This window comes from Zootoca vivipara, chromosome 6 (genome assembly GCF_965207765.1).
Source record: "Zootoca vivipara chromosome 6, rZooViv2.hap1.1, whole genome shotgun sequence".
In the NCBI taxonomy this organism is placed as follows: domain Eukaryota; kingdom Metazoa; phylum Chordata; class Lepidosauria; order Squamata; family Lacertidae; genus Zootoca; species Zootoca vivipara.
The window spans coordinates 84,299,740-84,440,690 of record NC_142589.1 but is presented as its reverse complement, the minus strand read 5'-3'; the positions used below and the strand labels follow the sequence as shown (position 1 = coordinate 84,440,690).

The window sequence follows — 140,951 nt, the reverse complement described above, 5'->3', positions numbered from 1 at the left end:
CCAGGGAACTCTGGGAATTGTAGCTCTGGGAAGAGGTCTCCTAACCATTCCCAACACTCTTAGCCAGGCATAGGCAACCTTGGCTCGCCAGATGTTTTGGACCTACAACTCCCATGATCCCTGACCACTGGCCCTGTTAGCTAGGGATCATGGGAGTTGTAGTTCCAAAACACCTGGAGAGCCATGGTTGCCTATGCTTGCTCTTAGCAAACTATGGTTCCCAGGATTCTTTGAGCGAATCCATGTCTGCTTAAAGTGCTTTCAATGTACAGTGCAGATGTACAAACTGCTGAGCTATCTATGCCTTACCCCAGGGCAACTATTTGTGCACCCCCCTCAATCTTGCCTGCTCTGACTGGCAGCAGCTCCCCAGGGTCTCAAGCAGAGAGAAGGGCCTTCCCACACCCCCTGGCAACTGATCCTTTTTAGCTGGAAAGACCAGAGGCTCAACTGGGAACCGTCTGCATGGAAAGCGGCTGTCCCCACCCCTGACTGAGCTCCGTTCCCCTTCCTCCTGGGGAAAGAGGCTCTCTCAGTGAAAAAGGGACAGGCAGGGCCGTGCGGATGGAGGAGTTTAATGCAATGGCAACACCATCGTGGCAAAGAGGAAGGGAGGAAATATATTGCACCAGAACACAGGACAAACAGAGGGAACAGACACCCCCTCTCCCACACGAGATGCCCGAGGAAACATGTAACAAAGATGGCAGAAATAGCTTGGAAGGGAGGGAGACGACAAACGACCCAGCCTGGGACAGCAGAAGCCTCAGTCCTGGGCCACAAATAGGTCTTGTGCTGCCTGCATGGCCAAGGCCCCCACATCTCCCCTACACCATGAGTAAGAGGAAAGACACCCCCCCTTCATTTAGGGGTGTCAGACTCAATAGAGGACAGGACTTCTGTGCCTTTAATTACCCTGCTCTCTTTTGAGTCTGGAAACCTTAAAGAGAAACCAGCAGACCCTTGGCTTGGAAATTAAACAAAGGGTCTGCTGGTTTCTCTTTAAGGTTCCCAGACTCAAAAGAGAGCAGGGCAATTAAAGGCACAGAAGTCCTGTCCTCTATTGAGTCTGGCAACCCTACCTTCATTGCATTGAAAGCTTCCTTCTCTTTCCTGCTCCATTAAGGCTGGAGTAGCAACAATTACGAGGCAATCCAATCACCATCTTACTCTACTTGAAGCAAAAAGCAATCAAAGAGTCTTGTGGCACCAGAACAGCTAACAAATGCATTATGGCACAAGCTTTCGTTAAAAATGGAAAGCGTAATGCTGGTGGTCAACAAAAGAGGTTTAAAGACTGTCTCAAGGCAAATCTTTAAAAAATGTAGTATAAACACCGGCAACTGGGAAACACTGGCCTGCGAGCGCTCCAGTTGGAGAACAGCCTTCACCAAAGGTGTCATGGGCTTGGAAGAAACTCGATCTTAGGATGCAAGGGAGAAACGTGCTAAGAGGAAGGCACGCTTGGCAAATCCACACCGTGATCAACTCCCGCCCGGAAACCAATGTCCCCACTGTGGAAGGACGTGTGGATCCAGAATTGGCCTCCACAGTCACTTACGGACCCATTGTTAAAATCTGTGTTTATGGAGGACAATCTTACTCGGCTACGAGGGATCGCCAAAGAAGAAGAAGGAGTCAAGCCCACTTTGTCAGATGCCCTTCTGCCTTCTACATGGGCAAGACGGGTCAGTCTCGATGCAAAAGAGCAAATGGCCCCTGGTCTGGCAGCAGGAATGGCAACAACCAGTGCTTTGATTCTAGGGGGAAAGGGGGTATTGCCAGCACATGCCGCCAGCAAAAAGAACTGGCAATATCCATCAAGCAGAAACTGCCCTTAAGCTTGCCCATGATAGAGAACAAATGAACATCAAAGGAACCATATGGCATGCCATCACTCTGAGTTAAATAAAAACAATGTTGATTAGCATTTTGTGTTAATTAGCAAATGGTGTCCATTGGCTTACCAATGCCACACTACCTGTGCTATTGGTGACTGTTTCTTGGGAGTGTTTCCTTGGCCAACTCACAAGGAATTAGAAACACAACACACACACACACCCTTGAGAATAGAGCATTTTAGAGCTTCCTTTGCCAACTTCCTTGAGAAATGCCGTTACTGAGCTGCGTTGCCAAATGATGAGCATTGCAGTCTTGGATGGCTGCTACAACAGGTCCCATATGCAGACAGACCCTGGATTTGGGGTCAGCCTCGGGTAGAAGGCATCACTCCCCATCTGCTAGCCTGCCCCTTATATAGAGACCCAAGAGATTGCTTTCCGAAACCTTTCTTCACAAAAGCAAGCAGACGCACCCAGGCAGAAATGGTCTGGTTTCTTTTGAGTGACAATGCTAGACAATACTGGCGCTGTGGGTTAAACCACTGAGCCTAGGGCTTGCCGATCAGAAGGTCGACAGTTCGAATCCCTGTGACGGGGTGAGCTCCCGTTGCTCGGTCCCAGCTCCTGCCAACCTAGCAGTTTGAAAGCACATCAAAGTGCAAGTAGATAAATAGGTACCGCTCCGGTGGGAAGGTAAACGCCGTTTCTGTGTGCTGCTCTGGTTCGCCAGAAGCGGCGTTGTCATGCTGGCCACATGACCCGGAAGCTGTACGCCGGCTCCCTCGGCCAATAACGCGAGAGGAGCGTGCAACCCCAGAGTCGGTCACAACTGGACCTAATGGTGAGGGGTCCCTTTACCTTTTTACTAGCTTCATAACACAGAGAGCGCCCCTCTATGTGCAGGCTGCCGGGGGGGGGCAGGAAAAAGAGATATAATTGCTATAAATTATGGTGATTCAGAGGTTTAATTTGAACACAAGCTGGATTTGACTTTGTTGGTGTCTCTGGTAACCTCTCTCTTAAATTACGGATGCTGGCTTATACATGATCTGTATTCTTTTATTGGTACTCTTGCTGTGGGTTTGTCATGGCCTTTGGCAAGAACAATAAACTTATATTGAATTGGATTGAATTTCTGCCTTTATCTGCCTGCCAAGTAAGATTCCCCTTAATGCGTCTGACAAAGAGAAAGCTTTGTGCCATGATAAATTTGTTAGCCGCCTAAGGTGCCCCGAGTCTCTGTGTTTTGCTTTTTCTGCAAGAGCTTGTTGCAGAGAGAGGGTGGAACAGCTCTGGTCCTGGACGGAGCTCCTGAACCAACAGGCCTTCAGGACAAGAAAGATGCTCCTTCTCAAAAAGGTTTTTAAGCAGAGGCCTACCTGCCAGGGTTGCTGCAGCAACCAATGTCCCAAATTGCTGGGGGCTAGATGAGATGGCCCTCTGACGTCCTTCCCAAATCAATCAATCAATCCATGTGATGGACAACAACAATTTGCCATACTAAACGTTACAGGATAAGAGGGCATTGTTTTTTGGGGGTGGGACAATTGTACAAATTAGAAATATTGCAGGAGTCTGAGCCTGCTGCCAGGTGGAGGCAAATAACAAGCCCTGGGTGCAGGAACGCTCCCCCCCCTCAAAATTCTGGCTGCTTTGAGTAATTCAGCAAAAACATGAGCTGTGATTCCTGTGTTGCAGGGGTCCAACTCTACAATTGTGTGATTGTGTGATTCTATAGTGGGGAGCCTCTGGAAAGCAAGATACATTCTGAGATCTCAGAAGGCTCATTCTCCCCCCCCCCCCCCATGAAGGCAGGACCAGCAGGGTGGAGTTTGCTGGAATCTGAAATGAGAAAGAAAATGGAGAGCAGGCTCCGGGGGAAGCCTCAAAACGGGGCCTCCTGGCGATGGCTCAGAACCCAGCAAATGCAAGGCCAGACGTGTCAGGGTGCCCAGCAAGTGTGGGGAAGGGCAGGTCACCGCAGGATACCCTTCCCCACTGCTGGAGATGTCGCGGTTGTGGAACGATGGTGGCCGCGGGTTGGGGTGGCCAACTGCCCATTGTTCTTACTTAGGAGCAGGAGGACACGTAGTGGGTGCCTCTCCTCCCGATGTTCTGCACTCCAGACATTCAACGTGCCAAGTCTCTTTGGATCAAATGAAAAAATAAAGAATAAAACAGCAGCCCCTTTGCTCCCACAGCAGCCAGTGGCCAGAGTCCTTTTCACAGAGTCTGAACAGCGACGGGATACAGCAAGGAGAGGTGCTCAGCACCTTTGACAGGCAGCTCTTGAGCCGTGTAGAAATGGATGACTTCGGGGACGCTATCGAACAGGGCGCTGTTTTGGCCCAAGACATACTTGTTCTCCTTCGTCCGGGTGAATTTCATGTGCATGAAGCCTTGGCTGCTCCTGCCAGAGAGAGAGAGAGAGAGAGAGAGAGAGAGAGAGAAGTTAGAGGTGCTAGTCCTCATGGCTTTGGAAGCTAAGAAAGAAAACACAGCCGAGTTGTTTCCAGAGTTGTTCTGCTTTCATTCACATAGGAAGTTGCTTTGATCAGACCACTGCCCACACCGGCAATATCTAACTGAAAATACCCTCCAAGTGTCCTGATTTCCCAGAGACAGTCCTGGAATTACATAAGCTATCCCAGTTTCTGATTTGATCCCAGAATGTCCCGCTTTTCCTTTTTCCTCCCCTCCACGTCTTGGAGAACAATTAAAAGTGGTGTGTGTGTGTGTGCAAAAGCAAGAGTCCTGTTTACACGGAAAATAAGGCACAGACACCAAATGAAAGAAATGGTGAAACTGGCACACAAGGCCTTTCCTATAATTTTGAAGGAAAATGTCACCAATCCCCTTTAAATTCTTAAAAAATAATAAAATTTTATTTATACCCCGCCCTCCCCAGCCAGAACCGGCCTCAGGGCGGCTGACATCAATAAAATTACAATAAGACATACAAGAAAGAAAAACAATTAATTAAAATGCGGGTTAAAATACAATTGATTTTTTTTTAAAAAAGCAGTCTTATTTTAAAATGGCCCAAATCAAAACCATAAGGGGCCAGACTGAGTCCAGCCCCAAAGGCCAGGCAGAACAGCTCTGTCTTGCAGGCCCTGCGGAAAGATGTCAAATCCCGCAGGGCTCTGGTCTCCTTTGAGAGAGCGTTCCACCAAGTCGGGGCCAATACTGAAAAGGCCCTGGCGCTCATTGAGACCAATCTAGCCTCCTTATGGCTCGGGATCTCCAAAACGTTGTTATTTGTGGACCTCAAGGTCCTCTGCAGGGCATACCAGGAGAGGCGATCCCGTAGATACGGGGGTCCTACTCGCATAGGGCTTTAAAGGTCAAAACCAGCACCTTAAATCTGATCCTGTACTCCACCGGGAGCCAGTGCAGCTGGTAAAGCACTGGGTGAATGTGGTCCTGCGGCAGGGACCCCGTACGGAGCCCCTCCGCGGCATTCTGCACCCGCTGTAGTTTCTGAGTCAGCTTCAGGGACAGCCCTGCGTAACGCGAGTTACAATGCGTCAGCAACCAACCATTTATTAGGAAACGTGTGGAGTGTTTATCCCTTTATTATAAATTGTTTATCAGAAGTAAGTCCCACTGCATTCAATGGAGCTTACTCCAAGGTAACAGGGTTGAGACTGGGCAGCCTTACACTGCAATCTGAAGCATTTTTACTCATTCGCACCGAATTCAAAAGGATTTACTCTCCTATTCTATTCTATTCTATTCTATTCTTATCCTAACTTTTTTCCTGACAGGGACTCAAGTCAGCTTACCACTAAAATTTTATTTAATTCCATGTATCTGTAGACGCTGTTGTACACAATCCCTTCCCTTGCACATTTTTCCTTTACAGCAACCCTGCAAGGTAGGTTCAGCAGAGAGGTTGCCCTTGGCTCAAGGTGACTGATGTACGCGTGCATATGACGTCTATGCATGTGGAGAGATGAAACACAGGAGAAGCTTCCTGATGTAGAATAAAGGTAAAGGGGCCCCTGACCATCAGGTCCAGTCGTGTCCGACTCTGGGGTTGCGGCGCTCATCTCGCTCTATAGGCCGAGGGAGCCGGCGTTTGTCCGCAGACAGCTTCCGGGTCATGTGGCCAGCATGACAAAGCTGCTTCTGGCGAACCAGAGCAGCGCATGGAAACGCCGTTTACCTTCCCGCCAGAGCGGTCCCTATTTATCTACTTGCACTTTGATGTGCTTTCAAACTGCTAGGTGGGCAGGAGCTGGGACCGAGCAACGGGAGCTCACCCCGTTGCAGGGATTTGAACTGACGACCTTCTGATCAGCAAGCCCTAGACTCTGTGGTTTAACCCACAGCGCCACCTGGGTCCCTTGTAGAATAGGGTGTCCCTATTTTCATCTGAGAAATGTTGGAGGGTAGGCACTGACAGGCAGAGGCTGGCTGGGATTTTAGCCTGCCCTACGCAGAGACGTCAGGGACCGAACTCCTTTACATGCAAAGCACCTGCTCAACACACTTTTCCCATAAAGGACTTGGGTCCAGGAGACCCCCCCCCCCCGGTCTCAAGTCTTGGTCCGCCAAAGACAAAATTGGAGGAAGTGAATGTTCCCTAACAGAAGGCAAGAGGGTGCTGGTGGAAAAGAGCAGACTGCAAGAGTCTGAAAATGAATTTCAGGGACACGGCGAATGACTTTTCTGCAGCAAGCCGTCCACGGATCATGAGGTGGGGAGGGAATTGGTGCTGGAGGGAGAGAGGCCGTTTTAATGTTACGGGTTTGACAGAGCAGGGAAGCAGATGAAAGGCCGCGTCCATGGCAGTTGACACGGCTTGGTGTGATCAAAGCGCCAAAGGACTCGGGAGGAGAAGGGGGTCGGGGAAGCCTGGAACGCCAAGCTCTGACTTTTTTGCCGCAGATTACAACTCATCTGTCACTTTGCTTCCCTTCCATTGCAGGCAAGGGATAAATCCCGATGGATTAAAGCACTGCATAATCACGACAGAGGAAGGGGGTGGGAAGCCTGGCGGAGGGGCTGAGCTGGGTCCTGGGTCTGCCCAGAATGAAGCCCAGCTTTAGGGATGCTCTGAGATTCCAACCTTCTCGTTTATTTACTATTTTGGCCTTTGTATATCCCTTCCTCCTCGATCACTGCAGATGGTGACAGCAGTCATGAAATTAAAAGACGCCTGCTTCTTGGGAGAAAAGCAATGACAAACCTAGACAGCATCTTAAAAAGCAGAGACATCACCTTGCCTACAAAGGCCTGTATAGTTAAAGCTATGGTTTTCCCAGTAGTGATGCATGGAAGTGAGAGCTGGACCATAAAGAAGGCTGATCGGCGAAGAATGGATGCTTTTGAATTATGGTGCTGGAGGAGACTCTTGAGAGTCCCATGGACTGCAAGAAGATCAAACCTATCCATTCTGAAGGAAATCAGCCCTGAGTGCTCACTGGAGGGACAGATCCTGAAGCTGAGGCTCCAATACTTTGGCCACCTCATGAGAAGAGAAGAATCCTTGGAAAAGACCCTGATGTTGGGAAAGATTGAGGGAACTAGGAGAAGGGGACGACAGAGGACGAGATGGTTGGACAGTGTTCTCGAAGCTACGAACATGAGTTTGACCAAACTGCAGGAGGCAGTGCAAGACAGGAGTGCCTGGCGTGCTATGGTCCATGGGGTCACGAAGAGTCGGACACGACTAAACGACTAAACAACAACATATCCCTTCCTCTTCCTCCAAGAAGCTCAAGGTCAGGTGCCTCATTTAATCTTCACAACGACCCTTGAGAGGAAACAGCGACTGGCCCCCAAAGTCGCCTGGCCAGCTTCGTGGCCAACTGGAGATTTGTACCCTGGCTTCTCCAAGGTCCTCCCTCTAACCACTACACTGCAGTGGCTCTCAGGCTCATAGATTTAAAAAGCAAGCATCGAAAAGCATTTAAAGAACATGGATCTTAAGAGAAAGGGTGGCCTCTTCAGTATCAACCAACGCAACACACATGGAAGAGCCAGGCTGGTGTGCTCCCTCTCGGCGCATGCTGAGCCCATGCGGTCGCACATGGAGGCCCCAAGCGATGAATGCTTCATCATGTTCATGCACAGATCAGAGGGACAGATGTTCTTTGCTCTCTGAACAGCAGGGCTGGCTATCAAATATTTATCTTGGTGCAAAGGAAGGGGGAGGGAAAAGGTTCTCTCGCTCTCCGCTGGGGGCCTTTGGGGCATCCCATAATAGCAGGGCAGCCCCTTTTTGGCCTCTTCATCTTGCATGTCCCAAGATCACTGGCCCAGTGGGGCGGACGTAAAAGTGTCGCCTCTGGGGCAGACAGCTCCTGCGGTTTTGGTATATGAATTTCAGGGATTAAATGTCTGGTGTCTTTTTGGCTTGCTGCTGTTTTTTCATTTCTTGAACATTTTGGTTGCTTTTACTACTACTACTACTACTACTAATAATAATAATAATTTATATCCCACCCATCTAGCTGGGTTTCCCCAGCCACTCTGCGCAGCTTACAACATATAAAACACAACAAAACATCAAACATTAAAAAAACAAGATATCCTATACCAGGGATGGCCAACTCCCAAGACACTGCAATCTACTCGCAGAGTTAAAAACTGGCAGTGATCCACCCCCTTTTAAGGGGTTCAGGTCAAAGTTGTTGAACTTTTTTTAAGGAGGGGGAAAGCCACGTTTTTTAGGGGTGCTGGGCAAAAATGATGAGCTTCTTTGGGGGAAGCCAGTGATCTACCACAGACATCCAGTAATCTACTGGTAGATCACGATCTACCTGTTGGACGTGCCTGTCCTATACAAGCAACAAACAAACAAACCAATAAATCATTAATACCAACAACAACAACAACAAACAGTTTGCAGTTATACCCAAATTAAAGTAACTGCCACCCCCCAACTAAATACTTAACCAACACCAGCCCAACAAAAATGAAACAGAGGAATCAAAATCAGAACTGTCTAAAACATTTTACAACATTTTAGCCAGGTCCCCCAACCCAAGCGCTGTTCCAGCCACGTCCCGGTGGCCCCCAGGAGCCTCTCTGAGCTGTCCAGAGGGGGTTTGGGCCCCCCAGGCCAGGGGGAAACGGGCCTTGCAGCAGGTAGCAGGTCTTTTTTCCAGCACTCGGGCAGCAGCAAATAGATTCATTGCTTTAGACTTTTTGCAAACCGCTTCAAGGTTTGTTATGATTATGATTATTTAGATCAAACGGCATATAATTTTTGTAAAACCAATAGCTTGTATGTTTTTAGCTTATCACAGCTTTTAATTTTCAGGAAGTTTTAGTTGCTTTGTTTGCACACCCTGCCATTTTGGGAGGCAAAACTCCCATTTTTCATATTTCTTTTTCTTTCTTTTTTTCGTCAGACAACATTTAGCTTGTTAAGTACCGTATGTTTGATGATGAAGTGCATAAACTGCTTTTGAAAAACCAAAGTATCTCCATTGCACCTTCTGCAAATGTCAGGAAATGCTAAATCATCATCATAAGAAAAATAACATTAATATATAATATACCTGCAGGTACTTGGCAGTCATCCTTTAAGGATTTTGATGTGATTTTACATACCTCTTCCCAAGCAAAACTAAATTAGATTAGATTAATTTAACCAGCATATATTTCAGATCCAAAAGTTGCGTTGCAACTTTTTTTTTTTTTGCAAACCTCGTTTTTGGAATTTGAAATCTGGAAAAGTCAACATGCCCAGCTCCTGGAATGTTCCTTAAGATTCCCAGTTTGGAAAGCGCAGACAGGGAAGAAAATGCCCGCTTACCTGAGGGAGAGAGAGTAGTCGTTGCGGCTGGTCTCGCTGTTCCGAACTAAGTAGCTTCCTTCCTTGCAAAGGGTCAGGAGGGATTCCGCGTCGGCTCGGCTGATTGTGCCGTGAAACCACCTGGGGGGGGTGAGGGGGGTGAGAGGAAGCCCAGCAGGGTCACAGCTTGCAAATCCTCATCCCTTTGCCCAGATTCTCCCCTTCCTCTACCTTTGCTTCTCTGAGCATCCTTTCCGGGGCCGGCTCACCTATGTGGCAATGAGAGGCGACTGCCTAGGGCAGCAGGACTCCCAGGGGCAGCGGAGGCAGCTTCCAACAGATGCTTTGCTTGCTGCTGCTGCTGGATGGGGACCATTGGAGGCCGGATCCTTTTCAGCAACACCCCCACAGTGATCTCCAGGCAGGTAAGAGCCACTGCCGGTCTCCTCTCATCTTTAGGTAGGTAATAGCTGCCCTCTGGGGTCTCCACTCGCCACAGCCTTTGACTCCCACTTTAACTATCAGGTAAGGTTGACCTGATTCCCCCTTGTTCCTGATGGAGATCTTCATTCACCATGTGTTTCCCTGGTGCAGGGAGCCTTTTGCAGTTCGCCTCGGGTCCTCACCAAAATATCTTGGGCAGGCCCCGATTCCTCCATTGGTCAGTGGCTCCAGACAGCGGCAGATGGCCCGTTTGGGAAAACGGGGTACCACCCCACCACCCCAAGACTGCCTCCAACCTCATTATTATTTTATTAAACTTGTATACCACCTTTTATCCACTGTCTCAGGGCAGTTCACAACATAAACACACAAGATGAAAACGCAAAACACCCCCACAAACCCATAATTCCCTCTCCCCCCACAAACACGTTGAAAAGGTTAGGTAAAGGCTAAGAGGCCCCTGGCCATCAGGTCCAGTCGTGTCCGACTCTGCGGTTGCGGCGCTATTCTCGCTCTATAGGCCGAGGGAGCCAGCGTTTGTCCGCAGACAGCTTCCGGGTCATGTGGCCAGCATGACAAAGCTGCTTCTGGCGAACCAGAGCAGCGCACGGAAACGCCGTTTACCTTCCCGCCGGAGCGGTCCCTATTTATCTACTTGCACTTTGATGTGCTTTAGAACTGCTAGGTGGGCAGGAGCTGGGACTGAGCAACGGGAGCTCACCCCATCACGGGGATTCGAACCGCCGACCTTCTGATCAACAAGCCCTAGACTCTGTGGTTTAACCCACAGCACCACCAAGGTTATGGGCTGTTAATCAACCCAAGGCCTGGCTGAAGAGGAAGCTTTTTGCCTAGTACCTAAAGATATGTAATGAAGGCACCAGGCAAGCCTCCCTGGGTAGAGCATCCCACAAGCAGGGAGCCACTGCAGAAAAGGCCCGTTCTTGTGTTGCCCCCCACCTCTGGACTTCTCGAGGAGGAGGCACACAAAGGATGATCAGAGGATGATCGCAGAGTCCAGCAGAGACAGCTTTAAAGTACAGTGGTACCTCTACTTACGAATAACTCTACTTACGAATGTTTCTACTTACGAATGGAGCTCCGTCCGCCATCTTGGATGCGGTTTAGATAGGAATTTTTCTACTTACAAATTTTTAGATAGGGTTGCTTCGACTTACGAATTTGTTCTCCCAATGCATTCCTATGGGATTCGACTTACAACTTTTTCCGACTTACGAATGTGCGTTCGGAACGCATTAAATTCGTAAGTAGAGGTACCATTGTAGATCAGCCACACTGGGCGCTGCGCCGCAGGGGCTGCCACAACAATGCAGTAGAACAGAGCTTGAGAAGCAGGGGGTGCCACATTTTAAGAGCACCAGGATCTTTGAAGGAGTAATGCACAAAGAGGGAAGGGGTATGGAGAAGGGCTGTAGAAAGTCAGGGCTTGTCCTGCCATCCCAAGGAAAACTGCTCTTTAGCGCTCAATAGGCAATTTGGGTTTCCTATATAGGCAAAATGGACCTATCCATTCTGAAGGAAATCAGCCCTGCGTGCTCACTGGAGGGACAGATCCTGAAGCTGAGGCTCCAATACTTTGGCCACCTCATGAGAAGAGAAGACTCCCTGGAAAAGACCCTGATGTTGGGAAAGATGGAGGGCACAAGGAGAAGGGGACGACAGAGGACGAGATGGTTGGACAGTGTTCTCGAAGCTACGAACATGAGTTTGACCAAACTGTGGGAGGCAGTGGAAGACAGGAGTGCCTGGCGTGCTCTGGTCCATGGGGTCACGAAGAGTCGGACACGACTAAACAACAACAACAAAGATTGCCATTTGTTCCAATTGATCACCAAAAGAGCCAGTTTTCCCTTGGAAAGGAGCAGGGCAAGGGGAGAAAGCAATTGGACCACGCTTTCTGTGGCACACAGGTAGAAGTGTGGGTAGACAGTCCTGAGCTATATTGACCAGTGGCCTGCCTTCCCATAATACAGCTTCCTCTTTAAATCAGGCTCACGAGGACTAGAATCTTACTTTATTAACAAGGGGAGGAGTATAGCTCAGTGGTAGAGCCACATCAGCTCAATCCCCAATGGCATCTCCAGGTGGGGCTGGGTAGGTTCATACGGGGAGAGGTGGTCCTTGATCCTTCATAGGTCCAAACCAGCACTTTGAATTGGGCCTGCCTAGAAGCTGATTGACCAGCAGTGCAGTCTGGCACTCTATCCTCCAACCATCTTGCCCTGGAGAGCAACGTGGCTGCTGAATTCTGCACCAGCTGAAGTTCTGGGCTGACCTCCCTGTTCTTTAATGCCTAGACTGATACTCTCGAGTTGCATCCTCTTTATAGCTCCCTCCTCCTCCTCACACGTCTCTCTCTAAGGTGACAGTATGAGAAAACCTCCCCCCCCCTTCACCTAATGCTAGAACTTGCATAAATGCAGTGAAATGGGATGTTGGAAGATTCAGGACAGAGAGAGCAAAGTCCTTCTTCACACAGCATATTGTTTAATGATGGAACTCCACCCCGAAGGAGGCAGATGGGCACCACCGTGGAACAGCTTTCAATGAGGACTGGACAAAGTCATGGAGGAGGAGAAAGTCTGTGAGCACCTAGAAAGAAACTCTGTGATCACTAAAAGTCAGCATGGGTTTCTGAAAAATAAGTCATGTCAGACTAACCTGATCTCATTTTTTGACAGAATTACAAGCCTGGTAGATGAAGGGAACGCTGTGGATGTAGCCTATCTTGATTTCAGCAAGGCCTTTGACAAGGTGCCCCATGATATTCTTGTAAAGAAGCTGGTAAAATGTGGGCTAGACAATGCTACCATTCAGTGGATTTGTAACTGGCTGACTGACCGAACCCAAAGGGTGCTCATCAATGGCTCCTCTTCATCCTGGAGAGTAGTGACTAGTGGGGTGCCACAGGGTTCTGTCTTGGGCCCAGTCTTATTCAAAATCTTTATCAATGACTTGGATGATGGGCTTGAGGGCATCCTGAGCAAGTTTGCAGACGACACCAAATTGGGAGGGGTGGCTAATACCCCAGAGGACAGGATCACACTTCAAAATGACCTTAACAGATTAGACAACTGGGCCAAAGCAAACAAGATGAATTTTAACAAAGAGAAATGTAAGGTACTACACTTGGGCAAAAAAATGAAAGGCACAAATACAGGATGGGTGACACCTGGCTTGAGAGCAGTACATGTGAAAAGGATCTAGAAGTCTTGGTAGACAACAAACTTGACATGAGTCAGCAATGTGATGCAGCAGTGTGATGCATTGCAGGGGTTGGACTGGATGACCCTTGGGATCCCGTCCAACTCTTATGATTCTAAGATGAGAGGTCGCCTTGATTCTCTCCTCTGAGGACAAAGCAGCAAGCAGCCTGACTGCCTTGTTCTTCTCTGGAGCAAGTTAGCTTAGAACAGGCACCCCCAAACTCGGCCCTCCAGATGTTTTGGGACTACAACTCCCATCATCCCTAGCTAACAGGACCAGTGGTTGGGGATGATGGGAATTGTAGTCCCAAAACATCTGGAGGGCCGAGTTTGGGGATGCCTGGCTTAGAACTAGAATCCCTTTTCTATCCAAGTTGGGCACTTGGATAGAATAAATAAACAAAAGTGTGATTGTGTTCTTCCTCTACAAGCATCTCTCTCTCTCTTTGTGAGATTGCAAGAGAAGCGTCATCTCTGGACAGTTAGCAAAATGAAAGAAGGGCACCCAGGTAATTTCTAGTGAAGGTTACAGACACGAGACTCCTAATAGAATCATAGAATTGCAGAGTTGGAAGGGACACAGAGGGCCATCTAGTCCAACCCCCTGCGATACAGGAATCCTGCCCACAACCATCCCTGGGTGGGCTCACACCACCAACCTCCTGGTTAACAGCCAGATGCACTGGTCCAGGCTTCCCCAAACTGCAGCCCTCCAGATGTTTTGGCCTACAACTCCCATGATCCCTAGCTAACAGGACCAGTGGTCGGGGAAGATGGGAATTGTAGTCCCAAACATCTGGAGGGCTGAAGTTTGGGGGTGCCTGCACTGGTCCATTGTGTTCCTAATGTTAAGGCACATTGGGTGGGGGGGGGAGGGTTGATTGAAGGTTTCAGCCCCACCTTCCAGTTTCCCATGGCTGTAAAAAGGACAATTTACTGGAGCAGTACATTTTCAATAATTTGGTCAATAGCGGCTAACAAGAAAAATTACCCAGACTAAAATAAATTAAAACATCAACAATATCTAAAAAACATGACAAGAAAGGCAATGATGATAATTCTTTATGACCAGTCAATAGCACTCAGAGGATAATAATGTCCCATTCAGACTCTGACGGAAATTGTGTGCAAGGGAGACAGGGACTTCTTTTACGCAACACAACCTTGATCTTCAAAGCTAGTTTTGCAGTGCCTGAGAGATTTAACTGAACCCAGCGTGAATATTTTATTTTTGCCTTACTCTTGTTGAGCAGCATCAGACACCCCTTCCCCCACCCCAAATGCAATATCCCAAACTGCTTTTGAAACTGTTCCGTCGGAACGGCAAAAAGCCACTTAATTGCAGTCCCTAAAAAAACAAATTTAAAAAATAAAGTTCCTAGTCCATAAGGATGTATGCAGCTATGTGTTGGGGCGATGCTTGAGGAAATTCCAAAAGAGGTTTCCCAAGTCTTTTGGCCTGTAATTCTCTTCCTCAAGGACAGATATTCTTCTTGTAGAGGCCAATAAGTGCCTTGATTTTGCTGGGGAACTTTCCTTCTGGGAAAGCTTGTTTTATCAAAATCGGCTTGGGTCAAATGAAACAGCATGAAGGATGCAAATCAAGCCACTTTGCATAATCTTTGCAAAGCACAGGGGTGTCCATTGGCCTGACTGCATTGCTGAACAATAGCAGCATAGGAAAAGACCTCCCACTACTAGCCCTATGTGATAATCCCCTACACATATGTAGATTTGTACTCTGAGTATTCAAAGTTTCCTGCTCTGTGCGTTGTCTCTGACATTAATCCTGCTTGGATAACATACTTGGGTCCATTAATTCCAATGGGTCTGCTGTGAGGAGGATTCAGTTTGAGACAATCTTCTAACTCACAAGGTGGAACCCAAGATGAGTCCTCCTGGATCAGGCAGGGCCGGTGCTAGGGCTTTTTGCGCCCTAGGCAAAATCACCTCCTGGCGCCCCTGCGTCCCCTCCATAGGCGGGAGGAGCGCAAGCCAAAAGGAGAGCTCAGTGGCCTCCTGCCTATGGAGGGCATGTTGTGAGCTCCTCAGTGCCAGTGTGTCCATTTAGGCGAACTAGGCAGTTGCCTAGAGCGCGTAAATGGAGGGGGCGCAAAAACCCCGTGCCACTGCTGCCCTCCCACGGCGCGCGCTCACGCTCCTCCCGCCTATGGAGGTCCTATGGAGCGCGAGTCAAAAGGAGAGCTCAGTGCCCTCCCGCCTATGGAGCGGACGCTCTGTGAGCTCCTAAGCGGCTGCAACGAGCGAGCGGCGACGGCAGCGCCCATAGCTGAAGGCTCTCCTTTTGGCTCGCGCTCCTCCCACCTATGGAGGGCATGCTGTGAGCTCCTCAGTGGTGGCTGAAGGCTTTAGCTACATTGCTCCGTGTCCGCTTCTCTGGGGCAACAGAAAACAACCTTTCTCCCTCTTCTATATGACATCCTTTTATATATTTGAACATGGCTACCATATCACCCCTTAACCTTCTCTTCTCCAGGCTAAACATACCCAGCTCCCTAAGCCGTTCCTCATAAGGCATCGTTTCCAGGCCTTTGACCATTTTGGTTGCCCTCCTCTGGACACATTCCAGCTTGTCAGTATCCTCCTTGAACTGTGGTGCCCAGAACTGGACACAGTACTCCAGGTGAGGTCTGACCAGAGCAGAATACAGTGGTACTATTACTTCCCTTGATCTAGACGCTACACTCCTATTGATGCAGCCCAGAATTGCATTGGCTTTTTTAGCTGCTGCATCACACTGTTGACTCATGTCAAGTTTGTGGTCTACCAAGACTCCTAGATCCTTTTCACATGTACTGCTCTCAAGCCAGATGTCACCCAACCTGTATTTGTGCCTTTCAATTTTTTTGCCCAAGTGTAGTACTTTACATTTCTCCCTGTTAAAATTCTTAATCTTACGGTCATGGGTTTGAGCCCCACATTGGGCAAAATACTCCTGCATTGCTGGGGGTTGGGCTAGATGGTCCTCAGGGTCCCTTCCAACTCTGCAGTTCTATGATTCTGTGATCATGAGTTCATCTGCAGGACCATTGTTGGCCGTTCCCTGAGTTGGCAAGGGAGTCTACATTCGCTCTGTCCTCTGGAACACACTGCCACTAGAGATTCAGCCGGCGGCCTCCATCTCAACTTTTAAATACCTGCTGAAAACGTTTCTATTCTAAGGTCTACTTAGGAATGCATCTATCCATCACAGTTTGTTAATTTCTGATTTTAACATTTCCGCATGGTTTTCATTGCATAATTTGAGGCACAATGATTGCAAATCACTTTTATCGATAGCAGTATTACACTTACTTACTTGCATGCATGCATGCATGCATGCACACATAGGTATGTGTGTATGGCAATCCCCCATCTATGCACATTGAATACGAGCATGACTGCACACTTGCACATCACAAAGAACCTGGAAGTGACCCAAAAACGTCACCAAAAGGGTTGTAACGGGGCGAGGTGGAAGAGGGTGTTTGCAGGCTTCCCCAATGGCATTTCAAATATACGCACCTCAGAACATAACCCCCGCTTAAATGGGGGGGGGGGGTTGCCTGTACACACACACATGCAGGAAGGAACCCGATGAGTTTTTGATATGCTACTATTTAAATAATTGCAATAACTAAAAATTAAACAAAAAAGCAGTATACACAGCCAATATCTTCCTTATGTAGCGTAAATGACTCATAGAATCACAGAAGTGGAGAGCTGGGTGAAGCCCCCAAGGGTCATCTAGTCCAACCCCCTTGCTTCCCTTTATACCTGGAACTCCCCTCCAAGGCACCACAGATGTCCCACAGTCCTTTGCTACCTGCAACTCTCCTTGGAGAAAGAAGGAACGTTGGTGCTGGCCCACAAATGCATTTTTACGTGGGTATCGAGGCTTGCTGGCACACACACACACCCCATCACTTACGCCTGGTCTTCCAAGGGCAGCGAGGGGTCAATGCGCTCCGCAGCAGGAAGGCTGTGTTCAGGGCTCTGTGACCGGACAAACTTGGAGCTCCCCGTCAGGTGCGGGCGCCAATGTTCTTTGTGCGTGGAAGAGGCAGCGGCGAGGGACGTCCACTCCCAATCTGGGGTCTCAAACTGCACTGTGTGGGGAGTGGAAGGGACCTGTTAGACTGGGGGGGTTCAACTGCTGCCCAATGGATGGTTTTAAAATAAAATAAAATAAAAATGCTCCCCCCCCCGGTGGTAAACAGATAAAGTAAATCTTCTAAGCAAAAACATAAGCATTGAACTGTATGCATTGCACTGCCTAGACCAGAGCATGAGACTCTTGATCTCAGGGCCGTGGGTTTGAGCCCCACCTTGGGCAAAAGATTCCTGCATTGCAGGAAGCTGGGCTAGACAGCCCTCATAGAGTCCCTTCCAACTCTATAATTCTAGGAATTAAGCAAATGTTATGGAGAAAGTGTGATGTGGTGGTTGAATACAGACAAAGGATTTCTTTTAATCACGCTGCATTGTGTTGATTAGCTTACCAATGCCAGGATACCTGTGCTACCCACGATTCTTTCGTGTGAATGATTTCCTAACGACAGTTCAAGGTCAAAAGCATGCCAACTTAACATCAGAAGAGGCTGCTGGATCAGGCCAAGGGCCCATCTAGTCCAGCTTCACAATGGCACTCTCCTCTCCTGTGGCTTTCAACGGAGGCACAAAGAATTTGTCCGTTCCTTTTTTAAAGCCATCTAGGCTGTAATCCTTTCATTGGGCTGTGAAGCCTTTCAGGCTCCCCGTAGCCAATGCAGTATTTGTTAAGGAAAGGCCTTCAAATACCATGGCACTGTTTTCATTTTCTGTATATTAACCGATCTGAGGGCTTTTATATTGCTTTAATTCTATTCCATTTGAATTACTTTCCAATGACGATCTCTTATACAGTATGTATTTAGCTGTTTGCATTTCTTATTTATTTTTTCACAGCATTGATAACCACGCTTGATTCGCTTATGCTTGAATATTTACAGCTGGCAAAATCAACTAACTCAATAAGAGAAGGACCATCACAAAAAAATATCAAAAGAATGGAGTGCCTATAAAAAATATCTAAAAATGTACTATCCAAACAATTCTTGACTAGCAGAAATAGAGTAACGTTTGAGAAAAAGAAAGAAGAGGAGAACAGAAAAAGAAGGAGAAGGAAACAGGAAATTTATAACATCAACCCGTGGTATAAAAAGAATTTGATATTGTATAATTGGGAGGTCTGGAAGTATCTAAGACATAACAGGAAGAGATATACCAGTCATAAACCGTTCACGTTACGAACAAAGTTTTTTGCGTTTGATTATATATTACTTACACATCATATCTGTAATTTTTGTTTTTGTTATGCATTTGTTGAATCGGAAATCATTCCGTATATCGATGCTATATCTGTATAAATTTCTTTTTAAACAATAAAGTTTATTTTTTTTAAAAAAAAAGATAACCATGCTTGATTGTAAAAACAAAACACATTGAAGCAGTTTACAAAAGATAATACGAAAGATCGAGAAAAATTTACAACCCTACTTTGAAGAATACAAAAGTTAAAAAGCACTAAAACAGATTAAAACCATGTCAACTTCCTAAGAGTCTGGGAAGGCATGTTTGTTTTTAGAAGGCACCTGCTTGACCTCAAGAGGCAGGGAGTTCCAAAGGGCAAGGACTGCCACCTGCAACGATGGAGCTCTTACAAATGCAGAGCAGGGATTGCGTGGCACCTGGAATGGTGCCGATTTCATTTTATCTGCGTCATTTTGTGTAAGCTGCCTTGAGTCCCAGTCTGAGGAAAAGGCAGAATAAAAATTGTAATAGAAGAAGAAGAAACCTAATTTATCACTGTTTTTAATCCTTTGGTCATATTTCTTTTTAAATTAATACAACCTTCTTCACAATCTTAATCTTGGGGTGGGCTTGTGACAGGATGTGGAAAATGCAGGTGGGGGGGCAGTAGCACATGGGACATGCCACGCATCCATGTGCAAACCAGCTGTCATGAATGTGGCAAGCACAGGAACAGCAGCAGGTAAGAGGGATGAAAGAGAGACGAATCAGAAGAGGAAGAACAAGAGGAAAGTCCAGGGAGAAAAGGAAACAAATACAGAAAAGCCAAGGCAGGCTTCCAACAGACATTAAAATACAATAATCTATTAAACATTAAAAGTTTCCCTAAACAGGGCTGCCTTCAGATGTCTGCTAAAAGTCAGATAGTTGTTTATTTGATTGACATCTGGTGGGAGGGCGTTCCACAGGGCGGGTGCCACCACCGAGAAGGCCCTCTGCCTGGTTCCCTGTAACCTCACTTCTCGCAGTGAGGGAACTGCCAGAAGGCCCTCAGAGCTGGACCTCAGTGTCCGGGCAGAACGATGGGGGTGGAGATGCTCCTTCAGGTATACTGGACCAAGGCCGTTTAGGGCTTTCAAGGTCAGCACCAACACAAAAGATCTTTCCAACCCAGGGGAGAGAGGCTGAGGTGGGTAAGAGGTTAAAAAAAGACGGTCACCTTCTGGATCTAGGGATTCCTCTGTGCCCGTGAGTTGTCCTACTGGAGGTGGCCAGGGCAAGACTTTATTCTCCTTAATGTCTACTGCAATGGGAGAAGGCATCATGGAGGAGAGGAGAGGAGAGGAGAGGAGAGAGAGAGAGAGAGAGAGAGAGAGAGGAGGGAGAATGTTGGGAGGGAGGCCATGTGAAGGGAGAAGCACAAGTCAGGAGTGGAGAAGAGATGGTGGGAAGAGAGAAGGAAAGGAAGGGAATAAAAAGAGAGGAGGAGGAGGAGGAGGAGGAGGAGGAGGAGGAGGAAGAGGAGGAGGAGGAGGAAGAGGAGGAGGAGGAGGAGGAGGAGGAGAAGAAGAAGAAGAAGAAGAAGAAGAAGAAGAAGAAGAAGAAGAAGAAGAAGAAGAAGAAGAAGAAGAAGAAGAAATTGAAATTATGGGGAGAGGAGCATAAGAGGGAAGAGGAGAGAGGACAAGGAAACATGAGAAGAAATGGGAGAACATGATAACAGAGAATAAGATGGAGCAGAGGAATTCATGAAGACAGGAGGAGAAATTTGGTGGAAAGGGGAGAAAAGAAAGCATGATGAGAGGGAAGAGGAGCAGAAAACATGGAGAGGAGGGAGAGAAGTGTGTCGAGATGAGAAAGAGGAAGGGAGGAAAGAGACAAAACAGACATGATAAAAAAGAAAAGATCTAATGACGGACAGACAAGGGAAGACGGGCGGTTGCCCCCTCAGCCCCCTCCCTTCACAACAGCCATTCTCTGAGTCTTGCCCCCGCTGTTTCCTCAGTTCTTTTTAATGAAATAGGTGCTTTATTTCTGCTTGACACTGCAGAGGACTGGAGGATACATAATCTTTTTTTATAATATATAATAATAATGTTATTTTTAAAGCTATAATATTGATGGAGTATCCTGTTTCAGTTCCCCCCCCCCAACCTGTTCCTCTTAAAGCTGGCAAAATAAAACAAAAGCCAAAGAAGTTCCTTACAGTTCAGCAATTTGGAGCTCCATTCATAACAAAAGTTTTAAAACTTTTAGAATGCAAATTACGTTTCTCATAATTCTGCATTTTTTATACGCCAAATGTGATCATTTAAAAGCAAAGCCCAGTTATACACAATGCATTTTATGTTCCAAAAGGAACAAAGTGACATTTGATTTGTAAAGCGTGGTTTTAAAAAAGCATATTTCCCCCCTTTTCTCCCAAAATTTCTGTCCCTGAAAGAAGACCCAGGAATGGGAGGCTTGGGAGTGGGGAGAAGCTGGTGGCAAAAATAAAAGAGCAAGGAGGACAAAGAACGAGGAAGAATTTCAAGGAACGGCGCTGAAACGCAGAGAAGATTAAACAGAAAAGTTTGGCTCTGTCTCGTGGCTCAGGGATGCTTCCAGAAGACAGCGAAAATTGGCTGAGGAGCTCCAAAAACCTGGAGTCAGAGTCTACTCTGAGGAGGACTTAGCTGGGGAGACAAGTGTACAGGTAGTAAGGGGTTTCATATAAGGGAGATAATTCCCTACGCTCTTGGTGGTGTTTTCTTAGCCAGGTCGACTTCTGACTGCGTATAATCTGTGTGAAGCGTACTTTAAAGGGCCACTGGAAACTGGGATATATGATTTAAGTTAAGCAAGTTTCAATACCCAGTTTTCTCCAATATTATTCTTATTATATATATATATATTTCCAAAATGTTTTTCTTTTTGTAAATCTACAAAGAATAAAAATAAAATCAGGATGAAGCACCATCTCAGGATGGCGGAGGGTGTGTGTGTGCTGTGTCCCGTTGGTGAAATGGCTCTCACCATTCTTCTGATAGGAAATGCTCTGCGGAGGAGGGAGACGGAAAATGGGGGGGGGGTTTGAGAGGGGCTAGTTGCGGGGGGGGGGATGCCCCTATTTCCACGTGAGGGAGGTTGGAGAGTATGCTCTCACCTGCGAAGGCCCGAGAGATATGGTTCTTCTTCCACTCCCATGGCTGGTCATATTCATCGGCCGGCCTCTCGTCGTCCTGGGGCAGCCGGCTCTCTCGGGGCTTGCTGGTGGGCCTGCCCTCCGGATCAGCCTCTGGCTCCTTCTCCTCATAGGGGGTGTCGTACAGCTGCAGCCCGATCCGGGATTTCTTCACCCGTTGCTCATCCCGGTCGCTTTTCCGCTGGAAATCTGGAAGGCAGGCCAGAGAGCCGAGACACTCAGGATTCAACAACCACAAAAAAAAAAATGGTAGTCAGCCAAGTCATGCTCAGAGTAGACCCGTTGAGCATGACTAATGTGGGTCCATTCACTTCAATGGGTTTACTCTGCCTACAACCCAATAATAGCAAGACTGGACAAAAGAGTTCTGCAGTGCTTCAGGGGGTTGGACTAGATGACCCTTGTGGTCCCTTCCAAATCTAAAATTCTCTACTTCCAACTGCATCATGCTCAGAGTAGACCCACTGAAATGAATGCACATGACCAACATGGGTCCATTGATTTTTGGTCAGGATGCACACAGCCCTAAAACTATTCCCCGCAGCTACATTTCTTTTTGATCCCAGCTAAACAAGCCAATACAGTCATACTTCGGTTTAAGTACACTTCGGTTTGAGTACTTTGCTTCAGCTTCTGACTTCTCTCTGCCAAAGACTCTCTATGCTGACTGAGCCCTGTTCCCTCTTTCGGACACCTCCTGGAGTTTTCTCCCTCTGACCACTCATCTTCATACCACCACCAACCCCTGGGGGTACCCCAGCTGGTTTCTCCCACTACTCCTCTGTGTCCAACCGGTCAATGACACTTCTCCTCCAGTTCTTTTTCTTCCTCTGCACTTCCTCCCACCACTAAGCCCTTGAGATGGAGCAGAAGGGGGAGAACAGAGGACGGCAGGTGCCCCAGATCGTTGGCAGCCGGCTTCTGCTGGGCTGAAGCTTGCAAGCTCCTTGCACGATCACCATGTACACATCACCATCATCTTAAAGGTGCTCTTGTCCACCTGGAAATTAAACCCCTCCCTCTGCAAACCTGGAGACGTCAGGTCAGCCCTGAAGCTCTGGCAACCCTGGGGATGACTCCCACTGACCACAATGGAGCTTCCTTCCAGGAAAGGGGGCACAGCACTGCAGCTTAAATGACTCACCAGCAACCACCTTCTGAGCATCGTAAGGTTCCATGTAGCCGTTGTTCTCAGACTCGGCCTCCTCCTCCTCCTCTTCTTTGGGCTCCCGGTGGGCGTCGAAGGGATCCGAGTATTCACTCTCTCCAGGGGCCTACGGAGAAGGAAACATTGATGGCATAGACCAAAGGTTCCCAACCTTTTTTTGGGGGGGGGTCTAGTAACCTCCTCACCCCAAAAAAGTTTGCAAATGTTTTCAAAATGCTGCTGACGTGGGAGGTGACATAGGAGGCCACTTCACAGGCACTGGCCAATCAGTGCAATCCCCTCTTCTTCAACCCAAGGGGCAACCTCTGGTGTGTGTGGGGGGGGGGAAGGTCCAGGTGAAAAAAGTGGGTGGAGGAACAAATGTAAATCTTGCTTTTGTACCATAGGCTGGTTTCTACACACACCTCAAGCTTGTTTTCTGCAGCTCCGGAGGGCAAGTCTCGAAGCAACGGATTCAAATCACAAGAAAGGAACTAAACACCAGGAAGAACTTCAGAGCCATTTGACAGTGGAATGGACTCCCTCGCGGTGGATGCGCCTTCATTGGAGGCTTTTAAGCAGGGGTGGGGGCCCAGGGATTCTTTAGCTAGGATTCCTGCATTCCAGGGGGTTGGACTAGATGACCCTCGGGACCCTTCCAACTCTACACTTCTATAAGTGTAAGTTTATAGACTTACATGGAAAAGAATTATAAGAATAAAAATAGGCAATCAGGGAAGTGGAAGTACAAAGAGGCTGAAGAAGCAATTAGAAATAATAAGAAGGGAACAAGTTTAAATGTAAAATAAAGATTAAGATTTTTAGAGTATAACGATTTATTGCAATATTGGGAATGTGTGAGCAATAGCCATGAGGGGTAATTTAGAAAAGGAAAAGATTTAAGAATTAGAGAGTGCTGTATTAGTTATGAATAGAACCGTGGAAGGGGGGGGGGAGGAAGTCGACTGGTTAAGAATTGTATTGGATATTGACAAAGAAATGTTTTTCCCCTCTTTTTTTCTTTTTTTCTTTTGTTCTTATCTTTTTATATTTTGTATCTTTTTTCCTTTTTGTATTTGTTATAAAATCAATAAAAAATATTATATATATATATATATATGGTAAGTGTAAGTTTATAAAATTAGGCATGGCATGGGAAAAGTGGATAAATAAACGATTCTATTTATTATTTATTGAATTTATATACTGCCCTATACCCACAGGTCTCAGGGCGGTTCTGTCTCTCTAACACGAGAACTCATGGACACCCAACGAAGCTGAATGTATGAAGATTCAGGACAGACATCAGGAAGGACTTCTTCATGCAGCACCGTTAATCTATGGAACTCCCTCCCACAGGAGGCAGCGGTGGCCATGATCTTAGGTGCCTTTGAAAAAGAACTGGATAAATTCATGGCAGGCAGGGCCGACGTCGAGTGCTCTTGCACCCGGGTCCTGCTTGCGGGTTCCCCAAAGCCATCTAGTCGGCCACTGTAAGGGCTAGATGGGCCCTTGGCCTGATCCAGCAGGCCCGCCCTACGTTCCAGAAGGATACTGACAAGCTGGAACGTGTCCAGAAGCGGGCAACCAAAATGGTCAAAGGCCTGGAAACGATGCCTTATGAGGAACGGCTTAGGGAGCTGGGTATGTTTAGCCTGGAGAAGAGAAGGTTAAGGGGTGATATGATAGCCATGTTAAAATATATAAAAGGATGTCATATAGAGGAGGGAGAAAGGTTGTTTTCTGCTGCTCCAGAGAAGCGGACACGGAGCAATGGATTCAAACTACAAGAAGATTCCACCTAAAGATTAGGAAGAACTTCCTGACAGTAAGAGCTGTTCGGCAGTGGAATTTGCTACCAAGGAGTGTGGTGGAGTCTCCTTCTTTGGAGGTCTTTAAGCAGAGGCTTGACAGCCATCTGTCAGGAATGCTTTGATGGTGTTTCCTGCTCGGCAGGGGGTTGGACTAGATGGCCCTTGTGGTCTCTTCCAACTCTATGATTCTTATGTTGGTGGCGAGTTGTTTGCCCTACACCCACTCTTGTGGCAAAAATGGCATTGGGCAGAATCTCCCCACAGTTACTAGGGACAGTGGCTGTTGTGCTCAGCTCCCGCTTACGGGCTGGCCACTGTGAGAGCAGAATGGCCCCACTCATTGGGCCTGATCCAACACAGCTCTTCTCATGTCCTTATGTCCTTGAGTGCAGACAGTTTGGCTTTATAGATGACTAATTTCTCCCTTGCTGGGATGAGCAGTTTTTGCAGACTTCAGCAACAGGGTTACTCCTTCTCCTTCTCCTTCTCCTCCTTCCCCCTGGAGGGCTTCCCTCCCGCTCTCCCCCTCCTGCAACTCTTCTCCTTTTGCCCTAATTGCTGTTGTCCCCACCACTGCATTAGATGCGCTCAAACAGCCCGCAGAGAGGTAATGTTTTGAGAAGCGGCAGGGAAGCAAATGAGACAGGCGTATGGAAATAAGCTCTCAGCCTCTCCTCAAAGCAATTACCCTGTTCCTACCCTTTCGTGCGTGCCAATTGAGTGGTGCGGAAAGGTGCTCGACTGACGGGAGAATTGCGGGGGGGGGGAGAGAGAAGGGGAAACATCCCCTCCATGCATGCCAGCCACAGCGCATGATGTGCAATGTTTGGACTGCAAAAGGACAGGGGTTATCCTTTGCCACCCGCTTCTCCCTGCGAGAGCCCCGGAACAGACATATGGACATTAGATCCTGCCTGATACTGAGTCAGACCATTGCTCAGTCTTGTCTACACTCACCGGCAGCGACTCTCCTGGGATTCAGGCAGGGCCATTCCCGGTTTGGAGATGGTGGGGATCGAACAGGGGACCTTCTGCGTGCAAAGCACATGCTGTGCCACTGAGCTTTGCCATTTCCCAAAGCGATATTCAAGGGGCAATATGTACATAGCTTGGCAGGCAGGCAGGCAAGGGGTTCAAAGATTTGGTCCCGCACTGACCTTAAGGAGATTTGCCAGGAATCGTCATCATCCGATGATTGTTAAATGAATTAGTCATTGTTTAGGTCACCATGGCATAAATAAAACAATTATTCTGAAGGAGACCTTTAGTTTTAAACAATGCACACCCGAGTCACAACAGGCAGCATCTTGGAAGAGGACTTCCATCCCATGTGAGTGGGAAAGTACAGTGGTGCCTCGACTTACGAATTTAATCCATTCCAAAGGCACCTTCGTAGGTCGAAACTAAACAAGCTCTAGCTTAGGGCCCACTCTCTTGGGGCCACCCAAAAAATGTAAAGGAAAAAAACCTGAATGTACGTTTCCAAAATATAAGATAAAAAACAAATAAAATAAAACCAACCTACAGCAACCGTGTTTTGTGTTGTGTAGGCTCCTATGATTTAAGTCATGCTAGCCTGCTCACTAAAGTATCACTGGTTTGCTCCCTTCTATATACAGTGGTGCCTCGACTTACGAATTTAATCGATTCCGAAGGCACCTTCGTAGGTCGAAAAATTCGTAAGTCGAAAAGCGCCATCGGAAACGCGATTTCCCATAGGAATGCATTGGAAACGGGAAAATTCGTAAGTCGAAGCAACCCCATCTAAAAATTCGTAAGTCGAAAAATCCCTATCTAAAACCGCCGCGGTTTCCGTTCAGATGTCGAGAAACTTGAAAGCGTGCGGCCATTTGCAAGTCGAAAAATTCGGTTGCCGAGTCATTCGTAAGTCGAGGTACCACTGTATGAAGTGTGCCTTCTAAAAGAACCTAAGAATAGCATTTCCATTTTAGAAGCATACCAGAATCTGAGATTTCAGGGTCCAAACCTGAGTCCTGGTGATGTCGTGTGGGGCACGAATGCAGCACACCCATAACACTCTCTTCCTTTTGAGTCCAGCCCAGTTATTTTTTTCGTCCTCTGCATGCCCTCCAACCACTAAGCCTTGGAGATGGAGGTTAATTGGGAGAGGAGCAGGGAGAGGGGAGGGAAGGGGACGCCCCTGAGGGTCTATGCAAGAATCTATAGTTTGCTGCAGCATCATGCACAGTCTTCAAATTCCAGCTGTTCGACAGTGGGATTTGCTGCCAAGGAGTGTGGTGGAGTCTCCTCCTTTGGAGGTCTTTAAGCGGAGGCTTGACAGCCATCTGTCAGGAATGCTTTGATGGTGTTTCCTGCTTGGCAGGGGGTTGGACTGGATGGCCCTTGTGGTCTCTTCCAACTCTGTGATTCTAGGATTCTTGATACCTTTTTTTAAAAAGCATTCTCATCCACCTGGAAATTCAGGCCCTCCACCTGCCACCTAGGAGTGAGCCTGTCAACCCGGAGACTTCTGGCCATCCCTGGAGGTCTAGTAACCCTACCTAGGGAGATAAGAGGAGCCTATCCAGGCTAGCACCTCATTTCTGTCAATGGCCTTTGTGAAACTCATAAGCATAGCAGGAGTGTCAAGTAATATAATATAATAATAATAATTTATTATTTATACCCCGCCCATCTGGCTGGGTTTCCCCAGCCACTCTGGGCGGCTTCCAACAGAAAAATAAAACACAGTACAGTGGTACCTCGGTTTATGAACACAATTGGTTCCGGAAGTCTGTTCATAAACTGAAGCGTTCATAAACTGAAGCAAACTTTCCCATTCAAAGTAATGGAAAGTGGATTAATCTGTTCCAGGCAGTCCGCGGAGTACTTAAACTGAAGCGTTCATAAACTGAAACAAACTTTCCCATTGAAAGTAATGGAAAGTGGATTAATCTGTTCCAGACGGGTCCGCGGAGTACTCAACCTGAAGCGTACTTAACCCGAAGCATGGGTGTAATTGGTTCCGGAAGTCTGTTCATAAACTGAAGCATTCATAAACTGAAGCGAACTTTCCCATTGAAAGTAATGGAAAGTGAATTAATCCGTTCCAGATGGATCCGCGGTGTTCATAAACCGAAAATTCGTAAACCGAGGTGTTCATAAACCGAGGTTCCACTGTACAGTAATCTATTAAACATTAAAAGCCTCCCTGAACAGGGCTGCCTTCAGATGCCTTCAAAAAGTCTGGTAGTTGTTTTCCTCTTTGACATCTGTTGGGAGGGCATTCCACAGGGCAGGCGCCACCACCGAGAAGGCCCTCTGCCTAGTTCCCTGCAACTTGGCTTCTCGCAACGAGGGAACCGCCAGAAGGCCCTCGGCGCTGGACCTCAGTGTCCGGGCAGAACGATGGAGGTGGAGACGCTCCTTCAGGTATACTGGACCGAGGCCATTTAGGGTAAGAACATAGAAGCACAAGAGCCTGCTGGATTAGGCCAATGGCCCAACTAGTCCAGCAGCTTGTTCTCACAGGGGCCAACCAGAGTCCTCATGCAGGACCTAAGCATGGGAGCAACACTCTCCCCTCCTGCAGTTTCCAGTACCGTATCTGGGATTCAGAAGCATTGCTGCTTCTGACTGTGGAGGCAGAGCTCAGTCACTATGGCTAGTAGCTGCTGATACCCTTCTCCCACCCCCAGCCCCCTTCCACTCATGATCTCCATCCACTGGTCTTCAGAGATGTATGCGGCCTCTGACACTAGAGGTAAGTCCAGTCAAAGGCGACTATGGGGTTGCGGCGCTCATTATCGTTTCAGGCCAAGGGAGCCGCTGTTTGTCCACAGACAGCTTTCCGGTCATGTGGCAAGCAGGACTAAACCGCTTCTGGTGCCCGGGTGCCAGAGAGCACGGAAATGCCGTTTACCTTCCCGTCGCAGCAGTACCTATTTATCTACTCGCACTGGCGTGCTTTTAAACTGCTAGGTTGGCAGGAGCTGGGACAGAGCGCAACAGGAGCTCACCCCATCCCGGGGATTCGAACCGCCGACCTTCCGATCACCAAGCCCAAGAGGCTCAGTGGTTTAGACCACAGCGCCACCTGCGTCCTGGCACTAGAGGTACTACATATCCATCGCGAGCTTTCTCCTCCAAGGATTTGCCTAAGCCCCTTTCAAAGCCATCCAATCTTGCGGAAGAGAATTCTACCGTCTAACTCTGCACTGAAGTCATTTTGCCCTGAAATTTCACTGCATGACCCCACTGGGTCCTAGCAGGATAAGAAATGGAGATAAATGTCGCTTCATTCACCTTAATGATGTCCTGAATGATTTTGTATGCCTCTTTCTGCCCCTGCTTCCTCACCTCTTTTATAAACTGAAAAGGCCCCGGTGTTGCCCCCTCTTCCCACAGGGGAGTCACTCCGCCCCCTGCATCATTCTGGCCGCCCTTTTCCGAACTTTTCCAGCTCTGCCATCTCTTTTTTGAGGAGTAAATGCCAGAACTGTAGACACAGAATTCCAAATGCAGCAGCAGCAGCACAGATTTGTATTAACAGAATTACGATATTGGCAGTTTTATTTTCGATCCCTTTCCTAATGAGCGAGGCATCCGACATCCCCGGATTTGTAAGGACTTAACCTTCCTGTCTCTGCTGTAGATTTTGCTCCCCCCCCCTTTCCCCCAAAATGTATTGGGCTCTTTTATTTTCTTTTTCTTACAGTCCACCTTTCCTCTGATATGTTTGCTTTTGGGGCTGCCGGATTATGTGAATTGCCTTTGCATTGAAATTATTTACAAATAGAAAAGACAATTAAAAAAAAGTTTTAGAAAACAAACACTGCCGCCAGGTTCATTGGAGCACCTTTTAAAAACTGATCAATAGATTTTGAACCAGTTAAATTAATCAGCTAAACGCTGCCGTAATAATTTCCTTGCTACACCACAGCTTCTAAAATAAGAGCTGCCATTTGCAAAGGGAGAAGAGTAGATCACAGCCTAAAGGTGCTAGATTGATTTTCTTCCTTAGAGGACTGGAAAAGTAAGGTATTATGGCACTTACCCAACTTCCTGTCTCTAGGGGGGAAGAAACAGGTTCAGCAGGCTTTTGTGTTGTTTCCCAAAACCTCCACAACCTGTTTTCCCCAAAGAATACCGGGACTGTGGTTTGTCAAGGGTGCTGGGAACTGCAGCTCTGGGAGGGGTAAACTACAGTTCCCAGGATCCTTTGTGGGGAGTCATGTGCTTTAAATATGTGGTGCAGATGCAGACCAGGTATGGAGACTCTCCAGATGTTGGCGGACTGAGCCCCAATTCCCATCAGCCCCCAAACACTTGGAAGGTAGAAGTCAGACCTCTGGAAGGCCACAAGTTTCCCCATCCCTGCTTTAGATCAGGCACCCCCAAACTTTGGCCCTCCAAATGTTTTGGACTACAGTTCCCATCTTCCCTGACCACTGGCCCTGTTAGCTACGGATCATGGGAGTTGTAGGCCAAAACATCTGGAGGGCCGCAGTTTGGGGGTGCCTGCTTTAGAGTAAGAATTCACAGAATACTCCATGCCTTTTTAGAAGGGCTGCTTGAACAAAAAAGGCCTTGCAAACTCACTCCTCTCTCTTTTGGACCATGTTGCAGCTTTTCTTTCCTCAGTGATCACACGAATCGCCAGGTCAGGAGCATCCAGGACCCTGAGTTTTCAGGGCCAAAACCTGGGACTCTGGGGAAGGTTCCATACCAGGTCCACACACACTTTGCACCCCTCTCCTCCTCTGGAGCCCAGCTCAGCCCAGCTCTTTTTCTGTGCTCACTCCCACTACGAAGCTCCTGAGATGGAGGTTCATTATCCTACCCCCCTCCTACCCCCACAAGAGAGCTTCCCCCACAAGAGCTTTCCAAACTTTTCATGTTGTTGACACACTTTTGATGTGTGCATCATTTCACGACACAGTAATTCCATTTTACTAGCAAACCAGATGTTAAACCAACCCCTTTCTAGCCCCAGGAACACTGCAGGGAGCGTTTGTGCAACACACCTGACACACTGCAGCCAACACACTAAGATGTCGTGACACACAGTTTGAATTATGGTGCTGGAGGAGACTCTTGAGAGTCCCATGGACTGCAAGAAGATCAAACCTATCCATTCTGAAGGAAATCAGCCCTGAGTGCTCCCTGGAAGGACAGATCCTGAAGCTGAGGCTCCAATACTTTGGCCACCTCATGAGAAGAGAAGACTTTCTGGAAAAGACCCTGATGTTGGGAAAGATGGAGGGCACAAGGAGAAGGGGACGGGAGAGGAGGAGATGGTTGGACAGTGTTCTCAAAGCCACCAACATGAGTCTGACCAAACTGCGGGAGGCAGTGGAAGACAGGAGTGCCTGGCGTGCTCTGGTCCATGGGGTCACGAAGAGTCAGAGACGACTCAACTAAACAACATGCAATAATTTGCAGCCAGTTCCTACTGGGCTGAAGCTTGCAAACTGCACATACATCCTTCTTGATGGTGATGATAATGATAATCTCACCCATGTGGAGATTCAAACCACCAACACTATCTGGAGGGAGCCAGGCAAAACTGGAGACTCCAGGTCAGTCCTGAAGGTCTAGCAGCCGCTCTCCCCACCCCAGCTCAAGATATGCTTGCCTGCCTTTGCTAAGAATAATGGGTTCAATGCCATTTATATCCATTATCACCAATGAAGGAACTGTCGTGAGTGAAGGGGCCCAAGGCCTCCACTGACATTTTAATTAAAAGTGGAGGGCAGGGCCAGTAATGTCCCCTGGGGTTGCAGCGTTTCCTTGTAAGTTAAGAAGGCCAGCGTTTGAGGAGGTGATCAAAGCGGGCGCCAATCCTGGCCCAACTGCAATTAGTTTCTGGGCCCAATTCGAAGTGCTGGTTTGAACCTCAAGGACCGCCTCTCTCCATACGAACTGACCCGGACCCTGCCATCATCCTCTGAGGCCCTTTTCCATGTGCCTCCTCCACAGGAGGTCTGGAGAGAACAGGGCCTTTTCCACAATGGCTCCCCATTTGTGGAATGATCTCCCCAAGGAGGTTCGCCTTTGGCTAATCGACAACCGATGCCCTTTCGAATGTGCTGTGGAAGGGGGATTTTGTTGTTCATATTTCCATTATATATTTTGTGTTTTTTATGTTCTGATTTTACGTTGTGGACCACCCTGAGACCTGCAGGTATAGGGGCCGTATACAAAATTTTAAAATACAGTGGTCCCTCGACTTACGAATTACTCGACATCCGATGTTTTCGACTTACGAACGGGACAAATGGTCGCACGCTTACAAATTTTTCTACATCCAAATGGAAGCCGTTGGTGCTATTAAATGCGGTTTTTTAATGTGGGTTTTTTTTCGACTTATGAATTTTTTCGAATTTTTTTTCCCTATGGGAATGCGCTTTTCGACTTGCAAATTTTTTGACCTACGAATGTGCATTCGGAATGGATTAAGTTCGTAAGTCGAGGGGCCACTGTAACAATAATAATGTGCTTCCTCTTCATGGAATCATCTATATATATAAAAATGTAAAAAAAGGTGAAACTGTGGGCTCCACTTTTCTCCGAAACCGCTTGACCGATTGTCCTGGAATTTGGACACAACGGTCCATGCCACTACCCGAGTGTTTGCACAACCTCGGATTGCTCACATCTCATACCTGTGCAGGTAAAAACCTGCTTTTCCACAAACTAAAACAGCGCCCTCAAGTGGCGTTATTCCCACAGCTCCTCCTCCACCTCCTCCTCCCTCCCCATGGAGTCTAGCCGACACCCACAAACCCCGCCTCCGCCACAAGATCCTGTAAAATAGGGGGACTCTGAGACTCAGGGGGATCTGAAGGGAGGCTATTACCCTCCATTTGACAGACTAACACACAGCAACACGTGCAGGACCAGCTAGTAGACATATAGAACTGGAAGGTTCCCTGTGGGTCCTCTAGTCCAAACCCGACAACACAGGAATGTCAACTGAAGCATCCATGACCGATGGCCATCCAACCTTTGCCTGAAAACCTCCAACAAAGGAGCGTTCATCACCTTCTAGGGTTGTCTGTTCCACTGTCAGGCGGCTGTTACCGTACCATCAGGAAGTCCTTCAGAATGTTCACTCAGAATCTCCTTTCCTCTCATTTGAATCTCTTAGTTCGGGTCCCAGCCTCAGGAGCGAAAGAAAATAAGCTTGCTCCATCTTCCCCTGTGACAGCCCTTCAGATGGGTCTACTCTGAGTCAGATTTAATTAGCTGCAAACAGCGAGGCTAATGAGGACACAAAGTCCACAGTGGAAAGGTACAAAGAGGAGCCTGTGATCTTCTTCCTAGGGTGCAAAATTCTTTGTCAAACACCTGCCTCTGCCTATCTGGAGAGATATAAAGAGGGGTGAAGGAAATCCCTCCAGGGCAATTAACACCTCCTGTGAATCACTGCTGTTCAAAAAGAAAAAGGAAAGGAAAAGCCCACACCAGCTTATCTGAAAATGTTCACTTGGCAGAAAAGAGAGGGGGAAATCAGAACTTTGCTTTAATTGTCTGTTTTCCCTGCCTTGCACATTGCCAGGCGCACAGCTCTCCTGGGATTACTGGATGTGGTCAGGAGATCTCACACAGAGCCAGCTTGGAGTAGTGGCTAGAGAGCTGGCTAGGCTGAGAGAGACCTGGGTTCAAATCCCCTAACTTGGTCACCTGACCGACTTTGTGCCACAGTCCCTGTCTCCCAGCCTAGCCTACCTCACAGGGTTGTTATGAGGATAGAATGAGGAAGAGAGCCATTCACGCCATCTTAAGCTCCTTGGAGGGAGGAGAGCGGGACAAAAATGTGTTAAATAAACAATAAAATAAATAATACATATGGATCCAAATGACTGATATGATAAAATCTGGCATATAGCCTTGTTGAGGGAACGCTCTCATAAGCCACATGTGACAAGGGGGAAACAGAAAGAGACCATTTGTGGCCATTCAGTCCCCATTCATTCATTCATTCATTGATGAGAGAATCATAGAATCATAGAATCGTAGAGTTGGAAGAGACCACAAGGGCCATCCAGTCCAACCCCCTGCCGAGCAGGAAACACCATCAAAGCATTCTTGACATATGCCTATCAAGCCTCTGCTTAAAGACCTCCAAAGAAGGAGACTCCACCACACTCCTTGGTAGCAAATTCCACTGCCGAACAGTTCTTACTGTCAGGAAGTTCTTTCTAATGTTTAGGTGGAATCTTCTTTCTTGTAGTTTGAATCCATTGCTCCGTGTCCGCTTCTCTGGAGCAGCAGAAAACAACCTTTCTCCCTCCTCTATATGACATCCTTTTATATATTTGAACATGGCTATCATATCACCCCTTAACCTTCTCTTCTCCAGGCTAAACATACCCAGCTTCCTAAGCCGTTCCTCATAAGGCATCGTTTCCAGGCCTTTGACCATTTTGGTTGCCCTCCTCTGGACACATTCCAGCTTGTCAGTATCCTTCTTGAACTGTGGTGCCCAGAACTGGACACAGTACTCCAGGTGAGGTCAATTAAGAGGGGACTTGATAGAAGTTTAGCCGTGGGGAAGAAAAAACTGAGAGGTGACATGCTAGCCATCTTCAAGTACCTCAAGGGCATAGAAGATGAAGCAATTTTTTTGGGGGGGGGGGAGAAACCCATGGATTCAAATGATAACAAAAGAGATTCCAACTCAGCATTAGGAAGAATTTCCTGCTGGTAAGCCATGACAGACACCATCAGAAGGTAGTGGGATTTTCTTTGCTGGAGGTTTTAAAGCAGAGTTTAGATGGTCATCTGCCCAAGATGTTCCCTCCTTGATATTCCCCTCCTGCTAAATTATTAGCACAACAAAGATATCTTATCAATTCCAAAAAGTAAAAACCAAAAAGGAAAGTGCCCACCTGTTTCAAACTGAGCCTACTTTACTTCTAGATAATGGCAAGGTTTTTTTAATCACACACTTATGCCTCCAGGGGTGTACCCAGGATCAAAACTGGGGGGGCCAAGGCACAGGAGGGGAGGGGCCACAAAGTGGGGACGTGGGCGGGGCTACAGAGCCCAGGTGAAACTGACTCCGGTCTCACCTAGGCTCCGCGGAGCTTTTCGCAGTCGGAGGCGCCGGGGCTCCGCTGACAGCACGCAGCCAGGGCACTCGCTCTGGCCCGCCAGGCTGCCCCCGGTGCACTATGGCCAGGACCCCGGCGGAGCGCGCAGCCGCGGGTGAGAGCGGCGCTGCTGGCAGGGATGGTGGGCAAAGGTGGAGCCCAGTCCAGTGGAGCGCGAGTTCAGCATTCCCGCCCGCCGTGCCACGCCCTCCAGCTTCCCGTCGTGCTCTCTGGTTCCCCGCTGCGCTTGGCTTTGCGACGGGGAGCTGGAGGGAGGGCGTGGCGCGGTGGGCGGGAACGCCGAACTCGCGCTCCGCTGGGCTGTCCTCCACCTCTGCCCACCGGCAGTGCTGCTCTCGCCCACGGCTGCGCCAGCCCTGCTTCTAGGGGGGGGCAGCTGCCCCCCGCCCCGCACTGGGTACGCTCATGTATGCCTCAACCTTGAATCAGCTGCAAACCTACAGAACTGTTATGGCTTCAAAGCTAAAAGGGATGCTAGGAATTGCAGCTTCCTGAGAAGGCCAAGAGCATGCAGAGAATGCCTGAAGCAATGACATAAACCAGCTTCCTATGTTCCTGTTTAAATCAACCCTGGGTTTAAAGCCATGAGGGCTAGGATCTTATGTTCAAGGGAAGGGCCATCGCTCAGTGGCAGAGCACACACTTTGCATGCAAAAGGTTCCAGACTGGCAGAAAGTGTTCTGTCTATACAAGGTTCACATGTATTTTCTATAAACCGCAGATCAGCACAGCACCTGGCAGAAGCAAGATTTGAACCCAGCTCCTCCTGATTTGCAGCTGCTGTGCTACACCACCTTTTCAGTTCAAGCTTTTCTTGAGGACTAGAATCATAAACAGGTCACCAGCATAACTGCTCATCCTAAGATTGGCTGCCTCAGCTCTTGATGACCGGATCATCTGCATTGTTGACCTGCACGTCTAAATAACCTGCCGCAGATCCAATTTCACAGACATAACTTTTTCACAAATACTTTTTTGTTGTTTAAAAAATAAGTTGACTCGTACATATATACAAGGATCCGTCATTAATTTGCCCTGGGTCACCACTGCATATTTTATTGTCTTGAGCTGGACCATCAAGAAGGCTGATCGCCGAAGAATTGATGCTTTTGAATTATGGTGCTGGAGGAGACTGTTGAGAGTCCCATGGACTGCGAGAAGATCAAACCTATCCATTCTGAAGGAAATCAGCCCTGAGTGCTCACTGGAAGGAAAGATCGTGAAGCTGAGGCTCCAATACTTTGGCCACCTCATGAGGAGAGAAGACTCCCTGGAAAAGACTCTGATATTGGGAAAGATGGAGGGCACAAGGAGAAGGGGACGACAGAGGACGAGATGGTTGGACAGTGTTCTCGAAGCTACGAACATGAGTCTGACCAAACTGCGGGAGGCAGTGCAAGACAGGAGTGCCTGCCATGCTCTGGTCCATGGGGTCACGAAGAGTCGGACACAACTAAACGACTAAACAACAACAAGATTTTTACTGATGCTTTGCACACAGACAATCCAAGGATGCTGGAAACTATAGTTTAGCAGTTTACCTTGGTTTAAAGAGCCATTTGGCGCCTAGTTTATATATCTGAGGTTTTTTACACTGGTTAAGGGTGCTGGGAATTGTAGCTTGGGGTAAACTATAGTTCCCAGGTTTTTATGGGGGGCGTTTATTGACCACCACCTTGGGGAACTGCAGGGGAGGTAGTATAAAAATGTTTAAATACTTGAAACAGTCAAGTGCCAATCATAAAATGCCTGGTAACCAAGTAAGATTACTTGTCTGCGTTTGAATGAACAATTCAAAGCCACCCTTTGAATTGGAAAAGTTAACTTTGTAGATTTCAATCTACCCTTTGGCATTCCCATAAACACACCATTTCTTTCACCAAATCAGTTCCATAGTTATGAGGACTAGAAACTTAGTATTTTGCGGAGGGGGAGGGGAGGGGAGGGAGAGAGACTTGCAGAAATTAGGATGTGCAAGATTGCATTTAAGAACCATGCTGCAAAATGGCACAAACCTTGGGGGTTGCTTGCAAAAGGGGGCCTTGTATTTCACATACCTGATCTGGCTGGGCCGTCCCTTCCTCAGCAGTCAAGAGGGCTTTACTCCTGTTCAGGTCAGAAGCTTCCACTTTGATAAGCCTGTGCTTGGGAGAGCCGTACTTCCCTTCCAAACCGATTCCTGCAGCAGCAGCAGCAGCAACCCCCTTGTTTGGGGACCCTTCCGGATCCAGATCAGGTTTCCCGTTGTTGCCATCTTCGTAGGGATCCTCAAAATCCAAGCTCTTCTGAGCTCGGTAGGCTTTCAATATCTCGCTTTCGGTGTAATCTGGTTTGGGGGGCTGCGGGGGAGACCTCCTGCTCCCAAAGCTCAAGTAATCCTTAAACCACTTGGCCATTTGTCCCCCTTACCCAACAACAAAGCTGCTGATCCCTCTTGGCAGAGGACAACAAGCTTGGAAAGGAGGAAGGAGTCTCAAACTGCACCCAGCTAATCCTTCATGGGTCAACGTGATTCATAATCCAAATCAGGAGTCGTCCGCCTTGTCCGCACCTGCTCTTAAGAGATGGGAGAGAGAAAAAGAGCGGCATGCCTGGTATTATTACAATCTGAAATATACCCCGTTAAAAAAGACATTCTTGCTTTCTGTAATCCTGTGTTCTCTGTAATCCGAGCGTGTCTGATGGTGTTGTGAGGGGCGGGGAGGGGAGGGGAGGGGGGAGATCGAAAGCAACCTCAACCCACATGCCATCAGCTCACTGAGGAATTACTCCCGTCCTGGGGGGAAATAAGATATCTGGAGCATAACTGAGGTTAGTGGCTTAAGAGACTGACCTACAAATCAGGAGACTGTGTTCAAATGTATTTCCTGTATATTGCAGATTTGGGCAGGTCATTATCTCACCACCTCCCCCCACTCCTAAATATAGCCTTGACCTACCGCACTGGGTTGTTGTGAGGATATAAATCACTCCGGACAACCCCTTTTCTGGCCTGCCTTAAGCAAACTCTCAACCTCCTGCTTGGAAACATGAGGACCACCATACTTGCCTGCCTTACAGGGTTGTGGTAAGGACCCCCCCCCAAATAAATACACAGAACCTGATGCATGCAAATCACTTTGAACTAGAAGCTTTTCGATGCACTATCCGTTTCAAGTCAAGGTTTCTTTCACAGGAAAATGGTTCTGATGGATCTCACCTCTGGGCTTTTAGGTATTAATGCCCAAGTGGAGGCAGAGGAGACACATTTAAGAAAAGGTTATTTAGTAGGGAAATTAATCACTAAGCACCCCCCACACACACACACACCCCTCCCCAGAGACCCACATTCTCAAGCTTTGCAAAATATAAAATTACATCTCTATGCTGCCTGTCTCAGCCAAAGTATTTTTTCCTCTCCTCAGAAATGTCCAAAGAATGAGTTTTATATTTGGAGAAGGGGCTTTGAAGGGGGGGGACGGACATTGAGATGCATTCAATTCTAACTGAAAATATATCAAACCAACCACAACACACACACACAAACCAACCTTCCAAACACCACAGTTCTTAATGGACACACCAGAAGAGAAACTCCAGTGACCTCACTGAGCCTTACTCCTGAGCAAGCATGCAAGAGAACCAGGCTAGAAATGAGGGCAGCTTACTTCAGAGTAGACCTGCTAGATTGAGGAATTCCCCCCCCCCCATAAGAGGAGCACCTCCATAGACATTCTTGTTCGGGTCAAAAGGTAGCTCCCCCCCCCAAAAAAAAGTGTCTTGGGATTATAGCCAAGAAAATTTTACTCAGTAGACCCACTGAAAGTAATGGGCCTAAATTAGGCACACGCCTTAATTTCAATGGGGAGACTCTGAGCAGGACCTTATTTATGTGGCAGAATTTTAGACGCGTCTACTCAGAGGTAAGCCTAGTTGAACTCGGGGCTTTTACTCCCAAGTAAACTGCAGCCTTAACCAAAATTCCTTATTTTAAAAAAAGCCCTAAAATGGGTTTGGGAGATACTAAGAGTCTAGGATACTAAGGTCGTTCTGACCTACTCAGAATCAAGTCCCACTGATTTCAATTGGGGGGGGGGGGTTACTCCCAAGTAAAGATCTGTAGGATTGCAGCAGCCTTAATTTTTAAGTATTTACTTTGTTCAGAATGAATGGGGGGAAAGAGAGAGAAATAAGACATTTACCAGTTTCTTTTGATCCGAGGGGAAATTCAGCCAAAGGTGATTTTCTGGCGTAAAAACATATTTATAATTCGAAAATAAAAACAAACGCCACACCATTTAACAACTCATCCAAAAAAAAACCTTCCAGGATCAGCCGGGTCCAGTCACCTCCTTCAAGTCCATTCACACAAAGTTGAGGAGTTATTCTTATTATTTTAAAAACAAATTTATGGAGGAGATCAAAACGACAGTCTTCTTTTCCCTTCTTTGTCCGTACCGGCTCTCCTAGTTTTATTACCACCCCCACCCCCCACCCCAAAAAAACTGCAAACAAAAACCTTGCTTTCCTTATTTATGTCCACTGCTAGCAATAATCTTGGCCGGGGGAGAGATAACACAGAGTGAGAAAACGAAGGCGGATCCAATCAGCTCCTAACCCGGGCAGACCCTCCTGCAAATCAAAAGCAACATTGTCCCACCGCTCTGCAGAGAGGCAGGCGAAGGCACACGCCATCCCATAATTTTGCTACTCTCTCTGTGGCTGGTGGCTGCGCTTCCATTGATCTGTTGCAAAGAGACCCCAAAACAAAACACACAAAGCGAGAGAGAGCGAGAACGCAGGAGGGATCTTTCTTTGGAAGGAAAGGAAAGAAGAAAAGATGGGGAGGGAAGGAGGGGGGGGGCAAAGAAAAAGAAATTAAAAAAAGCTCCTCAGCCAACCAAAGCCCTTTGCAGGCTCCCAGCTCTCCACCCCCTTTTTCCAAGGGAGATCTGCAAAAGCTGGTCTGGAGAAGGGAGAAACTTTCAGCTGAGCGAGCTGGGCTGGGATGGCTGCTCAGCTGTGTTTCAATATTTCGATATGCCTTTTTTTAAAAATAAAAAGGGCGGGGGGAGCCTTTCTCCACTGGGCATTATCCAGATGTGTGATGTGTGTGTGTGTTTCTCGGCTGGGGATTACGCAGAGAGGCTCTCCATCGCCCTCAACCAGCCCTAAAATAACAACAAGCACACACACTGCATTTACTTTTTTCTTAGTAAACCTTCCTGCTGTGTGTCTGTCTCTCTGTGTGTGGTGTGTGTCGTGGGTAGGCAAACTAAGGCCCGGGGGCCGGATGCGGCCCAATCGCCTTCTAAATCCGGCCCGCGGATGGTCCGGGAATCACTCAGCATGTTTTTACATGAGTAGAATGTGTCCTTTTATTTAAAATGCATCTCTGGGTTATTTGTGGGGCATAGGAATTCGTTCATTCCCCCCCCCCCAAATAATATACAGGTATTCCGGGCCCCCACATGGTCTGAGGGACAGTGGACCAGCCCCCTGCTGAAAACGTTTGCTGACCCCTGGTCTAAATATAATGATGATGATAATGAAAACACACACACACACAAACTTCTTTTTCACTTTTTTGGTCTTGCTGTTTGGGGTTTATATCGGAAAATATCGCTAAAAAAATAAAAGATCTGGGGATGATTCAGAGATATTTCCCGCGCTATATGTAAATATGTGCTTGTGTGTGTGTGTGAATATATTATTATTGTTATTAATCGGACGCACACAAGCCGAGCCAAACCTCCCAGATGTAAACAGCAGCAGCTCATATCTCAAAGCAGCAGAGAAAAAGGAATGAAGGGGAAAGAAGAAAAGGAAGGATCTCCCCCCCCCCGTCCTCCCGTTTTTCTTTCTTTCTTGGGAAATCGCACGCTTCAAAAGGGGGGGTTAACAGGTTGCTGGTATTTTGTGTGTGTGAAAAAACGATTTGGAAAGGGTGAGGGAGGAGAAGGGGAACGAAAGGGGGAAACTGAGGAGGGCGATTGCTCTCTCTGCAGCTAAGGAGAGCATCTTTTGCACGACGCGACATAGCAGCGCTTAACTCAAAGGAGTTTTATTTTTCCTTAACCCCCCCCCTGCATATTTTCATTGAAGCGTGGGTTGCGCGGGGGGGGGGAGAGTGAAGGTTAAAGAGTCCTTCATCTTCGGTGGGTTTAGCGGGGGGGGGGAGAAAGCCATCATCCAGCCGCCACCCCCCCCTCCCGGTTCCTTTGCAGTTATTTTTTTATTTCGAGGGTGGGTGGGTGGAAATTAGCTTTAAAAAAAAAAAACAACCAACGTAATGAACATTTGCTTGGGGGGGGGGGGAACGGACGGCTGTATTTCTGTCTTCCGGCTCCTAGCCTCAACATGGCTTGCAAAAAAAATAGAAAAGTCGGTGGGGGGGGTCAAACTCGCAAGGAGAACAAAGGGTAAAACGTGTGAGTGGGGCAATGAAAACTTGTGCGTAAAACGTGCCTCCCTATTTCACTGACACCCCTTTTTAGAGAGAGGGATTGAGGCCTCTGTGTGTGTGTGTGTGTGTAAAAGAGAGAGAGAGAGAGAGAAAGAGAGAGAGAGAGAGAGAAGGAGGCAAAAGGAAAAAAGAATATTTGCGTTTTTCCCTGTGTGAAAGAGTGTGTGTGAGAGAGAAATGTGTGTGTGGAAGTGTTTGCTGTGTGTTTCTGTCTGCGATGGTGAGAGAGGTCAGAGAGAGCTTTCCATATACCTGCAGGACCCTATTAAGAAGGGGCAGAATAGGCGCAATTAACATTTTGGCATTTTACCCTAGTCAGTTTCACCAGAATAAAACTTCCCCCCTTTTTATTCGACAAGCTGAGGAGACTGGGGGGGGGGGACTGAAGGGGAAAATGTTTCAGCCACTTCTCTGCCCTACAATTAATTTTGCAAGGGGGGGGGAGAAAGAGATCTGCCTCTCTTCCACCAAAAAGCACCAGTTATTAATGGAATAGCCATTTCCAAATTGGGGGTGGGGGATGGGTTTGAAACTGGTGAAAATGATGGAAGGGGGGGGAACCATTGGAAATTAAGCCCCAGCACAACAGATTTTTGAAGGGTAAGGAAGACAGCACCCTCCTTCATTAAGTAACTGGGTTTATGTGGTTCTGTTTAAAATAAGTAAAATTTAAAAAAATTCTTTTAATTCTTTTGGTACACACAACACCCCCAAAAAAGGGACTCTAAAATATTCGAACAAGTTGTTCTTGACAGAGAAGGTCCTCCTCTGTTTTTGATTGAATGAATCTGGGTTTGTATATGAAATTTCCAAAAGAAAGAAAGAAAGAAAGAAAGAAAGAAAGAAAGAAAGAAAGAAAGAAAGAAAGAAAGAAAGAAAGAAAGAAAGAAAGAAAACTTCATCATAGAAGAGATGGGGAGAGAGAATATGTGTCACACACATAGCTATGATGCCTCAATCCGTTTTTACAACCCGCCCCCAGTATCTCTTTAAATAACAAAGAAGGAGAAACATCATATTTCCCAGTAATTTGACCCAACCATGTCTGGCTCTTGAATGTCACCCGCCTTTTCCTCTTAAGGATGGTTGGCAAAATTGATTGGGAAAGAGGAGGGGGAGGGGGAGCTGGTATTGATCGGACTGTGAGGTCCATTCAACAACCCCCCCCCCCAACTTTCCCCTTAACACTAAACCCCTGGAGAACGTGCTCTCCTCTTCCCCTCCCCGCCTTGCCTTTAACCATACAGTACTTAATGGGCATTTTGTAGTTTCGATTTCACTCCCCCCACTCCCTTGGGGCAGCTGGGGAAGGGGTTGATATTGACCATCAGATGGGAAAGGGAGGGGTGTGTGTGTGTGTCCGCACTGACAGAGGGGAGAGGGGGAAGTCAGAGCTGAGAGATCTTCCAGTCTCATCTTTCGGAGGGGACCCACCACACACACACACACACACACACCCTGCCTACCTTGCCTGCCTGCCTCTGGTTAGACAGGGGGCATTTTGCTCCAGAGATCTCTGCCTTGTAGTTTTTACAACCTTGCTAGGAATTAGAGATAGGTAGATGGATAGACAAATGAGAGAGAGAGATGGACAGATAGATAAGTAGAAAGACAGGTAGAACAGAAAATAGACATAGCTGCCAAGTTATCCCTTTTTTAAAGGGATTTTCCATTATGCTGAATAGGCTTCCTCGCGAGAAAAGGGAAAACTTGGCAGCTATGTAGATAGATAGATAGATGATAGATAGATAGATAGATAGATAGATAGATAGATAGATATAGAAGAACGAGAAATGGATTGGATAGAGATATGAGAGAGAGAGAGAGAGAGAGAGAGAGAGAGAGAGAGAGAGAGAGAGAGAGAGAGAGAGAGAGAGAGATGGTTCATTGTCCAAAAAAAGCAGAGATATGGCGAAATAAAAAGAGGGACACCTGCAGGCAAATGGAGATGGAGAGAGGTGTGTAAGATTGTTTGTTTCAGGCAAGAATTGTGGGGGGGGGGGAGATGAATGGAATTAAAAAGTCTGCACCAAGGATCCACATACCTTCACTGGCTGTGTGTGTGAGAGAGTGTGTGTGAAAGAGAGATCATCAGAAGATAATAATTTCAAGGTAACTTATGGCCTTTTGCCTTGGGAGACACAGCCCCCCCCCTGGCTGCTTCGTTCTTCTTCCACCATGGAGGAGAGGGCTATGGAAGGCTCCTGGCCACCATGGCTGTGCTCTTGCCTCCACAGCTGGGAGGGTTTCACAGTAGGACATTTCAGTGGCACTGAGAGAGGCGGATGCTAGACTGGATGACCCCCCTTTGGCCTGATCCAGAAGGCTCTGCTTATATTCTTATGTGTCCTCCCTCCCTTCTCCACAAAACAGGCGGACCAGCAGTAAGAAAAAGGCTCTCTCATTACAGAGTTAGGGTTGTGGGTTTTTTGAACCCCTTACCCATAGGGTTGAGCAGATCTGACAATCTCTATTTCTCAGTTTTTTATTCCCCCTCCCCATAGATGTAGCCAGGATTTTTGTTAGGGATCAGGCCTTTGTTAGTGGGGAGAGGCCTTTTTGGGGGGGGAGCAGAACCTCAGTTAGCCATGTATTTTTATTGATTGGGGGGGCAGCCTATGTGCCCTCCTCTCCCCAATCTTTTAAGATCGGCTCTCCTCACTTCCACATCAGCTGCCAATTTTTAAAATAAAAGTCCTTGTGAAAGTTCATCAGAATCTTAGCGCCTATTTCTCAGAAAACACATATTTGGGTAGGCACTTTCCCCTAATATACACATTATATATATATATATATATTTGCAAAGTAGTTGCCCCAAATATAACACACTTTCACCTGTTATCTGCACTAATACCTGGAGATGCCAGATCTGAGCCAGGGACCTTTTTGCTCTACAGCTCTGACCTGCTCTGGTCCTTCCCTGTTTTGGACCCCGAACCTGCTTCTTGCCCACAAAGACTGACAGTCTTCACCCTCCCTGGTCCCCAACAGCCCAAGGCTTGGTAGTCTCTCAGCACTACTCCACCATTTAAGTAAAGTACTCCCATCAATCTACCCATTGGCCATGCTTGTTGGAGCAGATGCAAGTTGGAGTCCCCATCCTTGATGTATAGAAATGCTTACAGACCTATCTCAATTATGGCCAGTCCTACCGCTGGGTAGGGCAGGAGTGAGGAACCTTTGGGCAATTGGGCCTCCAACAACCTTTGTTGTTCAGCCACAAACAACAGCTGCCATCATCCCTGGCCACTGGCCATGCTTGCTGAGGCTGATGGGAGTTGGAGTCCAGTAACAAAACGGCCTCGGTCCAGTATACCTGAAGGAGCGTCTCCACCTCCATCGCTCTGCCCGGACACTGAGGTCCAGCACCGAGGGCCTTCTGGCGGTTCCCTCGCTGCGAGAAGCCAGGTTACAGGGAACCAGGCAGAGGGGCTTCTCGGTAGTGGCACCCGCCCTGTGGAATGCCCTCCCACTAGATGTCAAAAAGAAAAATAACTACAGTACCAGACTTTTAGATGACATCTGAAGGCAGCCCTGTTTAGGGAAGCTTTTAATCTTTAAGATATTAGTGTATTCTAATATTTCTGTTGGAAGCCGCCCAGAGTGGCTGGGGAAACCCAGCCAGATGGGCGGGGTATAAATAATAAATTATTATTATTATTATTTATTATTTTTCAATTATGGTGCTGGAGGAGACTCTTGAGAGTCCCATGGACTGCAAAAAGATCAAACCTATCCATTCTGAAGGAAATCAGCCCTGAGCGCTCACTGGAAGGACAGATCGTGAAGTTGAGGCAAGACAGGAGTGCCTGGCGTGCTATGGTCCATGGGGTCATGAAGAGTCAGACACGACTCAACTAAACAACATTATTATTATTATTATTATTATTATTATTATTATTATTATTACCGGGTATTATCACAAATGGAGGGCCAAAGATTCCCAGTACCTGATTTAAGAACTTAATGTATATGGTTGGTTCAGGTTTGTTGGTTTGTTTGTTTTTAAAAGATTAGAATTTCTCTCTTGGCTTCAGTTGCATGGCATGGACGTGGTTGGTGGGAAGATGGTCAGAAAAGTCACCTGTGTCAGTATCTGTCTCTCGAGAGACAATGCAGTGCGCCTCTGTGGTTGAAGTCAAACCACTGTGCTAGCAGCATCCCTGGGATGCATGAGGTCCTGGGTCACCCAGACGACAAGACCCCCCTCCCAGCCTCACTTGAAAGGGTCCAAAGGAAAACACCATCCTACCACCTTAGGGACTCCACTCCAGATTGGTGTAGGGTTTACTCCTGAGCCTTTTCTTCTCCTGAAGATGTTCCACAAGGCAGTGGAGGTTTAGGACCAGCATTTTCCTTCTCCAAGGTGGACGAGGTGGACGAGCCCCGTCCGCCCTCTCTGGGCAGGCAAGTGAAATTGATTGTGCCAGAAATTACTTGCGAACCTTGTTCAGTCAATTTCACAACCCTCTTCGCTGAATTGCATGGGGAAGATTTCATACAGAATTAGAAAAATGTACAGAATGCTGGGGTGGTTATTTGCATGGGCAACAATGAGGCAAAATGGAATGAGTTGTGTGTGGAGCAGCAGTGTGGGCCATGGCATGTGCTTCAGGTGCCCAACTTGGTCCAGGCTCCAATGGAGCCATTATCACAGATCAGGCCACCTCTGCCTCCTGGTGCCCAGCAGGGGTCTGGAAGAAAACAGAGGAAGCGAGAGAGGGAGGAAAGGGCGTTGAAAGGCAGAGTCAAGAGGGTGAAATCACTCCAAAATGCTTGGGAGTTGTTTAAAAGCACAATATTAGAAAGTCAACTGGGGTGGATACCACCAAGAGGACACCAGCGCGTGGCCGATAAAGGTAAAGGTAAAGAGACCCCTGACCATTAGGTCCAGTCATGACCGACTCTGGGGTTGCAGCGCTCATCTTGCTTTACTGGCCGAGGGAGCCGGCGTACAGCTTCCAGGTCATGTGGCCAACATGACTAAGCCGCTTCTGGCGAACCAGAACAGCGCACGGAAATGCCGTTTACCTTCCCGCCAGAGCGGTACCTATTTATCTACTTGCACTTGACGTGCTTTCGAACTGCTAGGTTGGCAGGAGCAGGGACCGAGCAACGGGAGCTCACTCTGTCGTGAGGATTCGAACCGCCGACCTTCTGATCAGCAAGCCCTAGGCTCTGTGGTTTAACCCACAGCGCCACCTGCGTCCCTTATCGGCGTAGCCGATAAGGGCCGTCTTAAGCGCCCCTGGTGCCGTGGTGCGACGGATCCCTCCGGCGCCCCCCTGCCCTGTTTCCCAGCGCGGTGGGCGGGTGGGCGCAGCGTGCAGCTGCCACAGGCGCTGCTGCGCGACGGGCAGGCAGACACAGCACGGTTGCCGTGGGCGCAGCTGCGTGGCGGACCGTCGGACTGACCGGCCAGCGGGCGGGCGCAGCTCGCAACGCCCCCCTGGCGGGCCGGCGCCGTGGTGCCCTGCGCCACCCAGCCTGGCCGTAGGGCCGGCCCTGCCGATAAGCAGCATCAAATAAGCTATGGAAGTCAAGAAGGCTTTCTTCAAAAAACCAAAGTATTGCCCAAATGAAGAGAACGAAAAGGAACACAAGCTTGGCTTTTGCTTTTTTTAAAGCAAGCAGACCTCCAAGAACCCTTCCAGTATATTGATTCTATGAAATCCAGCTCTGAGCTAAAGGTAGGTGTGTGTGTGTGTGTGTGTGTGTGTGTGATTTTGAGTGGGGCAACAAGAGCTTCTGCTGAGAAGGAAAAGAAAACACACACTCTCTACCACCACCACGAGACAGCAGTCTTGATTCCATGTCATGTCTTGTGACATATAGAGCAATGATGCTCATAACAGGAGAAAGTGGCAAATGGTGATTTATGAAGAGACATCAATGCCTGAAGCAAGATGTCCCCAGCCAAGCAAAGGGGGGGGGGAGGGAGGAAGTGAGACAGGGAGGCACTGTTAAGGCAACAACACCCCTCATTTCCCAAGCGGATGTTTCCTATTCCATGGAGTGGCGGAATCATCTTCTGCAAATAAAGTCTGAAAGTCTGGGTGCTTTCCCATTTGTATAAATAGCGACCATGCGGGAGGGCTGGCAGAGATCTATAAAATAATAAATTAATAAATGCTGCAGAGAGAAAGCAAGGAAAAAAATCCACTAGTTTCTTCCCAGGATATCCTGCAAATGGGCCTTCATTGTGGGACACAGGATAAATCTATGGAACTCACTGCCACAGTGTTTTGTGATGGGCAGCTCGCATATTTATATATCCTTTTAAAATAAATATCAGTATAGGTAGGGTCTTTTTTAAAAAAAATCACTGCAGTAATGACAGCCTTACAGTTTTATTTATGTAGGTAAATAAGTATAGGGTTGGGTTTTTAAATCAGGGCTTGGTACCTGGAAATGGAATTTCCCAGCTCAGGGTCACTATCCATCACCTGGGGCACATCATCTGGAACTTCTCACATCATCTGGAACGTCGCCCGTGCAAGTTTCATTTCAATGGGGCTTTTGGCAGTCTGTGGCACCCCAAAATCCTTTCCTGGAAGCAGTGAGGAATCAGGCTGCAATAGCTTTCAATTCACGTTGAAAACCAGAACCTCATAGATAAAGAGGAGAGAAGGAAACAGCTTCTAAAAGCCTTGTGTGCGTTTTGGGTAATATGCTCTTTGACAAGGGTGAAATCTTTGACATTATGGGATGCTTCCCCACCCGCCTCCCCAGATGACCAAGGAATTGCTTTTAAACACACACAGCGATGTTGCATTTTGGGATATTCTACCTTCGGGCTTTCTGTACGTTGTAAATGCAAATGGAATCAAATTTCTTCCTCCCATCCCTAACTGGAAGCATCCCATAATAAACTGCAATATGATGTTTCCTTTTTTCCAACTGCACCCGGTGCCTTGAACTGCATCACTCCCTTTCTTTCTCAATGATGTACTTTTATTTTCTTTTTTTACTAATCAAATAAAGCTTCGCTCGTATAGCATCCACAAAACAAAACCTTTCACCAGGCACATTTTCCACCAAAAATAAACAACTAAATTGAAACAAGAGATGCCGGCTTCTTTCAGTGTTTCCGAACTGAATAAATCTTGATTTCCCTGTCCTTCTGGGGCCTTCTCCTCTTCTAAAGCAGAGGTTTCATCTTCTTTAAAAAATTCACAAACCTTTTGTTGTTATTCTTAATCCAGAATATCTCCCAGCCCCCCTCCAGATTCCCCTGGAGCTGTCTTGGATGCTGTTTGCCTCAGCCACGACCCCCATGTCGGCCGCCTTTGTACTTCACATTCATAAAAGAATCCTGTTGCCTGTCATACAGCCTTGCCACCCCCAGGAACGTAATATATTCCTCCCCCCCCTCTTTTTTTAGAAGCTGCGAACAAAGAATTGCACAGCCTCTTCTCACCCAGCGCCACACAGCCCTAACCACCTTTCTGATGGGGATAACCATAAAAGCAGCTAATTGCTCTATTTATGAGCGCTGCTGGAAAGACGTGAAGTGGGGTTTGGGGACAAGAGAGAGAACAGAAGGATGATGGGGAGGGAATAGGACCATCCTCACCCTTGTTGTTGACAGTTCTCATCGAATAGAAATGCCAGGCCTCTCTGCAAATACCCACCAACTTCCAATGCAATAATTTCTGAAGAGGGCTCTAATTACAATTTGTACGCCGAGAATGCTAATCGCTCGGCTAACAGGAAAATCAAGAAACATCTTTTCATCTCCCTTAAACGTGAGAGGTTAACATCTTCGCTGTTGCATCCCTGTTCCTCTTAAGTTGTCAAGAGCCCCTGTTTACAGAGGGTTTTTAAAAAAAAACACTGAGAAGGTTAATTAGTTTGGAGTTTTTTTTATTATTATTTCTGTGTTTAGGAGAAAACTCAGCTTGTTAATTAGGGGTATGGTGACTTGCCTTGAGAGAGCAGGACCCAATTCCTCATAAATACCTCCCCCCCCCTCGTGTCGATGCGCCACAGTTCAATAGCATTGACTCTGGGTCGATGCAGCGTGCAAATCCAGCCCAGCTATTGAGCAGGTGGGACGTCTGAGGTCGCCAGCAAAGTGCCTTCCATCGCAAGGGCACACGGCCGAAGGCTCGTGGCAGCCTGGTAAGGGGAAGCTGGCTGCTTTTCTCGACAAGGAGCTTGCCACCTGGGCCTGAGCGCCCTCCAAGTGCCCCAATTTTCCAGGGACAGTCCTGGAATTACAGAAGCCATCCCAGTTTTTGATTTAATCCCAGAATGTCCCCCTTTTCCTTTTCCTTCCACATATTGAAGAACAATGAAAAGTAGTGTGTATAGGTGCAGAAACAGAGTCTTGTTTGTAGTGAAAATAAAATAATTACTCCACCAAATGAAGAAAATGGTGAAGCTGGCATGCAAATTCCTTCCTACAATTTTGAAGAAAAAGGTCAGCAATCCGGTTTAAATTATTTCACTGCAATGCTTCATCAACTAGCATATTTTTTTTTTGGAAACACGTGGAAACACCTTTATTGCAAGGGTGGCCAACTCCCAAGAGACTATGATTTACTTACAGAGTTAAAAACTGGCAGTGATCTACCCAATTTTGGGGGGTTCAGGTCAAAGTTGTTGAGCCTTTTTAAAAAAGGAAAGCCCCGTTTTTGGGGGGTGCAGGGCAAAGTTGCTGAGTTTTTTTTAGGGGAGCCAAAGTTGTTGAGCTTCTTTGGGGGGGGGAGCCAGTGATCTTCCAGTGATCTACCGGTAGATCACGATCTACCTGTTGGACATGCCTGCTTTATTGTAAATTGTACTTCTATTTATTCAGAAGTCCCACTATGTGACCCAGGTCCCACTATGGGACCCAGGTGGCGCTGTGGTTAAACCACTGAGCCTAGGGCTTGCTGATCAGAAGGTCGGTGGTTTGAATCCCTGTGACGGGGTGAGCTCCCGTTGCTTGGTTCCAGCTCCTGCCAACCTAGCAGTTCGAAAGCACGTCAAAATGCAAGTAGATAAATAGGAACCGCTACAGTGGAAAGGTAAATGCCGTTTCCATGTGCTGCTCTGGTTTGCCAGAAGCGGCTTTGTCATGCTGGCCACATGACCTGGAAGCTATACACCGGCTCCCTCGGCCAATAATGCGAGATGAGCGTGCAACCCCAGAGTCGGTCATGACTGGACCTAATGGTCAGGGGTCCCTTTACCTTTACCTTTAAGTCCCATTATATTCAGCGGAGGTTACTCCAAGTAAAGACTGGGCAGCCGTACACGGGAATCAACCCTAAGCATTTTTACTCAGAACTAAGTCCCACTGAGTTCAATAGAATTTTGCCTCTGGTATGTTCCTGATCATTTTCACAGTTTCAATTATAATTATAATGATATCTCACCTTTTCCCCTGACCCGGACTCAGGGCAGCTTGCAGCTAAAATTTTATTTTTTTTCCATTTATCTGTTGAAGGTGTTGATTCCCTCCCCTCGCACATTTTTTTATTTACAACAATCTTGTGAAGTAGGCAAGGCAGAGAGGCTGAAGGTGATGGATACTGATGCATCTATGACGTCCGTGTCTGCAGTGAGATCAAACGTGGGAGAAGCTTCCTGATGTAGATTAGGATGTTGGGAGGGTCTGCCTCTGAGCATGCCTAGAGTTCCCCCAAAATATTTATGGGGTGGCCATATTTCAAAGGTGTAACATTCACCCCACCTGAACTCTGTTTTGTGCCACCAGCCAGCCAAAGTGCAGCTGATGGGAAGAAAAGGAGGGAAGGAACCCAGGAAACTGACTTGTGCAGAATCAGGCCTCTTGATCCATCTAGCTTTATAATGTCTACACTGACCAGCAGCAGCTCTTTGGGATTTTTCAGGCAGGGGGGAAATCCCAGCCCAACCTGAGATGCCTGGGATCGAACCTGGGACCTTCTGCATGCAAAGCAGCTGCTCCGCCAATGAGCTCCGGCCCTCTCCTAAAAGCAAAGTAAGTTTTGATTCCTCATGCTTCTGAACAAAGACCCAATTCATACCGCATCAGGTCCTTAGTCCATCTAGCTTAGCAATGTCCACTCTGACTGGCAGCTGCTCTCCAGGGTTTCGGGCAGGGGACAACTTGAGAGGTCAGGGATTGAACCTGCAACATTAATCATTGTTTGTTTGTTTGTTTGTTTGTTTGTTTGTTTGCCTCCCACATTTCTCCCAGAACCGGGACTCAAGGCAGCTCACAAAAATTATAAACCAACATGGATAAAACACAGAAAGCAGAAACCCTGTTTAGGATAATAGCTTAAAAGGTGATTAAACTACAATACAATCAACATGATATGAAAGCCACCCTATTAGAATGCAGAGAGTAAAAACGGCACAGCAATGTTGGAAAGCCTTTCTTTAAAATACGGTCAGTTCCCAAAAGCCTGTTGTAAGAAGCCTTGGGTCCCTTCCAGTTCTACCATTCTATGAAAATGCACAGCGCCACATTCTTATAAAGCAACTAGCTGGCCCTGCCACACGTTGCTGTGGGTTAGTCTGTTAAATGGGCTCTCAGAGTCCCCCTTTTGACTCCTCCCCCTGAGGCTCATCCCTGTGATCGACCCCGACCCATGACCTTTCCCGCCCCCTCCTCTCCCCACCCCCCACCCAGGGGAGCCCCCACCTCTATCGGGCCTAGTCTGCAAACCTCTACTCGGCCTAGTCTACAAAGGGGAGCCGAGTTGCTGTGGAGTGGGAAGCTTTCCTACCTGCAGTACCAGTGTAGCCGCCACTAGAGGCCACTGTTGTGCAAGGTCTCCTGATTCTATTTCTCAGCATGCATTTTAGGGTGAGTTGTGTGTTTTTGAACACGGGGCTTTGGGGTTTTTACGATGCACAGGCGTGTCACCTGTCTTTGAAAACGGCATGGGATTGCTCTCGTAGTCACATTTGACTTTGTGTCAAAATGTGAACGCAATCGGTCAAGCGGTTTTGTTGAACATCGGAGAGGAACACACACCCCCAGTTTACATTTTATATATATAGATGTGGAAACAAACCATCTCCCCCTCCACACCCTTGAGGGCAGCGAACATGGGGCTGGCGTAACCTGCAGATCCAATACTGCTTGAGGTGCTTCGATTATGATGTACATTTCCAATAGGTCAGAAAAGGAAGCGAGAGGAAGTTGGGAAGGCATCCAGCCAAGGGTCAGCAGACCTCCAGGTGTGCCTGAGCCCCTTCAGCTGACAGGGAGAGGTCCTAAATCTCCAGGTGGGTGAGAGAGTGCTTTTGTTTTCAGGGCACCAGTGACTTCCACAGACATCTGGTTGGCCACTGTGAGAACAGGGTGTCGGACAAACGATTCCTGCATTGCAGGGGGTTGGACTAGATCAGGCATCCCCAAACTTCAGCCCTCCAGATGTTTTGGACTACAATTCCCATCTTCCCCAACCACTGGTCCTGTTAGCTAGGGATCATGGGAGTTGTAGGCCAGCCAAAACATCTGGAGGGCCGCAGTTTGGGGATGCCTGGACTAGATGACCCTTGTGGCAGAGCCGTAGCTACAGGCGCGCTAGCCAGAATTTTGCCCCGCGTGAAGCCTTCAGAAGGGCACCATTGAGGCTCCCAGCCTGTGTGTGTGCATGCGCACAAATGCATGTGGAGGTGTATTTGAAACTGGGTATTTGACCCGGGTGAAAATGAGCCTAGTTTCGTCCCTGCCTGTGGTCCCTTCCACTCTACAGTTTTTTTGATTTTATTACAAGATGGGCCTTTGGCCTGATTCAGCAGATTCTTCACACATCCTTCTTCTACCTCAAAATCCTAGCTGCTAGGGGACAGGAGGAGGAGAGGGGATTCATAGAATTCCATAATGGTAGAGTTGGAAGGGACTACGAGGGTCATCTCGTCCAACCCCCTGCAATGCAGGTATCCTTTCGCCCAGTGTGGGGCTCGAACCCACAAGCCTGAGATTAAGAGTCTCACACTCTGCTAACTGAGCTATCCCACAGGCTTCTCAAAAGGCATCAAGTGCCCCATTGCAAGGCACTGGATGCTGAATGAGACAGGCCTTTGGCCATTTCCAGAGGCAAAACTAGTACCACTGTATGAACATACCGGTAGCTGCCAAGTCTCCCACCGAAAAATGCGGGATCAGCAGCGGCACACATCGGAAGTCTACGCATGTCCAGACAACTTCCGGTGCTGCTCTACCCGATTTTCGGTGCCCATGCATGGGTGGAGTGAATACCGGTGCTGCGCTACCCATGTATGGGCACCGGAAATCGGGTGCCGCCAGGACCCAAAATGGAGCCTCCCTGCAGGTAAGAAATCCGGGGGATTTACGGGATTTTTTTCAATCCGGGCTGCCAGTGGGAAACTGTTTAAAATACGGGGGTTCCCCGCGAAAAACGGGAGACTTGGCAGCTATGTGTATGAAACTGAGAAAGGAAGGTTGATTTTGGGGAGAATGGCAAAGCACCGTAGAAAATCTGTGCCGTACCCGAGAAGAATGCATTAATTTAGAAAGCAGAAAATACCTTTAAACAGGAACAATTGAAATATGTCGTGGCTAATGCAAGTATTATCTTAATTGCATCCTGCATCTTGCCAGCGCCCACGCCCCCTGTTGTTTTAATTTTGCTTTTGCAATTGAATACAAAATATTTAATAAAAGCATATTACAACTATTCCCCTCGGGGGCAACCTGAGGACGAGTATCACCAGTGCTTGTGACTTAACAACACTGAACAGCAGATACAGAAAGAAATATACTGTATTTTCAAAATGCTGGAAGCAGGCACTTAAATTTTTGGGGTGTTGCTGCTGGAGAAAAGGTGGGATATGAATGCAATAAGTAAATAAAATGAATGAGAGAATCCCTGGTAATAGAGAAGCAAGCTTTCCATTGCACCCCTAACTCCTGTCTATTTAGACTTTAAGTCCTGCTGGATCCCCTGTTTGAGTAGCGACAGGGTGACGGCTTCAGTCAAGGTCTCCTTGACCCCCAGTGGAAGTTGAGCAAAGTGCCTTTTGCAAGCTTAAAATCCTGCAGGTGATTTTTTTATGTTAATGCCAAGTGCTAATGTGCCAAGTGGAATATTCCCTCCTCTTGATTTCTGGCCGTGTTTTAAAAGGAGACCCAAATCAAACAGTGTCTGTAACAGGGAACAGAAAGAGAAACTAATGAGAATATGCATTTGAATATCCTTGCAAACAAAATCCACCTGGAGTTGCTGATTTCAAATGCACACCTGTCAGCGTGTGCGTCAAGTGGTCCTTGGCTGCCCGTTTCCTTTGCTCCACTTGGCCCCCATCTCAAGCCCCCCCCCCCGCCCACCCCTGAATGCATCACAGGCCCTCCTGCTTGCCGTCCTCCTTCCCACCGATGGTGACTGGGGAGAGATAAATTACCGCTCAAGGTAATGAAAGGAGATGAAGAAGCAAAAAGGCCTGACACATCCAATTTATTACCCTGCCACCAGCCGTTTTTAACAGGGACTAATGCAATTCCACCAGCCGCCACGACCGGGGGAAGAGAAGCAAGAGAAAAGAGAGGGAGAGAAAAATCTCCAGAACATACAGGTTTATTACATCGCACACTAAGTTGCCGGAAGCCCTGCTGCAGAGGGATTGAACGTTTAGCACAGCGGCAGCCGAGAGCGCCGGGGTGACAGAGAGGAGAGAGTGCTGAAGAACAGCCATCAGCCTCCGGGGATGGAAGGCCCACGCCACTGCTTTGAAGAATCCCTGGGATGCAGAAGAAAGCTTAATTTCTATTAAAATGAAGCGAATCCCTATGCCGCTGCCTCTAGGTACTGTATATGGTCCAAAATGCGCCTGGCTGGCTGGCTGGCTAGGCAGCTTGTCATTGCTTTGTTTTTGTGGGGAAAGGTTACTGGTGGCGACTATATACCATAGCTGCCAAGTTTTCCCTTTTCTCGCGAGGAAGCCTATTCAGCATAAGGGAAAATCCCTTAAAAAAAGGGATAACTTGGCAGCTATGCTATATACCCTCCAACATTCCTGAGCTGAAAACGGGGACATTTCTCACTTCCCCCAACTGACCCTCTATGACCCGCATTTTTTGTCGTCCCCTCCAGTGCAGAGCATTTTCTATCAGAAGGAAGGCGAGAGCCACTGTCACTTCACCAACGGGACACAACACACACGCCTTCCACTGTCCTGAGAAAACCCCTTAATCCTGATTTGACTTTATTCTTTGCTAGATTTACAAAAATAAAAACACACACCCCAATAAATAAATAACTTTTAGAGATGGGCAAGATTCGATGCAGATACACAAAGCATTTGGGGGGGGGGAAATCAAGACTCCTTGCACTCCGCTCCCCCTTTCTTCCCACCCACCACCCAGGCCGGCCCTGCCCTCTGCCTGCCCAGCAGGTCACCCAGAGCTCAGGGGTGTCTCAAGGGTGGCAGCCCCTTCTCCTCGCCTGGTCTCCAGCAGCCACTACATACAAGCTGCCAAGGGAGGAGCTTGAAAATCAGAAGCCATAATTCGGGGACTCCGTAATGGAGGGTATGCAGAAAGGTGATGGGCCCTGGAGCTGCTTGGTGAGGCTTGGTGCCAATGCCAACCAAACCTTCCTCTTGCCAGTTTGTGTGAGAGAGCTTTGTCAAAAGGCACCAGAACATCAGAAGAGCCTGGCGGCTGGATCAGACCAAAGGGGGCACATCCAGCCTAGCGCCCTGTCCCAAAGGAGACCTGGTTGCTTGTCCCAGCATCCCACAAGCAGGACTTCACAGCCAGACGAAACTCTGCTAAAAGGTGAACCTGCAGGGGAGACTCCCTCTCCGACCGCAGCTGGAACGAAGTAACTTAATAAGCCTGTGTCGCCTCTTATTCCTAATCACATAAATCTTTTGCGCACGACAGCTCCCCGGGTGCTCTCTCCCGGCAGAACCATGGAAGCAACTTCCACGTGGTGAGAAATGCTTCTCCTTCTGATGGAGACGGTGGCGACTTTGGGGCGGTGCTTTAAGTCCTCAGTCACCTAAAGGCTCTCACGGGATGAAGGCCTTAGACGAGGGTTACGTTTTTCTGCTAGAAGCCTAAGGGCAAGCCTACTGGATCAGGCCAGTGACCCATTCAGTCCAGCATCCTGTTCCCATGGTGGCCTCTAAGAACCTTAGACAGATAGACTGCCTCAGGACCTGGAGGTTCCATATGAACATAAGCCGAGTCTGTAGAGTCAGGCCACAGACCCATCTAGTTCAGGTGCCCCCGTGGGAAACCGGCAAGCATTGCTCTCCCCTCTTGTGGGTTCTCCCCGCTGCCTGGAGGCAGAGTGTGGCCATGGTGGTGAGCAGCCATTGATAGCCTTCTCTTCCATGAATCTGTCTACACGTATGATTGTTTCGCTGCTTACCTTAGTAACAGGGTTGTCAGATTTGCAGATGACACAACCGTGATCGGGCTCATCTCTGATAAGGAGGGTGAAACGGACTATAGAGATGAGGTGGAGTGGCTGACAGAGTGGTGCAGAGTTAATAACTTGCTCATAAATACAAAGAAAACAAAGGAGCTCCTGGTGGACTTCAGGAGAGAGAAGAACGCTGTCCAGCCACTTTTGATTGATGGAATCTGCGTGGAGAGGCTAACAACGTTCAGATTCCTGGGGACTGAGTTACAGGAGGATCTATCCTGGAGTGTCAACACAAGGGGGCTTGTGAAGAAGGCACAGCAGAGACTGTACTTCTTGAGAATTCTAAGGAAAAACCATCTTCCGCAAAAGCTGCTGCTTCCCTTCTATCACTGTGCCATTCAGAGCATGCTCACTTATGGGTTATGCGTGTGGTACGGAAGCTGTACTTCCCAGGATAGGATAGGGTTGTGCAGAATTATTAAAACAGTGGAGAGCATTATTGGCTGCTCACTCTCCACCTTAGAACAAATCTATATCACCAGGTGCCACAGTAAAGCACTACTAGACATATCAAGAGATCCATCGCATCCTGGTCACCATTTCTTCGAGCTCCTGCCATCGGGACGGAGATACAGAACAATGAAGGCAAGAACAAGCTGTCTCAGGAACAGTTTCTTCTCTAGAGCAATTCTGGCCTTAAATGGAAAGTCTGGACTTCGAAGTCATCTTCTTTTGACTTGTCATTTCGTATTGTATTGTTTAATTAATGTTTTGTAGTTATTTTAAATTTATGTGGACTGAGTGGATGGAGCAGCTGAGTAATTTCGCACAGGGAGGCAATGGCAATAAAGATTATCTTATCTTATCTTATCTTACCCAAGTTGGTGACCATCACTGCCTCTTGTGGGAGTATATCTGATATAGCATAACTATGTGCTGCGTGAAGATCTGTCCTGAATCTTCCAACAGTGATATAAAAACACCAGAAGAGCCTGGCTGCTGGATCAGGCCAACAGCCCACCTAGTCCAGCCTCCTGTTCTCACAGGGGCCACCAGATGCCTGGGGGGAAACAGCAAGCAAGGACTAAAACACAAAGCAACACTCTCCCCTCCTGTGTCTTCCAGAAACAGAGATTTGGTTGCATTACTGCCTCTGACAGTAGAAGCAAAGCCATTGTGGCTAGTAGCTGTTAAACCCAACTTTAATGCTCAAATCAGTATGTTACCTATGCAAGGTGAGGATTGCAGCCATGGCAGATGCAAGCTCTCCGTGGGGCTACCTTTAAAGGTGATTCGGAAACTGCAACTAACCCAGAATGCAGCAGCTGGACTGGTGACTGGGGTCAGCTGCCGAGACCATATAACTCCGATCCTGAAAGACCTCCATTGGCTCACATTATGTTTCTGAGCACAATCCAAAGTGTTGGTGCTGACCTTGAAAGCCCTAAATGGCCTCAGCCCAGTATACCCGAAGGAGCGTCGTCTCCACCCCCATCGCCTTCTGGCACTGTGAGAGGTGAAGCTACAAGGAAGCAGGCAGAGGGCCTTCTCAGTGGTGGCCCCATCCCTGTGGAACAGCCTCCCTTCAGATGTCAAGGAGATAAGTAAATATATAACCTTTAGAAGACATCTGAAGGCTGCTTTGTATATCGAAGCTTTTTAATGGGTAATGTTTTATTATGCTTTTATATATGTTGGAAGCCACCCAGAGTGGCTGGGGCAACCCAGTCAGATGGGTGGGGTACAAATAATTTATTATTGTTGTTGTTGTTGTTGTTGTTGTTGTTGTTGTTGTTGTTGTTATTATTATTATTATTATTATTATCCATAGCTGCCAAGTCTCCCGTTTTTCACGGGAAACCCCCATATTTTGTTACCATTTCCCGCTGTTATCCCGAATTGATTATATTCCGTAAATATCCCATAAAGCTCCTGCCAGCGGCCATGTCCCGGCTCCTGGCTGTCTGCACATGTTTGGACATGCACAGAAGCGATTTCTGGTGCCCAGACATGCAGACATGGGCAGCCCGGCACCAGGGGTCGCTTCTACGCATGTCTGGGCATGCGTAGAAGCGACTTCCAGTGCCGCTCTGCCCATGTCTAGGCACTGGAAATCGGGCACCGCCGACACCGGAAGTCGCTTCTACGCATGTCTGTACATGCGTAGAAGTGACTTCTGCTGCCGCGTAGAAGCAACTTCTGGTGCCGGGCCGCCGCTGATCCCGGATTTTTCAATCCGAGAGTTGGAGGGTATGTTTATCTGAGGTGCTGATTCAACAAGCAACATGTCCTTTGGGCTCCCGTTGGGGCCAGTAATCTTCCCTGAAAGAGGGACTGGCTGTTAAACCACTCTGGGGATTTTAGCTCTGGGAGAGGAAATAGGTCATTTCCTAACAACTCTCAGTAGCTTTAACAAACTACAGTTCCCAGAATCAACCCTTTGCGGGAAGCCATGCCTTTTTAAAGAGGCATCGTAGCCGTTTAAATACGTGGCGTGAATGTGGCCGACCCATTTTCTTCACGCATGTGAACCTCCATCATATTGCTCTCCCTTTGCTGTTTCCCCTGCCCACCACCAAACTAAAAAAACTCCAACAGTCAGATTTAAAAAATATGTGCCCCAGAATTCAAACCTGAGAACCCTCCTCCACCAGACATAACGAAGGGGAGTACAATTGTTATGGCAGAAAGAATCCCAGATAAAGTTTGACAAAGCTCAGCGGAAGAAGAGGATAAGAATCACGAGAGACAGCGGGTGACGGATGGAGCTGTCGGGGACCCAGCCAGGCAGAGAGAGGGATGCGGAGGAGAGGGGCAGGATAAGGGCTGAGCGAGGGGACAATACAAGGGAGTCAGGCAACCTCAGTGGCGGGAGAGGAAGACAGGCCGTCACATCAAGAGAGGATAAGGGAAAAACAGAGTCTTAATTTTAGCCCAGACTGATGGCATGTTTGTATCAGAAATTGAAGCCAGGAAGCAAGGAGAAGCTTTGCTGACTGCTGATCTGACAGGCAGGCGCTCCTTGTGGACTCAGGCAGGCAGCCTTCACACCACCCGTTCCCTGGTCTTCTTTTAACTGGATTGAACCTGGGACAAAGCCTAAGAACTGAAGCAGAGCCCTGCTGGATGAGGCCCACAGCTCACCTAGTCCAGCCTCTTCCTCTCACAGCCAGATGTCCCAATGGAAAGCCTGGAAGCAGGATCCGAGCACAGCAGCATCGCTCTCCCTACCACTTGTGGTTCACAGCCACTGGGATCAGGGCCGTGGTGCAAAGATCCCTCCGGTGCACACACCCACCCCACTTTCCCAGAGTTGACCCATTTTTTTAGGGCTGGAGGCAGGCAGCGGCTGGAGGGCGGCTTCTCTGGCGGGGAAGAGGCAGAGGCTGAATGCGGCGCCTCCTGGCTCAGCTGGCTGCTTCGTGCTGCAGTGGCCATGGCAGGCAGCACACCGAGCGAGCGGGCCTGCGCTAAGTGAGCGAGGGTGCGTGCATGCGCTGCTCCCGCCAATTGTCGGCTCGGTTCCCCCCCTTTTAGCCTTCTGGCGCCCCACAGAATTCGGTGTCTGCAGGCTAAAAGGGGGGAAAACTGAGCCGACGCTCGGCGGGAGCGGCGCATGCACCCTCGCTCACTCAGTGCGCTCATTTGGTGTTCCCTGGACTCTCGCCTGGCACCCTCCAGAACTTGGCGCCCTGGCGCCCTGCGCCACTAGGGTAAGATGGGCATGACGGATTCAGAGCTGGTAGGGCTTCGACGTGGGACTAGTAGTAGCCATTGATCAATAGCCTCCTGCTCCTCAATGAATTAGTTGGATCCTCTCTTGAAGCAGTCTAATGTGGTGGCCACTACTGTCTCCCACAGGAGCAGGTGCAAAGCTACTTCAAGGCTTTCAACCCCACCCCACCCCGCCTCTTGGAGAGGAGGCTAAGCAAATCTGTAGGCTCCAGCTTAGCCCTGGGGGTCTGGCGGGCGACATAGGGCCACCAAGCCCAGAGTCTTAAATTATCTAAGTGCCGCATGTGCAGAAAACCAGCTCTCCTCTCTGGAAAAGAATCTTATTGTCTCTCTTTTGCAAATCAGGCTCCTGGAACAATCCTTGCGACAGCCCAACCGTTGCTGCTTAATATGCGTGGGAGGGAGGAGTCCCCCATCATCATTAGGGAGCAGCATGAAAGGGAATCGCATTTAACAGAGGCTGAGCAATTACATTGATCACCGGCGGCCAGGGAGGCGGGAGGGAGAGAGAACGGCCAAGCACCAAGAGACGGGTGGGTGGCTGCTTCGCTCAGCGAGCCTTGCGGAGAGTGGTCTTCTGTGCTCTGGGGATCCTGGGAGAGCATTGGTGGCCTTCAAGCCATTGCACCTTGTACACATCAACGTGGGGTGGAGGTGGTCGTGGCAGGAGCAGTGGGGTGGGAAACTCAGAAGTGGATGTCCCGCCATGATAGTAATAGAATCATAGAGTTGGAAGAGACCACAAGGGCCATCCTGTCCAACCCCCTGCCAAGCAGGAAACACCATCAAAGCATTCTTGACATATGCCTGCCAAGCCTCTGCTTAAAGACCGCCAAAGAAGGAGACTCCACCACACTTCTTGGCAGCAAATTCCACTGCCGAACAGCTCTTACTGTCAGGAAGTTCTTCCTAATGTTTAGGTGGAATCTTCTTTCTTGTAGTTTGAATCCATTGCTCCGTGTCTGCTTCTCTGAAGCAGCAGAAAACAACCTTTCTCCCTCCTCCATATTTGAACATGGCTATCATATCTCCCCTTAACCTTCTCTTCTCCAGGTTAAACATACCCAGCTCCCTAAGCCATTCCTCATGAGGCATCGTTTCCAGGCCTTTGACCATTTGGGTTGCCTTCCTCTGGACACGTTCCAGCTTGTCAGTATCCTTCTTGGACTGTAGTGCCCAGCACTGGACACAGTACTCCAGGTGAGGTCTGACCAGAGCAGAATACAGAGCTGGTGCCCAACGTCTTGCTCTGCTTTCCTTTGGACCCCCTCAGTGAGGCCGAGAGGGGAGTCCTGTTGTCTGGGCAGCCCAGGACCTCCATTCACAGCTGTGCACCCGCTTCTGAGCTTACACAATAATCTTATGCAATTGGTAATAATAATATAGGATGCATTGCAACGATCAGGGCAGATGTCCCTGAGACCTTTCAGCTAGATCTACTGTTTTCTGTGCAAATGATTTGGAGTGCTCCAGTACCACAACATCATCATCATTCTTAATCTTATTCAAATAATGCACTACTAATGAAAAAGACTTAAGAGATTCTGCAAAATACAACATTATCAAACATGATCTGGTGACAAAATACACAGTCCATATAAAATTACAGATCACCGCCAAACCAATACAGACGCAAAATAAATTAAACCCAAGGTGTGTGAATGTGCAGAAGGCAGCAACTAGAACTATTTATAACAGAGACAGAGCGGCTAAACAAGGCAAGACTGCAAAGCATGAGCCCTATTACACCAAGGGAAAGTAATTAAAGTATTATTAAATATTATATTGTTATTTATTATGCAAGTATTATGTAAGCAATATGGGTGGCTTCTAGAAGCTGTCAGCAGGCAACAGCAGCCACACCAGGTAAGGGAAGCCAAGGGGTCTCAAACCCTCAGGGAGTTGGGGGCTTGCCCTGCATGCAGGAGCGGTGCTAGGGCTTTTTGTGCCCTAGACAAAAACACCTTCTGGCGCCCCCCCCCGGCGCATGCGTCATGACGCACACACGCACACTGCTGATGCCCCTGCGTCCCCCTCCATTGGCGGGAGGAGTGCGGGCCAAGGGGGGAGCTCGGTGCTCTCCCGCCTGTGGAGGGGACACTTTGAGTTCTTCAGCAGCGGCGGCAGCAGCAGCGGCCATAGCTGAAGGCTTCAGCTGCGGGCGCTGCCGCCGCTTGCTCACTGCAGCCACTGGGGAGCTCACAGCGTCCCCTCCGTGGGTGGGAGGGCGCTGAGCTCTCCTTTTGGCTCGCGCTCCTCCCGCCTGTGGAGGGGACACTGGGGGCTCCTCGGCGAGCGAGCGAACGGGTAGGCGGCGGCGGCAGCGGCCATAGCTGAAGGCTTCGGATGCAGGCGCTTGCCGCCACTACCGCCACTGTTCACTCGCTGCGGCCGCCGCCACTGGGGAGCTCTCGGCGTCCCCTCCATAGGTGGGAGGAGCGCGAGCGCGCGCCTTGGGAGGGCAGTGGTGGTGCGGGGGTTTTGCGGGGCAGGCTCGGCAGCGCCCCCTCCATTTTCGCGCCCTAGGCAATGGCCGAGTCCGCCTAAATGGACGCACCGGCCCTGCCTGCCTGCAGACTCCGGCAGATTGAGCGGATGGCTGGGTCCAACTGGCAAGAAGGCAGTTTCCGCCTGTGCTGTAGAGGGAAGTGAGGGGCATCATCAACCTGGGAAGGGAGCCTGTCTAGGAGAAGGGAAACTCAGATCCTAAACCTCTGCTGCCTTTGGGGGAAGAAAAGGCTTAGGAGTAAACTCTACCGAAATCTGGAGAAAAGTCCTGAAGACAGCTGGGATGGCGCCTCGTGCGCCTCCTTCCAGCAACTCCTGCAGCCCAGCTGGTGCCCAATGTCTTGCTCTGCTTTCCTTTGGACCCCCTCAGTGAGGTGAGAGGGGAGTCTTGTTGTCTGGGCAGCCCAGGACCCCCAGACACAGGGCCCAGGTTTGCGCCCCGGGGAGGTCGCTTTGGTGCAGCTAATGCAGCAAAAACAACACAGAAGGTATAGTGGGGGAGAGGAGCTGGGCCTTCTCGGTAGTGGCACCCGCCCTGTGGAACGCCCTCCCAGCAGATGTCAAGGCAATAAGCAACTACTTTACTTTTAGAAGACAACTGAAGGCGGCCCTGTTTAGGGAAGTTTTTAATGTTTGATGCTGTGCTGTTTTTAATATTCTGTTGGGAGCCGCCCAGATGGGCGGGGTATAAATAATAAATTATTATATTATTATTATAAATCACATCTGGCAACCAAGACACCCCTTTGGTTTCAGGTAGATGAGTCTAAAAAGCCTGGGCCACAAATTTCCTCCGTCGTCTAGCTGCTATCGTGGCTCATTTACCAGAAAGTAAGGTATTTAGCATTAACTCTGGAAGTATTTACTCGATTCTGACCAGACTAAGCCTCCTCATCTCTAGTTAATGCTACTTCTGGTAAATGAGCTGCTAAAGGGCCATGGAAAATTGTGTCCTGGCCTTTTTAGACTCGTCTTCCCATGTACTATCTGACGCCAAAGGGACACATTGGTTGCCAGGTGTGAAATATCTTGGTATTATTTCCAGTTCTCCTACCCTACTATTAGCAGTTACAAACTACCCGTCTCTTCAGCCACAGCAGGTGCTGTGATTCTTCAGTGGCTTGACTTCACCCCTGAAGATATACTCTGCTGTTTTTTTGAGGTTTGGAGATGCCTGCTCTAGAGCAGCAGGCCCCACCCTACTCTGTGGAACTCCCTGCCAGTTGAGGTTAACCAGGAACTGCCCCTGCCTTCTTTCAGATGTCTTTCATAAAATCATAGAATTGTACAGTTGGAAAGTACCTCAAGGGCCATCTAGTCCAACCCCCTGCAACGCAGGAATTACAGCTAAAGAACCCCGGAGACCTTGGGGTCGTAACAGATAGGTCAACGAAGACATCAACCTAGTGCGCGACCGCTGTGAAAAAGGCAAATGCCATGCTAGGGATTGTTAGGAAAGGAATTAAGAATAAAACTGCCAGTTTCAAAAACTATCCTGTTCAGACAGGCCTTTGCAACATGAATTTCCTTTCACTTTCCCCTTTTTAATCAGGGAAAATCGATACCAATCAAATATCAATCAGTATTTTATCGATGTTTTAGATGGATAATTCTGCTGGATTTTATTCTCGTCCATTGCGTTTCACCTTTAAATGCTTGACTTTTTTTAAAAAAAGATACAAGTGCAGAGAAAGAAAGAAAGAAAGAAAGAAAGAAAGAAAGAAAGAAAGAAAGAAAGAAAGAAAGAAAGAAAGGCTTTAAAAATGTGAATTTCCTACCCCTTAAGTATAAATATTTCCAAGTGGCTTATGAATAAGAAAATGCTCTGATGGCTAAGGTGGGATAAAGGTGCTTTAAACGTGCACTATGGATGTGATTTAAGCCATGCTAACAGCTCAGTTGGATCAGAAGAGATAAATTATTTTTAAAAACAAATTCTGAGCAGCACTATAATAAGGCCCTTGTTCCAGACTGGCTGAAGCCCCGGAGAGAGGAAGCACATCAGGGGCTGGAAACCTGCTGCAACATTTCGCTGCAGAGCCCAACTCTTATTTCTTGTCATGCTTTAAACATGCCATCTTGAAGGCACTTAGTGCTTTCGACTGGATTCAAATCATAATTTTTTGGAGCGGGGGCAGGGGGGAGGAGAGAAAAAGCAGCTCATTACCCGACTGATGGGGAGGCTTTCAAGAAACTGGTGCGTGATAAAACTCTGCATCACCCAGCAACCTCCAACTCTGCCAAGAGACAAAGCTGGTTGGCATTACTGGCGCCCTTGCCAGCTCCCTCAGGCAGAGGGCTGGAGGAAAGCCCAGGAAAAAAGTCTGTCTCCTCTAATGGAGATTCATCTCCCAGCGTAACGGTTTGCTGCCTCTCGCCATAACTCATCGCTGAGGCAGAGGGAAAAAAGACCCTGTGTCTGTGGTTCATTAGCAGAGGGGCTCCACCAGCAAGCAGAGAGATGGGAGCAGGGGACAGGATACAAATGACACCATAACCAGGAGCAGGGCTTGGTTTTAGCTGGGGTTTAAGTCCTGGGATCCGTTTCCTTTTCCTTGTCTCCCTGGAACACGACACGGCTCAGCTCACAGCTGCAACACACTGTGACTGCACATTTACACGCAGGTCCTGCCAATGCCACAGAAGACAGAATGGGGATTCAAAATTACCTTAACAGATTGGAACAAAATTACCTTCACTGGGCCCAGGCTAACTAAATGAATTTCAATAGGAACAAATGTCAGGTTCTGCACTTAGGCAGGAATAACCAGATGCACAAATATAAGGGTAATAAATATAAATATAGGGTAATAAAGAAAATCCAAGAATTTGGGAAGGTGGCAGGATTTAAATTAAATAGAAATAAAACCAAACTATTAGTCAAAAATTTAAAAGAAGAAGAAGAAAAGAATTGGCTCAAAGCATCAAGATAGAAATTCATAAAAAGGTAAAATATTTAGGAATATGGCTAACGACAAGAAATTTAAATGTATACAAAGACAATTATGAAAAAATATGGTGTGAGATAAAAAGAAATTTAGAAATTTGGAGCAGAATGAACCTTTCCCTACTAGGAAGAATTGCTGCTGTAAAAATGAATGTGTTACCAAAAATGCTCTTCCTTTTTCAGACAGTCCTAGTAATGGTTAAGGATGACTGCCTCAGACGATGGCAAAAGGATAATTCTAAGTTTATCGGGGGCGGGGGGAGGCCAAGGATTACACGTAAGATACTTATAGATATAAAAGAAAGAGGAGGTTTCTCCCTCCCAAATCTTAAATTTTATTACAAGGCTGCATGTTTGGTTTGGATTAGGGACTGGATAAAATTGGAAAAGGAAGAAGTACTAGATTTGGAATGTCATGGCAACGGATATGGATGGGATGCATACTTATGGTATGGGAAAGTGCATAAAGGATTTTACAATCATATAATTAGGAGATCACTCCGTCTCAACTTTGGGTCCTGAAATCTCAGGGTCTGAGATGCTCCTGACCTGGCAATCCTGGTCATTATATGAAGTTAAGAACTGGTGTCCAAGTTTGCTCCCCCCCTTTTCCCCTTGTGTGGTTTCGTAAATCATAACCCTGAGGGCTTGTTTCAAAGCAATTGTATGCAAGGTGCACTGGGAGCCTTTTGGTCTGAAGAGCGAGGAAAGAATGCTCTAAAATAAAGCCAGCTCAACCCTGGAGCAGAGAAGGCAGCCTTTGCCAACCCAGTGCCCCTGCAGATGTTTCTGGGCTTTCATCAGAACCTTTTCCTTTTGCGCTCTGTGTAAGATCAGACTGTTTTGCGGCAACTTCCCACTCTCATCCTCTTTATCCATGTGCCAATCACACCAGAGCATCTATGAGGAGGCGGAACAGCTACAGACTGACACGCCAACGGAGGGACCAAGAAGTCTGCCAGCAGATCATTCGCCTTGTTCCAGCTGCCATTTAAAAATAACTCTCACTGCAAGATGCCCCCTGCAGGCTGCAAGAGGAACTGAGAGTGATGTCTGTTTGGAGAAGAGGTACATTATGAGGTCAGCAGAAAAGGCCCCTGTGATTTAGAATCATAGAGTTGGAAGAGACCACAAGGGCCATCCAGTCCAACCCCCTGCCAAGCAGGAAACACCATCAAAGCATTCTTGACATATGCCTGTCAAGCCTCTGCTTAAAGACCTCCAAAGGAGACTCCACCACACTCCTTGGTAGCAAATTCCACTGTCAAACAGCTCTTACTGTCAGGAAGTTCTTCTTTCATCGGTGTGAGGAAGAGGCGACAAGATAGGAGCATATAAAAGTATGAATGGCACGGGGAAAGTGATTTGGTCCCTCCCTCGTAACACTAGAACTTCTGGACGTTCATTGAAGGTTGGCAGAATCAGACAAGCTGCTCCTTCTAGCCCCGGAAAGGAAGCTGCAGCTCACTTGGACAGAGATTTTCTTTTCATGTACAAGGTGGAACCACCGAAACAGAAGCGACAGCCATTACTCTACTTGCAAAAACTACTTAAATACTGTAATAATAATCTTATTGTACAAGGCGGAATGTGTGGTGCGTTAAGAGGGCATCCTGGCCGAGATCACTGTCTTCCTCTCCCCCCTCTTCCCTCAGCCATACAATGGGATCTCCTTTAAGGAAAAAGTGCAGTGCTTGGGACTTTTCGTTTTGGAGAAAAGGCAAGTGAGAGGAGACAGGATAGAAGGGGGAGGGGCAGGTAATGCATGGCATGGAGGAAGTGGGTAGGGAAAAGCGTCCGTCTCTCTTTCATAACACTGGAACCCACAGGCATTCAATGAAGATCAATGCTGGAAGATTCAGGATAGATACAGTATAGGAAAGTCCTTCTTCCCACTGCACATAAACTGTGGAACTCCCTCCCACAGGAGGCAGTGATGGCCACCAACTTGGATGGGCTTACAAGAGGGTTGGACAAATTCATGGAAGTGTGCGCCACCAATGGCTACTAGCCAGGATGGCTCTGTTCTGCCCCCTGGTTGGAGGCAACGATGCTTCTGAGTACCCATTGCAGGAAACCACAGGAGCGGAGAGTTGCTCTTGTGCTCAGGGCCTTCTTACAGGTTTCCAACATGCATTGGGTTGACCCAATTCAAGTGGGCAGACCCCCCCCTGCCTTCCTTTTAAGGTAAGGGACCCCTGACCGTTAGGTCCAGTTGCAGACAACTCTGGGGTTGCGGCGCTCATCTCGCATTATTGGCCAAGGGAGCTGGAGTACATCTTCCGGGTCATGTGGCCAGCATGACAAAGCCACTTCTGGCGAACCAGAGCAGCGCACAGAAACGCCGTTTAGCTTCCCGCCGGAGCGGTACCTATTTATCTACTTGCACTTTGACGTGCTTTCCAACTGCTAGGTTGGCAGGAGCAGGGACCAAACAACAGGAGCTCACCCCGTCGCGGGGATTCGAACCACCGACCTGCTCGGCAAGCCCTAGCTCTGTGGTTTAGACCACAGTGCCACCCACGTCCTTTTACCTTCTGCCAAATGACCCTGAAGTCGCCTCCCCACCACCAGCCTGGCACTCAGGATCTCTCGCACTCCATTGCATAATCTGTGCCTGCCTTGCCTCTGGTTGCTCTCTTACCCCGGGACCCATTTCTAGTCTTCAGCCCTGTGCTACTGCTGTTCTTGGGCTGGTGAGTTCAAACCCAAGCTTTCAATACCATTTCCCTTACAGAGACCAGCCTGAAAACATCCCAACTCCTTTGCAACCCAAGAAGCTGGAAACGTTGTGTAGTTTCTGGACCATCATGTCAAAATGTTATGTTCTATAAAATTAAATCATAGAATCATAGAGTTGGAAGAGACCACAAGGGCCATCCAGTCCAACCCCCTGCCAAGCAGGAAACACCATCAAAGCATTCTTGACATATGGCTGTCAAGTCCCCGCTTAAAGACCTCCAAAGAAGGAGACTCCACCACACTCCTTGGCAGCAAATTCCACTGCCAAACAGCTCTTACTGTCAGGAAGTTCTTCCTAATGTTTTGGTGGAATCTTCTTTCTTGTAGTTTGAATCCATTGCTCCATGTCCGCATCTCTGGAGCAGCAGAAAACAACCTTTCACCCTCCTCTATATCGCATCCTTTAATATATTTGAACATGGCTATCATATCACCCCTTAACCTTCTCTTCTCCAGGCTAAACATACCCAGCTCCCTAAGCCGTTCCTCATAAGGCATTGTTTCCAGGCCTTAAATACACTCCTGTACTAGAATCCTGGAATGAATTTTCAAAACTGATGTTTTGGTTTCTTAGAATTTCCAAGCAACGCTGGGTATGAGGATGCAAGAAAATATAATTCAAGGTGCAGGAGTGTTAGGAAAGTGGCGCTCTAGGCTTGAGTGGTGTCAGCTGGAGATGCAAATAAAGGGAGGAAGTTGCAGGCTGCAATTTCTGCACAAGGAAACCACACACACATGCTGTCAGCGCACTCATCGACAACAAGGTTGGAAGTAAGACAACGTGTGCTGCTGATACTGTGAGTTTTGCTGTGTCAGGATTGTTAATTAATGGACTGAGAGTATACCGTGCTGGAGAGATCAAGAAGGAATGTAAATAGCTTGTATATAATAATAACAACAGAAATGCTTGTGCAACCAGTCAAGTGATAAAGAAGCTCTTGACTCCTTGAATTTGAGTACGACTCCTGTTCTTGTCCTCTGCCTCCGGGGAAAACTCTGCTACAAACAGTGAGAAGTGGTTTTACCAAGGTGCCACCACACAAGCAGAAAAGCGCAGCAGAAGTGTGTGGGTGGTAACCTCTAATAAGGGGGGAATTGAGCACACTTTCACCTGTATCTTTTATTAAGTTACACTGATGGCAGCTTGACTGATGCAGGCAGACAAGGGCGGATATTCTACTAAACAAGCCCCAGGACTTTGGGAGATGAGGACAAAACAATCCACCTGAGGTTAAGCACATAACTTAAGATTTCAGGAAGGGGGAAAAAAAGAGAAGGCTTACCCTTTGCCTCCTGCAGCCCCAGTCTAGAATGCCTTGAACCCATGAGTAGCTGCTACTTAGGATGAATAAAACCTGAGCACGCAAGGTGTGCTTAATCTCATGTCCCGTCTGACCACATGCAAACCGATTAGCATGAACAAATATGGTAAGCCCCTCCCCTGCCTCATTTCCTTCCAAGTTGTTATCAAAATGACAGACGTCTATCTGTGTTTGTGGGGATGACAACAGGCTGTTCTTCTTTCACTGTCAAATTCAAAATGGTGGATGGATGACACCCACACACTTTGCTAGGCTTCTGGTTATTGGAAACGTCCAATAGAGAGCAGGGGACGGAACGTGGCGCTGTCAACTTGGAGGACCTTCAACTCGGTAAACAAAGCAATTCCCCCCCCCCACTTCTTGGGGTGGGTGGGACTTCTTGTGCTGGTTGGGGTCGTGGAGGTCCTATTTCCCCTCACGTTGGCTGTTCACTAGCCGGCCCCCTTGCATATGGGGTCCTGCTCCTCTGGAATGAACCAGCTGTACCAAGTGGTCTGGGAAAGGAGGGCTGCAAAGAAGACCAGAGAGGGAACTTCCCTGGCCTGGCTGGGCTTCAGCACTCTCCGGGAGCTGGCTCTGCAGAGGGCCCTTCAAGCTTTGCGAGATTTCTCTGTACCAAACCACCACAGGAATCCAGGAGGAGGCTGGCTGTCTGCCTCACGGTGGCAGGTTGGCTGGAGGTGGCAGAAAGGAGACCCGTTTGTGGATGCCCAAGTCACATCGGGAGGAGCAGGTCAAGGCAAATGTTGCAGAAAGGTTCCAAGGAGGAAAAAAGAAACATCTGCAGGTGGTTTGGTGTACAGGTGGACGAGATACCACTTTGTAGGGAGACCGACTACCAGGGAAGTATTGTGTGAAGCTTGGGGGGGTGTCACTCTACTGTGGCGCTCAGTCGCTCTTGCTGTCCTCGCTGTCAGAATAGGCTCCCAGAAGGCTGAGGGAGGAACCTCCTGCTTTGAGGACAGAAGCCAGAGAGGCACCTCCAGAGGTGCTGCTTGTAGTTCCAGCACCTGGAAACAGCCAAAACAGAAGCAAAGGCATAAGCTGGGGAGGCAGAGACCTCAAAGCATATTCTAGATCAGGGGTGGGGATCCTACAGATGCTGCTGGACTCCAACTTCCAGCAGCCCCAACAGCCAGCATGCTCAATAGTCAGGGATGGTGGGAGCTGCAGTTCAGCAACAGGAGATGAGAACTGCCAGCGTCATGATGCCATTATCAAATCTATGGTGCAACCACCTTGGGAATACTGTGTACGGTTCCGGTATCCTCAGAAAGGAGGTTGTAGAATTTGAAAAGCTTCCGAATAGGGCCATCAAAGATATAAAGGAGGGGGGGAGGGAGGGAGGGAGGGGGGGAGAGGGAGAGAGAGAGGGAGAGAGAGAGAGAGAGAGAGAGAGAGAGAGAGAGAGAGAGAGAGAGACTTTTAAACTCTCCACCCCCTCCATTACCTGCGCCTGGCGGTGCATCTCCACAGCCTGCTCCATTGGCCGCACTACTAACTGACTTCCTCTTGGCGGTCACCAGCCCAGACAGTTTGACCTTGCTTGAGAGTTTCCCGATGCTCCTCTCCCAGCTTTCCACCTTCAGCTTCTTTGCTTGAGGCTCAGAGTCCTGAGATGAGGCCGGGGGGGGGGGGAATGGGATGGGAGAGCACAATAAGATTTTGTGTTGGACACTGGGGGTTAAAAGGCTAACAACTCCAGTAACCTATCTACTCAACTCTGCAATTGTGGTTTGCACAAACATAAACTTTAGAATTATGCATGTATAGTAAGTCATCTTTGTTTTCTTCCACCCAGAGAATCACTGAATGCGCCAGGTGCAGGGGACCCTCTGCTCTGCCCGGTATCGCTGAACTACAACTCCCAACACCCCCAGCAAGCGCAGCCAACAATGGGAGTTCATTTATTTGTTTTGACAATTCAATACTGTTTTGTCACAGCTGCCTCTAAGCACTGTACCAGATGCCCAGTGCAATAAGATTAAAAATGAAAACTATAAAATCTGAATGTGACTGAAATTCCTGATGGAATGAAAAAGCCTTCCGTAAGTGCTGGAAGTTCAAAAACCTCAGCTGGAAGTTCCCACAAGATTAGGCGCCAAATACAGAACCCATTGCTGGAAATGGCGACAGAGGAGAGTGCTCTCGAGCTTGGATCCTACTTGTGGGTTTCTTTTTATGTGCTTATGGGTGCCTGGGCTCCTGGTGGATCCAAGACAAGCATCTGTGCCGAGGGAGACCACTAACAGTCTTCCCAAAAGACTTCATAATAATAATAATTTTTTATTTATACCCCGCCCTCCCCAGTCAAAAACCGGGCTCAGGGCGGCTCACACCAACAAAACCACAATAAAACATAAAAACATTTAATTAAAATACAGATTAAAATACCGTATTAAAATTTAAAATGCAGCCTCATTTCAAGTAGTCCATAAATCCAGGCCATGAGGGAGGAAAACACAGGGGTCAGGCTAAGTCCAACCCAAAGGCCAGGCGGAACAGCTCTGTCTTGCAGGCCCTGCGGAAAGATGACAAATCCCACAGGGCCCTGGTCTCCTGGGAAAGAGCGTTCCACCAAGTTGGGGCCAATACTGAAAAGGCCCTGGCTCTAGTAAAGGCCAATCTAGCCACCTTATGGCTCGGGATCTCCAAAGTATTGTTGTTTGTGGACCTTAAGGTCCTCCGCGGGGCATACCAGGAGAGGCGGTCCCGTAGGTACAAGGGTCCCAAGCCGCATAGGGCTTTAAAAGTCAAAACCAGCACCTTAAACCTGATCCTGTACTCCACCGGGAGCCAGTGCAGCTGGTAAAGCACTGGATGAATGTGATCCCACGGCCGGGACCCCGTAAGGAGCCTCGCCGCAGCATTCTGCACCCGCTAGAGTTTCTGGGTCAGTTTTAAGGGCAGCCCCGCGTAGAGCGAGTTACAATAATCAGTGATCAAGCAGGGATGCAAGAGATGAGGCGTACCTGGAGGCACCCTGGATCCAAATTGTTAAAGGCCGTGTAAATGAATTACAAGAACCTTCCACTTGGCCTGGTAGCGAAGGGGCAGCCAGCGCAAGCTTTTGAGCACCTGAGTCTGTCCCCATCAACACTCCAGCTGCAGTGTTTCCCACCAGACGGAGCCTCCAGACCACGTATAAAGTTGTAGCTATTGTTCAGCAATCCACACTATTCTGGCTGCATCTGCCTCAACACTCCTGATCTAGCCGTTTTCCTCCTGTTGCTGTAAACACACCCTAAAATCAAGGTGATGCCCGAGATTGGGAAGGGATTCCCCAACGTTTCAATGGAATTCCCTTTTGCATGGTGTGGGCAGGCAGAGGGTGCCAAGTCTGAACTCATCACTAGCAATGCAATTGAGACATGACCAATGACCTGGGGCTCGGGGGGTAGGGGTACGTCTCTCATGGCAACGGGCATCTCAGGGATGCACCTGTGTGTGGTGGGACAGTCCTCTCTGCACAATACCTCTTGCAGGATGTCAGTAGGCTTCGCTTTTGCAAACGGCTTAGCAGGGCGTGAAGCAGAGTCCTCATCCTCTGAATCAGAGTCTTGGAGCAGCCTCCTGCTCTGAGCTTGTTCCAGCATAGTTCTGGCAGGGGGACATATAAGCAGGCAGAACACAGGAATGCAGCAGGTTAGCTCATTGTGCCCAAGTCAAATTTCAGATAGCTGCTAGCTGCTCTAAGGGAAAGATTTTGTCAAAGGAAACCAGGGTTCAGGAAGTAGGGGTGGGGGGAAGCAATTCTAAATTTTAGTATGTAATAAACATGTAAAAATGTTGTCATGCTGCTAGCTAGTTGTCCACAGGCAGGTGGCACGATGAGCTACAGCAGGTTTTCCCAAACTCGGGTCTCAACTCCCATCATCCCTAGTCAGCAGGACCACTGGTCTGCGATTATGGGAACTGTAGTCCAAAAGCAGCTGGAGACCCAAGTTTGGGAAACCCTGAACGACAGTGTGACAAGAAGCAGGGGGACAGGAAGCCCAGGCAAACTGTAGATGGGCTGCAGCTGTCCACAAACTCCACCGGCTCCTCAGTCTCCCAGCGCCAGGGCCCCTGCCTCCAGGATTCAGTTGGTCTGGCCGACCCCAGCAACACAACTGGCTGGTGCTACTATGATCAGCCACCTTCCTCCTCCCGGGCCAGCTCAGGGACCTGCTTCCTCTGCTGCTGCCACCCAGCAAATTAGGAAGAAGAGCTGTTCCGTCAGGGGGAGGAGCACAGGAAGGAACGAGATGGCCAGAAGAGGTGGCAAGGTGGCCGGTGACGGCATGAGAAGGTTTAAGCTTTCTGCAGTTCTCCCTGTCCTTCTCATCTGCACCTCCAACATGGGGGCAGGCCTGTCAGGGGAAATGATATGCGGGCGGGGGGGGGGGCTTTTTACTAAATTTGTATATACAGTGGTGCCTCGCTTAACGAATGCCCTGCTTAACGAAATTTCCGCTTAACGCAAGGATTTTTCGAGCAGAGGTTGCCTCGCTAGACGAATGCGTTTTACGAAAAATTCGTCTAGCGAATCGCTGTTTCCCATAGGAATGCATTGAAATTCAATTAATGTGTTCCTATGGGCAAAAAAAAAAATTCAAAAAAATTCAATGCATTCCTATGGGATTCGCTAGACGAATTTTTCGCTATAAGAAAAGACCCGTGGAACGAATTAATTTCGTCTAGCGAGGCACCACTGTATGCTGTAAGCCGCCCAGAGTGACTGGGGAAACCCAGCCAATGGGAAGGGTATAAATAAACATCATCATCATGCTTCTGTCAAGCTCTAAGGCAGGCACCCCCAAAACTTCGGCCCTCCAGATGTTTTGGACTACAATTCCCATCATCCCTGACCACTGGTCCTCTTAGCTAGGGATCATGGGAGTTGTAGGCCAAAACATCTGGATGGCCGCAGTTTGGAAATGCCTGCTCTAAGGGGAAGGAGAGGGTTAGGCAAGCAAAGCAAGCAGGGGTAGCAGCTCCTAGTTAGCAGTAAAACATTCACACACCACTGTCAGCACTAGCACCCCCCCCCCTTTTTTGGGTGTCTCCTCCACAACAGGAAGTCATGTGAGGCAGCCCTGGCTCTCACTTAGTCTCCTGCTCGTCCTCCTCCAGCTCCCGCACTTTCTGCTGCTCCTCGTAGTCTTTGTACTGCTGCAGCATGGACTCAAAGTCCACGTGGGCCTGGCGCTGGTTCAGCTCCTTCAGCTCCTGGAGGTTCTCCAGAACTTCCATCTCCAGCTTGGAGTCCTTGGTCCTGTTCTCCAAAACCTTAGGGGTAAAGCAGGAACATATGTTTTTATTACTTTTGTTATTCTTACACTCGCCTTTGTCATTGTCCATTAAACTAACCAGTTTAACCAAATTAACTCAAAGCAACCTACAGCAATGAATGAACAGGAACTTACAGTAAATGAACGGGAAGGTTTCCCGCGTGGGACTGGTGGGAAATACCTTCATTGGGTTGTTCAGCTCCTCATCCTCTCTCTCTTTCTGCAGGCGCTTCTCCTCTTCCTCCAGCAGCTTCTCGGCCTGGAAGTTCCGCGTGGCCCCATGCTCCATGGCGTAGTCCGTGTTCTCGGGGTCTGTCTGACGGGGACACAGGAAGCAAGAGGGAGCTATTTCAGTGGGAGACACATAGGACGAGTTGCTCCTGGCCTGTGCATGACTGCTAGTCGGGGAGCACACCATGAGCGCACGGTTGGCCACTGTGAGGACAGTGATCCAGCAGCTGCTGCTTTGTTCCTCGCAGCAGGAGAGGCTCTGGCCTTCAAGCCCTCATCTGTTTGTCCACTGGGGAAAGAAGATGCTGGGCTAGATGAAGGACTTTTGGGGTCTGATCCAGCAGGACTCTTGTTACTATTTCATAGAATCATAGAGTTGGAAGAGACCACAAGGGCCATCCAGTCCAACCCCCTGCCAAGCAGGAAACACCATCAAAGCATTCCTGACATATGTCTGTCAAGCCTCTGCTTAAAGACCTCCAAAGAAGGAGACTCCACCACACTCCTTGGTAGCAAATTCCACTGCCGAACAGCTCTTACTGTCAGGAAGTTTGCCCAAGCAGTCTTGAGCCATGCTTAGCTAAAGGAACACAAATAATCAAACCCTGCCAATTTATTTAGGATGCATAGCAGGGAGGCAGAATCACAAAGCCTTCAAATGGCAATTCTCTTGTACAGGTGTCCCTCCACTTTCACGCGACTCACACGCAACCACATATACAAGCGGTACAGGGAAATAAATAATTTGATTCAAAGCTGGACATGGCAGGAGAGAGTTGGAGAGTCCATGTGGACCCAGAGGGTGGAGGAAGCCACAAAAAGTCTGGAGACACAGTGGGGCTTTGTTTAAACTGCTCAGCCTCCCTGCCTCCAGCAGGCCCCAGAGCTTCAATTCTACCGTAATTATCCACAATTTCGGGATTACAGTATTTTTGGTCCAGATTGGAGAGAGTGCAGCAGAGAAGGTGTTTAGAGGGTGCTTGCTTATCTGCAGGAGTCCAGAATGTAACCCCCGCATATGTGGGGAGATACCTGTAATTATCCTGTGCTAAGGAATGCATGATCAACACACCTCAAGGACAAGGACTTTCTTCTCCATCATGCTCTGGTTATATCTCAAGGCTGGATCACTGCAGTGCCACTCAATTTGGGGGTTCCCTTGTGCATGACCCAGAACCTGCAGTTAGTGCAGAATGCTTTCCCGCTGACTGGTGTTTCCAATTTGCGATTGCATTGACGCATCAAATGGTGTATTTCCATTATTTGTTTTTCAGCTGCACTGGGGGAAAAGAAGGATGAAGACAGCTCCTACCTTGAAGGTGATTTCTGCAAGGCAGCGGGTGCATTTGATATAAAACCGGAAGATGGGAAGCCCCAGGTAAGACTCATTCTGGACCGTCTCCTTCCGGGCATTGAACTTCTTTCCTTTGTAGATGTACTCGCCACAGGTCTTGCACCTAGACAGTTTAAACAGTTGCTTCTTCTTATATCAATGACTCCTCACTGGGGCATCTGGGTGTCCAGTATGAGAACAAGATGCTAGGATGACTATTACTCAATTAATATTGGGGGCAAAAAAAATTAAGAATGCCAGCTTTGGAGGAACAGATAACTAAGTCTAGGATATTGTAAATATGGTTAAACATACAAGTAAGGGAAAGAAGAGAGTCTGGCAATGTTTTCACTGAAAAATGCACCACTATATATGTATTGATGTAATAAGGTACAAGAAAACGAAAATCTGCACAGATTGCTGTGAGTATTATAACCCTGTATTTCTTCCCTGTTTAGGGAAGTTTTTAATGTCTGATGTTTTATTGTGTTTTTAATATCCTGTTGGAAGCCACCCAGAGTGGCTGGGGAGGCTGGGGAGTGCGGTATAAGCAATAAATTGTTGTTGTTGTTAGACCAGAAACTGTAATCTCAATTCTCATGTTCACATCTGGTTCTTTCTTCTTTGTTATTATATCTCAAATGAAATCTTTTTAGGTTTTGAACTTTTGGGGTTTATTTTTGTAAATAATAAAAGCCTTTTAATTTTTTTATTTAAGGATGCATAGCTTAATTCCACCTTTATGCAACAGCACTTTAAGAGCCATGGCTTCACCCCAAATCATCTTGGGGGCTATAGTTTGTTAAGGGTGCTCAGGAGACTCCTATTTCCCTCTTTTACAATGACTGAGAAAAGAGTATAATAAGAACATCTATGCCAACCAGTAACTTACTTTTCCATATGTTTTCTCCCCCTTGTTCTGAGGCCTCAAGATGGGGACTAGCTGCTTAAAACGGCTGTTAAATTTTTAATCAAATAGTTGGATACAAGGAAAGGTGAAATAGAAGGCAAGCCAACCAAGAACCTTTACAAAGGTTCAAGAGCTGAGAATGGGTTTAAATCCCTAGAAAACACCACCAACAAATTCCTGAGGATCCAGGTGCCTTTCACCTTTCTCAAACCAGATTAAAATCCTAACAAACACCTTCCACACAACTAAGTCATTTCACACAGAAAGCTCTGGCGATGTAACTGAGCCAATAAGGCCCAAAAAATCTCAGGGGGGAAAAGGGTCTCGCGCAACATTCTTCCTTACCGCATGTTGAAAGGTGCCATCAGTCGGACCACATACTGCCTGTCCTTTGGAAGTTTAAGCTTGGGGATCTTAGATGGATCAAAGTCTGGAGGGTAGTATTTCTAGGACACAAGGAAAAAAGATGGGTCAGGTGAAAGAGTAGATCGTTCTCATGCAGGCTTTGGCAGTGCCCACTACAAACTTTGGCAGTGCCCAGGAGCTGGTGGTCACAAAATCACGTTTTCCAGTAGCACAAAAACACCTACTAAGCAACTTAGCACTACCTCCATCCCAAATGGGACAGGGCCAGCCACTTCTTTATTCTGCAAGCTTCTCCGGTCAATTTGCTTTTCAAGCTCCTTATTTATTTCTCGCCATGTCTATCCCAATTTCCCAGCCCTGGAGAGACTGGCTGAAATTTGCCCCTCTGACATGAAGCTGACGCAGTGAACTTGGGCTCTTTGTTCTCTCTTGCAGCAAGGAGTGGTGAACCTTTTTGGGTCTGCTTGAGAAATCTGCTCACCAGTTGACCACGCGGTGTTTTCAAAAGCACCATGCATAACTCCCTGGTCCTGAATGGGATAACTGTGCCTTTGAAGGACCAGGTGCGCAGCCTGGGAGTCATTTTGGACTCACAGTTGTCCATGGAGGCACAGGTTAATTCTGTGTCCAGGGCGGCTGTCTACCAGCTCCATCTGGTACGCAGGCTGAGACCCTACCTGCCCAAAGACTGTCTCACCAAAGTGGTGCATGCTCTAGTTATCTCCCACTTGGACTACTGCAATGCGCTCTAAGTGGGACTACCTTTGAAGGTGACTCGGAAACTGCAATTAATCCAGAATGCGGCAACTAGACTGGTGACTGGGAGCGGCCGCTGAGACCACATAACAGCGGTCCTAAGAGACCTACATTGGCTCCCAGTACGTTTCCGAGCACAATTCAAAGTGTTGGTGCTTACCTTTAAAGCCCTAAACGGCCTCGGTCCTATATACCTGAAGGAGAGTCTCCACCCCAATTGTTCAGCACCGAGGGCCTTCTGGCGGTTCCCTCACTGCGAGAAGCAAAGCTACAGGGAACCAGGCAGAGGGCCTTCTCGGTAGTGGCGCCTGCCCTGTGGAACACCCTTCCATCGGAGGTCAAGGAGATAAACAACTACCTGACATTTAGAAAACACCTAAAGGCAGCCCTGTTTAGGAAAGTTTTTAATCTGTGATATTTTAATGTATTTTGGTATTTGTTGGAAGCCGCCCAGAGTGGCGGGGGAAACCCAGCCAGATGGGCGGGGTATAAATAATAAATAATAGTAATAATAACACTGGTGTTGGCTGAGCAAGGGAGTTGAGGAAGCCAGATTTCCCTTGCCAACTTGCGAGTGCACTTCAAGGCTCCAACCACCTCTCTACCTGCCTCGCACCTGATGCCACATGTGTTGACATCTGTCTGCCTTGAGAGATCATAGAGTGCGCTTCCAGGGGTGAAGTCAAACTGCTGGAGAATCACAGCACCTGCTAGGGCTGAAGAGTCTGCTAACTTGTAACTGCTAGGTACCTCCCGCATTGTTTTTGCTCCTGCAAAAAGCATCTTGCAACTCCTGCAAAAAGCAACTCCTGCAGCCAAGCATCTTGCTCTGCTTTCCTTTGGACCCAGCCCAGGACCTCCAGGCACCCAGCCTACACATTTTCCTTGGAGAGGTCATTTCTGTGCTGGTAACACAGTGCTGATGCCAACGGCCTAATCTTCCACAGGGGATTAAAATGGGGAGGGAGGAGGCAAATCAGTATGCCATCTTGAGCTCCTTGGAGGAAAGGAGTGATGTAAAAGCAGTAATAAATGATATAAAATGGGGGTGGGGGGGGGGAGAGAAGCAGGTATGCAGCTCTGAGGTCTCTTAGGGAAACGAGATGTAAATGCTATAAGGACATACAGAAAGTGGAGGTTATCTGAATCTAAATAAAAAAATCCTTCAGTAGCACCTTAAAGACCAACTAAGTTTTTATTTTGGTATGAGCTTTCGAAGTGTGCATGCACACGAAAGCTAATGCCAAAATAAAAACTTAGTTGGTCTTTAAGGTGCTACTGAAGGAATTTATTTTTTGTTTCGACTCCGACCAACACGGCTACCTACCTGTTATCTGAATCTGTTTTAGTATTTTAACTTTTACACATTTTAAAGTAGGGTTGTGGTTTTTTTCTGTCAGTTTTGCTGCTTTGTTGTTTGTAAACCGCTTTGAGGTTTGTTTGTTCTTACAGTCAAGTGGTATATATTTTACTTTAAAAATAAAATAAAATACAAATGAATAACCCGGCATTGTCTGGCTGGCTCATCGGGGTCTCAATGTGGGCCTTTCCTAAGATTTGAACTTGGGTTTATGAGCACAGAAAAGCCAGTGAAGCAGCAACCCAGATTCAAATCAATCAATCAATCAATCAAAGCGCCCCAGTCCTGCAAGGTGGGTTTCTCTCCCCCACACCAACCAGGGGCTCCCCATTAACTGATTGCCAGCCCCGCTGTTTCGCAGTGCCCCCCCCCTCTCCTCTCCATCCCTCCAGCCACACAGGAACCTTTTATCTACTGGTACTTTTCTCTCTATCCAATAACACAGAACCATATACAGTGGTACCTTGGTTCTCAAATGCCTTGGTAAATGTTCCGGTTTTCAAACGTTTTTTGGAAGCCGAACGCCTGATGCGGCTGTTGGCTATTGATTCCGGGGCGCCTGTGCCATTCAGAAGCTGTGCCTTGGTTTTTGAACATTTTGGAAGTGAAACGGACTTCTGGAACGGATTATGTTTGGTGCTTTTCTTTTTGCTATTTATTTTGTGTTTCTGTTTTTGAGGCTTTTTCAGTTAATTTGTTTTTGTGACTGTGTGGAACCCAAATCAGCTCCTGATTGATTGACTATGTGACTGCAGAAGTGGATAAAAGCCCCCCCCCCTCCAAACAATGACCGCCATCAGTGCAGGTAAAAAAAGAAAAATTAATTTTAATCATATACAATACTGTCTTATTTACTTCATAGTATAGTATATTGATTATTGCTTTCATTTTCTGGATCAATGGGAGAAGGGAAACAGGGGCGGGGGAAGCGCGCCTTGGTTTAGGAACGCTTTGGTTTTGGTACGGATTAAGTTTGAGAACCAAGGTAATCCTGGAGCTGGAAGGGACCCCCAGGTCCAGTTTCCTGCAATGATAAAGGGCGCTGCCTTCCTCCCCATGGACCCCCAGGAGACAAGGGCCAGATTCTGTCCTCCCTCCCTCTCTCCTGAGGGGAGAGAAACAGCAGCTGTGTGAGGCAGACCTCGACGCCCATCCCTCCATGGCGGAGGCCTCTGTTCCCCTCACTCCTTTCCAGCCCCACATCCCTCTCGGGGGCCCTGGATCAACCCCCCAGATCTCTCCCCACCCCCCAGCCAACCCTCACTTATCGGGGCTGGTTTTGGGGGATCCTCATTTTTTCATCTTAACAACAACCTTGTGAAGTAGACCCCATAACTGACCGCTGACGTCACAGCCTCCCCCCCCCGTTCTACTAACATTTAACACTTTCCTCTCCGACATCTTGCCGCTTCAGCCGTCGCTGGGATCTCTCCACTCCGCCCCGCCTCTTCCCGCCTGCGATTGGCTGCAAGCGCGCCCTCTCCAGCCGGCGCTCCTGGCGCTTTCCGATTGGCTCCCGGTGTCGGTCAGTCAGAAAGCCCGAAGCCTCCGATCACCGAATCTCTTCCTCCCTAGAGCGTACAGCGTGCGTGCGTGAGATGCCTTGTCCTTCGCTTAAAGGCCGTCCGTCTAGGTAACGAGACCCCCGCACGTTTTGGTTCCGGGGCGACGGGGAAAGCGCGGTTCTGCAAATATTTGTACTGTACTGTAGGTTCGCTGCCGAAGAGGAGCGAGTTTTTCAAGCAGGACAGAATTCGAAGAAGGTGGTGCCATTGATCTCCAGAATTTGCTGGCGCGCAATCTGGTTATCTTGCTTTTTCAAGGGGTTCTGAGGCGACATCACAAACGAGTTTCGGGTCTGTCCTTTGGTGAAGAGTTCGTCCATTTCCCCTGAGGGTGATGGTTGAACACAAGACCCCGAAGAGGAGGAGGAGGAGGAGGAGGAGGAGGGGAGAACAATATGCACAGAATTTTGGACATGTTTGCTTTTAGGTTGTTCGCATCTGCCTGTCTTGAGAGACAATTGTTAGATATAAAAACACTGGCCCCAATTGGACCCTTGAAATAAATTCTAAGCAAAATTGGTGAACCAGCATACATTTATTTGAGTGATCACAAAAACATACTTGCAAGATTGGTGACCAAAGCACACCCGAAAATCTTCACCCAAGAAGCTTTTATGCTACCGGTATCTCCTAGCGCAAGATTCCCTCCCCTGTTCAGGGGTCACAACCTATCACGTCCGCCTAGTACAATATTAAACTCCCCGCCCCTGTTCCTCTTCTCCCATTCCTCTTAATCTGGCGACCATCTCTCATATTTGTGATTTTCCTTATTTGGCATTATGTTTTCACCCTGCTACATGCTGTTTTTTAGCAATAAAGCCATATTCCTCTATTTCACTGAAGCATACAGTATATTTGTTCTTTTTGCTGTTCTTAACTGCAATTTCTGCAAAAGCATATAACACCTGTTCTTTTGCTAGCATATTTAAGTACATTTTTGTTCCACAAGCTATATTAGAAAATCCCCAGATAAAAATCTCCTAACCATTATAACCGCATGGCCTTATGACTTTTATAAAAAAAAGGCCAATGATTGTTCTAAAAAGGCAATAAAAAGCAACATAAATTATTTCTCTCACAATGGAGTGAACCTGAACCTCTGGTTACCCACACCAATGTGACAAGCCTGGGTCGTATGTCTGGAGGTCCTGTTGCTGCCCAGTGCCCAGGCGACAAGACTTGGCTTCGCTGGAGGGGTCCAAAGGAAAGCAGAGCAAGACGTTGGGCATCAGCTGGGCTGCAGGATTTGCCGCGTGGCTGGGTGCAGCTAGTATTTTCATAAAATGTAAACACAGAAATAACTGAAGTATCCTATACTAATGCAGTGATTGGATAATATAATAATATAATATAAATCTGTTGTCCTGCTTACAAGGACATCTGGTTGGCCCCTGTGAGAACAGGATGCTGAACTAGTTGGGTCTTTGGCCTGATTCAGTAGGCTTTTATTATGTTCTTGCTCTTGTTTTCCAACAGTAACATTATATAAGAAGATTGGCTGACATGAGCCTTTTGTGTAATGAGATGTTATTAATTCCTACTAAGATAAATTTGAATACTGCCATTGGTTGCAGTGTGATATAGATAGTGCTTTCTCAAAAAGCCCTTGTCAGAAACTCCTGGATTGGTGGTCTATGATCTTTTGGGGAGGGTGTGTGAAAGAAACTAGGTTTTTTCTTCTTTTTCTTTTTTAACAAGAAACTGCTCCTGTTGTTGTTGTTGTTGTTGTTGTTGTTGTTGTTGTTGTTTTCGTCGCCATTTTTCATACAGAATGGTTATTGGCATAAGCACATACCAAATGCAGTGAGAATAATGAATGTAAGGGGGACGGGGAAACCGGGAAACAACAGGGAGTGCAATGAGAGCATACATTTATCACATACAGTATATAGAAGAAAAAGGGGAGTCAAATTAGTTCCCAGTAAAGGAAAAGGAGGAAAAGGAGCTGAAATTTCCCCGTGCAAATAGAAATTAGACTTTCATGAGTCAGGCTGTGTGTGAACTCCAGAATTGCAAAAGGTGACGAAGAACGCTTGGCCACCCCTGGGAAGTGGAGGCACATACGAAAGCCCCCTTGCCACAGGAACTCAAGATGCTCTTCAAGCACATCACTCTGGCATCCAGGATGCCCCTGATGCTGCCGGGCTCCAATCACTGTACTCGCCGCTATCGAGGAAGTCCTTTGCTGCCACCTGGGCATGGTACGTCACTCCAGGGCGGATCCCAGCCAACACAAAGGAGGTCTGCAGGGTGGGCCTTGTCTGCGAGAGACAAAGGACCACAGTTGTAATTTCATTTTTCAAAAACCTGCCACTCTGAAGAAAAAGGAAGCCAGTGTGGCCCAGTCTACTGACTGGAAGTGGGGAGATGGGTTCAACACACACACACCCCTCTAACAGGATGCTTCAGCTAGTTCCGGTATCTCTGCCTAATCTACCTCAAAGGTTGTTGTGAAGATAAAATGTGAGGGGAAGGGACCTTAAGCAGCTTTAAAGCCATCCAAGTTGGTGCCCATCGCTGCTTCCTGTGAGAATGTGTGGAGAAGGGGTTTCTTTTATCCAGAATCTTCCCACATTCACTTTCTTCGGACGTCCCTGAGTGTTAAGAGAGTGAGAGAAAAAGCTTTCTCTGCCCACTCACTCCACACCGTGCATAATAATAAGAGGAGGAGGAGGAGTTTGGATTTGATATCCTGCTTTATCACTACCCGAAGGAGTGTCAAAGCGGCTAACATTCTCCTTTCCCTTCCTCTCCCACAACAAACACTCTGTGAGGTGAGTGGGGCTGAGAGACTTCAGAGAAGTGTGACTAGCCCAAGGTCACCCAGCAGCTGCATGTGGAGGAGCGGGGACGCAAACCCACTTCACCAGATTACGAGTCTACCGCTCTTAACCATTACACCACACTACTTCTACAGTGGTACTTTGGTTCTCAAACGCCTTGGTACTCAAACAACTTGGAACCCAAACACTGCAAACCCAGAAGTACCCTGTTTCTCATATTTTAAGACATACCCATAAAATAAGCCATAGTAGGATTTTTAAGCATTCAAGGAATATAAGCCATACCCCGAAAATAAGACATAGTGATAGGCGCAGCAGCAATGCCGGCTGCAGCAGGAGGAGGAGGAAAAAAATAAGACATCCCTTGAAAATAAGTCATAGTGTGTTTTTTTGAGGAAGAAAGAAATTTAAGACATGTCTTATAATATGAGAAACACGGGTAAGTGTTCCGGTTTGCAGACTTTTTTTGGAAGTTGAATGTGCTCCGTTTTGAGTGCCACACTTCCATTTTGAGTGTTACACTGAGGTCTGTCTGTGTTTGCTATTTATTTTGCATTTTTGTTTTTGTGGCTTTTTTGTTTTGTTTTTGTGACTGTGTGGAACCCAGTTCAGCTACTGATTGATTGCAGTACATTGTTTATTGCTTTCATTTTATAGATCAATGGTCTCGTTAGATAGTAAAATTCATGTTAAATAGCTGTTTGGTGAGTTGTTTTTTTTTTTAAAAGGTTTCATAGAATCATAGAGTTGGAAGAGACCACAAGGGCCATCCAGTCCAACCCCCTGCCAAGCAGGAAACACCACCAAAGCATTCTTGACATATGCCTGTCAAGCCTCTGCTTAAAGACCTCCAAAGAAGGAGACTCCACCACACTCCTTGGCAGCAAATTCCACTGCCGAACAGCTCTTACTGTCAGGAAGTTTTTTACATTACTTTCTATGGGAAAGCATGCCTTGCTTTTGGAACGCTTTGGTTTTGGAATGGACTTCCAGAACGGATTAAGTTTGAGAACTAAGGTACCACTGTATTTGGATCTCCCTCCCCCTAAAATTCACAGCACGATTTCTTACAGGTCCTTCTCGCAATCATGTTTCAGACTTACAGCCATGCTTAGCTGATAGTCTGGCTCCTATCCACAATATTACATTGGAAGCTGCCTAGAGTGGCTGGGGTACAAAAATAAATGGCTGCTGCTGCTACTGCTACTACTTCTATTATCTCCAATAAGTCAGCAGCCTGTGCACCAAAGCATTAAAGGAAGGGCTGCAAGAAGAAACAAAACTGTTAAATATAGGAAACGCAGCAATTTTGTCTTAAAGCTACAGAGCCCTGACTTATTTATGGTGCTGTCTCTCACCACTTTGCTGGTGTTGCTTCCATCCCTTGTGTAACGGATCATGTATTTGAGGGCGAAGTATTCTGAGAGTTTCCAGGAGCTGGGGGGCTTCCACACCAAAAGTATCTTCTTCCTCTGGCCCAGGATCTGGGTGACCTTCAAGTCTTCTGGAGGGTCAGGCTTGACTAAGAAAAAGCCAGTGCAGAGAAAATAATACAAAGCAAGCAAGCAAGTGGAGAGATGAAAGAAGCATGCGTGGCCTATGGTGCCAACTTCACACTAGGCACTAAATGGTTGTGGCTCCCAAAGAATCCTGGGAACTGTAGTTTGTTAAGGGTGCTGAGAATTGTTATGAGACCCCACTAGTCCCCTCGTGGAACTACAGTTTCCAGAGAGGTTTAACAATCCTTCCCGAGGAACTCTGGGAATTGTAGCTCTGTGGGGGGGGGATAGAGCCCTCGTAACAACTCTCAGCACCCTTTACAAACTACGGTACATTACCCAGGATTCTTTGGGGGAAGCCATGCTTGTTTAAAGTGGCATAAATGTGTGGTGTTAATGTGGACAACATTCAGAGTCAATCCTGTAAAAGCCACTCTGAATAACACAACGTGCCCTCAAAACTCTGGACCTACAAACCTGTTTCTGTCACCCTTGTGGTTTAAAACCTTTTAAATCCCCAGTGATGGACAAAACGGAAAGTTCCCTATCTCTGCACTGTACAGGCCTTTGCCCCAGTGAAGCAGTGGAAGACTATTGCTCATCTGCCTCCACCAGAGGACAAGGGGTCCTTCTTTGGGCTAGCCAGTGTGGCTAGGTATTGGCTAGTGACACATCAGCCCCAGCCATCGTGACCAATGGTCAGAGATGATGGAAGTTGTAGTCCAGCAATGTCTAAAGAGGAACAGTATGAATCCTGTTTCCTTCCTGTTATGTACTGCTGATTGGCCCCAGGAGCCACCCAATCCAGCTCCAGGTGGAAGTGAATCAGCAACCTGATTAGCCTGCAGGAGCAGCCAATCAGGCTGCTGGCAGAAGTCCTTCCGCAACCTGATTGGCCTGCAGGAGCAGCCAATTAGGCCGCTGGCAGAAGTCATTCCGCAACCTGATTGGCCCACAGGTGCAGCCCTGAAGTAGCCAATCACGCAAGGCCCATTGTGTAAATAATGTATAGAAGCAGACGTTTGGGGGAAAGAGCGATTCTCCTCTTCTTCTTCTATTGCTATTACAAGCTGAATAAAGAGCATGAAATTCACCATATTTCACTTCCGTTAGAAAAGGTGAGCGAAATCTTGTGTGTCATGGTTCTATGAATACTTACTGATATCAAGCTGGTGGAAGTAGTAGTAGGTCGTCGCTGTCCCCAGGGGGTTCACCGCTGTTACATTCAGCACATAGGGCCTCCAAGAGAACATCTGGACATTGTCGAAGAAGCAGCTGTTGGCCGCTGTGGTAGCTTGGACACACTCCTTTATTTCTCCATCCACGAGAAACCTGGGTTGCAAAGAAGTCAAATATTAGCATGGGCTGCCCAGCCCACCTACTGACAGGAGCAAGCCAGCAACAAATCACACCAAGCAAGCTGGAGTTAACCCTAATTTTATTTTTATTTTATATTTTATTAAAGATTTTGTTGATTTACAAAAATATGTGCAATGTCTCTCGTAACATCTTTACAAATCCGTTTCATCTGTTGAGACATTGGAAAGAAAAGGGGGAAAGAGGTAGATGGGGAGGGTGGGGGTCGGGGTTTCTGTTTTGCTTAGTGTACGTGGGTTTTTTGTTTCGTCAGCGTCGCTTGTGTAGGTTCTCTGCTGTTCGCTTGCGTTCCAACAGGAGCTGCACAGGACAGGAGTGTCAGGCCTCACGAACACAGCAATTCTTGCCCTATGGATCAGTTGCTGAGACTAAAGGTCCCTGGCTCCCCACAGCTGCCTTAAGTCTCCTCCTCCTCCCCAGGGTTTTCCCCATGCAATCTGAGACTGCTCTTGCATGAAGCTCACTTCTCCTCCCCCCTCTTCATGGCTCTCCTGGTTCTGGGAGACCAGCAGGGAGGGGAGCTTCTCGCAGCAGGACAGAGAGACACCCATGACTCTTCACCAGCTGGACTTATCTCTGCCTCTTGGCCTCCCTCCTCTCCAGCTTCCTCTTCTACCTCTGATTCTGGACTTCTCTCTGCCACAGACTCTCCCTGCTCACTAAAACCTGTTACCGCCTCAGCTTCTGACACATTTTCCCAGTCTGCTCCCTCTTCTCTCTCTGGCCACTCATTATTGTCCCACCTGCAGTCCCTGGGCTCTGAGCCTTCTTCCCTTGGGGGTTTCCTAGCTGGTTCCTCCCACTATTCCTCTGTGTCCAACCAGTCCATGACACCTACTAAGGAAACTGAAATATACTTGGAGTCAAGAGTGAATTTCATGCTCTTTATTCAGCTCATAGTAATCAAGGAGAAGAAGAGAAGAATGGCTCTTTTCCCAAAACCATCTGCTTATACAGTGGTACCTCTGTTTATGAACACAATTGGTTCCGGAAGTCTGTTCATAAACTGAAGCGTTCATAAACTGAAACGAACTTTCCCATTGAAAGTAATGGAAAGTGGATTAATCCGTTCCAGACGGTCCGTGGAGTAACCGTTCATAAACTGAAGAGAACTTTCCCATTGAAAGTAATGGAAAGTGGATTAATCCGTTCCAGACGGGTCCGCAAAGTACTTAAACTGAAGCGTTCATAAACTGAAACATGGGTGTAATGGGTTCCGGAAGTCTGTTCATAAACTGAAGTGTTCATAAACTGAAGCGAACTTTCCCATTAAAAGTAATGGAAAGTGAATTAATCCGTTCCAGATGGGTCCGCGGCGTTCATAAACCGAAAATTCATAAACCGAGGTGTTCATAAACCGAGGTTCCACTGTATACATTATTTACACAATGGGCCTTGCGTGATTGGCTACTTCCGGGCTACACCTGTGAGCCAATCAGGTTGTGGATTGACTTCTGCCTGCAGCCTGATTGGCTGCTCCTGCAGGCCAATCAGGTTGCGGATTCACTTCCACCTGGAGTTGGATTGGGTAGCTCCTGCGGACCAATCAGACTGCTGATTCTGAATCCTATTGTTCTAGGATTCAGCTCAGTACATAACAGAAACGAGTTGGTTTATGAGCATCATGGGTAGCCCTGCAGCCTGATCTGGCTCAGAAACCCTTCTGAAAGCTTCACTTTAATTTGATAAATATTGTTTCCTCTGTGAAGAGAGAAGCCAGATTGCCACAAGCTGTATCTATGATACCAATTAGAGGGAGTTTCTCCATTTTACCTACGTGGAGGAAAAAAAAGTAGGCAGGTGTGTCTCGGTCTCCAATCTCCAGGAGCAATTGATGGCTGAGAAGTTGTTGGTCTGGCACCGTGCTAAAGGTTTATCAGGTGGGTCTGGAGGAAAGGGGAGGAGCAGAAAGGTGGTTTAATTATTTATTTCATAAAAATTATGCATTGCTTTATAGTAAAAAGAAAGAAAGAGATAAATCAATAAAACTTGGGGGGGGGGAATCCATAACCATACTTTAAAGCAGGCATCCCCAAACTTCGCCCCTCCAGATGTTTTGGACTACAGTTCCCATCTTCCCTGACCACTGGTCCTGTTAGCTAGGGATCATGGGAGTTGTAGGCCAAAACATCTGGAGGGCCGCAGTTTGGGGATGCCTGCTTTAAAGCATACAAAAGTGAAAAGACCACAACAGATTCAAATCACCTTGACTTTCTAAGCATCTGAGTAGGCTTGTCTAAACAGGAATGCTTTTAGCATGCACCAAAATCATAGCTGTCAAGTTTTCCCTTTTCTTGCGAGGAAGCCTATTCAGCATAAGGGAATTTCCCTTTTAAAAAAAAGGGCGAACTTGACAGCTATGTGCACCAAAATAATACAGTTATTATTTTGATAATTATTATTTGCCCCTTTGATATCAAGAGGCAGGGAGTTCCAAAGTGCAGGTGCTGCCACACGAAAATATTGATTTCTCACATGTGTAGAATGGGGTTTATGTGGCACTTGTAATATTGCCAATTCTAGCATGCAATTAAGTGCTACGTTGAATTTTAATTCCTCTTCCAACCAATTCAAAGTAGGGTTTCCCAAACTTGGGTCTGCAGCTCTTTTTGGACTACAGTTCCCATCATCCTAGTCCTGCAGCTAGGGATAATGGGAATTGTAGTCCAGCAACAGCTAGAGACCCAAGTTTGGGAAATCCTGGATTACAGAAAGGCAGACTCTTGGTTAGACTCTGGTGGTAATCAACCAGCGTGGGACAGAGTAACAAAAGACCAAACATCGAGAACTTGAGACACAGTCACAAGGAATGTGGACTGTAATTGCCTTTTTCTACTCACAGCCCAGCTTCAGGTGAATTCTCCGCAGCAACCGCCCAGTGGTGAGATCATAGCAACTGTATTCGCCATTCTGAGCCAGGCTGGCGTTCTTCAAAACAAGGCTGCCATCTCTTCTCACTGCCTTCAAAATCCCATGTAACGGGCTGCTCATTTTCCATCCCACCGTGGAATTGCTTTCAGGGACAGGGCAATGCAAAAGTATTTCAAATGTCCCAAGTCTGGCGTACTGCTGGTCTATTGGAACTCCTGTGTTCCCTCCACCCCCAAAAAACAGAACAATGGAAGGGGGAGGGGACAATTAGTAATATACAACATTTGCATGGTATCTTGTCAGAGAAAGAGAGAAGCTTGCAGCACTTATCTTTTATTCCAGAGCTTACAAGTGGAATACAAGAAAGAACTCCTATTTTCTTACAATCGTAGAATTATAGAGTTGGAAGGGACTCCCAAGGATCATCTAGTCCAGGGGTCAGCAAACTTTTTCAGCAGGGGGCCGGTCCACTGTCCCTCAGACCTTGTGGGGGGGGGGGGCGGACTATATTTTGAAAAAAAATTGAATAAATTCCTATGCCCCACAAATAACCCAGAGATACATTTTAAATAAAACAACACATTCTACTCATGTAAAAAAACATGATGATTCCCGGACCATCCGCGGGCCGGATTTAGAAGGCGATTGGGCCGCATCCGGCCCCCGGGCCTTAGTTTTGGGACCCCTGATCTAGTCCAAACCTTAACAATGCAGGAACCAAAGCTAATGAATGGTCCCCTGGCCTCAATGAAGGAGAGGCCACCACTTTCCAAGGGAGTCCGTTCCACTGTCCAACAGCTTTGACTTTCTGAATGTTCATCTTAATCTTTAGTTGGAATCTCCTTTATTGTCATTTGAGTCAGTTAATTTAGGTCCTCCTCTCTGGAGCAGCAAAAAGCAAGTTTGCTTTATTTTCCATATGAAGCTCTTCAGATATTTGAAGGTGGCTCTCTCAGCCACCTCTCACCCTTCTATTCTCACAATGACCCTGCGAGGTTGTTGTTGTTGTTGTTACTATTTTTATTAATGGAATTCAGGGCCGTCCCTAGGCCCAGGCTGGGTGGCGCCAGGCGCCAGGGCACCTGGCTATCAGGGGCACAGAAGGGGCACCGAACGCTGGTGTCTGCCTCTGCGCGCCTCTGCTGTTGAGCGGCTTCAGGCAGCTCTCCGGAGGCGCGCGGGGAGCGCTGGCCTGGGGCCTCCTGAGCATCTGAGAGGCGCAGTGCAGTGGCCCCAGGCTCACACTCCCCGCACGCTTCCAGAGCTTTCATAGAATCATAGAATCATAGAGTTGGAAGAGACCACAAGGGCCATCCAGTCCAACCCCCTGCCAAGCAGGAAACACCATCAAAGCATTCTTGACATATGGCTGTCAAGCCTCCAAACACCTCCAAAGAAGGAGACTCCACCACACTCCTTGGCAGCAAATTCCACTGCCGAACAGCTCTTACTGTCAGGAAGTTCTTCCTAATGTTTAGGTGGAATCTTCTTTCTTGAAGTTTGAATCCATTGATCTGTGTCCACTTCTCTGGAGCAGCAGAAAACAATCTTTCACCCTCCTCTATATGACATCCTTTTATATATTTGAACATGGCTATCATATCACCCCTTAACCTTCTCTTCTCCAGGCTAAACATACCCAGCTCCCTAAGTCGTTCCTCATAAGGCATCGTTTCCAGGCCTTTGACCATTTTGGTTGCCCTCTTCTGGACACGTTCAAGCTTGTCAGTATCCTTCTTGAACTGTGGTGCCCAGAACTGGACACAGTACTCCAGGTGAGGTCTGACCAGAGCAGAATACAGTGGTACTATTACTTCCCTAGATCTAGACGCTATACTCCTATTGATGCAGCCCAGAATTGCATTGGCTTTTTTAGCTGCTGCATCACACTGTTGACTCATGTCAAGTTGACCTCCTTGCCTCTCTTCCTGCCATACCTTTTGATCCCTTGAACCAAACAATGTCCTCTTGTGAAGGGAAAACGGGTGACAGGACAAATGTGATTGCCAGTATTATCCGCTGCATCTTCCTTCAGAATTCAGGAAACAGTGTTTGTGCAGCTTAGAATCCTGTTTGAAAGAGTCGTCAAAACTCAACTTATGTAAAATACTTAATTTGCAGTATTTTCCAAGCTTACAACTTAACTGAGAAGGACCCCTCCAGACGGCTGGTTTTTGGGTGGGTATATTCTGTAGCATGTTATTGTGCAGTAGGAGTGCATCAGTGGTAGAGTTACACTGGACCATCCACAGGTAGGGTTGCCAGACTCAATAGAGGACAGGACTTCTGTGCCTTTAATTGCCCTGCTCTCTTTTGAGTCTGGAAGCCTTAAAGAGAAACCAGCAGACTCTTTGCTTGGAAATTAAACAAAGGGTCTGCTGGTTTCTCTTTAAGGTTTCCAGACTCAAAAGAGAGCAGGGCAATTAAAGGCACAGAAGTCCCATCCTTTATTGAGTCTGGCAACCCTATCCACAGGTCGTTTTGGTTTATTAGTTCTGCAATGCCGTCTGGAGTGGCACTCTTGTACTATAGTGCAATAAAAGTAGGACAAGAAACTACAACTCAGGAACATTTGTGGTATTAAGAATTACAAGATTTTAGCAGGAAACTAGAGGATGTGTACCAATTGCAAGTGAAGCAGTATGACCACCCGAAAGCTTTTACAGGCCCAAATGGTCTTTATTGTTATATATGTAAAAATGCAAGGCTGTCATCACACTGTAGTTCACATGGCTGCCAGTAGGTGGTGAACCGTAGCATGATGGCAGGTGGCCCAGGTGAGCTGTGTGATGGGGGAAGGTGCTTTGCACACTGCTCTGTGAAACCCACCCCCTTTTTTTAAAAGCAAGGGGGGGTATGGTGATCAGGGAGCGGAGGGGCAAGCTGAGAGGGGAAGAGGAAATGTTTGGGGCAAGCTGGGAGGGGATAGGGGAGTGAGGCGTAAAGGGAGGAGCGGTTGGCCAGGAGCTGTGGAAGCAGGGGTGGCAGGCAGGGGGGAGGCGGCACTTAGCATTTATTTTATTTAACAAAATTTATAAACCATTAGATTTCCCCCCTTAAAATAAAAAAACCACAACACCTCAAAATAATTTACAAAAATATAAAACAAAATATTAAAATTATCAACAGTCAAAACAAGTAATTAAAAGCATAATTAAAATTAGACAATTAAAATTAGCAGCTGAGAGAGAGAGAGAGATGTTTTAATTGCAAACTGATGTCGAGGACTGAACTCAAGCCTGGAAAAAACGAGAATATGAGAGAAACCAAAATTGACAGGTTAGCCCAGCTCCACATGACTAGCGAGGGCCCCAAAGTTCAGTACTAAGGGAGGAGATGACGTGGCCCCGGGGAACATTGGGAGAGAGCAACTGGTATGCCATGCTATTGCAGGCTCATTGGGGCAGAGATCCTTTTATGCTATGATTTGTTAAAGGCTCTGCATTGCATGCTGCTGTCATGGCAACAGTAATTGGAGTCCTAAATTTTTATTTTTATTTTTAGGGGGGGGGGAAGGACTCACCAGTAGCAAAGATTTTGCCGTCCGAGTCTGGGCTGGTTACCGACAACCCTCTCTCTTCAGGAGGCTGGATATCTCTGTGGTTTTGTCTCAACAGCTGGAAATGCATTCCCCTCACTTCCTGGCCCTTTATCTGCTCACAGCTGAGCTCAAGAAGCCTTTTCTCCTAAGAAAGGGCAGATTCCCGTAACAGCCACCCCTCCCTCCACTGGCTCCGATTTCCCCTCCTGTCACACTTCCCGGACAGTCAACATCCAGAATGACGAAACAGGCTTCCCGAAACATCCCCAAGGCTGTGTGCCCCCCCCCTGTGTTTCCCCCTCTCATTTAACACTTCTTGGAGCAATTTTTTTTTACCAAGGGGCATTCCTGATTCTCTCACAACGACCCTGTGAGGTAGGCTAACTGACCATGGGGGTGGGAATGTGGGTTATTCAGTATTTATTTTTTCCCTTTTCATTTTAAAGCAGTTGTTAGAAGCACAAATGGCAAGGCTGTTGATAACTTATTGTGCCAAGTTTATAAGCCTACGGTTGCCTTCCAGATGTTTTGGAATGCAGCATCCAATAGATTTGCTGACGGGGTTGATGGGAGTTCTAGTCCAAAACTGTTCTGGCTGGGGCCGATAGGAAGAGCTGCAAACATACTTGGTACACTTTGACCTGTGAATCTTTGCTGACGAAGAATAGTTGAAACAGGGCCTTGTCCTGATTTTTACTGGAATTCTGATTTTTACTGGAATTTATCTTTATTTGCCTTCAACATTGGGATTGGTTCCCATTTAAACTCCGCATCAAATCAATAAAACCTTGTGAAGATTTTTTTGAAATCATTTTCTTTTGGCCTGAGTTCTTGCAATTTATCGTTTATTTCTGGACTTTCCCAAGAACTCCAATTTCCACGATATATCCCTGCCTGCTACTCATTTTAGCTTCCCTTGCTAGAGTTACAAGTGGCGGGTGCCAGGCGGAGCTTTTTTCAGTCGGAGAGCCCTGGCTTCTCTCAGGAGGGTGCCACTGCAGTGAATAATACCGAAACAAACATTTCACGTCAAAATGGAAACTGGCCAGAGTGTGCGAGTTTACCCTTTTATTTAGATTGGAAGATGATCATCAGGCATCCGCACAACATGGCCAGTCCAACGAAGCTGATGTTGAAGAATCGTTGCTTCGACACAGGTGATCTTTGCTTCTTCCAGTACAGTGGTATTAGTTTGCCTGTCTTCCCAAGAGTTGTGTAATACAGTGGTACCTCGACTTACAAAGGCGATCTGTTCCACGGCGAAAATACTTCTGGGTTTGCCGACTTCGTAAGTCAAAATCAAAACCTTCGGAAGTCGAGGCATTCGGAAGTTGAGGTACCACTGTCAACATCTTGCTTTCATAGAATCATAGAATCATAGAGTTGGAAGAGACCATAAGGGCCATCCAGTCCAACCCCCTGCCAAGCAGGAAACACCATCAAAGCATTCCTGACAGATGGCTGTCACACCTCCGCTTAAAGACCTCCAAAGAAGGCGACTCCACCACACTCCTTGGCAGCAAATTCCACTGCTGAACAGCTCTTACTGTCAGGAAGTTCTTCCTAATGTTTAGGTGGAATCTTCTTTCTTGTAGTTTGAAGCCATTGCTCCGTGTCTGCTTCTCTGGAGCAGCAGAAAACAACCTTTCTCCTTCCTCTATATGGCATCCTTTTATATATTTGAACATGGCTATCATATCACCCCTTAACCTTCTCTTCTCCAGGCTAAACATACCCAGCTCCCACCCTAAGCCGTTCCTCATAAGGCATCGTTTCCAGGCCTTTGACCATTTTGGTTGCCCTCTTCTGGTTGCTTTCCTTTGGACCACATTGGCAAGGCCGAGAGGGAGGTCTTCTCATCTGGACAGCCCAGGACCTTCAGAAACACTGCGCAGGCTTGCACCCTGTGGGGGGTCACTTCATTGCTGCTAACGCAGTTTGACTTCACCCCCTGGAGGCATACGCCAACGTTTCTCAAGACAGATGGTTGTGTGGCGATACCCTGATCCCTCCCGGAATAAATAAAGATACAGGAAACATTGCATAAGGTTAATGGGCGTAAAAGGCCACAACTTTACTGATTACGGATGTAGAGAGGTATTGGCTTAGGCATTGGATCTAACCCTCTATATCCGACTCCAGCCCGCTCTGCTGGCAGCCTGTGAAGGGTTAACCACCGTTGGGCGAGGCCTGTGATGCAGATCAACTAGGAACTCACCCTGGGGCCACCACTAGGGGGCGTGCCTTAGGCCCTCACCTACCACGGCTTCAGACATGGCCACGCCCCCGGACTCCTTAAGGGAGTACCCTTCAGCATTTTGGGGGAGGTGATGGCAGCAACCTCCCCCCCCACACACACCTGTAACCTTTCAGAGATAATCCGATGCCTACTGCCAAAAACCAAAGTTGTGACGAGTTGCTACGAGGTAGGCGAAAACCACCAGGCCAGAGCCAATTTTCCAAGTGGGGAAATTCCTACCAGACCCCTCAACGGCGACCAACCGAGGTCCATAGCAATGTCAAAAGGAGAGCCTTGCCTAAAGGGAGGGTGGGTGGGAAAACGAAGCGGCTGGGGTGTTCGGGAAAGAGAGGCTGACTCCCGGTCACGCTCGCTTAAATCAGCGAGCCACGCCCCCTTGGAACGTCCAGATTGGATGCGCCAAGGGAGTGCCCGTCCGGGAGCCAGCCAATGGGTTGGGAGGATGGCAATCATCCCCCCTCCCAGCATGTGAGGGCCTCGTGGCGCCCACAACCCCCCCCTCCTTCTACGGCGGAAGGGGCTATGCCAACAAAATATAGTATTATTTCAATTTAAAGAGCTCTTTATCTAAAGGATCTCAAAGTGGTTTGCATACACAAAAGTACAAAAAATAACAATCTGCCTAAGTGTACAGCTGCACAAATATAAGATGGGGGACATGAGAAAAGGAACTAGAAGTCCTAGTGGACTACAAGCTTAACAACAGTGTGATGCTGTTGTTCTAGGAGGATCTAGGAGTCTTGGTAGACCACAAACTTGACATGAGTCAGCAGTGTGATGCAGCAGCTAAAAAAGCCAATGCAATTCTGGGCTGCATTAATAGGAGTATAGCGTCTAGATCTAGGGAAGTAATAGTACCACTGTATTCTGCTCTGGTCAGACCTCACCTGGAGTACTGTGTCCAGTTCTGGGCACCACAGTTGAAGAAGGATACTGACAAGCTGGAACGTGTCCAGAAGAGGGCAACCAAAATGGTCAAAGGCCTGGAAACGATGCCTTATGAGGAACGGCTTAGGGAGCTGGGTATGTTTAGCTTGGAGAAGAGAAGGTTAAGGGGTGATATGATAGCCATGTTCAAATATATAAAAGGATGTCATATGGAGGAGGGAGAAAGGGTGTTTTCTGCTGCTCCAGAGAAGCGGACACGGAGCAATGGATTCAAACTTCAAGAAAGAAGATTCCACCTAAACATTAGGAAGAACTTCCTGACAGTAAGAGCTGTTGGGCAGTGGAATTTGCTACCAAGGAGTGTGGTGGAGTCTCCTCCTTTGGAGGTCTTTAAGCAGAGGCTTGACGGGCATATGTCAAGAATGCTTTGAGGGAGTTTCCTGCTTGGCAGGGGGTTGGACTGGATGGACCTTGTGGTCTCTTCCAACTCTATGATTCTATGATTCTATGCAGCAGTGGGGGGGGGGGGGGAGAGCTAATGCTATTTTGGGCTGCATCCACAGAAGTCTAGGGTCCAGATCAAGGGAAGTCACAGTGCCACTCTGTTCTGCCTTGGTCAGACCCCACCTGGAGTCCTGTGTCCGATTCCGGGCACCCCAATTTAAGAAGGATGTTGACAAGCTGGAAGGTGTGCAGAGGAGGGCAAACAAGATGATCAAGAGACTGGAGACCAAATCTTTTGAGGAACAGTTGAAGGAGGTGGGTATGTTTAGCCTGGGAAAGAGAAGAGATAGGAGAGCCATCTTCAAACATCTAAAGGGCTGTCATATGGAAGATGGAGCAAGCTTGTTTTCTCCTGCTCTGGAAGGTAGGACCCTGAAATATACTCGGAGTCGAGAGTGAATTTCATGCTCTTTATTCAGCTCATATTCATCAAGGAGAAGAAGAGAAGACGAATGGCTCTTTTCCCAAAACCATCTGCTTATATACATTATTTACACAATGGGCCTTGCGTGATTGGCTACTTCAGGGCTACACCTGTGGGCCAATTATATTGTGGATTGACTTCTGCCTGCAGCCTGATTGGCTGCTCCTACAGGCCAATCAGGTAGCAGATTCACTTCTGCCAGCCGCCTGATTGGCTGCTCCAGCAGGCCAATCAGGTTGCGGATTCACTTCCACCTGGAGTTGGATTGGGTAGCTCCTGCTGATTCTGAATCCTATTGTTCTAGGATTCAGCTCAGTACATAACAGACCCAAACCTATGAATCTGAGTTACAAGAAAGGCGATTCCAACTAAAATCAGGAAGAACTTTCTGGCAGTAGATGTAGAAGCTGTTTGACAGTGGAACAGACTCCCATTAAGAGGTGGAGGACTCTCCTTCCTTGGCGGTTTTTAAGCAGAGGTTGGATGGCCATCTGTCAGGCATGCTTTAGGTGAGATTCCTGCATTGCAGGGGGTTAGACTAGGTGACCCTCGGGGTCCCTCTATAATTCTATGTCATAACATGTCAGGATGGACAGCAAGAACAATGTCCTCAATGTAGAAAGGCCATACTGTTTGGAGAGGAATCCAGTTGTAAACCTGTGGCTCTGCTCTTCTGGTGGTAGCTGGACCACATTTCATGCTATGTTCCCCTTGCTTGAAACACACACACACACACACACACACACACACACACACACACTGAAATACAGCAAATGCTAGAAAAGCATTGTTAACTAAGTGTTAACTTCCAAACATTCCCAGGGTGTGTAGGTGGGTGTAGAAAATCCAAGCGTGGTCAAATTCTGTATCATGCAGATGGCATTCGTTTATCATAGAGTCTAGTCCAGGCATCCCCAAACTTCGGCCCTCCAGATGTTTTGGACTACAATTCCCATAATCTCTGATCGCTGGTTCTCTTAGCTAGGGATCATGGGAGTTGTAGGCCAAAACATCTGGAGGGCCACAGTTTGGAGATGCCTGGTCTAGTCCAAGCCCCTGCGATGCAGGAATCTTTTTGCCCAACGTGGGGCTCAAATCCATGACCCTGAGATTCTCATGCCCCATTGACTGAGTTATTAAAATATTCATTTGCCACTTTCCCCAAGCAGTTTGTCACAGTTTTCGGCAGCAACAGGCATTTCAGAATTCCACATTTATTTAATAAGGCAACAAAATGCAGGTTGTCGTTGCCAAATGGAAAGCAATACAAGCATAAAGTGCGCATCAGAATCATATGCAGGACACAGACATTAAAAAACAAACAAACTATGGAACAGGGCAAAGTCAGGAAGCCCAGCAGGTAAAAATAGTACATGATTTCCTTTGCAATTTCAGCTTTTCTTGGGGACCATGAAATTGCATGTTCAACAACTGAGGATTCATAGCTGTGCAACAGGTTCAGGTGGGGCAGGTCGGGAGGGGTGGGATCCTGGCTCTTGAGAAGCTTACAGGGCGGGGTAGCTGGCTTGATTGGCTATGCCACAGTGATTGCCAGTACCCTTCACCAATCGCATGTAGCCTTGCTCTCCCCATTTCTCAGACCAGCTGACAGGGAAAGAGAGGGAAAGGAGGGATCAGTACATTATTTCATTTCATGCAATTTATATACCACCTGATTGTAAAAAAAAAAAAGCCCCCCCCAACCCTCAAAGCCAATATCACCATCATTACTATATATTGTCAATAGTAGTAATAGTAGTGTTTTCATTTCCATACTGCTTTATATTTTTAAGGGGGTAAAATCTCTTTTAAAAAATTATATTTTATTAAGTTTCCAGATGTTTAGCATGTACAAACAAAACACAATTTCATCTTTTCTTGATTTTTTAAAATCTGCTTCCCAGTTTTCCACGGAGTTGTTGTTTTTTTCCTTCTGCTACACCCTCTCTTCTATTAAATCATAACCACAGTTATTATAATCTAATTACTTCTTATATCTCAAATCCTGCTCATGAATTCATCATACTATAATATTTCTTTTTAAAAAGGTGAGCCAAGGCGCTGTGGAGAGGGAAGGTTTTCTAGCTGCAGTACCAGTGTAGCCGCCGCTAGAGGGCGATGTTTTGTAACCTGGTTCTTTTCCCAGCATGCTCGACAGGGTCTCCTGGCTGACTTTTTAGGTCCTAAAAATGGGGTTTTAGCTAGCGCAGGTATGGCATTTGTATACCCCATGTAGCTAGGAACACTCGCATAGTGGCATGATGATAATGGTGATTGATGATGAGCTTTGATCCAGGGATGATGGGGGGAGGTGTGGAGTCCCCAGACCTCCCAAATATCTCCTCCTCCATCTCCCCTGGTAAGAGGAGTGTTCAGTTGAGTCAGCGACCACTGTGAGAACAGGAGGCTGGAATAGATGGCGCACTGACCTGATCCAGCAGGCAGAGGCGGCCCAAGACATTTGGGCACCTGAGGCAATCACTCAATGGTGTCCCACCACCAGGGGTGGGAGGAGACGAGCTACCCATTGGCCAAGGGGCTGCTATAGAGGCTGTCAGGAGTATGGGCAGGAGTCAGGCTCTGGGGCCTGTAGTGCTTTGCAGGACTGGGGCCTGCCTCAGCTTGTGCTGGAGGAGCAAGGAGTGGCCACTCAGGTGAGGCCACTTGATAACTCACTGCACCTGGTGGCAGGAGCTGGGAGGGATAAAAGCTCAGCATTTCCCTTCAGCTCTTTGCCACAGCAACGCTATCCCTGCTTGGTTGCCTCTGGCCTCTTGCTCCTTGTTCCTTGGACCCTTGCCTTGCCGACACTTTGTTCCTTGGACCCTCACCTTGCCGACGCCTTGTTCCTTGACCCTTGGACCTCTGCCTTGCCGATGCTTTGATCCTTGACCCTTGGACCTCTGCCTTGCCGACGCCTTGATCCTCGACCCTTGGACCTTTGCCTTGCTGACGCCTTGCTCCTTGACTCCCAGACCTTCGCCTCTGCCTTGCTCCTTGACCCTGCAACTGCCTGCTGCTGGACCCTCAGCCCTGCACCTGTTCCTGCTTCTACACCACCATCTTGCCTCTGGTCCTGACGTCCTCAGCCAGGGCTTCAACCCCCTGCCGACCGGACCGTGACAGTGGCTGGATCTGCTGCCCCTGTGGATCCTGCAGCCTGAGGCGGTTCCCTCACCTCACCTCATGGGTGGGCCAGCCCTCGCAGAAGGGCTTGTCTTAGGTCCTTCTGAGCTTTTCCCGACCATTCCCGCCCTGGCTCAAATACCCCTTTGTTCACCTGTTCTTTAGGATCCAATAAGCTGTGTTGTTCCCACCGTCCTGGAGGATCCCATAGCCAACCACCAACATGGCGTGGCTCACCAGCTGGGTACACGAGGAGCTGTCAAATACCCCTGGCAGGAGAAGAGACCTGGAGTGAGGCAGGATCAGAAGGGGCAAAGCGGAGAGAAAGCTTACAGGGCGGGGTAGCTGGCTTGATTGGCTATGCCACAGTGATTGCCAGTGCCCTTCACCAATCGCATGTAGCCTTGCTCTCCCCATTTCTCAGACCAGCTGACAGACCAAGGGGGCTTCATCCAATGTGATCCTTACTTGCCCAGATCCTCCGATATGAATGTAGGTGACATATTTAACGTAAATACAAATTTAATAAACAAATAAAATTAAAATGACCAACTGAGACCGCTCAGAGTAGACCACAGCTGGCTGCACAAACACTCCAACACTACCACTCTGAAATCTAGTTATATGTGTCAAGTATGACTTTCCAATGGGAAGCTTTTTTGGGTTTTAAAAAGGTAAATTCCAAGTTCTATTTTTTAAGAGCACCAGGATCTTTGAAGGAGTAATGCACAAAGAGGGAAGGGGTATGGAGAAGGGCTGTAGAAAGTCAGGGCTTGTCCTGCCATCCCAAGGAAAACTGCTCTTTAGCGCTGAATAGGCAATTTGGGTTTCCCTAGATTGCCATTTGTTCCGATTGATCACCAAAAGAGCCAGTTTTCCCTTGGAAAGGAGCAGGGCGAGGGGAGAAAGCAATTGGACCACGCTTTCTGTGGCACACAGGTATGGGTAGACAGTCCTGAGCTATATTGACCAGTGGCCTGACTTCCCATAATACAGCTTCCTCTTTAAATCAGGCCCATGAGGACTAGAATCTTACTTTATTAACAAGGGAAGGAGTGTGGCTCAGTGGTAGAGCATTTACCACATCCGCTCAATCCCTGATGGCATCTCCAGGTGGGGCTGGGAGAGAGAGACCGCTCTGTCTGAAACTCTGGGAGCCGCTGCCAGTCAGTGTGGAGTCGACAATACTGAGCTAGGTGGAGTAACGGCAGCATCCTCTGCTCCTGCGCTCCCTCTGCCTCGTGGATGGGCTAGCTCTATAATTGTACGAACTTCCTCAGCCTTCCTCAACCATTTTAACAGGGAGAAATGTAAAGTACTACACTTGGGCCAAAAAAACGAAAGCCACAAATACAGGATGGGTGACACCTGGCTTTAGAGCAGTACATGTGAAAAGGATCTAGGAGTCTTGGTAGACCGCAAACTTGACATGAGTCAACAGTGTGATGCAGCAGCTAAAAAAAGCCAATGCAATTCTGGGCTGCATCAATAGGAGTATAGCATCTAGATCAAGGGAAGTACAGTAATAGTATTCTGCTCTGGTCAGAACTCACCTGGAGGACTGTGTCCAGTTCTGGGCACCACAGTTCAAGAAGGATACTGACAAGCTGGAACATGTCCAGAGGAGGGCAACCAAAATGGTCAAAGGCCTGGAAACGATGCCTTATGAGGAACGGCTTAGGGAGCTGGGCATGTTTAGCCTGGAGAAGAGAAGGTTGAGGGGTTCAAATATATTAAAGGATGCCATATAGAGGAGGGAGAAAGGTTGTTTTCTGCTGCTCCAGAGAAGCGGACATGGAGCAATGGATTCAAACTACAAGAAAGAAGATTTCACCTGAACATTAGGAAGAACTTCCTGACAGTAAGAGCTGTTCGACAGTGGAATTTGCTGCCAAGGAGTGTGGTGGAGTCTCCTTCTTTGGAGGTCTTTAAGCAGAGCCTTGACAGACATCTGTCAGGAATGCTTTGATGGTGTTTCCTGCTTGGCAGGGGGTTGGACTGGATGGCCCTTGTGGTCTCTTCCAACTCTATGATTCGACTTGATATAAAGATCCTGTTTTTTAGCATGTGGAGGGTCTGAGTTCCAAGGTTTTCAGGTACAGGACCCACCTTTAAGCCAAGCACATCCAGTCAGATAGGCAACATATAAAAATGTTATGTGTGCACCTTACGATAATAGTACCTGTACATAAAATCATATAGTGCAAAACCATATTTAAAAGTTAAAATCAGAAATCAGCTAACTATTATGGGAAGGTGCATTCTTCCTTGTCTGCTTAGGCCTGGAGTGGAAAAGTTTTCAGCAGGTCTTTAGAAGTTGCCACAGGCGGTGCCTGCCACCTCGCTAGTGGCAGAGAGTTCCACAGGATAGGGTTCTGAATCTTGTTGCTGTCAGGTGAGCCTGAGTCGGGGAATAACCCTACAATGCTCCTGCAGGTGATCTCAGTAACTGAGCTGGGAAAGAAGCGTTCAAGTGATCCCTGAGGCAGCCTGGACCTAAGTTGTTCAGGGATTTGTAAATCAGTGCAAGGACTTTAAACATGGATCGGCAGTGGTTGGGCAGCCGGTACAAATATTTTTAACAAGGGTTGTCTCTCATCCTTGACCAGATGTCCCCATCAGCAGTCTGGTCACTGCATTCTGGACCCACCAGAGCTTCCAAACCAGGTGCAAAGGGCAGCCCAACGTGCTGAACATTGCAGTAGTCCAACCTCAAGCTCACCACTGCATGGACTACTACAGTGGTCAGGCTACAAGTGTCTGGCGCCGCTGCCGTGGCCCACCTTAGATGAGGCCCACAAATTAGCCATCTGTGCCCAGGAGTTGCTTATTATCCCCTAGCTTAATAAAAAAAATTCTTCAGTAGCACCTTGAAGACCAACTAAGTTTTTATTTTGGTATGAGCTTTCGTGTGCATGCACACTTCGTCAGATACACACGAAAGCTCATACCAAAATAAAAACTTAGTTGGTCTTTAAGGTGCTACTGAAGGAATTTTTTTATTTTGCTTCGACTCAGACCAACACGGCTACCTACCTGTAACTATCCCCTAGCTTGTTAAGTATAGTGTAATTGTATAATTGCACACTGAAATGGAGAGTGCCTGTATGTATATTGCTAAGGTATCTGAAGAAGTGTGCATGCACACAAAAGCTTATACCCAGAACAAACCTAATTGGTCTCTAATGTGCTACTGGACAATTTTTTAATTTATTTCGACTGCGTCAGACCAACTCTGCTACCTACCTGAATCTAGTATGTTGCTAAGGGTTTAACACTGGAAAATCCCATTGTATACTAAGTTAGAAAGAGCTCTCTCTAAGCATCTAGCTGAGTCAATAATTAACTGTTCATATTCTCTGCTAGCCTTCACGTGGGAGTTTAACCTAAGATGATGCAGTTATTATATTCCATTGCAAATTCATCCTTTTGGAGGAAGCTGGCTTGGTCTTTTGTTCCCAAGCACAGTGAGAGGAGGGTGTGATAAGACACACCTCCAGGAGCTGCCCTGAGACACAGCGTGGATTTTTGCTCTGGTCATAATTTAAGAAGAGCCTATCCTTGATGCAAATGCTTTATACAACTTTCTGGATGTATTGCTGATTGTTTTGTACCTGTTTAAAGCTTTGAATCATATTTGTGGATCAGGACAATTTCTATTCCAAAAGGAGTCCATTTTTATGCATCCAATTGCTTCATGCTGCACAACAGACAAGCTGGAACGTGTCCAGAAGAGGGCAACCAAAATGGTCAAAGGCCTGGAAACGATGCCTTATGAGGAACAGCTTAGGGAACTGGGTATGTTTAGCCAGGAGAAGAGAAGGTTAAGGGGTGATATGATAGCCATGTTCAAATATATAAAAGGATGTCATATAGAGGAGGGTGAAAGGTTGTTTTCTGCTGCTCCAGAGAAGCGGACACGGAGCAATAGATTCAAACTACAAGAAAGAAGATTCCACCTAAACATTAGGAAGAACTTCCTGACAGTAAGAGCTGTTCGGCAGTGGAATTTGCTGCCAAGGAGTGTGGTGGAGTCTCCTTCTTGGGAGGTCTTTAAGCGGAGGCTTGACAGCCATCTGTCAGGAATGCTTTGATGGTGTTTCCTGCTTGGCAGGGGGTTGGACTGGATGGCCCTTGTGGTCTCTTCCAACTCTATGATTCTATGACTCTATTCTATATTAATAATGGCAATAAAAAGGTAAAGGTAAAGCGACTCCTGACCATTAGGTCCAGTCACGGACGACTCTGAGGTTGTGGTGCTCATCTCACTTTATTGGCCAAGGGAGCCGGCGTATAGTTTCCAGGTCATGTGGCCAGCATGACAAAGCCACTTCTGGCGAACCAGAGCAGCGCACGGAAACGCCGTTTACCTTCCCGCCGGAGCGGTCCCTATTTATCTATTTGCACTTTGATGTGCTTTCAAACTGCTAGGGTGGCAGGAGCAGGGACCAAACAGCGGGTCTGCCACCAAAATCACGCCGGAGGCTGCCACCCTCTCCGAATGTTTGGCCCCTCACCTGACTTGTAGAAATGGAAGTAGAAGCTCCTGCTGTCCACGGCCACTGAAACCGGCCCGATGGTTGCCACAGCCTGCTCCAGGGCCACTTCGCTCCCCACTGGGACCACCACGACGGATGTGCAGTTGGCTGCGCGGTCCTGCGAGTTGTAACTGCACACGGATCCCTCCTGCAAAGAAGCGACAGTCACCTGGAGGCAGTTGCAGAGCAGGGCGAGTGGGGAGAGTGGCTTGGGCAGATTCCCCAAGGCTGCATTTGCAGCTCAAAAGAGCCAGGGCTGAGTGCGCCTGGCTGTTAATCAGAAGGCTGGTGGTTCAAGCCAGCCCACGTAGGGATGTGGGCAGGATTCTTGCATTGCAGGGGGTTGGACTAGTGGAACTGTCAGGGGTTGTTGTGGCTACTCTTGAGTAACGACCCTCCACATCTGCTTGTCTTTCAGATGTTTTTATTGGTGCATATTATTTACAGTGCAAAGTGTCCATAAATCATGCATAGCTGCCAAGTCTCCTGTTTTCCCCGGGAAATCCCCGTTTTCCCAGCTGTTCCTAGCTGAAAAAATGGATTTTTTTGTTTCCCCCCGGTTTATTCTGGCGCGGTGGCCATTTTGGAACTGGGCAAAGCAGCATCAAAAGTCACTTCTGAGCATGATCCGCCCAGTTCCAAAATGGCAGCAGCGCTACGTCCGGTCTGCTATTTCTGGCCCGGTCCCTTATTTCTCTGACAGCAACTTGGCAGGTATGTAAATCATGTCTGCCTCAGTCTGAGTCAGAATCTCGCAATGTTTGCTTTCTGTTTTGCGCCCAACATAACAGCCTGGGAACTCTGAAGCGCCTCCCCCTGCTCCGACGGGGAGCCTCAGCTCCGGCGTGGGGGGGAATGGCCTTCCGGCTGACTGTCTGCCCGGTCCCTTCTTCCACTGCTCTCTCTCCCTCCCCTTGGAGCCTTGGTTCTCCCTTTCTGTTTCCTGGCTCTTGTAATCTGATCCTGTGCTTGACTTACTGCTTGGTGAGGAACTTGACCTGATGAGGGGGGTTTGTTCCCTATAAGCCTTCTGCCTTACAGGACCCATGGGGTCCCTCCCAACTCTATGAATGACAGAAACTCATTTTCGAAACTGAACTCCCCCCAAAAGGGGAAAGGCTGTAGTGCAGACTTTGCAAGGTTATGAACGATCTACGAGAAGCGGACTTTACTGAGCAGTTTGCTGCTTCCAAACTAGGTGTAAACTTTGGTTTGGGCTTATGCCTTTCCTTCCTGCCCTGGTCCCCTTGGTGTAACCTGTGTTGACAGCGCCCAGGGCAAGGCAAGGATTGCGCCCCCTAACCTCCTTGTGGGGGCAACCTCTTATCAGGGGGCAACAGGTGGATTTCTCTGCACCCCTGAAGGGACCACTCCTCACAAAGTCGCCTGCCGGTCACCATCTTTGCCCTTTCAGCTCAGGGAGCTCCCCATGGGAGCCGCGGTGGTGCTCCTTGGAGGGTTTGGCAGCATCCCTGAAGCACTGGAGCTGCAGCAGGCCGAGGAGGAGGGTGGCGGAGAGCAGCTGAGGCTCCAAGCGCAGTCCTTCCCCAGACGCCACTCCTTGGCTGTGCAGCATGAGGGCGGGTGCCGGCGGTCCAGAGAGGAGCACAGTGAAGGCGCCTGCCTGATGTCAATCAGCAGGGAGTTCCAAAGTGCTGCCACACTAAGAGATTGATTTCTTATTAAATCAGGCACCCCCAAACTGTGCCCCTCCAGATGTTTTGGCCTACAACTCCCATGATCCCTAGCTAACAGGACCAGTAGTCGGGGAAGATGGGAATTGTAGTCCAAAACATCTAGAGGGCCGAAGTTTGGGGATGCCTATATTAGATGGACCAGACATCTAGCAAAAGGCTACCTTCTAATCTCCTAATTGTGTTTTCCACCTTCTGTGAAGGGCATGTTAAGTATTATTATTAATTATTATTATTATTATTAGTTTAATTAACATTGAAATAGAAAATAACTCTGTATGTGCTTGTATGTGTGCTGCTGAAAATTGGAAAATCCCATTGGGTTATAATATAGCAAAGCAGATCCCTCTGAGCACCATGAATGGGTCTGTGCATGGAGTATGCTCAGAAGTGGAGGGAAGATACCAACAAAGGAGGAATGGCAGACAAAGTTAATAGAATATATAGAAATGGCAAGATTGACCAATAGAATAAGGCTCAGGATTTTTTAAAAAAAGTATTCGAAGATGACTGGAAATGTTTTATAGATTATTTGGAAACATATTGAAAGCATGTCAAAAACGTAACAGTAAACGCAGAAAGACATATTGAGATATAAAGCTGAGAGAAAAATAAGATACTGTATAGGGTAGGCATCCCCAAACTGCGGCCCTCCAGATGTTTTGGCCTACAACTCCCATGATCCCTAGCTAACAGGACCAGTGGTTGGGGAAGATGGGAATTGTAGTCCAAAACATCTAGAAGGCCGAAGTTTGGAGATGCCTGGTATAGGGGAAACTAGAATATGTAGTGGAAAAGAAAGTAACAAAATGAACCATGGAAGGGGGGAGGAGGTGAGGTTCTTGTTTCATGTGTAAAAATGGAAATAATAAACAAAAATACAGTCATACCTCGGTTTAAGTAAGCTTCAGTTTGGTACTTTCAGTTTAAGTACTCTGCAGACCTGTCTGGAACGGAGTAATCCACTTTCCATTACTTTCAATGGGAAAGTTCGCTTCAGGTTAAGTACGCTTCAAGTTAAGTACGGACTTCCAGAACCAATTACACTCATACTTCAGGTTAAGTACGCTTCAGGTTGTGTACTCCGCAGACCCATCTGGAACGCATTAATCGACTTTCCATTTTCAATGGGAAAGTTCGCTTCAGGTTAAGTACGCTTCAGGTTAAGTACAGACTTCCGGAACCAGTTATGTAGTTAAACCAATGTACCACTGTAAATAAATAAATAAATAAATGGGTTGATAATCAATTTAGGATGTTCTCTGCCCTCTCATATTGTGTTTAGCTTTAGATCATGTGAGAGGTTTATTCAATTGCAAACCGCCATTTTGAAGGGAGTTGCCTTTGAGTGTTTCTCTGGAAGCCACAGAGAGCAAAAGATGGGATAATGAGGTCTCTCCTGGAGAGCAAACAGCTGCGGCCTCATGGAAGCTGTGGGTAGAGACAGACCTCTGATTTGGGGTCCAAACAAAGAACTCACAGAACTTTCTTCAAAACAGAACATCAAACAATCGGTGTTACATCCAGATTGTTGTATGCACATAGGTTCAGCTTCTTATAAAAACGAAATTTGGAGAAACTGAAGAAAGTTCTGTGAGTAAAGCTTTTGAATCTGGACAATATATGGGTCTGGACAATTATTTTTCCAAGAGGAGTTAGTTTTTATTCACCCTATTGCTTCAAGCTGCAAAATGTTAATATATGCAATAGGGCAGACTATAAATTAGAAGTAATCTGAAGGTTGGCAAAGGTCTGTGCTTGACAATTGTGCACGTGTGTGTGGCCCAGATCAGCGAGGCATGTGCACTGATTTCTCCTTCTGTCTTACTTTCTCCAAGTAGGGGTAGCTGGTCTCTGAGTTTATGCCTCCGTTTTCCCGCACGTAGTCGAAGGCCCGGGTGATGTACCCTCCATGGCACCCCTGGTTGCCCAGCTTCCAGGAACAATCAATGAGGTTCTGTTCGCTTAGCGGGATCAGCTTCCCTGTCCTGTTGAAGCGCAGCCCTTCAAGTGCTCCGGTGGCGCTGAATGCCCAGCAGGATCCGCAGTGGCCCTGTGGGAACAGCAAGAGGTGGTGAGGAGGCAGAAGTAAATCAAACATGCATGGCGTGGGGGGTAGACCCCACCTGGAGTCCTGTGTCCCATCCTGGGAGCCACAATTTAAGAAGGATATTGACCAGCTGAAACATGTGCAGAGGAGGGTCTGGAAACCAGGCCTTATGAAGAAAGGTTGAAGGAGCTGTGTATGTTTAGCCTAGAGAAGAGGAGACTGAGAGGAGATATGAGAACCATCATCCATGGGCGTAGGCAGGGGGGCAGGAGGGGGCAGTTGCCCCCCCTAGAAGCAGGGCCGCTGGCCAGCCTGCCCCGCTGCCCGGTGCCGTCTCCCTTCTCCCTGGCTGGCTGTGGGGCAGGTGGAGGGAAAGCCCCAGAGCCGCACAAAGCGTTTGGTTGGCTTTCCCTCCGCCCGCCCCACAGCCAGCTGGCTAGAGGACGTCTCCCTCCTCGCTGGCTGTGGGGTGGGTGGAGGGAAAGCCAGCCAAACACTTTGCTCTGGGGCTTTCCCTCCACCCGCCCCACAGCCAGCCAGCTAGAAGGGACGTCTCCACCCGCTCCTGGGGCTTTCCCTCCACCCGCCCTGGCGATCGCAGAGGGGGAGGAGGGGATCGGAACAGCCCGATTTCGGGCTGATCCTGGCGCCCCCTCGCCCCTGCCAGTTGCGGAGGGGGAGGAGGGGGTCGGAGCAGGCCGATTTCGGGCTGATCCTGGCGCCCCCTCACCCCTGAACGACCATGGCTTTCCTTGCCCCACTGTGGCCCTTCCCCTCCTGTGCCTTGGCCCCGCCCCTTGCCCCCCCTAATTTTGCTCCTGGCTACGCCCCTGCCATCATCCAATATCTGAAGAGTTGTCACATGGAAGAGGCAACAAGCTTGTTTTATCCCGCTCTGGAGGGTAGGACTCGAACCAATGGCTTCCAAGTTACAAGAATGGAGATTCCAACTAAACATCAGGAAGAACTTTCTGGCAGTAAGAGCTGTTTGACAGTGGAACAGTCTCCCTTGGGAGGTGGCGGACTCTCCTTCCCTGGAGGTTTCTAAGCAGAGGTTGGATGGCCACCTGCCAGCTTTAGCTAAGATTCCTGCTTTGCAGGGGGTTGGACTAGATGACCCTCGGGATCCCTTCCAACTGTACAATTCTATGATAAAGCAAAAAAGTTTTTCTCCCTCTCCCATAACACTAGAACTGGTGGACATGCAATGAAGGCAGATGTTGGAAGATTCAGGACAGAGGGAGCAAAGACCTTCTTCACGAAGGGCATTTTAAAGGGTGGAACTCCCTCCCACAGGAGGGCCACCAACTTGGATGGCTTTAAAAGAGGGTTGGTCAGATATGTGGAGGAGAAGGTCAGGATGGCTACTAGCCAGGATGGCTATGCTCTTGTATTTGGGTCCTGCTTGCAGGTTTCCTGTTGGGGCATCGGGTTGAGTCCTGTGAAAACAGGATGCTGGGCTAGACGGACCTCCTTTCGTCTGATCCAGTGGTGTTCTCCATGTGCAGAACCTCCATGGCCAGGGGCAGTCCAACTCTGGAAGCCAGTTGCTGGGGATCACAAGTGGGTAGAGTGCTCTTGCCCTGTGGATGCTGGACTAGGCAAGCCATTGGCCTGCTTCAACAGAGAGATGTTTAAAAAAGGCTGATCACCGAAGAATTGATGCTTTTGAATTATGGTGCTGGAGGAGACTCTTGAGAGTCCCATGGACTGCAAGAAGATCAAACCTATCCATTCTTAAGGGAATCAGCCCTGAGTGCTCACTGGAAGGACAGATCCTGAAGCTGAGCCTCCAATACTTTGGCCACTTCATGAGAAGAGAAGACTCCCTGGAAAAGACCCTGATGTTGGGAAAGATTGAGGGCACTAGGAGAAGGGAACGACAGAGGATGAGATGGTTGGACAGTGTTCTTGAAGTTACGAACATGAGTGTGACCAAACTGCGGGAGGCAGTGGAAGACAGGAGTGCCTGGCGTGCTCTGGTCCATGGGGTCACGAAGAGTCGGACACGACTAAATGACTAAACAACAACAACAAGGAATCCTGAGCTTGGCCATTAAGTCTCCCCAGGTTGTTCCGGACTCACCTGGTTCTTGACTGGGGTGACATAACCTTTGGTGCGCCAGTCAACTTCCTTGGGGGTCTCCAGGGTGGTTGATTCTTGGAACAAGGCAGCCTTCTTACCGGGTTGGTCAGCCAAGTCAGAACGGAAGCTGCTTAGCATCTTGTTAAACTCTTCGTCTGTCTGAGGGAGGAAATCATAGTTGCTGTGCTCTTGCTTCCAGATTTTCAAAATGCCCACCCCTGCCAAGCTCCTCCTGAGGCCTGCATCCCAGGGCAAAGCTTTAACTCACTGCCCAAAACCAGCATCCTCCCTCTCCACACTCCCAAGAGCTGGACTGCAACCGTTCCCAAGACCTGCGTTCCCCCAAAGAGATTGCTCACAAATGACCAGTTATAAGGGCAATGCAAGAGAGTTCCAGTTACCAAATCACCCAGGTGGTTCATTGCCAGCTGGAAGCTGTTCCCCTCCTGGTTATGCTGCTCAATCCTCTGCAGGTTCTTCTCCCAGACGGCCCGACGAAATGCCTCTTCCTCCTGCAATGGGATCAGTGGTTCCAATTATGGATCAGTGGTTCTCAAGCTTTTATCTTTGGCCCCCACGAAAAAAAATCCATGCCCACCTCAGCGCCTTGCTCTCCCCCCCCCAACCCGGGCACACAGAGCCTGCAGCAGAAGAGCATGAGTTTGGGGCAAGCGTTGATCGAGGAAGCGAGCCAGAAAGAAGCTCTCTGGCTCATGCCTTGGTTTAAATAGCACACACACACACACACACACACACACACACACACACACACACACACACCGATTGGCTGGCTGGAACCTTGACGTGGCCGGGACCTTCGGTGCAGCTCGCTGCCATGGTGCCTGCCACGGTGCCTCGCCGGAAGTCCCCGGGCATAAATCCGGGGACATTAATTAATATCTGGGGACATATTTTGTCCGGGGACAAATTGGTGAATCCGGGGACTGTCCCCGGGAACCGGGGACAACTGGCAACCCTACCACAGGGGTTCCCAAACTAAGGCCCGGGGGCCCGATGCGGCCCAATCGCCTTCTAAATCCGGCCCGTGGACAGTCCAGGAATCAGCATGTTTTTACATTAGTGGAATGTGTCCCTTTATTTAAAATGCACATCTGGGTTATTTGTGGGGCCTGCCTGGTGTTTTTACATGAGTAGATTGTGTCCTTTTATTTAAAATGCATCTCTGGGTTATTTGTGGGGCATAGGAATTTGTTCATTTTTTTTTTCCAAAATATAGTCCGGCCCCCCACAAGGTCTGAGGGACAGTGGACCAGCCCACGGCTGAAAAAGTTTGCTGACCCCTGCCCTACCATATGCCCAAGAAAGCTTCCCTCGCTAGAACGCAATGCTGAATTAGAGGGAACCTTCGTCTAATTCAACAAAGCTAATATCTTTTTCTAAGTAACCAGGCACTTTTTTATGTGCACAGAGTGTCTTTGCCTTTTGTTCCCTTGAAGAAAAGTTGGATTTCCCAAGGGAAATTGCTCTCTGCAATAGTCAACAGTGCTAGTACTTTGGGGAAATTGACATCTTGTCACGACAAACTTACCTCGAGGTATTGCTTGGCGTGAACTTCCTTCCATCCTTTCCATTCTCCTTCCAGGGCCCAATCCAGTGCACTGGCGGATGTTCCCAGGAGCACCAGCAAGATCAGAGGGACTGTTGAAACTGGAGACATGCCTTTGTCTAGAAGAGATGGGCAAACAGCACCACCGTCAGGTATTTGAAGGGATGAGGTTTGAAGCCTAAGCCTCTGGGCGATAATTGAGAACCAGTGAGTGGTGATCTGCATTCGGAACGGCCATCTCGCCAAACAGGTGCCCCCACCCAGCCCTGCAATGGCGCAGGGATTTCAGGGCCCAGACCAGAGACCTTGGGAAGAGGGGAGCAGAGCAGGTCAGGCCCCCAGAGCATCTTTGCAATAATTTGCAGCCAGTCCCGGCTTGAGAACTTTACCTCGGTCTTAAGAACAGAATCCGAACGGTGGAAGGGCATTGGCGGCTGGAGGCCTCATTAGGGAAAGCGCGCCTCGGTTTAAGAACGGTTTCGGTTTAAATACGGACTTCCGGAATAGATTAAGTTCGTAAACTGAGGTATCATTGTATATATATTAGTTTGGTGAGAGGATTTAGATGGCATGATGCCCGAGTCCCTTCTAATTCCTCCTCAGCAAAGTGAAAATCTAACAGATTTGCGCTGTTGAACTAACCAGGCAAGTTTCTTGTTAATGGTCATAGTTGCCAGCTAAGGACCACTGTTATGGTGCCCTCTGGGCAAATAGATGGGCCTTGCCGCCCCACCCCCCACCCCCAGACTGGTACTTAGAGGGACAAAAGCTGAGGCAGTTGTGTGATGGAAGCAGAGCAGAGCCATCCTTGCTAGCAGGCACCAATAACATGTCCCTTCCATGATTTGGTCACAAAATTCCACACATTTATCCAATCCTCTTTTAAAGCCATCTAGCAGAGCCGTCTTTCCCATATGGTTTAGTGGTTCGTTGAGCCAGGGTGCCGGCCTCTCAGGGGCGCCCCAGCGAGTGGGGGAGCTGCGCAGCTTTGCCAGCGGCCTCCCCTTTCCCTGCATGCCCACCAGCTGCGCCCCGTCAAATGTATGGCTGGCGGGTTGTGCAGCTTCCCTCCCAAGCCTCTGTGGGGATTGCTCTCCCACAGCGGCATGGGGGAGAGTTTCGCGCACCTCCCCATGGCTGGCAGTGCGCAGCTTCACACACGCACCCAACTATCCATGGTAATTTGGGGGCGCTGAGCGGATATTTGCACCCTGGTCCTGCATCTGCTAAAGACAGCCCTGCCATCTAGGTTGGTGGCTATCACTGCCTCCTGCAGGAGTGAGTTCCATAGTTTAACTATGGGCTGCATTAAGAAGCCGCCAGCTGAAGTGCAAGTGTTCTCACCTTTCCCTTGAAAAACCAGCTCTCCTGTGCCACCCCCCCACCCCACCCCCGCTCACTGCAGAGGTTTATCTTGTCCTCCTTGTGTTACTAAAGATTGCAGCAGAGGATGTGGACTAGCTGTTTTGCAAAACCCATTGCTTGAGAAAGATAAGAAAGAAGGGGGAAACCAAAGTTGCAGAGGACACTCCCACAGGACTTTGAAAAACTCTCTATATTCTGGTTATTCTTCATGCTGAACCTTCAGCTACTGCTGAAACTATTTGTGTATTTATGTGTATCCTTCAAGTTACTTTGGCACATCCCCACCCCACCCCCAAGCTGCATGAAATTGATCTTTCAGTGTGGTAGAAGGTATTCCATCATTCTGCCCGGACACAGAGGTCCAGCACCGAGGGCCTTCTGGCAGTTCCCTTGTTGCGAGAAGCCAAGTTGCAGGGAACTAGGCAGAGGGCCTTCTCGGTGGTGGCTCCTGCCCTGTGGAACGCCCTCCCAACAGATGTCAATGAGGAAAACAACTACCAGACTTTTAGAGGACATCTGAAGGCAGCCCTGTTTAGGGAGGCTTTTAATCTTTAAGAAATTAGTGTATTTAAATATTTCTGTTGGAAGCCGCCCAGAGTGGCTGGGGAAACCCAGCCAGATGGGCGGGGTATAAATAATAAATTATTATTATTATTATTATTATTATTATTATTATCCAGAACTCCTTTCCTATTGATATTTAGGCAGGCACCTTCATCGAGTTGTTTTTGATGCCTGCTAAGGATTTCTTTACCAAGGTAAGCCTATCCAGACATGTTCATTGGGGTGAACAGTTACGAACGTAGGAAGCTTCCTCAGCTCGCATTTAATGGCAACCCTTCCTAACTTGTGCATTAGAAAGCCGCACACAAATTGGAACACAACCATCACAGGATTGTAGAGCTGGAAGGGGCCCCCACCCAAGCTCTGCTTCATCAATACCTCCTAGGAAGGAGAGTCCACAAGTAGAAGAAGACTGTGCACGCAGCTTGCAGGATTCAGGAGTTGACTGCAAATTATTGCAAGGATTCCTGCAGGGTGTGTGTGTGTTTGTGTCCTCTTTCCCCTCTCCCAATTAACCTCTATCTCCAGGGCTTAGTGGTGGGGAGAATAGAACTGGGCTGGGCTCGAGAGGAAAGAGCTGCGTGCTGGCACGGAGCCAACCCAGATAATGTCACCAGGGGTAGCCACTCAGTCTCAGGTTTGGGTCCTGAAATCTCAAGGGTCTGGGATGCCCCTTGCCCTGGAAATCCTAGTTCCACACAATGTAGGATTCAGGCCTTTGTGGCACTGACTCTTGGAAACTCCCTCCTGTTAGGCACCATCTCGGTTGCCTTTTCAGCATCTGTTCAACAAGACTTCCAAAAAGATTTAAGTTCTCTGCTATTGCTACACATAGATTCTTTCTTAAATAAAGTGTATCAAAGGCCACACACAGAAAGTGGCCTCTAGAATCATGGAATTGTAGAGCTGAAAGGGACCAGGAGGGGCAAATAATCCCACCTCTTGCAATGCAGGACTGAGATGAAGGGTTTCATGCTCTCCACAGGTCCATTCGCTCACCACTACCCCCCATTTCAATAGCCTGAAACACACAGGAAGATGGGCTTGCTAGCTTCCTGGGGATGCAAAGTATAGGACAAGGGAACAGGCTGTCTCAGGAGATGGTGGCCTTGCCTTTGCTGAAGAGGCAGGCCAGCCAGCCACCAGTCATGGATGCTGTAGGATGGGGGGGGGAGGGCTGGGCACATTTACAAATCAGAGGAACTGTAGTGGGTGCAGTCAAGCACACCCCTTGACAGAGCCTATTGCCTACAACAGAATGTTTCTTTCAAGTCTAATTTCAGACCTGATCTGACCCTCCAGATGTCCATGATGGGTGCTGAAGTTCAGTGGCAGCTGGAGTGCAGATGACCTCTGAGCCTAGGCTAGCAGGTCAGACTATTCATTGATCTAGCCCAGGACTGTTAACTCTGGCTGGCAGCAGCTTACTAGGATCTCAAGCAGAGAGGTGTCCTTTCCTTAAGAAGAGCCAGCTGGGCCAGGCCAATGCCCCCTTTAACCCATCATCCTGTCCTCACAGTGGCCAAACAGATGCAAAGCCCAAGAGCAGGATTTGGGTGCAATAGCAAGTCTCCCCATTTGTGATTCCCAGAAACTGCTGTTCAGAGGCATTTACAGCCTCCGAGGCAGAACCTTCACCCTCTCCTTCTAATGGGAGATGCCTCGGGATTGAATTACTGAGCTCTGGTCAGGGGCGTAGCAGGGGGGAGCGATGGGGGCGGGCCGACCTGGGTGCCACCCTGGAGGGGGGTGACACTCGGGGTGCCGCTCGCGCAGCAGCCTATAAGCCTGTTGTGCGCCAACAGCAGCCCATACAGTGTGCACTCGCAAAATGCCACACACGCGCAGTCTTAAGGGGTGCCGCTGGTGCGCGCCGGCACCCCTTACGGACTGTGCATGTGTGGCATCCCGCATGTGTGCGTACAGGCTGCCGGCGCACGGCACCATCCCGTTACGCAGCGCGCAGCCGCTAGCTCTGGTTCCAATCTCTATACAATACAGGAACAATACAGGAACTTAGGAGGATGCCCACCTACCCAAACAGGGACCCGGGTCTTTCCCAAAACCTGTTCTTTGGTCTGTTTTTAGCTGGCAATGCCAGCAGGCATTAAACCTGCAAATTCCTGCATGCGAAGCAGCCCCTACCATCGATTCCCACACAGACAGACACAACCTACCTCTCTGAGCAGCAGGGCGGGTAAGGGGGGAAATATACTGCCTGTTAGTTTGCCTCACTCTGTGAGAGGAAAACCAACCGTGACACTTACGCAGATAGTGTGCCCTAAAAAGCACAACTTCCTTTTGTTCATGCACACACACTCTGGTCTGCCTGCTTGCACAATTCAGGTTGCTGGAAGAACAGGCCGGAAACAAAAAACCATGTTTTTGTTTTTTAATATAGTGTTATTAATTTCCAATACACTGTATAGAACAATTACAAAAAATAGAAAAAAATACAAAAACAAAATGCCAACTCTTTTCCCCCTCCAGATCAATCTAGTTAAGTTTGTAAAAGTCAAATCTGTGGTTTCAGTAGTTGCCATTGTTCAAGATTATGAGTGAAGTATTTTATAAAGGATGCCATAATTCAGGAAAATGTATGCAATATATTTGTTGATTTTTCCGATGCAGCAACAGACCATACATTCTGCTTCCAACGAGAGATACACAGATTTTTCCAATCTTTCAATTCTGTGTCACTAGTTAGCATGCCACTACTAAAAGAAAAGTAATTGGTTCTTTATAACTTTGGTCAGATTGCCCTTCTTTAAAAATAGTCAACAGTCATAAACTTGGGGTCCATTCCACATGTTGACCTGTAATAGAGCTTATTTCTGCAAATTCCCTCTGCTAGAAGCGCCATGATGCAGGTCAATTTTGCGGCTTCCTAAGAAATTCGGACTTAAAAGTTTCTCACCCTTATGGAAGTCTGTAGACAACACCTGCTTAGAATTGCGGATGCATGAGTTGTTGATAAATGACCAACCTTTATACCAAGCTACAAAAATTGCACCACTTCCTGGAATCACAGACTTACAGAGGTAGAAGCAATCCTGAAGGTCATCTAGTTCAACCCTCTGCAATGTAGGAATCACAGCTAAGGAATCCTTTGCAGATGGCCACCCAACCACTGCTTAGAACGAGCTGGACTCTGTTCTTGGAGAGTCTGTTCCATAGTCGAACAGCTCTTGCCATCAGATAGTTCTTCCATTTAGAACAGGCATCCCCAAACTTCGGCCCTCCAGATCTTTTGGACTACAATTCCCATCTTCCCCAACCACTGGTCCTGTTAGCTAGGGATCATGGGAGTTGTAGGCCAAAACATCTGGAGGGCCACAGTTTGGGGGTGCCTGATTTAGATTTTCCTTTCACAGATTCAGAGTTGGAAGAGACCAGGAAGGTCATCTAGGGTGGTACATAATAATGAATCGGAAGAGACCAAGGCATCATCCAGGCTGACTCCCCCCCCCCAAAAAAACCCCTCACAACCTCATTAAGGGCCTGAGTTGCAGAAGTTTCATTTATTATAGGAAGATGTCTATCATATTTTCTCTCAGTCTCCTCTTTTACAGGCTAAACAGATGCAGCTCCTTCAACCGTTCCTCATAAGGCCTGGTTTCCAGATCCTTGATCATCTTGGTCTCCCTCCTCTGCACACCTTCCAGCTTGTCAGCATCCTTCCTCAATTGTGGTGCCCAAAATTGGAAACAGCATTCCAGGTGTGGTCTCACCAAGGCAGAATAGACTATGACTTCCCTTGATCTGGACACTAGACTTCTGTTGATGCAGCCTAGAATAGCATTAGGGTTTTCATGCTGCTGCATCTCATTGTTGACTCATGTTAAATGTGTGGTCTACTAAGGCCCCTAGATCAGGGGTCCCCAAACTTACCCGGCTTCGGGCCGGTGCCCGCTGCACCGATCGTGCAGAGGAGCGCACGTGAGCGTGCAACCATACGCGTGCGCACACACTATTTCCAGCGCACTTCTGGGTTGGAGGAGTGCCGGAAATAGCTTGTGCGCATGCGCACGGGCCTCCTCCGACCCAGATGTGCGCTGGAAATGACGCTTGCGCATGCACGCAAGCTATTTCCGGTGCACATCCAACCCGGAAGTGGGCAGTAGCAATCTGATTTTTAAAAGACACCTGAAGGCGGCCCTGTATCGGGATTTTTAAAAAAATGTTTGAAGTTTTTATATATGCTGTAAATCACCCAGCATAAGCTATTAATCCATAGTTTGCTTGTCCTTGCAAACTCCTCCAGGCAGAGTCTCCTCAGGGTCACCACACTGCCTCGTTCTCAGCCAAAGAGTCAACTAACACAATGTCCAACCAACTCCTTTCCCCAATGACATTTATTCTTTGTGAAATACACTCGCAATGCAAATGCAATACAAATACTGGCAGAGCGGGGATTTGAAATGGTGTGCTTGGTGACATCTGCACCATTTAAAGCACATTTAAAACATGCCGCTTCTCCCAATGAATCTTGGGAACTATGGATTCCTCCCCCCCCAAACCCAAAGAGCTGCAATTCCCCAAACCCTCAACAAACCAGAATTCTCTGGATGAAGCCATGGGCTTTAAATTTGCATCAAAAGTGCTTTGGCTGTGATCTTTACCCAAATCCAAACTAAATGCAATCTTCAGAAAACACAGAATGTGCTGGATTTATGCAAGAACCAGTGGTGTAGCAAGGGGGGGGCAATGGGGGCGTGTCTCCCCGGGTGCCACCCTGGAGGGGGGGTGACACTCGGCACCCCCCCACTGGGGAACTTCCCCCCCCCTGTTGCATGAGATTTTTCAACTGTTCTTTTTTGTTCTTTCAATGCTGATTTCATCTCTGAAGTCGGCTTTGTTCTGTAAGCTCTAGGTTTTTTTTTGCAATTCATGTTTTTCACTTTTTGCCAGAGCCAGAGCCGTGGGGGGGTGGGGTGTTACAAAAAAAAAATTCAGCACCGGGTACCACCTGGGCTTGCTACGCCTCTGACAAGAACTCACACAAAACAGCCAAGTGCATGCTTAAGTATTTATTAATGATCTGAAAGTCGAGATGGCGCCCTATATTATTTGATTTCTAAGTGCTTCATTTGGTAGCTAAGGAAAAAAGAGGTGAAGCGTCCTGATGATTCGTTGCTCTGAAGTTTGGAAGATTCCAGAAGATTCCAGAAGATTCCAGAAGATTCCAGAAGATTCCAGAAGATTCCAGAAGGAGGGGTTGTGGAGCCTTAGCTGGTCACACGGGGTAGCTGGCCACACGTGCGACACCACACATATTGACGCCTCTTCGCATCCGCATGTAGCCGTTCTCACCCCAGTAAGGTCCCCAGCTAGGGAAGCAAGAGAGAGGAGGAGAGGGTCTCTCTAAAATGCTTCAACAGGAAATGGCAGGAGAGTCTGGTGAATCTAAGTGGAGTCAGACTGTGGGTGCATGGATCTGTCAATTTCAGACCTCTTAGTTCCACATGAAAACTCAGAAGCATGTTGTCCTGTGAATTTTCCTTAATAAACACATTTTTGCAAAGCAACGTCTCCGAAAATAATGGATTTCTGTTATTTTCAGTAATACGCATTTTGACGTTCTATACTTCATCTCTTGACGGGAGAAAAGCAGTGCAAAATCCGAATTCGGATAAATTTCGAAGGATGGGTGTGGTTTCTGTATTGTTTCAGAAAATGCAGATTGGGTCAGTTTGCCTTCAAAGGCAAACTGAATCCAATTTCTTGCACCATAACAGTTGAGGGTTATCCAGTGAATAAAACGTTGGTGGATTCAAGGTCAGGGGGCAATTTGACCAAAGTGGATCTAGGAAGATGGCATTGGTATTTGGAAGCTTGGGTTATATTCAAGGACAGGTGACCCTTTAATTCAGACACCCCCAAACTGCGGCCCTCCAGATGTTTTGGCCTACAATTCCCATGGTGTCTAGCTAACAGGACCAGTGGTCGGGGAAGATGGGAATTGTAGTCCAAAACATCTGGAGGGCCGAAGTTTGGGGATGCCTGCTTTAATTCATAATTAAAACTCCATGGCATTGCAATGGACCATGTGTTGCATTATGGGGGACCTATAAGGGGCACTTGAGGCTGAGGGTAGGTTTAGTCCCCACCACAGAAATATCACCAATGCATCTTTTAATTCTTGTTTCTTATCGCTATTCAATCTTATCTGTCCAAATCCCCAGCTTGTATTATCTAGACCTGAGGCCTGACAACAGATCTGCAGGGCACTGAGAAGTGGGATCTTGTCCTGTGACCCCTGAAATTCTGGGGAGGCAACAGGAGCACAAAAAAGGATTCCTTTTACTAGGTGCTAGGTAGGGCTGAGTGATATATTGATGTATCGTCCAAACCCAATTTGAAGTCCATATTGTGATATCAGTTTCATAGTTTTTGACCTGGCGGTATATCACGAATCGTGAGGTGTGTGTGCTATGCAAAAATCACGATGCTGGGAAAACCATGAAGCCACCCAGTGCCTCTCCAGGGCTCCATCCTGACTTCAGACATTGTCATCTATCAGTATATCACAATGTTTAAATGTAAAGGGACCCCTGACCATTAGGTCCAGTCGGGACCGACTCTGGGGTTGCGGCGCTCATCTCGCATTATTGGCCGAGGGAGCCGGCATATAGCTTCCAGGTCATGTGGCCAGCATGACAAAGCCGCTTCTGGCGAACCAGAGCAGCGCACGGAAACGCCGTTTGCCTTCCCGCTGTAGCGGTACCTATTTATCTACTTGCACTTTGACGTGCTTTTGAACTGCTAGGTTGGCAGGAGCTGGGACTGAGCAATGGGAGCTCACCCCGTCGCGGGGATTCGAACCGCCGACCTTCTGATCGGCAAGCCCTAGGCTCAGTGGTTTAGCCCACAGCGCCACCCGTGTCCCTTTAGCTGGTGATATATCATGATGTTGAAAGCCCAGACACTGAAGGTCAGAGGATGAGGCTACCTTTTCTGTCTCCTGGGCTCCCCACATTACCTGTTCTTTATGATCCAATAAGGAATTCCATTCTCAACACCATACCCAACGGCCAGCACGGCATGGTTCAAGTTGGTCCCGCAGGGGTAGTCAAAGATTCCTGGATAAAGGAGGAGATGGGGAAGGTGGAGGGAGACAAGGTGAGAATGAAAGAGAATATGGAATATGGAGAATATGGAGGACATTCCTGGGTCATCTCTGGAAAAGGCAACTCACATTCTGGGCTCTACCCAGCATTTGTCCCATTGAATTAAGGGACACAACCAACTTAAGCCTATTTATTTCCATTTGGTCTGCTCTGAGTAGGACTTAGTTGCATGTTGCTTTCTGGGCTGCTGCCCTTCCTCACTTCCTTCAAGGAAAAGCTAAGGGATTTGGCAGGAAATTTAGGATTCACTCTCCAACGCCATCCTCTTAGGCACATTGAAGCAGCGGCTCAAGTGCTGCTGGGACGCTGCCAAGCCCACCCAGGAGTGCCAGGCTCTCCTGCCGAGAGCTCACCCAGCTGAGAGGGAGAACGCAGCAGCCGGCAGGTGGCCTCCATTAGGAGCAGCTACCGCAGGGGTACAGCAGGTGAAGTCCCACCTGTTGCCTCCCATGCGATACAGTGGTACCTCGGTTTACAAACACAATTGGTTCCGGAAGTCTGTACTTAACCTGAAGCATACTTAACCTGAAGCGAACTTCCCCATTGAAAGTAATGGAAAGTGGATGAATCCGTTCCAGACGGGTCCGCGGAGTACTTAAACTGAAGCATACTTAACCTGAACTTTCCCATTGAAAGTAATAGAAAGTGGATTAATCGGTGCCCGACGGGTCCACGGAGTACTCAACCTGAAATGTACTTAACCCGAGGAATGAGTGTAATTGGTTCCAGAAGTCCGTACTTAACCTGAAGCGAACTTTCCCATTGAAAGTAATGGAAAGTGGATTAATCCATTCCAGACAGGTCCGCATAGTACTTAAACTGAAAATACTCAAACCTAGGCATACTTAAACCGAGGTATGACTGTACCTGCAATGAGGTTAGTGAGCGCAATCCTTGCCTTGCCCTGGGCACTGGCAACACATGCTATGCCACTGTGGGAATCTGTTTCACCACTGTGAGAACAGGATGCTTAACCTGGAGAAGAGAAGGTTGAGGGGTGATATGATAGCCATGTTCAAATATATTAAAGGATGTCATATAGAAGAGGGAGAAAGATTGTTTTCTGCTGCTCCAGAGAAGCGGACACGGAGCAATGGATTCAAACTACAAGAAAGAAGATTCCACCTAAACATTAGGAAGAACTTCCTGACAGTAAGAGCTGTTCGGCAGTGGAATTTGCTACCAAGGAGTGTGGTGGAGTCTCCTTCTTTGGAGGTCTTTAAGCAGAGGCTTGACAGGCATATGTCAAGAATGCTTTGGTGGTGTTTCCTGCTCGGCAGGGGGTTGGACTGGATGGCCCTTGTGGTCCCTTCCAACTCTATGATTCTATGACTTATATGGGCCTGATCCAGCAGGCTCTTTTTATATTCTTATGATCAATCATAAAAAACCCCTCCTCCACATTCCCTATACAGTATTGGTGATTGCTGTGCATTGAACGTCACCCAGAGACTGGGCTCATTCCTGCAACACACAGTGTTGCAGCCTCTGCTGTTCAACACCTTACCTGAACTATAAAGCTGGAAGTAGTAAGCATCCACCGCAACAGCAACTGGCTCAATAAGGGCCACAGCTTCTTCCAGGGCACCCTCATCATCTTCAGGGAGATCGACCCACCCTTGGATCCTGACCGCTCGGTCTGAGTTTTGAAAATTACAGTCTCCATCCTGCAAAGTAATGGGAACCTGTTATGTACTGAGCTGAATCATAGAACAATAGGATCCAGAATCAGCAGTCTGATTGGTCCGCAGGAGCCACCCAATCCAACTCCAGGTGGAAGTGAATCCGCAACCTGATTGGCCTGCAGGAGCAGCCAATCAGGCGGCTGGCAGAAGTCAATCCACAAACTGATTGGCCCACAGGTGTAGCCCTGAAGTAGCCAATCACGCAAGGCCCATTGTGTAAATAATGTATATAAGCAGATGGTTTTGGGGAAAGGGCATTCTTCTTCTCTTCTTCTCCTTGATGACTACGAGCTGAATAAAGAGCCTGAAATTCACTCTCGACTCCGAGTATATTTCAGAACCTTTCTTTCTCCAAACCTTTATTGGGCATTACAGATATAGACCATCTTAAAACATCCATATACTAAAAAATGGAAATATATACAAAGAAACAGCCATATAAGATCTATAGTAACAGAAATAATGGTAACCAATATTTTGGTTTTCTGTATATGGGAGGGCAGAAACAATTCTTTTTTCATGAAACCAACAATTATTTATTGGTTTGTTGATTTTTTTTGCATACCACCCAGATCTCAGGGTGGTTCACAGAATAACACAGTATTTCCATTTAATAACAGTACAATGCATGACACATTTAAATGTGATACAGATGAAAATGAGGTTGTGATTAAGCTTTCTTATTCTTATTCCTCATCCCAACAAACTGCACCATCGTGTGTCATTGGTTGGGGAAGCAAATCTGTTCAAGTGGGGCTATCGCCTCTTTAGTTACTATAATGGTTTTTAATGTTTGGTACCAATAATGAAATTACCGGTATTGAAATATTAATTATTATTATTATTATTATTATTATTATTATTATTCTTTGGGATGTGGTAAAGCCACCATCAGGCTCTGCAGGTGGCAAGCAATTGACAGATGTGAGCCAAAATTTGGCACCTGCCCATCGCTAAATGTTTCTTTCTCTCCTTCCCATTGTCCAGAGGAATTCAACGTCTTATGGACTAAATATTGAGGGAGGATAGAAATATATATTTTGATGAATAATTATAAGGGCAAAAGCACACTAGAGCTGGTGTCCCTCACCTCACAGACAAAGGCGAGAAGTGGTTAGCTGCAGGGCTTGGCTTTTTTCAGTCCAAATTTGCCAGAACTCACAGGTGGGCCATGACCATAATAATAATAATAATAATAATAATAATAATAATAATAATAATAATAATAATAATAATAATATATTATTTATACCCCGCCCATCTGGCCGGGTTTCCCCAGCCACTCTGTGCAGCTTCCAACAGAAAAATAAAATACAGTAATGGATTAAACATTAAAAGCCTCCCTAAACAGGGCTGCCTTCAGATGTCTTCTAAAAGTTTGGTAGTTGTTTTCCTCTTTGACATCTGATGGGAGGGTGTTCCACAGGGCAGGCGCCACCACCGAGAAGGCCCTCTGCCTAGTTCCCTGCAACTTGGCTTCTCGCAACGAGGGAACCGCCAGAAGGCCCTCGGTGCTGGACCTCAGTGTCCGGGCAGAACGATGGGGGTGGAGATGCTCCTTCAGGAATACTGGACCGAGGCCATTTAGGGCTTTAAAGGTCAGCACCAACACTTTGAATTGTGCTCGGAAACGTACTGGGAGCCAATGTAGATCTTTCAAGACCAGTGTTATGTGGTCTCAGCGGCCGCTCCCAGTCACCAGTCTAGCTGCCGCATTCTGGATTTGTTGTAGTTTCCATGCTCAGGTTACAGTCGTACCTCGGGTTACAAACACCTTGGGTTACGAACTCCGCAAACCTGGAAGCATTTTCACTGTGCGCGCGTTCTGGGCATGCGTGAAAATCGCAGAAATTGCACTTTGCGCATGCGCAAAATGGCGCTTTGGGTTACGACCATTTCGGGTTACGAACTGCGTCCCGGAACGGATCGTGTTCGTAACCCGAGGTACGACTGTATAAGAGAACAAGGGAGACATTTCTGGTGAGTTCTGGCTGCAAACACTTCCCATTTTGCCTCGGGTGGTAAAAAGAAATGGGACTTCCCTGTGCGTATGCCGCGTGGTTGCAAAATTGCATGTCATGTTCAAATGCTACCTGTCCCGTGTAGGGGTAGACGCGTTCTGAATTGAGCCCTTTATTCTCCAGGACGTACTGGAAGGCCCGACTCGGCCACCCTCCATTGCAGCCATAGTTCCCCTGTTGCCAAGCACAGTCCACCAGGTTTTGTTCACTCAGCGGGATCAGGCTCCTTGTCTTAATGCAATGGAAACTTTCCAGGGCTCCGGCAGCAGCAAACGCCCAACACGAGCCACAACTGCCCTGTGGAAGGGGGGAAACAGTTTGATTTGGTGCTCAGAGGTGGGTCAGGGTCTGCTCCACACTCTCTGCAGCAGACTCACCTCGGGCAATTTGCTCTTCATCTATACTCCTGGGCCTTCGGCTAAGAAAGTGGAAAAATGAATGAAGCTGGGGCAGGAATCTGACAGATGCTGGGATTCCCCATTTAACTCAGCAGCCGAGCAGATTAGTGGGGTAAGAGAGCTGGGAAAAAATCACATCTGGAAACCAATGTGCCCCTTGGATAATTTTACATCTGGCAACCAATGAGCGCTTTTGTTTTCAGATAGTACATGGGTAGATGAGTCTAAAAAGCCCAGGACACAAGTTTTCATGGCCCTCTAGTGACTATGGTGGTTCATTTATCGCAGGCATGTCCAACAGGTAGATCGTGATCTACTAGTAGATCACTGAACGTCTGCGGTAGATCACTGGCTCCCCCCCAAAGAAGCTGAACAACTGTGACTCCCCTAAAAAAATCTTAACATTTTACCTCCCCCCTGAAAAAACTCAACAACTTTGACCCGAACCTCCCCCAAATGGACCTTCTTCCTTCCTAAAAAAAAAGCTCAACAACTTTGACCTGAACCCCCAAAAAGGGGTAGATCACTGTCAGTTTTTAACTCTGTGAGGAGTAGATCGCAGTCTCTTGGGAGTTGGCCACCCCTGATTTATCGGAAGGAATGTATTTAACGTTGACTCTGGAAGTGTAGATTTTGACCAAACTAAGCCTCCTTTGCAAGGGGGGTTGGACTAGACGAGTGATGGCAAACCTATGACATGCAGAGCCATCATTGCTGGCACGCGCCCCATCGGCCCATTCACGCTGTTGTTGTCCCCCCCCCCATTTGTTCTCCTGCTCCTCCTCACACTACAGCTTGTCTCCGCTGTTAAAACCTGGATCCTTTGTTGTTGTTGTTGCTGGTAGCCAGAGATCGTTTTTTTAACCCTTTCTGTGCTGTTTTTCCTGGCGCTTTGGCAGACGATGATTGGGTGTAACAGCGTTCGTTTTTTAACCCGTTCTGTGCTGGGTTTTTTGGCGCTTTGGCAGACTATGTCGGTGCTGTGTGTTAGTTCCAGCGAAGGTATTATTTGTCATTTATTTCTGTTCTCTTCCCCCCCCCCCAAAAAGCGCAGCAACTTTTGGGCATCCCCCCCCCCTAAAAAAGCAAAGCAACTTTTGCACCCCCCAAAAAAACCTCCAAAGTTTGGTCAGCAGCTCCCCCCAAAAAGCTCAACAACTCTGGGCACTTTGTGATAAATAAGGGCTTTTTGGTTAGGTAAGGTTAAATAATTAGTCCTTGGTTTATTAAATACAGTTATATATTACAATTATACATTTTTGTTATTTAAACTATAAATATCACGAAATTATGGTGTTTTTTTCTCGAAGTGAAACACCACCCGAGTTATGCTCTCTTTTTTTGGCGAATTTTGACACACCAAGCTCAAAAGGTTGCCCATCACTGGACTAGACCCTCAGGGTCCCTTTTGATCCGGATCGGGGGGAGCCTTCTGACATCCCTACCCCCACCTGAGGGATTCTCATCAACAAACCTTGAGTCCCTGGCTCGGTCCTTCAAGGCTTCCCACGCAGTGTTCTACTCACCTGATCTTTCACCGGGGTGACACAACCTGTGTTACGCCAGTCCACGGATTCGGGAAGCGCCAAAGTGCCAGATTTTTCGTACAAGATTGCACCGCCACCACGCTGTCTGGGTAGGTCAGGGCGGAGCCCATTCAGCTTCTCCTTAAATTCTTCTTTTGTCTGGGGAGTAGAGGACAGTCGTCCATGTCAATCTCGCCAGAAGTAGCTGTGCAACCCTAGTAAGCAAGGCTTCGGAGGAGCAGGGAGGCCCCTTTCCATTTTCGCTTCAGGCGGTGAAATGGGATGGGCTGCCCCGACCTCCCAGGCTGTCTGTTGCAACTCCAGCGTCAACAGCCAGTTTAGACTCCCTAAAAATAATCCCTGAATATTCACTAGGAACTGCAAAGGTGACACAGAGATCTAAACAGGGACTATTATATGCAGCACAGAATCTCCTAGTTATGTGTTTTCATCTCGCTTAAGCCTAGACAGCCCTAGTACAGTGGTCCCTCGACTTACGAACTTAATCCGTTCCGAATGCACATTCGTAGGTCAAAAAACTCGTAAGTCAAAACGCGGCTTCCCATAGGAAAAAAAATATTCGGAAAAATTCGTAAGTCGAGGAAACCGTATTAAAAGCCGCCAACAGTTTCTGTTCGGATGTAGAAAAATTTGTAAGCGTGCGGCCATTTGTCCCGTTCGTAAGTCGAAACCTAGAATCATAGTTGGAAGAGACCACAAGGGCCATCCAGTCCAATCCCCTGCCAAGCAGGAAACACCATCAAAGCATTCTTGACAGATGCCTGTCAAGCCTCTGCTTAAAGACCTCCAAAGAAGGAGACTCCACCACACTCCTTGGCAGCAAATTCCACTGCCGAACAGCTCTTACTGTCAGGAAGTTCTTCCTAATGTTTAGGTGGAATCTTCTTTCTTGAAGTTTGAATCCATTGCTCCGTGTCCGCTTCTCTGGAGCAGCAGAAAACACGGATGTCGAGTCATTCGTAAGTCAAGGGACCACTGTAGTATGTAACATGTGCTTTATTTTTCTGTTTTGTGTTCTAGTTTTCAATTTGTCATGGCCTTTGACTAGCATAATAAAACAATTTATTTAAATAATAATAATAACAACAACAACAACAACAACAACTAGTGGAGTCTTACCCAAACCTGGAACCGTACATGATTTTCATTGTAACTGTTGTTAATGTCTTATGTTATAAAATACAAATTCGGTTTAGGGGTAAAATAAAAAATTCCTTCAGTAGCACCTTAAAGACCAACTAAGTTTATATTTTGGTATGAGCTTTCGTGTGCATGCACACTTCTTCAGATACACTAGAAACAGAAGTGTCAGACCCTATATATATACAGAGGGTGGTGGGGGTGGGTGGGAATGGGAGATGGGCTGATGGGAGTGGTAAACCTGTAGATGGGTGTTAATGGCTGCTGATGGCTGCAATTAGTCCTGGGCTGAGGTGCTAAAGAAAGCTTGATCATGCATAATGAGATAAGAATCCGATATCTCTATTCATCCCAGGTGCTTCCATGGTTTTAAGCTTGGTAATGATTTCCAATTCAGCAACTTCCCTTTCCAGTCTGTTCCTGAAATTTCTCTGTAATAAAACAGCTGCTTTGAGATCTTGTATAGAATGTCCTGGGAGATTGAAGTGTTCTCCTACTGGTTGCTGAATTGGAAATCATTACCAAGCTTAAAACCATGGAAGCACCTGGGATGAATAGAGATATCGGATTCTTATCTCATTATGCATGATCAAGCTTTCTTTAGCACCTCAGCCCAGGACTAATTGCAGCCATCAGCAGCCATTAACACCCATCTACAGGTTTACCACTCCCATCAGCCCATCTCCCATTCCCACCCCCCCACCCTCTGTATATATATAGGGTCTGACACTTCTGTTTCTAGTGTATCTGAAGAAGTGTGCATGCACACGAAAGCTCATACCAAAATATAAACTTAGTTGGTCTTTAAGGTGCTACTGAAGGAATTTTTTTATTTTGCTTCGACTCAGACCAACACGGCTACCTACCTGTAACTCGGTTTAGGGGTGTTTTTCATGTTATTTGTCCCACTCTCCAAAATGCCTAGTCTTGGACCTCAGCGTAGGAGCTACCAGGAAAGGAGTGAGCAGAATTATAAGCTTGCCTGTTGGGCTGAGAGAGAATTGACTAGCCGCAAAATCCACGACACAAGCCAGACTCAGAGTTTGCTTACCAAATCGCTGAACTGGTTCAACGCCATCTGAAAGGTGTATTTCCCCTCGGCAGCTTCGCGGTTATGTTCTTTGATCGTATGGAGATTGTCCTCCCAGACGGTTCTCCGGAAGTCTTCTGCATTCCTCTGCAGGGAAGCCTCTTTGTTAAGAACGAACGGACAGAACCCAAGATCATTCTCGCCTCAAAAAATTAGAAGGCCTTGAGGCCAGAAGAGCTTAGCTCATACTCTGACATTTTCCCAATGAAAATAGGCACGTCCTATTCCATACTCTAATGGGAACCAGGTGGCGCTGTGGTTAAACCACTGAGCCTAGGGCTTGCCGATCAGAAGGTCGGCGGTTCGAATCCCTGTGACGGGGTGAGCTCCCGTTGCTCGGTCCCAGCTCCTGCCAACCTAGCAGTTCGAAAGCACGTCAAAGTGCAAGTAGATAAATAGGAACCGCTACAGCGGGAAGGTAAACGGCGTTTCCATGTGCTGCTCTGGCTTGCCAGAAGCGGCTTTGTCATCCTGGCCACATGACCTGGAAGCTATACGCCGGCTCCCTCGGCCAATAATGCGAGATGAGCACGCAACCCCAGAGTCGGTCACGACTGGACCTAATGGTCAGGGGTCCCTTTACCTTATTCCATACTCTACAACAGGAGGGGTGGCCAACTCCCAATAGACTGCGATCTACTCACAGAGTTAAAAGCTGGCAGTGATCTACTCCATTTTGGGGGGTTCAGGTCAAAGTTATCGAGCTTTTTCTAGGGAGGGGGAAAGCCATGCTTTTTGGCGTGCAGGGCAAAAATGTTGGGCTTTTTCTAGGGGAGCCAAATTTGTTGAGCTTCTTTGGGGGAGCCAGTGATCTACCACAGATGTCCAGTGATCTACCAGTAGATCACGATCTACCTGTTGGACGTGCCTGCTCTACAACATTTCTCTGGTTAAAATAAGGACGTTCTAAAGAAAAGTGGGACATTCCTGGATCAAATCAGAAACCAGGATGGCTTCTGTAAATGCAGGATTGTCCCTGGAAAATAAGGACACTTGGAGGGCCTGCCAGTTGCAGGGAAATGGTTCCAGATCAGAATTTGGCTGCACCAAGACGCACCGATTTCTTACCAGTCGAAGAGGAATGTGCATTGTCGCACATGCAATTTTCTTGGAGTTAGAAGGCAGAGGGATTGTTTTCATGCCCTGCCTATGTGTTTGCTGGCTATTGCTGGACAGAGGCTGAATCCTTTACACACTGCCCATGCTCAGGAGTACTTGGTTCAAAGTGCAAGGATTTTTGAGACACAAGCATGGTGTTCATCCTAGTTAGGTTGGAGCAAACTCACCTCACGGTATATTTTATTATGGGTCCTCTTCCAGTCTCTCCAGGCTTCATCCAGAGATGGGTCCCTGGCCATGGTGAGCGTCCTCAGCAAGACCAGGCCGGTCAATGCCACCAAATAGATCAGCTGCATATCTGCACAGGAGACAACCTAAACCTCTAAGATAATTTCTCTCAAGCGAATATTTTCTCTTTAAAAAAGTTTTAAAATGCACACATATCCCCAAATATATACACCTGCTAAACACAGACATTTAGTACATATTTTTCTAAAATACGTGTTAATTTCATTCCATTTTCGCATTAATCTCTATGTGTGATGGTGGTGATGGGGGCAGAGATTAGGTGGCCATCTATCCTGGATGATTTAGCTGAGATTCCTACATTGCAAGGGGGTTGGACTAGATGACCCTTGGGTCCCTTCCAACACCAGTTGCGCTTTCTCAGTTATTTCACCGCTCTCAAAGGACCACAAAATGTGTCTTCCTGGGCAACTGAAACCTAGCTGTGTTGGATGGAATGCAATTCTGCAGCCAAGTAATGTGAAATGCATAAAGTCTGCATTAAAAAATGTGTGCACTGGAGGAAAATAGCGAAATTGCTCTGCAAGAATGTGCACTAAAATGATAAATTTTCAAGAGGATTAAAAAAAATTGCAAAGTGATGTGGAGAACTGTATACAAGACTAGGGAAATACACAGTAAGTGAGAGGAACTGAGAGGAACTGAAATTTTCAGGTTTGATCATCCTTAGTGACTCATGGAATTTGTTAGATGAAGTTTAGGGAAATGTTTGATGTTTTATCATTTTTTAACTTTCTCTTGGGAGCTGCCCAGAGTAGCTGGGGCAATCCAGCCAGATGGGCGGGGTATAAATAAAAAAATATATTATTATTATTATTATTATTATTATTATTATTATTATTATTATTATTAAATGCTGTTTCTGAATATCAAACATTTGCCGAATGCAGATAATATCCAGCATGAACATTCACAGCAATGGTGTTTTGAGGTGCGGGAAAATCATTTTAATTTAAATCTCTATGAACATGCCCTGTCTACTCTTTATAAATAATCTCCAATCTGGCTTCCAACAAACCTTACCTTTCCCCCAACAAGTGGAAATATTCAGAGAAAAAGGATCTTGGATGTCTGTCCACTTCGTCTGTTTGGGCAGAATAAGTTCCAGTCCCCTTTTTATAAAGAGTGTGTGTATCTAATTTCCTCCCCCCCCCTTAAGTTCCTGGAATCAATTTGTCAGAACTTAACTGAGCAAGAGCGACATTTCATGGTCAAATGTGTGATACCTTCCTTCTGATCAATTCGGTGGGAAAAGCCACACGTGGGCGTTCCAGACTCAGCTTTCAAAAACCTCACCTCGTCACAAATTTAGGGAACCTTGCTGCAGTTTCAGAAACCACAATGTCCAAAGGAAGACAGGCACCGCTTTTTCCTGTATCCAATATTTTTGTTTGGTTTCATATACACATAGAATCATAGAGTTGGAAGAGACCACAAGGGCCATCCAGTCCAACCCCCTACCAAGCAGGAAACACCATCAAAGCATTCTTGACATATGGCTGTCAAGCCTCTGCTTAAAGACCTCCAAAGAAGGAGACTCCACCACACTTCTTGGCAGCAAATTCCACTGTCAAACAGCTCTTACTGTCAGGAGGTTCTTCCTAATGTTTAGGTGGAAGCTTCTTTCTTGTAGTTTGAATGCATTGCTCCGTGTCCGCTTCTCTGGAGCAGCAGAAAACAACGTTTCTCCCTCCTCTATATGACATCCTTTTATATATTTGAACATGGCTATCATATCATATCACCCCTCTTCTCCAGGCTAAACATACCCAGCTCCCTAAGCCATTCCTCATAAGGCATTGTTTCCAAGCCTTTGACCATTTTGGTTGCCCTCTTCTGGACACGTTCCAGCTTGTCAGTATCCTTCTTGAACTGTGGTGCCCAAGACCAGAGTCTGACCAGAGCAGAATACAGTGGTACTATTACTTCCCTTGATCTAGACGCTATACTCCTATTGATGCAGCCCAGAATTGCATTGGCTTTTTTAGCTGCTGCATCACACTGTTGACTCATGTCAAGTTCGTGGTCTACCAGGACTCCTAGATCCTTTTCGCATGTACTGCTCTCAAGCCAGGTGTCACCCATCCTGTATTTGTGCCTTTCTTCTTCTTTTGCCCAAGTGTAGTACTTTACATTTCTCCTTGTTAAAATTCATCTTGTTTGCTTTGGCCCAGTTGTCTAATCTATTAAGGTCATTTTGAAGTGTGATCCTGTCCTCTGGGGTATTAGCCATTCCTCCTAATTTGGTGTCATCTGCAAACTTGCTCAGGATGCCCTCAAGCCCATCATCCAAGTCATTGATAAAGATGTTGAATAAGACTGGGCCCAAGACAGAACCCTGTGGCACCCCACTAGTCACTACTCTCCAGGATGAGGAGGAGCCATTGATGAGCACCCTTTGGGTTCTGTCAGTCAGCCAGTTTCAAATCCACTGAATGGTAGCATTGTCTAGCCCGCATTTTACCAGCTTCTTTACAAGAATATAATAAAGTAATACATTCGCACGCAACCATACCCTCCGCACTTACACTCACCATTGACCAGGTCATAATTGAGTATAAAAAAATATGAGAGGTTTTGGAATATTTATAGAGTCTTTGGAAGGGGTGTTTGGGGTGCTGGGAGGGGCAATAGCTCTAGTGGGGGGGCACATCCTGCTCCTTCTAGGACAGTTTGTCCACCTTTGGTCCCCACCCTGTGCTCAGCTCTCACCTGTGGCTCCTGGAAGCTGTCAGCAGGCGAAAGTGGCCACAATCCTGGGAACAGATTTAGCTGGTTGGCTAAACCAGGTGAGGGGAGCCGATGAGTCTCAAACCCTTGGTGAGTTAGGGACATCCCTGCATGAGAAGACAAGAGTGGATGAGGCCAAGAGTGGGTCCAACTGGCAAGAAGGCAGTTTCTACCTGTGCTGCAGGGGGAAGTGAGGGGCAGGTGGGGCTCGTCCACCTGGGAAGGGACCCCTTCTAGGAAGGAGAAGGAGGACACACCTGACCCTAAACCGCCACTCCCAGGAGAAGAAATGGCTTAGGAGGAAACCCTACACCAGGCATCCCCAAACTGCGGCCCTCCAGATGTTTTGGCCTACAACTCCCATGATCCCTAGCTAGCAGTACCAATGGTCAGGGAAGATGGGAATTGTAGTCCAAAACATCTGGGGGGGCCTGAAGTTTGGGGATGCCTGCCCTACACAAATCCAGAGTGGAGTCCCTAAGACGGCTGGGATGACACCTTGTACGTCTCCTTCCAGCAACTCCTGCTGCCAAGCGGGTGCCCAATGTCTTGCTCTGCTTTCCTTTGGTCCACATCAGCGAGGCCAAGACGGGGGATCTTCATTGCAGTCATCTTCATTGCTGGATTCCTAGCGTGGCAGAGCTAGTGGATCACCACTGTTCATATGCTTGTGGGCGCTCTCAACAAACTCTAAAAAAGTTGTGCGCCATGGGTTTTGTCCTTGCAGAAGTTCATTGTCAATTTAACTTTTCGAAACTCTTGAATAATGTCAGTTTTAAAGTTTTCTCCCTTTTTCTAAGCTGTTCCGAGGTTTTTCCCCAATCAGAGTGGCGCGTGGATTTCGTGAAATAATGAAATAAATAATCCTGGTTGCGTTTCGGTGGTGCAATTTTGTTTTATTTCGCTAAACATATTCTTTATTGTTTCCATAAACAGAACATTAACATTATAGCAACAAGGAAAGGGCAGCAATGTTTCCGTCATGCAGGGCTGGATGGCTGAGAGCCACCACTCCGCTTCCACACCAAAAGAACCTTGGAGCTGTGCCATTAATAATAATAATAATTTATTTATACCCTGCCCATCTGGCTGGGTTTCCCCAGCCACGCTGGGCGGCTTCCAACAGAAAAATAAAATAATCAATTAAAGATTAAAAGCCTCCCTAAACAGGGCTGCCTTCAGATGTCTTCTAAAAATCTGGTAGCTGTTTTTCTCTTTGACATCTGATAGGAGGGCGTTCCACAGGACGGGTGCCACTTCCGAGAAGGCCCTCTGCCTGGTTCCCTGCAACTTGGCTTCTCGCAATGAGGGAACTGCCAGAAGGCCCTCGGTGCTGGACCTCAGCATTTAGCCCAGCACGTCCTTGGCTGCTTTTGTCAAAATACACTACAAATAGAAACCATGTCTCAATAAAATTATCACATTGCATCACTCCCTTGGAAAGCTCAGCATGATGGTTCAGCTGCTCTGATAACATTAATTCCCACACTCTTGTTGTTGTTTAGTCGTTTAGTCGTTTAGTTGTGTCTGACTCTTCGTGACCCCATGGACCATAGCACGCCAGGCACTCCTGTCTTGCACTGCCTCCCGCAGTTTGGTCAAACTCACGTTGGTAGCTTCGAGAACACTGTCCAACCATCTCATCCTCTGTCGTCCCCTTCTCCTAGTGCCCTCCATCTTTCCCAACATCAGGGTCTTTTCCAAGGAGTCTTCTCTTCTCATGAGGTGGCCAAAGTGTTGGAGCCTCAGCTTCACGATCTGTCCTTCCAGTGAGCACTCAGGGCTGATTTCCTTCAGAATGGATAGGTTTGATCTTCTTGCAGTCCATGGGACTCTCAAGAGTCTCCTCCAGCACCATAATTCAAAAGCATCAATTCTTCGGCGATCAGCCAGCTTTATGGTCCAGCTCTCACTTCCCCCCCACTCTTAGCTAGGGAGTAAATCCTGTTCAGAATTTCAATTTCAAGTGACCAGCCACTTACGGTACATTTGAGCCATCATTAATAAAGGCCCAGCTATTTTTACAACTTAGATACCCCATTGTACCATGGAGTTTTTATGCTAGCCCATTTAAATGCACCCCCCTCATTTGTATGGTCAGGGAGATCCCCCCAAATCCCCTTCCAGAATAGACTTTGCTCTTGTGGAATGAACACACCAGATACAATATACTGTACCACATAATTTGGGACTCTTCAGCACCTTTTGGAGAGACTTACTGGTGACTCCTTTGAAGCTCAAAGTATCTATTTGCAAAGTATCTGTAATCCAATTATTTGTGGGGGGGGGATAATATTTCTGAAACTACTGAGATGGTTTAAGGATATTTTTAAAGATAATTTAAAACGACTTATTTTTACTTGGTGGCTGCTGTGTCTTTTATATGTTTCATGTATTTCATATGTCTGGATTACCAATGTTTTGTCGATTTTTAATGCTTTTATTGTCCAAATTGTGCCAATAAAGGCTGAATGAATGAATTTATAAAGGCATCACTAATTTGTTAAGGAAAACAAGCATGTAAACCTGTACCAATTGAGGGCAGGGCAGGAGTAATGTTTGGACTTATTAGCTGAGGAACCATATCTGAGATCTATGCAAAAAAAAAAAAAAAAACACAAGAAATATTGTGCAATTTAAACTGAACGCCATATATTCTGTATAATATTGCAAATTTGCAATATAAATCAATTTTAAAAGAAAGTCTGATTGATAGACTGACTAACTGAATTGATAGAAAAATAAAAAAATTCCTTCAGTAGCACCTTAAAGACCAACTAAGTTTTTATTTTGGTATGAGCTTTCGTGTGCATGCACACTTCGTCAGATACACTGAAACAGAATCCACCAGACCCTTATGTATATTCAGAGGGTGGGGGGTGGGGGTGATGGGAATGGGTGATGGGCTGATGGGAGTGGTAAACCTGTAGATGGCTGTTAACAACTGCTGATGACTGCAATTGGTCCTGGGGGGGAAAAGCAAGGGCTGAGGCGCCAAAGAAAGCTTGATCATGCATAATGAGATAAGAATCCAATGTCTTTATTCATCCCAGGTGGCTCCATTGTTTTAAGCTTGGTAATGAGTTCCAATTCAGCAACTTCTCTTTCCAGTCTGTTCCTGAAATTTTTCTGTAATAAAACAGCTGCTTTGAGATCTTGTATAGAATGTCCTGGGAGACCGAAGTGTTCTTCTACTGGTTTCTCTGTCTTGTGGTTCCTGATGTCAGATTTATGTCCATTTATCCTTTGGCGTGGGGTTTGGCCTGTTTGTCCAATATAGAGAGCTGAAGGGCATGAATTGATAGATTCATTGCTTCTTTTCCGTCATGAGATGATCTCTGCTATTGAGATCGGATATCGGAACAATAATCTAGCATTTGGGGGGGAATATGCTAGCCAGGAGACCAGCACCAGTGGCCAAAATGGAAAGGTTTCCCACAGCCACCATGAATTCCACCATGAATTCCAAAACAGAGCTTTTGGTTTAGACTTCTGCAGCCTAGGTTTAAAACATATATACAGTGGTACCTCTACTTACAAATAACTCTACTTACGAATTTTTCTACTTACAAATGGAGCTCCGTCCGCCATCTTGGATGCGGTTTAGATAGGATTTTTTCTACTTACAAATTTTTAGATAGGGTTGCATCGACTTATGAATTTTTTCTCCCAATGCATTCCTATGGGATTCGACTTACAATTTTTTTCGACTTACAAATGTGTGTTCAGAACGCATTAAATTCGTAAGTAGAGGTACCACTGTAGATCGAAAAAACAAGACAAATATCTGTTTTTTTCTCAGTATGTTTATTAAATGACTAAGAATTAATATTCAGGGACAATTTGTTAGATTTTCAGATATTGAATAAACATTAACAACAGGATAAAAGACCCGAAAAGACCAGAAGCCTTCCTACTGGGGCTGATAGGTAAAGAGATTTCAAAATCAGACCATAGACTGTTTATGTACGCCACAGTGGCGGCAAGAGTTTTGATAGCCCAAAAGTGGAGTGAACATGAAATACCTTCCATACCAGAGTGGCAGACGAAATTATTAGAATACATGGAAATGGCCAAACTGACCTGCAGAATTCGCGATCAGGGTGATTTGAGATTTCAAAAGGAATGGAGTAAATATGTTAAATATGTAAAAGAAAATTACAAAGGGATGAAAACATTAGCGGGGCTGGGATAAATCCTATATCTTGGATATGATAGAAAATTTAGAAAATGCAAGAGTGTATGAAGTTTAATTTACCTGTTGGGGGGACGGAGGGAAGTCAGAGCTTGGCAAAGCTATATTTTGTATAAAGAAGAACTACCTTGTACATAAAATTGCAAAGGATAAAAACCAATAAAAATTTATTTTGAAGAAAAACAACAACAGGATAATACGGCTACCTTCCTTGTGGTTTATTTATTGGATAACTTCAATGTGTTAAATTTTCTAATTTTTTTTTCTCATTAGATGCTCTCTGCTGTTTAGGTTGGGCTTCAGAAGAATGATGTAATGATGTAGCATTTGGGGAGAAAGACGCAAGCCAGGAGACCAGCTCCAGAGGCCAAGATGGAGAAGATCTCCACAGCCACCATGAGCTTCCCTTTGGTGCTCAGGTAGGTTGGGACAAAGGAGACCCAAACGCTGCAAAAGACCAGCATGCTGAAGGTGATAAAGTTGGCTTCATTAAAACTATCAGGCAACTTCCTAGCTAGGAAGGCCACTGTGAAGCTGATGAGGGCCAGGAAACCCATGAAACTCAGGACATTATAAAACATGGTGACGGAACCTTCATTACATTCCACTACAATCTCTCCAGCTATGGAATGAAAGTCCAGGTTTGGAAATGGGGGAGAGATTGCAAGCCAAACAAAACAAATAGCAGCTTGGATGAGGGGGCAGATCAGAACAATAGAATTTGCTGGTTGCCTCACCAAACGACCAGCATGCTGAAGGTGATAAACTTGGCTTCATTAAAGCTACCAGGCAATTTCCTTGCTAAGAAAGCCATCAGGAAGCTGACGAGGGCCAGGAAACCCATGTAACCCAAGACGGAGTAAAACATGGTGAGGGAGCCTTCATTGCATTCCACTACAATCTCGCTGGGTAGAGAATGAAGGTCCCAGTTTGGGAAGTGGGGTGAGAAGTGACCAGCCAGACAGCACAGAGAACAGCCTGGATGAGGGGACAGGCCAGGACAATCAAAGTTGCCGTTTGTCCCTTCAAGGATCTTCAAAGAATCATAGAATCATAGAGTTGGAAGAGACCACAAGGGCCATCCAGTCCAACCCCCTGCCAAGCATCTTCTGGCCATGTTTCCTGGCTTGGTGGCCACGAATGCAAGAACCACCATGACAGTTTTGGCCAACACAGAAGAAACGGCGATGGAGAAGATGGTTCCAAAAGCAGTTTGTCGGAGTCAACAGGTGAGCTTCCTGGGCTGACCAATGAAGAGGAAGGAGCAGAGGAAGCAAAACATGAGGGAGATGAGCAGGACGTAGGTGAGGTCTCGGTTGTTGGCTTTGACGATTGGCATATCTTTGTGTTTAATGAAGATCGCCAGCACCAGAGATGTGAGGAGACAGAGGGAGAAGGTAAGAAGCTAAAGCAAAGCCTAGATTACTGTCATAAGAAAGGAAGTTGGCCTTCTTTATACTGGTTTGGGTGTCGATCTTCTGGGCACTTTGTGCAGCCAACGACATCTGGAACTGACAGGAAATGTTTAGCTATCAGTTCCTTTTAGGGTGGAGACAGAATGATCCATTCCCCATATACAGGTGACCATGTGAGAAATGGGCGTTGCCGAGGGGAATTCACATAACCTTATCACTGTGTGAGCTTAGAGAGAGATGCATTTCAACAGTACAGGTGAAACTCGAAAAATTAGAATATCGTCAAAAAGTGCATTTATTTCAGTAATGCAACTTATTATTTTTCATTTTTCTTTTAATTTTTACAAATGCTTTCTTTTGGAAATTCCACAGTAATAAAACAAATAGTTACAACACTACAAAAATAAACAAAAGTAAACATTGCTATTACATTTCATTAATTACATTCCGTTTATAATTGACCCGCCTAACAACGAATAATTACAATTGCAACAAATAAAGGCTTGACATATCTTGCTTTGCATGTCTATCTCATATATTGGCCTCACCTTTTAAATTGCGCTACTGAAATAAATGCACTTTTCGATGATATTCTAATTTTCCGAGTTTCACCTGTAGAGCAGTGTTGAAAATGTTCCAGTAGACTGGGGTGTTCACTTCCCATCATCCCTGACATGTTAGCTGAGGCTTTTCTGGGATTATTTTCAGCTCTCCTACCCTACTTGATTCTCAAAACAACTTTATGAAGCAGCTCAGGGGAGAGGGAGAGGGAGAGAGAGAGAGGGAGGGAGGGAGGGAGGGAGGGAGATTGGCCCATAGTTGCCCAGTTGCATGATGGAGTGGAGAGTTGAACTAGGGCAGGCATCCCCAAACTACGGCCCTCCAGATGTTTTGGCCTACAACTCCCATGATCCCTAGCTAACAGGACCAGTGGTCAGGGAAGATGGGAATTGTAGTCCAAAACATCTGGAGGGCCAAAGTTTGGGGGTGCCTGAACTAGGTTCTCCCGTATGCTTAGTGGCACCCACTACATATGGCTCTCCCCCCCCCCAAGATCCCTGGGAGCTACCCTTCACAGATATACAACTCCCATTGCCCTCAGCAAACTACGGTTGTCGAAATTGGTTGGAGAAAGTCACCTGCTTTAAAGGAATAGTGTGGATGTGACCCTAATCAAGCCAATTCCATACCAAATGCAACCTCCTGCTCTGAAGGCATGCAAGAACTCAATCAAAACGGCCAAATACTGTATAGGCCAAATTCTGTATTCTTTCTTAAAATTGAGGTGGTGCTCAGTTTCAGGGCACCACAACGCCGGCCCACCAGGAGGGCGCCGCAAGCTGCGCCTGCCCGCTGGCCGGCCGGTCCGCTGCGCCCACGGCAACCGTGCTGTGCCTGCCCGCCCGCCCGCCGAGCAGCAGTGCCTGTAGCAGCCGCGCTGCGCGCTGCGCCCACCAAGCCCACCACACTGGGAAACGGGGCAGGAGGGCGCCAG

The 140,951-nt window shown here is 47.5% G+C and overlaps 5 protein-coding genes across 10 annotated transcripts; all 5 read right to left on the bottom strand.

Annotated features, from left to right (window-relative positions):
• Positions 1-1,074: 1,074 nt before the first annotated feature.
• Positions 1,075-39,393, bottom strand: SHD (Src homology 2 domain containing transforming protein D). Of its 3 annotated transcripts, XM_088672880.1 has the most exons (8): positions 38,966-39,224; positions 36,842-37,335; positions 22,886-23,015; positions 21,703-21,930; positions 19,777-19,860; positions 17,197-17,374; positions 9,616-9,735; positions 2,790-4,251 (listed from the first exon to the last, which is right to left on the bottom strand). In XM_088672880.1, the coding sequence occupies exons 2-8, from the start codon at positions 37,178-37,180 to the stop codon at positions 4,065-4,067; spliced, it is 1,266 nt and encodes a 421-aa protein (XP_088529006.1). In that variant the 5' UTR covers positions 37,181-37,335; positions 38,966-39,224; the 3' UTR covers positions 2,790-4,064. The 3 variants fall into 3 exon arrangements, with proteins under 3 accessions (XP_060131413.2, XP_060131412.2, XP_088529006.1); XM_060275430.2 differs by lacking the exon at positions 19,777-19,860 and having other exon boundaries at positions 1,075-4,251; positions 36,842-37,340; positions 38,966-39,393; XM_060275429.2 differs by lacking the exon at positions 19,777-19,860 and having other exon boundaries at positions 1,075-4,251.
• Positions 39,394-69,592: 30,199 nt separating this feature from the next.
• YJU2 (YJU2 splicing factor homolog) lies at positions 69,593-81,495 on the bottom strand. Its single transcript, XM_035120684.3, has 8 exons — positions 81,416-81,495; positions 77,902-78,002; positions 76,626-76,770; positions 75,264-75,398; positions 74,899-75,080; positions 73,286-73,409; positions 71,260-71,422; positions 69,593-70,819 (listed from the first exon to the last, which is right to left on the bottom strand). Exons 1-8 carry the CDS (start codon positions 81,437-81,439, stop codon positions 70,698-70,700), a joined length of 996 nt encoding a protein of 331 aa, XP_034976575.1. The 5' UTR covers positions 81,440-81,495; the 3' UTR covers positions 69,593-70,697.
• Positions 81,496-82,119: 624 nt separating this feature from the next.
• EBI3 (Epstein-Barr virus induced 3) lies at positions 82,120-93,841 on the bottom strand. Of its 2 annotated transcripts, none has more exons than XM_035121016.3 (7): positions 93,657-93,841; positions 92,071-92,202; positions 90,103-90,348; positions 89,040-89,148; positions 87,045-87,217; positions 85,745-85,908; positions 82,120-83,864 (listed from the first exon to the last, which is right to left on the bottom strand). In XM_035121016.3, exons 2-7 carry the CDS (start codon positions 92,156-92,158, stop codon positions 83,712-83,714), a joined length of 933 nt encoding a protein of 310 aa, XP_034976907.1. In that variant the 5' UTR covers positions 92,159-92,202; positions 93,657-93,841; the 3' UTR covers positions 82,120-83,711. The 2 variants fall into 2 exon arrangements, with proteins under 2 accessions (XP_034976907.1, XP_088529005.1); XM_088672879.1 differs by having other exon boundaries at positions 90,103-90,357; positions 93,657-93,793.
• A 3,881-nt stretch (positions 93,842-97,722) lies between these two features.
• Positions 97,723-117,055, bottom strand: LOC118087407 (procathepsin L). Its single transcript, XM_035120020.3, has 8 exons — positions 116,918-117,055; positions 112,794-112,930; positions 111,646-111,756; positions 111,245-111,403; positions 108,937-109,161; positions 105,394-105,562; positions 101,031-101,145; positions 97,723-99,355 (listed from the first exon to the last, which is right to left on the bottom strand). Exons 2-8 carry the CDS (start codon positions 112,920-112,922, stop codon positions 99,256-99,258), a joined length of 1,008 nt encoding a protein of 335 aa, XP_034975911.2. The 5' UTR covers positions 112,923-112,930; positions 116,918-117,055; the 3' UTR covers positions 97,723-99,255.
• Positions 117,056-119,755: 2,700 nt separating this feature from the next.
• LOC118087408 (cathepsin S-like) lies at positions 119,756-132,296 on the bottom strand. 3 transcript variants are annotated; one of them, XM_035120021.2, is made up of 8 exons: positions 132,140-132,296; positions 131,038-131,168; positions 129,713-129,838; positions 127,501-127,659; positions 125,649-125,873; positions 123,378-123,537; positions 121,723-121,822; positions 119,756-120,070 (listed from the first exon to the last, which is right to left on the bottom strand). In XM_035120021.2, the coding sequence occupies exons 2-8, from the start codon at positions 131,164-131,166 to the stop codon at positions 119,977-119,979; spliced, it is 993 nt and encodes a 330-aa protein (XP_034975912.2). In that variant the 5' UTR covers positions 131,167-131,168; positions 132,140-132,296; the 3' UTR covers positions 119,756-119,976. The 3 variants fall into 3 exon arrangements, with proteins under 3 accessions (XP_034975912.2, XP_034975913.2, XP_088529004.1); XM_035120022.2 differs by having other exon boundaries at positions 131,038-131,184; positions 132,140-132,202; XM_088672878.1 differs by lacking the exon at positions 132,140-132,296 and having other exon boundaries at positions 131,038-131,189.
• Between the last annotated feature and the right edge of the window lie 8,655 nt (positions 132,297-140,951).

What these genes read in the sequence shown, in the direction of transcription:
- SHD (XM_088672880.1), bottom strand. Translation starts at nt 37,180, where the DNA reads ATGGCCAAGTGGTTTAAGGATTACTTGAGCTTTGGGAGCAGGAGGTCT. An exon ending in TATCTCTCGGGCCTTCGCAG is followed by an intron (nt 19,861 to 21,702) that starts GTGAGAGCATAC and finishes CTCCCATTGCAG; the next exon opens with TAGACATTAAGGAGAATAAA. An exon ending in GGAATCCCTAGATCCAGAAG is followed by an intron (nt 17,375 to 19,776) that starts GTGACCGTCTTT and finishes CTCCCCACACAG; the next exon opens with TGCAGTTTGAGACCCCAGAT.
- YJU2 (XM_035120684.3), bottom strand. Translation starts at nt 81,439, where the DNA reads ATGTCGGAGAGGAAAGTGTTAAAT. An exon ending in CGGAGAGGAAAGTGTTAAAT is followed by an intron (nt 78,003 to 81,415) that starts GTTAGTAGAACG and finishes CTTGTGTCCTAG; the next exon opens with AAATACTACCCTCCAGACTT. An exon ending in CTACTGACATCCTGCAAGAG is followed by an intron (nt 71,423 to 73,285) that starts GTATTGTGCAGA and finishes GCCTCATCTCAG; the next exon opens with GACTCTGAGCCTCAAGCAAA.
- EBI3 (XM_088672879.1), bottom strand. Translation starts at nt 92,158, where the DNA reads ATGCAGCGGATAATACTGGCAATCACATTTGTCCTGTCACCCGTTTTC. An exon ending in CCTACTTTTTTTTCCTCCAC is followed by an intron (nt 87,218 to 89,039) that starts GTAGGTAAAATG and finishes TTTGCAACCCAG; the next exon opens with GTTTCTCGTGGATGGAGAAA. An exon ending in GAAGCAACACCAGCAAAGTG is followed by an intron (nt 83,865 to 85,744) that starts GTGAGAGACAGC and finishes TGTCTCTCGCAG; the next exon opens with ACAAGGCCCACCCTGCAGAC.
- LOC118087407 (XM_035120020.3), bottom strand. Translation starts at nt 112,922, where the DNA reads ATGTCTCCAGTTTCAACAGTCCCTCTGATCTTGCTGGTGCTCCTGGGA. An exon ending in TCACCCCAGTCAAGAACCAG is followed by an intron (nt 109,162 to 111,244) that starts GTGAGTCCGGAA and finishes CTGTTCCCACAG; the next exon opens with GGCCACTGCGGATCCTGCTG. An exon ending in TATTGGATCCTAAAGAACAG is followed by an intron (nt 99,356 to 101,030) that starts GTGAACAAAGGG and finishes TTTCCCTGTCAG; the next exon opens with CTGGTCTGAGAAATGGGGAG.
- LOC118087408 (XM_035120021.2), bottom strand. Translation starts at nt 131,166, where the DNA reads ATGCAGCTGATCTATTTGGTGGCATTGACCGGCCTGGTCTTGCTGAGG. An exon ending in TCTACCCCTACACGGGACAG is followed by an intron (nt 123,538 to 125,648) that starts GTAGCATTTGAA and finishes ATTACTTTGCAG; the next exon opens with GATGGAGACTGTAATTTTCA. An exon ending in CTTCCAGCTTTATAGTTCAG is followed by an intron (nt 121,823 to 123,377) that starts GTAAGGTGTTGA and finishes TCCTTTATCCAG; the next exon opens with GAATCTTTGACTACCCCTGC.